Consider the following 136,239-nt stretch of genomic DNA (forward strand, 5'->3'; position numbering starts at 1 on the left):
TAACAGACTTTAAATGCCACATCCGCTCCTATTTATCCCGTTAACCTCGACAGCAGTCACGACACGCTGCGTAAAAAGTGCCAATGGTTCCTTTTGTTCACGTTTGTCATATAAGAGAACTCATATAGGTTGAAAGAAGAAGAAAAGGAACGTAAGGGTTAACGTAATAAAAAGGGGAAGGGAAACAATAATGACCTCTTTTGTAATCATTTGAGTATCTATAAGTTATTGGTAATTTAGTCTGTATTATCATTTCCTCACCAATTACCCTGGAAAGCTACCTTCTAAAATGTACCACATTAAGGATTAAAACCCTTGATTCATTTTGTAAAATATACTTGAGATGAGAAGATCGATGCAGCTCTCAGGTCTGTCTGTCAAATATAAAGCTAACACCGATGGCCAGTTAGCTTAGCTTCGCATAAAGATTGGAAAAACCAAAAGAAGTTTAAAAACAACAATTGTCTTAACATGTCACATAATGAGCTGTAAAGGAACATACAAGTGTTTTGCAAGCTTTACTTCCTTAACTAGTAAGTGCCCGAGTAAGTAAGTAAATAGGGGCAAGAACACCAAACTGCAAATCATGTGTACTTAGAAGTGCAATATGTAAGAATTGGCCATCCCTCAAATTTATACTTTATTTATACTTTCCCATTAAATGCTGCGAACTGTAGCTGCTGTTAGCAAGTTAGCTCAGTTAGCTGTGCAGCTAGCCATTAAGAATGGAAGCTCGGGGACCAGGAGAGTGTTAGGTTAGCATGCTATCCAGCAGGCCGCGGCCCATCCCGCTCCAAAGCATTGTCAACACTAAGTAGATATCTCTGCAATACAATACATAGAACTGCGGTTTCTTCATGTTCTGTTGATAATTTTAGTTAATTTTCTAATTTAAAAAAAAAAAAAAAAATCTTGCACCTTTAATGTTTTTGTGAATCTTTTTGAAGTTTACCCTAACCCTTCCTTTCCGCTGGGTATAAAATCTCAATTAGAAACTTGCTTGAGTTGTGTAACCTCTCTCACTTCACATCAAGGCTTGTCTTGCCAGTCTTACACAATCATTACAGGGTAGTGCAGTGTAAGTGCATTTAAGAACGAGTCTTGAATCATGTTCTGTCTTTCTGCTTGCATCAATTTCATGAACAAAAGTACAATATTCCTAAGTTTAGTGGAGACCTCATGGCAACTGTGGGTTTAGTAAAAGAAGAGATAACACACTGTCATGGCAACTACAGTAATTCAACAGGGTGCAGCACGAGTGAAGAGAGCTATTGATCTGCAATCAACACACACACACGGACATTTCTGAGATAAAGCCCTTTCACAGACTTCAACAGCATTTGAAGGAATCAATGGCTACTCCTCCTTCAGATGCATCTCATTAATATGTTGGCGCACAGAAAGGCTGCTCGGCATAAATCAGCAACTTTATTGTCAGTAGTTAAGAGAGACAAGACGAAAGTTGATGGAGGAGCAGAGAAACTCATAACGCAAGCAGCTTCCGCGAAGACGCTTGTTAAAAAGATACCACTTTGCAGCTTGTGTGTTTGTGTGTATGTGTGTGTATGTGTGTGTGTGTGTGTGTGTGTGTGAGTGTGAGGGACAGACAGAATTAGAGCTTTTCATCCACTCCAGTTACTAATCACAGTCTCATTCTCTCTTCCCCTGCATAATTCTCCCCCTCGCCTTTATAAATCTTTCCTCTCTCCCCACCTCTTCCTCTCTTTCTGAGGGCACAGACAGCAGATGTGTTGGCAGCTTAAATGACCTCTGTGATGTATGACTTAACAAACCCCAGGCATCCATCAACCCCAACCTCAGTGTGTGTGTGTGGGTGTGTGGAACAAAGAGAGAGAGATGCTACTCATAAAGACCAATTTTAATTCACCTTCAGCCCAAACTTGTGCCCGACGAACGCTCAGCTGAGGCCTCCCCTCTCCACACCCATGAATCCATCCCCTCATTTCATGAGTGAGTGTGTCTGCTGCTGTATGTAGATGTGCTGTATACATGAATGTGAATGAGCGCTTCAACAGTGTAATTACATTGGCCAGGATTCCCTCAGTCGGATGCAGGGATGCACTGATGAGAGATGCCCTTTCTGACCCCTGCATGTGTGTGTGAGAGACAATAGACACACACACATACAAAATGACGTGAACTTCCCAAGATTTTGGTGAGATATCCTTGTGTATGTGTGTGTAGAACCATAAAACTGCTCCTTTGTTCTACTTTGTTTCCCTTTTTCTGTTAGCCTACAGTGGTCGAATGTAACTAAGTGTATTTACTCAAGTACTGTGTATAATTCGAGGTACTTGTACTTTATTTGAGTCTTTTCTTTATTATTGTTATTCAAGCTACGTTCTACTTCCACTCTACTACATTTTAGAGGGAAATATTGGATATTTTACTTTTTTCTGACAGTTTTAGTAACTAGTTACTTAACATACAATACTTAACATTAATATAGATCAAATTACTGATCAGTATCTCGAAGTACAGCTGAAATGATTAGTATTTTTTTGTGAAATCTTTTCATGGCTCCAAATTTGAGGCTTTGCTGCTTCTCCTTTAAATTATTTTAACAATCTATACATTTATGTGTAATTATTTTGAGGTCTCAATAAATAATCAGCAGGTTAAAATTACACAAGCTTCACCTCAACCAACTGCAGCAGTAAGGTCCTGATTTTACACAAAAGTAATAATAATAATAATTTAATGTGTAATTGACACAGGGGACATTTTTCTACATTGAACACTTTTAATAGGAACATCTTTAGTACATTTTCCTGATACATACTTTTACTTAAGTAACATTTTTAATGCAGAGCTGTTCTTGTAGAATTAGTGTGCTATCAGTACTTTACTCAAGTAAAGGATCTGAATACTTCCTCCACCACTTTGTAACAATGTAATATCAACATGCTAATGAAGCTTATTGGATGTGAGTAGGAGAACTTGCAATACCGCGTGCAGACGGTAGCGAAATAGATGGAGAGTTTATGTGTTTGCATGACAAAAAGACGGGTTTCAATACTTATTGATCCTTTATTGTAAGTGCAGATAAGATGGGATCTTGTAAATTACTTATCTGAAAGTTTCCATCAGAGCAACCCGAACACGTTTTCCCCGTTCTGCTGCCACAGTCGTCCATCAGCCCTGTGCTGACAGACGGCGGACGTGCCCTCTCCATGCAGTAATTACAGGAAGCCAAGGAGGAGCTGCTCCAGGCACATCCTGGCACACGGCTCACCTGGATGACTGTTTTCCTCTTAATTTGTTTTAGTGGTTGAGCTTAAAGGGCAGCAAAAAGACAAATTCAGGTCAGTCTGTCAGAAATACTCCTCTGTGGACAAAGATGTAGTGGTAAATAAAAAGACAGAATACATGTTTTCCTCTGGTACCTGCTTCCTCCATCCACGAGTATCCTGGGGAGGTCACTGGGGAAACGATTATGGGCGATACTACTGGTGCTCATCGAAACTCGCGTGAGTAATAAAGTATGATAATAACTGATGCACTGGCGGGACTCTCAAGGCTTTAGAAGCGTTAAAGTGGACAATAGTGAATTTACAGTTTATACTCAGAAAATATAATCCATGAAAAAGAGAAGAAGAAAGCCTCACAATATACATTTAACAAAAGAATAAGATAGAAAAGAGAAACAAGAAGACAACAAAGGTAAGGAGGATGACACATTGGATGTTTCAGCTCCCTTTTGAAATCTGAGCACTAATAAGATGAAGCATGAATCTTCAGACCAAGCAGCGACATCATTATCACAAATGCACCACAGGACTGCGCAGAATCTGCAACCTGCTTTTTTTCCCCCTTTCTTTTACACAAATTGATTGGCCTACCCCCTGGTTGTGATGAATATTTTCTGTGTCATGTTTAGCAGCTTGTCTTTTGACTCTCTGATTCTCCTGCTAATTGTCTCAGCAGGGCAGCTGAGCAAGATGGCCGCCCTGCCCTCTAGATCACCGTGACTATACTCTACCAACAAAAGAGGAGTTGAGGAAAAACACCAAGGAGAAATAAAATACTTCACCCATCCCTCTCCCCGAGAAGTGCCAGATCTTTATTTCACTCTTTTCTCTCTGCCTTTTCTGTCTCAGTGCCCACAAAGTGAATGGAAAGCACACGACAATCTTGTTTTGTTGACGTTCGATGGCGCGTGATAATGTGGTCATTATCATCGCTAAAGGAACAGGTTGGGGCTCAGACAGGGTTTCATTGGCCTCTTTTAAGGCACATACAAACACACACACACACACATGCACACACACTCACACACACATTTTCAGTGTGGGAAAAGAATGCATCTAAAAGAGGGACAGCTGTTTGGGTGGCTCGTGAGGATGGCAAGATGGCCTACTGTAAACTCCACCTGTGCATACGGCCATGCCTCAGGCTGTGGGGGAAAGCAGAGTCCATCAGCGTGGGAGCCTGTGATTTTGTCATTTCCACTGGGAGGATAAACTGATTCATAACAGACCACATTTTAATGTCATGAGGAATTCTCAGCTGTGACTATATAAGCAGTAAAGATTCGTGAAAGGGTTGGAAAGTTTTCCAGCTAACTGAAAACTGCATTACACATGCCTTCATTTTACAAAAAAAATATGGATACTGGATAATATTCACAGAGTGTAGCATCTACAAATAAATTAATTTAGAACTTAATAGTTTGAATTATGCAATTTAAAGGGGCCCTGTGGTGGAAGCCAGTTGTTGATATCTCTACACTAACGTTGGCTGCTGTTGCTCTCTGTTAGCGGAGTAGAGAGACAAGGCACTCGAGAACGTGCACAGAGTCACATCCTTTGGACTCTCGTGGAAAATCTGACCCAAATATTTCACAAAGAAATCCACAGTCCAACAACTTTAAAGGTGCGCTATGTAGTTTTGGGGGAAAACATTTTAATCAAAAGAGAAAGATCTTCATTGACTAATTTTTTTTTATGCCTAAACAAACAACATAAACAATCACTCGTTTTCATGACTGAATAAACTAAATTTACAAACTGATGTTAAAGGACAACACAATTTCATACTGTTTTATTTTATTTATATGTGGCGGACCCTGCCACCTTTCTAGCTTCAAACAGTGTTCTGGGACCTTATTTTCCGCTGAGAACAGCTTGTTTATTCAGTTATGAAAAGCTTAATATTTCTCAGTTTGTATTATTACCTCATTAATATTATACATATTAAAATTCTTGGTTTGAATTTCTTCTACAAAACTACATAGTGCCCCTTTAAACAACTTAAACAAGTAGTTCACAGGCTGGTCTAGGCAACCGAGAGAATCAGGGAAGGTCTTAAATACGTGTATATTTCTGCAAATTGTTACATAGAGCCCCTTTAAATGTAGCTTAACCACCCAAATAGTATGCATTCCACTTAAGTCAAAAGCTGAAATAGCATCTGCTAAGCTAATTAGCTGTAGCAGAAGTTTAGATGGGTTTTCTTGTCAATCATGAAAGTGTATTGATAAAATGTATATTTTTTGCTTACAGATAATAGCTTGAGATAAATCAGGAGGAAAAAAAGATCTATTTACTTTTATCTTTAGCTTTATATTTGTTTTAGCTACTAAAATAATGTAGAATGATGTACATGACCTACACTCTTTATACATTTTGACAGATATTTCCTAAAATATGTGAGCTCTCTGATGGAGTGAACTATTTGTCTTTGCATAGCATCACCAAAATTAATCTTGCGCACTATCAATCACACGGTGTAAACACTGGGTTGGTGCGTGGTGTGTGGGGGTGTTGAGTGGATGAAGAATGTGATTAACTTTTTCAGTCCGTGTGTGTCCACGGCTGACTTCATTCAGGCTGGTCGTAGAACAAGAGAGATGAAGAAAGGGCAGGGAAGCAGTTAATACCAAACAAATGAAGGAAATGGATTAAATCCTGCTGTTTTATTAAATTTGAAATTCAAATGAACTGATCCCTTTGTGGTTTTGTTCATATATTAGAAGGCTGAGGATCCTCCTGAATTTTTCCAGGGTGTGCGTCATCATATTGGTTTACATTGTTAGGATTTACCTACATTCCTCACAGGCTGATTCTGACGTGTATTTAAATGACTTATAAAATTGTTTAACGCACAGGAAGAGGTGTGTTTTTCCTTTTTGAAAGCCAACATTTGTTTTGTGTGTTGAATGAGATGAAATTGCGGAGGCAGCGGTGGTGTCCTCCCCTCCCTCCCCCAGGGCTGGCTTGAAACGCCCCAGGGACAGGATGGGACGGACCGGGCCAGCCTCTCATTCATCAGCCTCTCCCTCTGTGTGGCTTCACAACATTAGTAAAAACAACTTCAGGATGCACAGCTGAAACACACCTTATCTCCCTGACACATCAGGTCAGATGGCTTTAAACATTCATAAACTTAAAGGTGCACTATGTAGTTTTGGGGAAGAAATTTTGATTAATTAAATAATTTCTTTTAATTTTCAGGACAGAAAGATCTTCATTGACTCGATTTTATTTATGCCATATCAAACTAAATAAACAAACTCTCTTTGTTTTCATGACTGAATAAACAGACTAAACAAACTGACCTCAAACTAATAACTTAGAAGATTTTCATGTAAATAAATATCTGTTAAGTCACTATCTATTGCTGAATGAGGTAACACAATGATGATTGATCCTATGGCCCAGTGATGAAAGCTCTTGCATTTGCTGTTATACCAAAGATGTACACTGCGGGGGTGCACAGTTAGTGACAAGTTCACCCAGCAGTGGTTGGTAGGCCAGAGAGAGTAGGCGGTTTGCACATATCAGTTTTGTTTGTCCTGGTCTCTGCTAGCGTTGGGAGTAAACGGTTAACGTTACTGTTAACGATCATGGCCGAACAAACAAAGACCAAAAACAGTGGACGATGAAACAAAAAAAAGGTGCAAATCCAAATCCAAAGAACAATCCAAAGAAACTGACTGACGTCACAACGGCGACACTGGATCTCTGGGAAGCAGAGAGGTCCTAAAATACACCTGCAATTGAAATCTTCGAGATTGACACTTTAAAGGACAACTGAAAATCTGACCCGAGTACTTCACAAAGAAATCCACAGTCCAGCAATTTTAAAGGTGCACTATGTAGTTTTGGGGAAAACATTTTAATCAAAAGAGAAAGATCATCGTTGACTGATTTTTTTTTTATGCCTAAACAAACTAAATAAACAAATGATCTTCATTTCATTACTGAATAAACAAACTGACTTTAAAGGACAACACAGTTTCATACTGTTTTACTTTGTTTATAAGCGGCGGACCCTGCCACCTTTCTAGCTTCAAACAGTGTTCTGGGGAACTTATTTTCCACTGAGAACAGCTTGTTTATTCAGTTATGGGCAAAATAAATATTTCTGAGTTTATATTATTAGCACATTCATTTTATAAATATTAAAATTCTGAGTTTGAATTTCTTCTCCAAAACTAGACAGTGCCCCTTTAAAGTTAACTTATCTTTACCTAAAAACCCACTTAAAAACTTTAATGCTCCTCTATCTTTAACGTGCTATTGCATATTTTCACACAAATCTGAATGATTTTACCACAGTGACCTGGACGTTTGCATTTTACCTGGTTCATAATGAGCCCTGTGTGGTGTTCCAGCTCTGTAAATAAGTATATAAATGGTGACAAAACTGCTAGCATGCATGAGTGAATATGATAATTGATACCTGCCAATACAACAGCCACCTTAAGGAAATGATAGCATTCAAAACTTAACTTGAGGATGAGAGAGAAGCCACTGGTGTTACAGGAGCCCAGTTAGCTGACTTTTCTGATTCTCCAGCACTGTTCTGGTCAAATACCTCCATTAAACGTCCTGACTTTTCCTTCATTTTGTTTCCTACTTGTTGCTAGCCGATGCGCGCCACTCGCGAGACCTCGCTCCGGTGATTTACGACGACCTCGAGCGCAGAATGTTTAGAGACTGTGTGGAGCTGCTCTCTGATTGGTCGTCGGGCTCTCAGCGGCACTTCAAAGCGACGAAGAAGCTACAACTATTAAAGCAGCCGGGAGGAAACACACACACTCATTGCATCCAGTCACCGCACACAGACACACACAGTCAAACGACGAGAAACACAGCACAGACCATGGCTGCTACACTGCTCGGGGTAAGTTTACATTTATATATATTTTATGGAACTTTTTTTCTTCGAGCAGTTGCTAAAATGTTGGTTTAAAGTGACTATAATGTCCATACAGGGCTCAGTGTCTGTGGTATACAAGGAACACACTTAACGTCGTACTTTACAGTATTTTATCTCAACAACCAACATGATAATGTAATAGCCTAATAAACCGATAATATATCAAGAGTAAATGCATGTTGTTAAAGTGAAGGAGGCTACACAGTTGTGCATTTGATTTTAGGAACACTGTCATGTCGGTGAAGTGCTTTGACTCATCATATGAAAAAGTTTACCTGCTGCAGTGTCACAAAACACTTAGACGCGCTCCTCCGTCGTCTCAGCTTGATCCAAATCAGTGACGCACCTCTTGTAAAACTCAATTACACATTATTAATCTACAGGACTTGAATTTAATCCATGTGCAGGTTTTGCGCAGACAGAACACCCGACACATTACGTTTACAGGCTGCCCTCCATGTATACGACAGGTCTAAATGTCTGTGTCCCCCCACAGGAGGAGCCCCGGCTGGGCAGCACACCGCTGGCCATGCTGGCCGCCACCTGCAGCAGAATCGGTGACCCCGGCCCTTCCTGCTCCCCTGCGCTCTCCGATGGAGCCCCGGGTTTCATGAAGGGCTTCCATCCGTGGAAGGGAGGCGCCCCGAGCGCCGGCAGCCTGGGTGCCTGCTTCACTTCGCTTGGAGTTCCCCCTGGAAACCCCAGGAGTAGCGGGGCTGGATTGACGGAGACCTCCAGCGCTTTCTCGGTGACCACTGCCAGCTCTCCTTTTGGAAATGATTATTCGATGTACCAGACCGCTGCGCCATCGGACAGCTCTGTTCCCGATCCGGCGCACACACAGCGGTCCGTGTTTCTGACCAAATTCCCCTCCTCGGTGGAGAGCATAGCTGGGATTTATCCGAGGATGCACGCACACCCGTATGACTCCTGGTTCAAGCCCATGGGAGATGTCAGTAACAGCTCCGCTGCTTGGTGGGACATGGGGACCAGCTGGGTGGACACACAGAGCCCGGCCGGGTTACCCTCTCCTCTGAGCGGGTACAGCACTGACTACAGCTCAGCCTTCAGCCCCGGAGCATCTCAGCACCTGCTCCCCGCCGCACAGCACCTGTTTGACGGCTTCAGGCCACCTGTCCCGGCTCCCTACACAGAGTCAAAGACGACGGGGGCACCTGCGCTGACAGGAAACCCGGTCCCGGTGGTTTCTCTCCCCGCATCCTCCCGCTCCTCATCCCGGCGCTACTCGGGCAGAGCCACGTGCGACTGTCCCAACTGCCAGGAGGCTGACAGCCTCGGCCAGGGGGGCACGAGCCCGCGGCGGAGGGGCTTGCACAGCTGCCACATCCCGGGCTGCGGTAAAGTTTACGGCAAGACCTCTCACCTGAAGGCTCACCTGCGCTGGCACACCGGGGAGAGGCCGTTTGTCTGCAACTGGCTCTTCTGCGGGAAACGCTTCACGCGCTCCGACGAGCTCCAGCGGCATTTGCGCACGCACACCGGGGAGAAGCGCTTCGAGTGCGCCATTTGCCACAAACGCTTCATGCGCTCGGACCACCTGAGCAAACACGCGAGGACGCACACCGCGGACGGCTCGGAGGACGGCGGGGAGCCGGGAGTGGGGAAAGGGAGCAGTGACACGGACAATAGCCTCTCCGGGAGCCCGAGCCAGTCTCCCGGGCTACACGTGCGTGACACTGTCCAAACCACCGAGGGATAGAGAGCGGTGGAGTAGTTTACAAAGCTGAGCGCGAGCAGAGCAACACGTGGGCATTTGATCACACTGCACCAGCCTGATGGAGTGTGTTTCTGGGACACTTAAAAACTGAGATGGCACTTTATGAACTTCAGCTGTGGATGAACACATGTGTCCTTACCTCATCTATGTTACATGTAGCCTTCTTTAAAAATAAATTTTTACTCTACAGTTCATCACATTTGTGTTATTTGAGGACATACTGTGCGCCCTAATTTATTCTAGAGACACTAATTCCTGTTTCGGATTAAAGAAGTGGCTGTTATATGATTCTGCGGGTTAGTTCTTGACATCATCTCGCTAATATTCAATAAGATGTTATGCCATGTCGTTACAGGCTATTTAAAAATATGTGGTTACAACACTAAACTGATTTATCTCCACTTGTCAGTCAGATTATGACTCGTCATAAATTCGTGAATAAAACAGGACATTTTAAAGACATTTTTCGTTACTCAGCTGTTTTTTTGTTTTATAATTTATGACTACAAAGTATTTTTCCCACTAATGCAAAAATAAAACTATATAAAACTATATTCTAGTATCTGTCTGGACATTTTTAAACCTGGATACGAATTAAATTCGTTTTTTTTCTATCAGGCGCCTGAATTGTATTCATTCCGCATGATTTTTAAAATTGACTGTAATAATTGATTTTATTGATTTTTGGTGTAAGCACAACATTAAACAAATTACAACTTGAAGTAATATTTCAGTTAAACTTGGTTATAGCTGAAGGCTACCACAGGTTTGTTAAAGTTAAATCTGCCCCATCAAAGTATTGAAATGATGTATTTTCTGTTCTGCACTGTTGAGACAGACTGATGCTGGATGATTATCAAATATTGTGTTTGGCACAGTTTCTGTAATTGCCTGTAGCTTCAAATATTTACAGTGATCAATAAGACAGTTGCCTTTTGGACTAGTCACCTTGTACATTTTGTTGCTTTAAATAAATACTAGGGCATCACAGTTAACTGGAATATTATCAAAAATGCAACAAGACAAACGGCAGTATCTAATTAGTATCTAAGCTGCAGATTTTTGATGAAGGTAAAATGTGCCACTACACCAGTCTAAAGTTTTAAGGGTACAGACCCCTGCAAAAATCACAATGTATTCATGTAAAATTATCTTTTCTGTATTGTTTTTCAGGGAAAAAGGAAAAGAAATACCATTCTCACAGACTCATATCTCGATTGCAATATCTGTCAAAATAATTGAAAGATGATTTCTTCTGCATATTGCTTAGCCCTAAAAAACACCAAAACAATTTGACGGATTGACATAAAACAAACTGAATGAAAACATTTACTAAATATCCGATAAAAACAGGCTAACTTGCAAATGAGCAGTGTTGTAAAAAGAACACAAAAGTCATGTTTGAGTAAAAGTAAAGATATCGTGATCAAATACTTTGGTAGAAGTGAAAGTGACCCGTATGAAATGTACTTAAGTATTAAAAGTAATTTTCTGGCAATAAATGTACTTTTAACTACAAGTAAAAGTAAATTGAAGATATACTAACATGTATGTATAAACTGTATACTTGACGTTGACTTTACATCATCGACCTGGTCAATTATCAGATCTGATATTTTTTCTGATTATCAGAATCAGTGTTTGTTATTTTTTTTATCTGATTCCAGATAAAATAAATGTATTTAATAATGTGCTGCTTTGGCTCTGATTCAGTCTGCAAAGTAACTAGTAACTAAAGTTAACAAATAAATGTAGTGGAGTAAAGTGTACAACATTTGCCTCAAAATGTAGTGGAGTGGAAGTATAAAGTAACAGAAATTTAAAATACTCAAATAAAGTATAAGTACCTCAAAGTTGTACTTAAGTTCAGTACTTGAGTAAATGTATTTAGTTCCAACATTCCATCACTGCAGACGAGACACTTCATTTGGGACTGCCTTCATATATTTAACCACACTGACTTGAACTCAAATACAGCTGTTGGTACAGAAAAGCCAAAGAACTCGAGAAATGATAAAAAAAATCTTGCACATTTTATTGTGATGAAAATATTCATGCTACACAACTAGTCACATTAATAGACAGCGAAACTACACGGAAAAGTGCTGTTGTTACCCCCGAACTCAGAGCCCGGTTAGATGAGATGATTATTGCTAAATTATTATCATGATTAGAGATAAAGAGACTGCTCCTCATGAACAGTACTCACTACCTGCAACTCAAGTAGCCTTTTCATAAAATAGAACAGTTAACATAAATAAAAAGAAGAAAAATCACAATAAATAATAATTAGTGTTCCTGACTTACAGTAAAATAGAACAGGTATTGCTGTAAACAATATTGTGTTAAATATAACTCAGAAAGAGAGACAGGATTGATCAAGCCAAAGTCTCACAAGAGGCCATGCAACTAGCCTTGCATGAAGGCTGATGTCAGTACCGTCACAGCTGATTTGTACCTTTTTTTTCTCAAAGTCTCGATAGTAATGGCTCTGGGATGATCAGCAGATGCATGCAGACACAGTTCTGGTTCTGCCACATGTACAGGCGTTTGATGATATAGTCACCAGTTAATTGTCAGTATGTTGCTTTTTAAAAGAAGTATGCATTTCAGTCTATTGTTATTCCAGTGTTGTGGATTTGTTACATTAGCTTCTAATGCCCAACATAGAGTGAACCGATCCCTTCAAACTCACCAGTACAGCTCTCCTGCCCCCTTCAGTTTTCAGTAGTATAATGCAAAACAATTGCTCTAGTGCAAGTCTAACCAGATTATCAACAACTGACAGTCATATCAAATTATATTCTCACTTATCATGATAGAAAAATGCCATAAAGTAACACTATTTTGCAATACAGTCGAACAGATAACAAAAATAAAATGCCAACAAAGAAACTAGAAGACAAGGTGCAACACAAATGACTGAAAATCTAATCAGATTTAAAAAAACAAAAAGGCAGTCAAAGTCATTGGTGTGCTTCGTGATTTAAAGGGTAACGCCACCAAGTTTCCACAATGAAGTGTGTTTACAGGTCTTGGGGTGTACTATGGCGTATATGAAGAAGTAGTATAAAGCCTTTTGTGGCTCCAGAGGAAGCTGTGTGTAATCTAAAAATTACCTCCACTGATGTCACTCAGTGGCTAAATTGCATTATGGGTAATGTAGGTGCTATGTTTTGAAAAATGGTACACTGGTCTAGGACTCGGTATAGACAGTTAAAAAACAAAAGATAAAAATCGATGCAGCAGAACCAGAGCTATCAACTTTTTTATGCCACAAATTCTTCCTTTTCAAAACCTGGTGCCTACATTACCCACAATGCAAAATTGGTGGAGTTACCCTTGAAATCCCATGTAGGGCTGCACAATTAACTGAAATATTATCAAAATCATAATATGGCCAATCACAGAAGCGGCAATTTTTTGATAAAGGCAAAATCTGTGACACAACAGCATCATACTGAAGTACTGTCGTGCTACTGTAGAGTTGCCCTGGCCTACAAACCTCCAAATTTAAGAAAACATGATCGTTTTTTCAGTGAAAATGGAAATTTTGATGCAACAACCATCATTCCCATTAATCATCAATCAGATCACAATTTTGATATCTGACAAAATAATTCAAATACTTTTGTTTTTTTTACCATATCGTGCAGCCCTTATCTCAAGGAAATACAGGTGAGGTCAGTAATGGAAAAAAAATGTCATACCTCAAGCTGGCCACAGGGGGGCAGACTAAGACAGGGAGATAACAGTTGGAGTGTCACACAATCACATAAACCTAAAACATGTAGTGTTTTTTACTATAAAATCATAAATAGAAAGCCTTGATAGAGCATAAATGCATCTACCTTCACCACACACACTCTCTCCTTCTCTCTCACATACATGCACTCATAAGTTAGAGCAGTGATTGCTGCATGGCTAAAAAAGCGAGGAATGATCACCCTTTACCCTGCGGAGGAAGCAGCCTTCCCTGCTGCTGCAGAAGAAGAACAGGTGGGGGACTTGTGCTCTTTGTGTCATCTCGACTTCCAGGATACTGGCCACATTAGTCACACAGTCTATGAGAGTTCGGTCGGTTCTCGTACAAATGTACCGTGTACAAATGCCGTGGAGGTTTCTTAGTTTAGTTTGCCATTATCACAGTCTCCGCGTGCAGCTGGTTGAAGTTTAATGAAGCTTAAGAGGCAGAAAAGAAGCGACTGTCCTTTTAAATGTCTCTACTGACTTCCCTCTGACCTTTGACCTCTGCTTAGTACTGCCAGGGGTCACCGAGGGGCATCTTGGGAACCTGGATGTGCATCTCCACGGGGTGGTCAGGTGGACGGTCCCTCCTGTAGGTGACTGTCTTCTCGTTGGTTGTGGGGATGTATGACAGGTCCTGAAGGGTGACAGAAAACGCAGTCAGTAAAGTAATACTCGATTTAGTGCTGCATTTCTATAGATGTGGTTCATTCATGAGAGCAGAAGCTGAGAAACCCCCTTTAAAACCCCTTTCATATCAGCATTTTTCATTTCATGTCGAACCTAAGAAGCGTTTGTTACATTAGTTAATCTTTGAGGAAATACATAATGCTTCACAACACTTGCAAAATCCCCAGAAAGGATAAATATGTACTAGATTTCCCCTGAAAGTATAATGTTACATCTGCAACATCACCAGGGGATCGTGCTCCTTCTATGAATTCAAATGTTACCCGATCTATATTCTGCAGTGTCATTAAGATGATCTGCGGCAAACGATGAACAATAAATGAGAGGTTTCCAAACACTTATAAGCAATCCACATCAGTTCAGACACACATAACTCCAGAAACCCACCCCCCTCACTGAAATTTCCAACATTTCCTCCTTCTCAAAGGTGCTGTAAGTCAGTGTAAAGTCACAAATCTGGACACTGTACATGTTGATCTGGGATTTGAGAGGAAATGTAAAATACAGCTGTACCTCTAACAGCAGACTCAGATTTCTCGGTACACATTTACGTACACATTAACAAAAATATCCCAAAGAATTAAAGGGTCCCTCATGCTCCTGTCTGCTCCAGGGAGACATTAGCCTCCCCTCGATTCAAACCCCTGCTGCGCAAACGATCGCCAGCTTTTAAGGGCTAACCTTTCCAGTGCAGTGATAGCCTCGGTCCTCAGCGGGGCCCCCTGGTGACCTGCCTCTCTTCTGCAGCAGCAGCCGGGACACGGCCACCACCACCAGGCCGCACAGCACGGTGAGAGCGCACACACTCAGGAATGTTCCTACCAGGCGGCTGCTGCTGGCACACTCTGCGGACACAAAAATTAAGTTTCACTGTGGAGAACTGGGGCAGGCTGCTTTTCACTGTGACACGCAAAACGGTAAGGGAGACCAGGTTTGGTCGGCAAACTTTTCACTCTCGCGAAATGTATGCTAGAATATATTAACCAGCAGCAAATGAAAAGTTATGGCCTCAGATATAAATAAATATGTTTTAATGGACACAGTGATATTCTACAATTAACGATTTCAACATTTAATTTGAATAAGAACAAGAAAACATGAACATTTAACGGAATATTTGCCCATTTTACAACAAAACAACATTTTTAAGCAATTCATTTCGTTTAATTTTTGCCATTGGGCATCAAAATAATAATAAACAAACAATATAAACATTGTTTTAAATCTCAAAACTATTTTGAATCTCTCAAATCAAATTACGCCAACAAACATACAGTTTCATTAAGTGGCATGTGTGTCAACCAACCCCGTTCACATTTGACCTGACTTTGTGATTACATTATGTTAGCCAGCTACCATCACTCAACACAGACTTTTAAATCTAATATAAAAATGAAGCTGATTCCTGTCTATCGACTAGAAGTTACACATTTACAATATCTTTACAAGATTAACAAAGTTTTATCATACAGTTAGTCCACAGACCACTTCTTCTTCTTCTTTTTTTTTTTTTTTTAACTTTCACTACTTTAAAAGTGAAACGTTACCCACACCAAAGAACTATGTGACTTTCAGGTGTTTTAATAAAGTAGATGAAACATTTTGAGGTTACACTTCTGTTTTTGTGTTTCAAAGTACCAGAGGGCAGCTGTGTGGCAACCAAACTATGAGATCATCCGTAGTTTCAGTTTTGTAAAAAGTACCCAAAAGTCATACTTAAAAAAAAGTAAAAAGTAAAGGTATCATGTTAAAATATAACTTCATCCATATGAATACTACTTCAGTAAAAGTATCTGGAAATAAATGTACTTAAAGGTGCAGTATGTAAGTTTTCTTATCAATCTTATCAACAAAATGTAAAGAATTAACAGTTTTGACTTTATGAGATATTTGTGTTGTATTGCAGAGGTACCTACTGAAGTTAGCATGCTAACCATGAACAACACCTACAGTACTCTAGTGCTCTGTGTTCCCACTCTGGACCACTAGATGCACAGCTAACTGAGCTAAGTGGCTAAAGGCAGCTGCAGTTAGCAGTTACTCTTGTGATACTCTGCCCCCTGTTTGTTTTGAGTACGAAATAGACAGGTGGCCAATTCTTACATATTCCAACTTTATGTATTAAAAATACTCTTCTGACAATAAATGTACATAACCAACAGTACAAGTAAAAGTAAATCATACCTGTAATTACATGTATATATACTGTGAACTAAGAGATGAGTGATTATCTGCCTGACCGATTATCAGATCTGACATTCTGCACTTTTCTGATCATCAGAATCAGTGCTATTTTTCTTTTTTTAATCCAATTGCCAGTAAAATAAATTACTGTCTACAGTCTACATTGGCTCTGATACAGCATGTAATCTGCAAGGTAACTAAGTAAGTAGGCAGCATCATCAAATAAATGCATGGAATAAAATGTACAAGGTTTGCCTCCAAACGGTAGTGGAGTGGAAGTAAATTGTACTTAAGTAAAGTACTCGAGTAAATGTACTCAATTACTTTCCACACAAACACTCTTCAAGTGGCAGCTGTGCCAGTGGTGATGTACGGAACAGTCAGCTGGCTGTGTGTCTGCTGGGGAGCATGTGTGGATGACGGGCTCATCGCTCCACACAAAGAGCCCAAAGAGCGCTCTGACATTTTGTAACAGGGTTACCATGGAGACCTGGCTCCTGCTGCACCCGGGAGGAGTGGGCGTGAGCAGGAAGAGAGTGTCCCGTTGGGTGGAGGGTGGGAGGGGGTCGATGAGGGGAACGGGGGAGATTGGGGTGGTGTGTGTTGAGGGGGGGGGGGACGCACAATGAGGAGCGCTGTTCCAAAAAACGGGAAGGCGGGGATGAACTGTAACACTTGGATGTGCAGTGATGTGTGTGTGCGTAACCCAGTGTATGTGTGAACTAGTGGGTTTTAAATTAGGTGTGTTTTTGTGTGTGTGTGTGTGTGTGTGCGTGAGGAAAGTAAGCTGGGAACTGAGGGGAAATCTAAAATACAGCTGTAACACTGACAGCAGGCTTGCTGACTCAAACACCCCAGGGTGCAGCAGTGGTAGCAACGGAAGTGACCTCAAATGAAGGCGTGTGTGTGTGTGTGTGTGTGCATGTGTGTATGTGTATTGACACTATACCTGGTCTTGTGCTAATGCGAAGCTGGGTCTGACCAGACTGCGAGCTTGTTTGAAACCGATATCGACAGCTGTCATTACTGATGTACAAACACTGAATCCACATCTCCCCTGCTTGACCTGAGAGAGAGAGAGAGAGCGAGAGAGAGAAAGAGCAAGTTGAAGTGAGATGTTTTTCAGTCCAGACATGTTCAGCTGCAAACCCCCAGTGAAAATCCTCCAGAACTTCTAAAAACTAAAAAATCAATGAGAGCAGCATTACAAGCAAGCCGCTGTGTTTTACAGCTCCTCTGTTCTTACCTGAAAGCTGCACCGATCAATACTTCTGTACTACTCTAACAATAGATCAGATTACCATGTGTAATGCGTGTGGAGCAGCAAGCAGACAAATCCACACAATTATCACCCAAAATTGCAGTTTCCCTCAGTTCTACAGAGCCCTTTGGTCTCTTTTAGCTCACCGTTTTGCTTTTCTTATATCAAAACTTTTCCAGCTGCAGCAGCCATTTTCAGTGGAAAAAGTCTGATAGACCCATCATATGCAACCCGCCCACCAACCAAACAGCAGACAAAGGTAGTGACTAACTGGAGTTGATTGAGACCAAAACATAGCGAACGGATGTGTAAAGAGGCAACTGTTAGCAAACTTATTTGGCTGAACGAAGGGTTAACCCACGGTGACGTCACCCAGCTAGTTTGGCATTTTGGCTGCTGTCACCTTCAGCCAGATGTGACCATATTTGGACAAGACGGTGGAGGTGGAGATGATGATACCGACTAGATCTGACTGAGTAGCAACTTTTCAATCACAGGGTAGCCACGCGCTAAAGCACATCCTCCTTTATCATCTATTCTCTTCTACTCTAAATGGGTCCATAATTTACAACACGAGCGTCATGCTGTACTGAACAAGACCTGAAACTAGCGATTGAGTGCATGAACTCATTATGAAACAGTTCACTGAGGTAATAAATTAAGTGAGAAGTGGGCTCACTTTCTCAGTTTCTCTTTCTGACTGCAGGAGTCCAAAAATAATCAAAAGCAACTAAACCAGCGTGTTCTGCTGATCTCCAGTGGTTTAGCTTCTCACCATGCTGCAATGATGTCGACTTTCTTCAGATTGAAGAAACTGCAAACGGTGCAAACACCCGTGTGTAAAATAGTGCAGATCGGAGCAGATAGTGCATTCCTGTGGTGTTGGAATAATCGAAAAAATGAGTTGCCGACTGGGAAAATTCATGTGAACGCCCTCCTCTAGATGGAACAACAAGTTGGAAACGGCAAAAATGTGGTGCCTCACCTCCTGACTTTGACGTCATATAAGCAGAAACATGGCCCTCTGTTCACTATAGTCACTATAATGATACTATATACAACATGAATAAATTCGATGGTGAAGGAAACGAGATATACGTCACGACTTTCTGTACGCTAGTGCCCATGTTTTTTGCTCCTGCCCCTCAAACAGCCACTGTTGTGTGAGGTTTTTTAACAGTTAGTTAGACCTAGATTGGTTAGATGTTATTTATTATCGTTAACCCTGACAACAAGTCAGAAAAAGCAATATTTTTAGGGTTTTAGGGATCGTACTGGTGCAGCAACGAGTCTGGGACAAAATAACTCACAATAACAAACAGCTATCAACATGTTAAAATGCTTGGATAAAATACAACACATCTTCTCTTTAGTGTCCATGTTGTTTCCATATTAGGACCTGAACACACACAAAGTCAAAAGGACGACTTCCCAACATGCGGGTTGAAAGATTCTATTGGCTAAACCGGCCGTACCTGATACATCATCCATGTAGCCCACTAATGGGGCGCAGGTGTTGTTGCAGTGGCCACCTTCTTTTTGCGTGAGACCGTGAGACAGATGGCAATCCACACACTTCCTGAGAGAGAGAGAGAGAGAGAGAGAGAAAGAGCGTGTGCATCAGTGTCAGCAAGAGCTCCCATCATGCTTTGTGGTGGCGCACAGAAACTGACAAGTACCAGTATGATTGGCAGGTGCTTTGGCAAGCAGGGCATCTCTCACAGAAGTCTCCGGAGCGTCGAGAGTCTTCACACACACATTTGCCACACACACATCTGCCCCACCCGCTGCAGAGCAAGCCGTCGGCTGATTGGCAGGTTGCTGTGGAGACGGGACAACCGCAGCTATCGCCCGACCAGCCGTCCTGGCACACACACTCTCCTGACACGCACACACCCCTCCCTGAGAAGCACAGACAGACACAAGAGAAAAGGGTGTTACAGAAGTCGTTTATAAATTTTAATTGCTTGTGATTATTTCTGAAGCGCGCTCCCTCACCTCCACACACCAGTCCTCCTTCGTACGGGCAGGAGAATTCATCTATCTCGCAGTGCTTCCCATACACTGCCCCCAGCCTGCTCTGCTCGCACACACACCTCCCACACTCACACACTCCCCGACCACTGCAGTCCACATCAGCTCCATCCGCTCTGCAGTTCCAGTTTGAATCTCTGTTTGAGTCCTGAATTAGTCCGTGATCAGGCCTCGGCCCCTGATTGGTGCTGTCTTGCATTCTGCTGCACTGTGATTGGCTGTCGTCATTGCAGCGCTTCGTCGGTCCGCAGCTGCAGCGACATTTCGAGCGGATCCGGACCACGGTGGATTCGTTATATCCCACGGGGCGGACCGTCACTGTCACATCTTCATCTTCCCCATCGTCAGGACACGAGTGCATGCCGATGGTGATGTTGAAGTAGACCTGCGTTGGAAGACAAATCAGTTAATAACTCAGTGATGTTTTAAGTGATTTTTAGCCATGTCATGCTAGCAGCAAGGCCCAGACTGAAATATGTCAACAACTATTGAATGGATTGCCATGAAATTTAGTACATAGACTCAAAGGATAAATCTTAACTATTATAACTATTATCACAATTCTTACCTCACTTGGTTCGATTATCTCATGAATTGTACAGTTATTTATCATTTATCTTAAATAAAGTTGTTATGAGGGCAATTTTAAGACCACAATCACTCCCGATTTACAATAAAATTCTAATGAGACAGTAAAGCTTAAAGGTACCCCTTGGAGTTTTTGAACATTAGTTGTGCTGTGGAGCAATGTTTTTATGAGTGGATCCCCATTTCATCCACTCTCATTCACATGCACGAGCATGCAGGCGGTGCAATACACATTCAAAAACAGTTCAAAAAAACAGAACAAAACAGCTTTTTATGATTATGAAATTGTTATGAAATGAGTAACACTGAAAGAAAACAAACATTTTGTTGAAAAGAAAACTCCACAGAGCACTTTTAAAACTCATTTCTGTTGGGTGAGGGTTGGGCAAAACAGGTTAAAAAAACATACCAGCACAAGAGATAAATGATTGACTATTTATCAAACATTTACTTCAAAAGCCCGCTGTTGCTTGAGGTCATACACAGTTCCTGAGAAAATCAGCAGACATGTGTTTTCCCTAATGCAACTCATGCTGTAAATCTGAAAGGAATGAGCCACCTCTCACTGCATACGATCTGATAAGAGTTAAATAGTTGGGAAAATAACCAGGAACTGGATTCTTAAGTGAGACTTAATGTGAATAATTATTCTATTGATGTGGTTGGGAAACTGCAAGCTTCCTATAGGTGGGCCTTTTACTTGATTTTCTTAATGATTCTGGTAAGTGTGGGTACTTTCCATAATTCACTTTAATCCACCCATGGATTAAAAGGCCGAACCTTAGTCTTTTTGTACAATAGAGTCACTATAGAGCAGTGATTAAGCATCTTGGTGTTTAAGAGTCCCAAAAGGTTACGCAGGAGAGGTCTCTCGTCATGAGTTTAGGGAGTGAGCAGAATTTCCTGAAAATGCCATAATTAGTACCAAACGGTTGTCATAGTTGAACATAAGACAGTCGCCTTTTGTTTAATCATTACTACATCAGCAGAAGAGCTCCTGCATAGACTGAGGTGGTGCAGACTATTTTAAGGCTTTTTTTAGGTCAATAAATGGACCAGGTTAGAGAGCAGTGGACATCCAGTGACCTATTTCTAAATATAAATGTCCTATTTGTTTGTATCAAGGCTCTCATATCAGGCAAGGTAAGGATTTTAGGACAAAAAGGTCATGGTATCACATGGAAATGTTTTCCTGCCTGTAATCCGCTCAGATCGGATTATTTACCAAATCTTCAGCTCTCAGTGACGCATGTGTGTGTGAGCGTGTTCGTAAGCATCAAAATACAACCAATAAATGTCCTGTGACATCTCCGGGGGCTTGAAATTAAGCTTCCTGTGTAAGTACATTTAACTAAATCCCTGTATTAATCATGTGATTAGTTACTGGAGGTATGCTCGTGTTTTTTTTTACCTTCTGGTTGGGCTTCACCCCCGAGCAGCTCTGGTCCTTAGCAGTGGATCCGTCAGGACAGAGAGGAGATATAGACACCCAGTACCTGCTGACTGCCTTGTCCTCCACTGACACTGATACTTCCACCTCTGACAGCAACCTCTGGATGCAGCGAGGGCAGAAAGAGATGAGGAAGCAATGTTAAGTTCAGCATCTGCTATCAAGACATGTTTTTAAAGTCGGCGTCTTAAAGGAAACCTATTATGCTTTGTTGTTTTATGTATGTTCTTGCGCATGTAAATGATCTTGAAAGTTAAAAAGGTCAAAGACCGAACCGACTGACAGAAGCTCCTCTCTCCCACAAAAAACACTGCTCCTGAATCGCCTCGTCAGTGGTCCCACCTTTAATTCTGTGACTTTGCGACATCACACTACATCACCATGTCAAACATTTGCATAATACTGCCTAGTGGCTAGTTTGGCACGCAATAATTGATTTAGCAAAGCAAAGCTGTTGTTAGCCATGCCGGGTCAGGCATGTGTGAGCTGACCAATCAGAGGAGACCAGATGTTCAGGAGGGGGCGCTTAAAGAGACAGGAGCTAAAACAGAGTGTTTCAGAGAGGGGGAAATACAACATTTGTGTTTTTTGAGCATTAAATCCTGTAAATGTATTCTAGTAGTAACCCAAAGCACAATTATAAACCTGAAAATGAGCATAAAATGTCTCTTTAATGCTTGGATAAATGGTGAGGAGAAAAGAGAGTGCGAGGAACAGCTTAAAATTTAAATGAATAATCCATGTGAGAGAAAACTAATGAGGCAAGAGTGACAAATGGAGACAGAAAGGGAAAATGTGATTAATTAAAGTTGTCACATGTCCCCAGAAAGCCTTCATTGTCGTCCTTGTCTTTCGTTCTGAAATACAGGGAGGTTTATGGGAACGAGGAGGTGGGGCCAAAAATAGCATCTTTGTATTCATCCATGATTAGGACACATGGTTTCCGCGGGGATCTGATAGCTATTATAATGCCAGCTTCTGTTCGGGCCCTGCTGTTTGTGTATGCATGCATGTGTGTGTGTGTCTGTGTGTGTCTGCACGTATGCGGGGCTGTTCATCCGGATCTGTGGATTCGGCAGATTCTCGAAGCAAACAATGGAGCGCTGTGCCTGAGGCAAGATTATAGCCCAGACTGCTGCCAACTGAACGAACAACTAGTCTCATACACACACACACAGAGGCCCTCACCCCTCCATAACCTCCTGCTCTCATCTGTCTTTTTCTCTTTCATTAGGGCCTTCAGCGACCACAAACATCTCCAATCATCTGTTTTCCCAACTTGGGAATTAAAGTTTGCAAAAAAAAGTGTCAAACCTAACTTTCCTGGATGAATATAAGAAGTACACACTCTTAGAAACATCCAGCAGTTTCACAGATTCTGTTGCCTTCTTTCTCCAATGTGCTATTAGTCATCTTTATGATTTAACACGGCTGACAGATACAGAGTTCATGTTGCCTCAGCAGATCAGTGGACTAGTGCCTCAACACCTCTGAGCTGATAACTGCGTGGGCTCATGAATTCAGCTCCTGCTGCTGCTGTCTTCTCTCTAACCTTTCAACTGTCCCTGTCCATCTCTTTGTTGTACAAACAATGAATAATTCAACAAGGTAGACAGACGGGATCCGAAACTGAGAAAAAAGCAATTCTATTGAAGTTGCAGGGGAAGCAGGCGAGTGCTCTGTACCTTGTATGCGTCCACCACCAGCTCTATGAGGTTTGGAGCCTGGAAGAGGCCTAACTTTCCCAGGTAGGAGCCGGGTAGGAGGCGTACCAACTCCTGGAGAAGCAAAGGGAGACGAGGGTAAAGAAATGCTTCAATTGTTGGAAATCAGAAGAGAAAGATCTTCACTGATCAATTATTTTTATGCCTGAACAAACTAAATAAATAACTCTCTTCATTTTCATGACTGATAAACTGAATCAACAAACTGACCTTAAAGGACAACACAGTTTCATCCTGTTTTACTTTGTTAATATGTGGCGGACCCTGCCACCTTTCTATCTTTAAACAGTGCTCTGGGGACCTTATTTCCCTCTGAGAACAGCTTGTTTATCCAGTTATGAAAAAGTTTGAATTTCTTCTCCAAAATTACATAGTGACACAGGGTATTTGGAGCAGATGTGTGTATGTGTTTCAATCACCACAACGATTATGTCTCTGTGTTGACGTCCTCAAACGGTATTTATTATTTGTATACTGATGGACCTATGTGTCTGAAATAAAGTTAGATTGCACTGAATTGAATATGTGGGTATATGTTGCTGTGTGGGAGAGATTACCTCGTACCACTGGTACTGCTGCTTCTCCACAGCGAAGATGGAGTAGATATGGTTTTCCAGCAGCTTATCAGACAACTGACCCACACTGGGATGGTCCTGAAAAGGAGGCAACCAACACACGAAATACAAAAATAATTGTAATAATAAAAATAATAATAATAAAAATAATATGTGATGTGCAGCATCAAGTTTAAGTCTACTATTCCTAATCTACAGACCACATATCAACTACACCCCTGCAGTAGAGTGTACATAATCCATAATAGAGTGTGACTATGCTGGGCTTAAAGAGACGCCACAATTAATCAGTTAATTAAATGAACTTATGAGTTGTCAAGCATAAAATTAATAGGGGACTATTTTTTTAAATTGGTTAAAGGTGCGCTATGTAACTTTCTTCGGTCACTGTTTTGTTTATATTATCATACTTCCATGATCTTCTTGTTCTCACTCAACTCAACTCAAAATAAAAGCCTGTATTGCTCTGATCTTTAATAAACACAGATGTAAACATATCTAATGTACAATCTAATCGAAGCCTGCAAAAAAGTTGCATAGTGCACCTTTAGTTGGTTTGAGTCATTTTCTAAGAAAAAAAATGTGAATGTGAATACTTTCTGGTTTCTTTACTCCTCTATGACAGTTAACTGAGATTCCTTGGATTGAAGACACAAACAAGACATTTGAGTACGTCATCTTGGGCTTTGAGAAACAATAACATTTTTAACAAATGTTTGACATTTTATTGACTAAACAGCTCATCACATGTCAAGGAAATAATCAACAGATTATTCCACAATGAAAATAATCATTAGTTGCAGTCCAAGTTTAAAGGAACAGTTTCACTTTATGGGTAATAAGTGTATTCATTTTCCTGGCAAGAGTTAGATAAGAAGATCAATACTAATTTGTGCAGTAAATACAAAGCTACTGCCAGCAACTGGCTACCTTAGCTTAGCTTAGCAAAAAGACTGGGAGCAGGGGGAAACAGCTAGCCTGGCTGGCTCCAAAGGTAGCAAAATCTGCCTGAGCACCTCTAAAACTCACAAATTAATTCAGCTCCTTTAAGCCTGACATCCCAGCAAGCTTCCTTTTCCACTCACCATCCGAGTGCTCCCCGTGTAGACGTTGTTTTCCAGGTGACACAGGCCGTCGTGTGGCGTCACGATCCCTGCCAGCCGGCTGTCCAGGGCCAGGTGAGACGGCTGGTCTGTCATCAGGAGCAACAGACGCTTGGCCTCTGGTCGCCAACCCAACGCTTTCTAAAAGACACATAGTAAAGAAACAGGACATTCTGTAATGTTTGGCAAGTTTGGAGACCAAATAACCTATGAACTAGAACTATGCCGTGTTATAATGGTGCTAATGTGTCTTCTGTTTCTGGTGAGTAGTTTTATAGACTGTCACATTTTTGTTCTCTTATATCACTAGTCAGCAACATTTACACAACTGATGTGGGAAATATGTGCACGCTTTCTATTTTGAAGGTTTGCACATGTGGTAAGAGACTGCAAATTCAAACGATTTAGTCATCTGAACTCGATTAGTTCCCATGGTGATCAGCTCTTTCTGTAATTCCCGATTAAAGGAGAACCAGCCAAAATTCTTCCACGAGTCACAGAGTCTGCTTCTTTATGTCTGTGACTCGTCATAGACTGTGAGAAAAAAAATGGGTCAGCGTGAGTCTGCGTGTGTATGTATGTGTATTTTAGGAAACCCGGGGAGCTTATAAGTAGGCCTGACATAATGGAGAGTCTATTTCTGGAGCCACGATGATCACCGTGGTGTTTCCCTCCAGACTGGTTACTCAGGGCCCCCCTGCCCGCTGTGACTCACAGACCTCCTGCAGCCATAGCATAAGGACCTCTGTGTGTATGCGTCTGCCATACCCCAGCAGTGGTGTCATTACTTACTGGGATTCCAGTGGTAATATCCAAAGCTGAGTCAGAGTGCCACCATTCTCCCAGAAGAAAGGCCTCTTTCACCAGCATGCAGACTTACTACCTAATTTGGGATCGTACCTCAATTTTCTGAACGTGTTCAAGCCACATTCTGACCGAACACAGCAATGACTTATGGTCTACAGGTGGTCCACATTTGTTTGCCAGAACTTGGGTAGCCCATGACCTTGCATTATCTCAGCCATCTGTATGACTGTAGCTCACCCTATCTGGCCCAGAACCCAGGCCTCTGTCATGGGCTACAATCTGGACCACCTGTGGACCATAATTCATTACTGTGTGGCCTGGTCAGAGAGATTTTGCTATGTGGAAGGAAACTGAAACATTATTGCATTAAAGCAGATATATTGTACTCATTTTCAGGCTCATAATTTTATTTTTGGTTACTACTAGAATAGGTTTACATGCTTTAATGCTCCTGTCTCTTTAAGGCCCCCCTCTCAACACCCAGTCTCCTCTGATTGGCCAGCTCACACATGCCTGAGCCAGCTGTGCTAAATCAATTATTATGAGCCAACCTAGCAACAAGGCATTAACTTATGCAAATGTGTGACATGGTGTCGTAGTGTGATGTCACAAAGTCACAGAATTAAAGGCAAGACTGCTGACGAGGCATTCAGGAGCAGAGTTTTCTGTGGGAGAGAGGAGCTTCTGTTGTTGCTGACTTTGGCCTTTATAATTTTGAAGATCATTCACATGCACAAGCACATTTATAAAACACTAAACAGAAGGAAAAGAAGATAAAAAGCATAATATGTCTCCTTTAAACTCGATGTGCTTCGGTAGCTCTTACTCTTTGTTGCGCACTGGTGTGGCGTTTGTGAGCCTGACTTCCATCATCAGCATCTGTGTATACACACCTGGCAGACAGCAGCTTGCAGCATAGCATCCAGTCCTCCCTCAGGTGTGTCCATGTTTCCGGAGATGCGTTGGCGTTTAATCGTACGCGTGAACTCGCTCATATTTCCCGTCATGCTTAGGACGTGGTGGAAGCCGTGGGCGGGACGACAGCGGATCTCATAATCACTTGTAGGAGACAGTTTTTTTTAAGTGAAACATTCAGAAGTGTAGATTTCAAAAAGAAGAGAAAAAACCCCACCAGAACAAATGGATGTCAAAAGCCTGTCTGTTGTTTCTGACAGCTCATCATCATTATAATGTTGCTCCCTAACAAGTGACAAATCTCTGCCTGAGTAACACAAAACTGGGAGCAACATCTTTGGATGTATTTTTAAACAACCTCTCACTCTTGTCTCATTAAAAGAAGAAAAAGTTACTCGACTGATATAACAAGGCAAACAATAAATCACAAAGTAAAGAGGATTTCAACTACTTTTCTTAGCAATTGATAGTCCAACCAACAAAATCTGTGTCTTACCTGCAGGGGTTGTTGATCTTGGAGGGATGGACGTTGATGTAAGGGGAGACAGGTTTGTCCACAAACGAGCCGAAACCCAGCCAGAGGTCTGAGGAGTGCTCCGTCATACGAAGAGACAGAGCCACGCCAACTGTTTTCAGCTGCACCACAGTAGGACAGTACACAGGAAGAGAAGACCGAAAGGTGGAGAAGCAAGCTGTTATCTGTGTTTGTAACTCTTTTTTTCAATCATAACCAAAAACAACTGGAGAGTTTGTGTAAAGCAGTTGTGACGATTCTGAATTTAGTTTAAATATGAAATATGTACGAATTTTGTTGAAAACATAAAAAAATATATAATTATCAACGGAACGTGAGGACATGTAAAAAAACAGTTTTTACATAATGACATCTGTATATTGTGTTGCAGAGATATCTAATAAAGTTAGCATGCTAGCTAGCTAGAAAGTTCCTGTCCTAAACATCAACAATCCTCTGGTGCTCTGAGCTCCCATTCTGGACCACTAGATGCAAGGCTAACTGAGCTAACTAGCTAACGATGGCTACAGTTAGCAGCATTTAGCTGATATGCTTAGAAGTACAGTAAGCTCTTGTGGCAAAAAACCCCTCAAATTACACGTGTCCAGAATGACACCAGAGTGAAAACAGTTGATCAGTGTTGCAGAGATATTTACTGAAGTTAGTATGCTAACCAGCTAGCCCCTAGCTAATGTACATTAAAATGTGATAGTCCGATAGTAAACAACACATACTCTTCCCCGATCCGATGAGCTCAGATTTGGGGGATAGTTGACTAATAGCTGCATGCTTAACTAAGCTTACTAGCTAATGGCAGCTACAGTTAGCAGCAGTTAGCAATTACTCTGGTGATATGCTGCCCCCTTTTTGGGTATGAATTTGACAGGTTGCCAATATTTAAATATTGCTCCTTTAACTCTTTTAAGGCAAAAAGCAACTCGAGTGAGCGTAAAAACTTTCTTTGTGAATTTGAGGACAGTTTTTCGAATTTTTCGCCATTTTCATCAAGCGACACTAACGGGAACACAGCTAACGTGAGGAAAACTGACAGCTACACCTACATGATCAAGGTTCTCCTGCATAGATGCCGAAACATCAACCAGGTAGTACAAATCCACTGGATAACGCTCCAGCTGCTCCACAGCCACTATGATGTTGGCCTCTGACCCTGGGCACACACACAAACACACAAACACACACACACACACACACACACACACACACACACACACACACACACACACACACACAATGAAATCAATTTTACCAACCACAAACCCAAATAGAAATCATTAAGAGATCCACCATTTCATACTTGACTCAGAGTGCCCGTCATCTACCTGGTCTTAGGGTGATGCTGATGTCTTGTGGGGACACTTGCGTGCTGCCGACGGTGGCGTTGACCTCCACCTTGGTCTCTGATTGCTCCATGAACTCCGCCTCACAGCCTCTCCTGAGCAGATTCACTGGCAGGTCGCAGCGCAGGCCCGCCCCATCCAGAAAGTCCTAGAGATAAGACAAGATACAGACAAAAATAATTAATGAAAGAAAACTGCTGTTTTACTGCCTCTAATCTTCTGCAAACAGATTTTATTCGCAGTTTTCAATCTGAAATAACAAAATGTCAAAAAACTACACAAAAAAATAAACAAGACACAGACGGAAAAAGCTGCCAGCGGTTGTAAAGATTATACAACTAAGCCGTCTTTTAGGATGGTATCGTTGTAATTACATTTGAGAGACGTAAACAAGTGACATAAACAAGTGGGTCAACTTCAGAGCCACATTATCCTCTGGGTCGCCACAGAGGATAACAGGCAAGACGCAAGAACGCTGCCAAATATGAGACCATCATGTAAAATGTAACAATTGAATTTGTCATCTTTATTTACTCTTCTGTTTCGCTCTACATCCATTCACAAATACAGGAAGCTTGTAATCGCGTGTGTTCTCTCACCCACTTGATCTCCTAAGCTCTGTTCCCTGAATGACAAAGTCACAAGCACTTTTGTTCAATTCACCTGAAGGACATGACAAACTGAAACTGGTCTCACAATGACTCACTTTGGTTTCATTTTTCGTTTCTGTTGCTTTAATGACGTTTGTATTGATTCTCGATGAAGTTACACAGACAAGAGAACCATTATGACTCTGTTATGTCATCCTGAAGTTACTTATCAGTTTAGTGTATCAGGAAGAAGTGGCCTGTTTGTAATTCGATGGTCCTCTAGGCTTTTTCTTACTTAGCATATGATTTAATCATCACTTCAGTGAATAAATCTTGCTGTAAAAACATCTCTGTTTCCTCGACAATGCAGTACAACAGCGTCATGCCTTGCAGCTTTGTAGTGGATTAGTGACCTTTGGCACTTTAGTCTTTTGAGAAAAACACTCACAAATACAGTAATCAGTGATGGAAACATAAAACTAGACCATTAAATGTCTGTATTCAAAGAATTTCATGGGTCTCATCGGCACTGGTGGACTTGTGGGGGCAGAGGGGGCCCTGGTACCCCCATGTTCGAAAAACACACAGCGAAAGTGCCCTCTTGGATGCCCCTATGGTAGATAAAACATGATAAAGTGCCCTCTAACGTGCCCTTCCAGTACCCTTCCTGCGTGCCCTGACGCTCAAACATCCCGAGCCAGCCACTGCTGATTGGCATGAGTCCGTTTGAAGTCACACGACCAACAAGATTGTGCGGATAGGGAATGAAATAGCGCAATTAATCAGGATTACTTTGACTTTTAGAGCAGAAGTATCACAAGATCAAAGCTGCAAACAGCCTGCAATAAAAAGCTGGAGCTGAAAATGTGACCATGTCCTGAACCTGAGTGTGTGCTTGACTGGATTCGGTTTATTTACAGCCATCCCTGTGGCTATAATTTGTCCCGCAACAACTCTGAGAGTTTCACAGCAACTTCCCCGGACTTTCCTCTCACAGTTTGCCTCCCTGTCTGACACTGAAAGTCAACTCTACCTGCCTTTCCAAGCATCTGTAACTTTGTGTGTGTGTGTGTGTGTGTGTGTGTGTGTGTGTAGTAGGTTAGAGACGTGTTGTTTGAACACTTTCACACACCAGCGAGCCCGGCCCTACTTAATGATGTCAGTTAAGGTTAGGGTTCACATGGTGGGAAAGCACCTGAAGTCTGTAAACACACACGTGTTGATGGTCTAGTCTAGCCGGTGCGGTTTGTGTGTGTGTGTGTGTGTGTGTGTGTGTGTGTGTGTGTGTGTGTGTTGTGACTGGTGTGGCTCTGGGAGGCTTTACGGCTTCCCAAGGTCTGATTCGGGGTGGGCTCTTTACAAGACAGGGAAAGGAAAGAAGACAGATACAGATGCAGAAACACACCGGCGGCGGATGCACACTTTGACAGAAAGGCAGGGATATGTGTGAGCTCCTAGACTAAACACACAGATAGGAGGTGGCTCCGTCTCATGAGAAAGCATGCATGGAAACACACACACACACGGGTCATAGGGCAGGCCGCTAAGCTGGAACGTGCACATTATATTCACATCTGTGGGTGGCATCAAAGCTTTGCTGTGTGTCATCTGAGGAATGCTGCTGAACGTCTGCCACGTTCGCTCTCTCCTCTTTTTCCCCCCCTCTCTCACAAACACACTCTTTTATACACATTCCTACCTCCTTGAAGCACCAGGCACACTGTGGTCCACGGCCGAGACACTCTGCGCAAGAAGTGATACTAGGAGACCAACACACACTGTCACCTGCAGGAGGAGAGAAAGGAAGCCAAAGATGGAGAGAGACGGGACGAGGAGAGGAATCTGTGATTAGCATATGAAAGAATGTGTGTGTCAACACTCATTAGCCATGCAGCCGAGCCCCTGTGGATATACGGAGATCTCATGCACATTTTCAATGATGGAAGCACCACTTAGCACCTCGTGTGAGGCCATTCAGTACGTGTCAGCCGGGGAAACCGTCTGGGAGTGTGGGAACAGGTGCTTGAGTCGTTAGAGTGGTGCAATGGATCATTTCCCACACTCACCCACCCACACATCTAATCAAGAGCCAATCAGGGGATGCTAAATGACACTGTGACAAATCACTCGTACTTTTATGCAGCGTTGGCAGAAAAATCCAGCCAAGATGAAGATTTTTTTATCAGGGTGACAAAGGGAGCGAAATGGACCCGGGGCTCACTGGCGTGGGTTTAATGATTCATTCAAATGATTTATCTGCTGAAGATCCAATTTTCCAGAGCCGTTTCAGTGAGCTACAGGGCTGGAATGTAGGACAGAGAAAGGCTGCAGGTCCTACAGCATCACTAACAAGCCGCTCTGACCCAATTAGCACTCCTGGCTTCAGGCAATCTCCTGAATAGGTGAAGCTTTTAACTTCTAATTATAGCTGATCAATAAACAAGAGGCTGGAGTGGTGGAGGCTGCTTCAGTTGATTTAAAGGCTGCCTTTGAAAAATAAATGAACTGTAGCTCAGAGTCTCACAAAAAACACGTGAAAATGACAGAGTGTTCATAAAGAGGAGAAGAATAACAGATCCTTGACATGAAGCGCTTGAGACCCCCTGCAGAGCGCAGAGATGGGCGGGACGGGGGCTGATGTTGCGCAGTGATGCCTTGACAAGATACAAGATGCGGGCTAATTGCTGGGATATGATGTAATTGGCCCTAATGAGCCTCCACTCACCGGCACCGGAGGCTTCTGCGCGGGGAGCCGCCAAGCAGCACAGCAGGAGACACAGAGGGACGCTGCCGTATGTGCGCAGCCAGGAAGTCATATTATCCTGTCCACACCGGGAGGGCGACCTGAGCGAAGCGGCGAGGAGGCGCGGGGACAGCGGCTGGAGCTACTGGAGAGGAGCGCCGTGCGTCCGCCGCCGCACGAACAATAGCCGGGAGTGGTGGCGGACCGAGCCGCGGGGCATTGTCGTTCACCCAATAACCTTGTAATCCCGGAGAGGTATTCACATCCCTCCGGGTTAAATCAGCTTACAAGCGCGCTCCCCCCGTGGACCACGAGAGGAGGTGAAGCAATCGGTGGAGTGCGGCGGCGGCGAAGGCGCAAGTTCCTCCATCGATTCCCATCCAGCCGCAGGTGTGCGCGACGTGTCCCCGCGTGCTTCACAGCTGACGGCGATGGTGACGGTGATGAAGAAGTCTCATCCCGGGACAGAGCGGAACCGAGTTACACTCACTGACACACACACGCATAAGCACGAAGCAAGCCAGCGCTGCGTTCAGCCGGCGCGCACCAACATGCTGACTGAACATCCCGCACAGCCAGTAGAGTGACCGTGTTTTAACCGCTGTACTGACTCAGGCAATCGGTGTCATGGCAACGACGCTGTATCAGAGAGAGAGAGAGTGAGGGGGGGGGGGGGAGTTAAAGGGGGAGGGAAGAGAGACAAATAAGGAGAGAGAGAGAGAGGGAGAGGGGGAGAGCTTACTACAAGGAGTCGTGGTGGGGTGCATTCCAAGTGAACCGTGGCCTTGAATTGAACACTGATGTTTATATTGCTTCTTCAGGGAGCTGTTCAGGCTCCTGTGTGTGTGTGTGTGTGTGTGTGTGTGTGTGTGTGTGTGTGTGTGTGTGTGTGTATGTGTGTTTTGGGGGGGGGGGGGGGTGACCAAAGTGTGTGTGGATGGATGTTGGGGTGAAAGGAGTAGAGAGAGAGGAGAGGAAGGGAGGGGGTCAATAAAAGCAGAGGGGGTCACAAGCTGGTGCTGAGTAGCATGAGGAGGAGGAAGAGGAGGAGGAGGAGGGTTTGGGTCCATTGTGCACAGATTCCAATGACATGGAGTAACCTCGCCTCGCCGGCTGCTCTGCTTGAGCAGGAGCCAGCGACTTTACTAAACAACTCGACATTTTAAGCTGGAGGAAAACAGAGCGGCGCAGGAACAAAGGACACGACAGTCTACCATCTTTGGCATGGCCCTAATGCTTGTCTCCGGTAGAGGTCTACCAGAGAAAGTGGACATGTTTTGCTTGGCACGCAGCCCGAGCAGTGATTGTGAGCGTGCCAGCAGTCCCAAACCAATGCAACAGCAGGCACACACTCACTCACAGCCCCTTATCTAACTCTGTTTGACCCCATCCGTCGCTCAGGAGCCCAGCCAGCGCCGCCTCTCCTCTCCTCTCCTCTCATTCATTCACATAATTTGTCATACGGGGATTTTCAGAAGGGGGGAGTGCCAACACCTCCCCATCCATGCCCCATCAGCAGTCACTCTCAATTATGATAATGATGCAAACACACTTGATAATGGACTCTAGTTTAAACACTCCATGTCAATACTGCTTAACATCAGCGTTTAAATAACAGCTGTCATAAGACAAACACAAAACGCTCGTATTCTTGATCAATCCTCCCCCAGCTTCACAGCCTCCCCGCCTCTCCTCTCCTCTTATTCATTCACATATTTCGTCAAATCCTCAGGAGTGTCAGCGCCTCCCCGTCTGTGCCCTCTCAGCAGTCACTCTCAATTATGATAATGATGCAAACACACAACACACTGTTTTTTCTAAGTGTATGAAAGTGTCTGCCCTCCCTGGGCTCTGGTGGCAGGGAGGGTCGAGGGGTTATCTGGAGAGTAAAATATTGATCCGTCGCCCGCTGATAAACTTGATAATGGACTCAAGTGCAAACATTCTCTGTCAATACTGCTCAAAGTCGGCATTTCAATGACAGCTATCATAAAACCGCCACTTAACACTCCTCTGGATCGTTCACCCCCGTTTTTAACCTCCCTGCCACCTCTCTTTCTCTCCCACTGCTCTGTTTGTGTTAGCAGTCGGCTGGGCTTTTCATCACGCTGGTCTGGTCTCATCACTCTCCAACCACACACACACACACACACACACACACACACACACACACACACACACACACACACACACACCCTTGGTCATGTCCACTGTTGATCACTGCTCCCCCCTCTCACACCTGCCCAACTTTCTTTTCAGAAGTCAACTCCTCCCGATGACTTTCTCTCCTCTCTGCTTCACATTCTTCGGCCAACTTGACGTGAGGACAAAGTCGGGGTCAAAGGTGATTTTGAAGCCAAATGGGGATTCCCATGCACAGACACAAACCAGCTACGAGTGCACAAAGTGAGTGGAAAAAGCCATTTGGGGAGAATTGGTGTAAAATTTTGTATTTGTGTGTCTGAATGTCAGCGTAGGTGGAAGCCGAACAATTGCACCGTTGTAAACTATTCTGCGTTTTCTCCCCGAAGCATGTGCATTTTTTCATGATTCAATTATAAACACATCAATCTGAATTCCCCCTAACCTTCTATATGTCAAGACCTGGCATTTAGTGAACTGAATTTCCCCCTTATCTCGTGTACTATCACCCTCCTACACCTACACAAGAGCAGTGACACACGTACAGTACATTTACATGCGCACACCCACTCATTTGTTTGTTTTCAAATGAAGTCGAGCGTCTAGTTAAATACCTGCTTCTGTCAAAAACTGCACATTCAATCACGAATGAGGTAATAGAAATCCAAATTTGGCCACTGCTGTTATATATCATCTGCACACACAGACAACTCACTCTGTGAAAGTCCAAAAATAGCGCAAAGGGAACTGTCGTGTTCCTCTTTTTTTGTGTGCGTTTGAGTATTTATGTATCTCTATTCATTAAACCAGACGGTCCATTCCATGGAAACTCAACGTAGAAGTGAAATTTTCAAGGTGATAGTTAGACAATTGTTTGTACGTCGGGTCACATTATCTGGTCAGAGTCCTCGTGTTACTATTGCAGCCACTTCAACATTTTGTGGTCGGTCTCAATGGGAACAGTGCAGGTTGTTGTGTGAACTAGTTACCAGCTGCATGACTACTTTATGTCCGGTGAAGTGCCAGTCTGGCGTGTGCGTCACGCTCTATGTTTACAGACGTGGTAACTAGCTGCTGTCATGTGCTGAGCGGCCAACAGTCACTATTAATGTCATTCTTGGTGTCACCATGAGGTTAGGAGCAATAATCTGTGATGTTCAAAGAGCATCAAGACCAAAACCAACAAAAGTTTTTCAGAAATCAATGCCGTCTGATGTCTGTGTGTTTTTTTTTTTTTTACTGAGGATGTTAATCTTTAAAAATGGATGGTAGAATATACTTTTATATAAAGCTGAATAGTTTCCGAAAACTGGACGATATGGTTTTTTTTTTTAGCAAACTCAAAACAGGAGTATAAATAGTGCATTAACTGAGGATTTGTAGCTGCAGATTGTGTGCACGTGTCTATTTATGGTTCCTGAATGCCTTTAGTAGTCACATCTTATACTTCCATTTGAATCCCTCGATAACTGTATCCTTAATAGGTTCCCTTTCAATGTGTAATGAAAGTCTAATGTGAAGTGTCAGGTAGGAATGGAGTGACTCTTCTAATGCTTTTCATTTCAAACTGTCAAATCTGTTCTCGTGGTGGGGTTTGTAGACTCGCACTACAGGCTGTCCTCATCGGTAAACGACCATATACTGTAGGTCGGCTGTGAAAGCAGCATATTACAACCCGTATTTACATCTGTTGTTAAGCGGTGGCCTCTAGTGGCCTTGGTACCACTTGGCCTTACTGCAGCAGTCTGTATTGGGAGGAGGTCGGGGACAGATAGTCCGGTCAAACAAGCACTTGACTTTCACCCATGGAGACCGCTGTCACGATAACTTACTAAAGTAGTTAAGTTACTTCTATGTTAAGAAACATAGGTACGTTTGTAACTGAAGTTACATAAGTAACGTAGTAATTTTAAGCCAAAGCAAGATGTTGTCCTCGACCTAACCAAGTAGTTTTCTTGCCTAAACTTAACCAGACTGCGGGCGTACACCACAGGTCAACATAATATGCCTGCTGATACACGTTTAAGGAACAGGGAGTCACTGGCAATCGACCTATACAGTCGATTAGCTATGAGGATGTGAGGATCACAACAACTTCTGGGAGAGAGTCAGAGATCGAGTCGGTGAACGGGACTAAACATAACATGAACTTTAACTTTAACACTTTACCTTGTCCGTGAACATTTATGCCTGAGTCACTTCAGATAGATTTTCATTAGCATTGTTGGTTTCTGTTGTTGCGTTTCTACATTTAGAAGGTTTAATTTCATTAAAATGCACCAACCTAACACATCTCTTGCATCTAGAGAACATAAAAAGGAAAAAACCTTCCATTAAGTGCATTTTTTTCTATCCTTATGAACGATACAAAGAACAATAATACTCAATTCACCCTTTTGTAAGTCACTCACTATCTCATGTGACAACTGACCCTGAAGTGATTGTCACAAATATCCCCAACTGGGATTTTTTGCTATTAACTAGTACCCAAGCTACTGTGAGGTTATAACATGTTGATGTGGACAACAATAAAGAGAAAGGGAGACACACAAAACGTGTTGGTGGGATTAGTTCACAGTTGGTTTTGGTCTTTTTATGAGATTTGTTGATATTTTATTCATTCAATATCCACAACAGCTCAGGCATAAAGTCCTTACTTTCAGCTGTGGGCTTACTTTTTGACAAATCAACAGTGATAGCAGCAGTGGAGATGTGTAAAGTGAGATTTGTGCTCATTTAAAATACATGCCACGTAGCTGTACCGTTTGTTTGCCTATTGGGAGATAAATGTGCATCTGTGCTCCATGAATTATGTATTTTTTGACCTTCCGAGCAGAACGGTGAGCCTACAGGAAAACATAAACGAGGGGAGTAAGTGCAGGAAATATGACAAGGTACTGCTTTAGTGAAGAAAGCTGGAAGATAAAATGATGTATTTTGTACATGAAGGATAACCGTTACCTAAGAACATCATAAACACAGGTCTGTATTCAGATTAAATCAAGCGTGATACCATAAGTGATGAGCAGACAGTGTCCTCCCTCTCAAATGAATCTACAATCATTTATTTATGCTTACTAAAAATCACCCAGTCATTATAGCAGCAGTAGGGACAGACAGAGCAGTGGAACAACAACAAATATCCCCCGACAATCTCATGCAACCTCTTTTTAAATAGCATCTCTGAGCATCGCCATAAAATACCAGAGACAGTTGCAATCGCAGTAAAATAAAAATCCCCCACCTTCTCATACCAGTGGTATTGTTTTCACATGTATTTTTCCGTATTGAGACCACAATACCCATAAAGCCTGTTGCCTACTGTTGCTAAATCGTCACAGCCAACCAACTTCCTCTTCCATCTCTCACTTTTCTGAAGACTACAAACATCTCAGAGTTTATTTTTTCACATAGAGATTTGATTTGTTGGCCGATGAGGTTGTGTATGTGGAACTGGGAGATCATTATTTTGTGTATGATAATGTAACTTTTAAGATGTTTGAATTGAGATGTAGACTTCAGAGTGGGAACAAACAGGATCAAATATTTCCTTTGCGGTTTCACGGCTGAAGAAAATGTTCAGAAAACATCCTTGACACGACCAAGGAAACCCCGTGGTCCTTAACAGGTCAATGCTGACATTTACATTGACCACGAGTGGCCTTGTGGCTCCGTGCATTCAGGCACAGACGCAGGCAGACACCGATGCTTCACTCAACCACCAAGACCACAGTGACCCATGTTTCTTGTTTATACTGTCTAACGTTACAAAGGAAATTCAAATTCAGTGTGTGATGACAAAACTAAATCTTCTAAATAACTCTGTTCATCTTAGGATCTGATAAAATCACAGAGAAACCCCATGATACCCTGTGTGGTACAGATTGATTTATGAGTTGTGATACCCTCATCGGGAAAAATAAACTCCTCATGAAATGTGGATTCTGAAAGTAAAAGTTAAAAGGTCTGGGGAACAGGCTTATTTATTTTCTATAGCCGAGAGTTAGATGAGAGGTTCGAACAGAAACTGAGGGAAACAGCTAGTCTGGCTCTGTCCAAATGTACGAAATCCACCTAAAAACACTTCTAAAACTCATTAATTAAAACTTTGTCTCGTTTAAACCAAACAAACAAAAGGCTGATTTATGGGCAGTTACGAGCAAGCCAAGGCCACCGGCGGGAAGTTACTGGTCCTTGCATTGGAAATCTCTCATGGAGTCATGATGTGATCAGAATCAGTCCTGTGGGACTTCCCAAAGTGGCTGGGTTGTCAGAACATCTCGCCACAGTCTGTAAGTCACAAGAAGGCAGTCTCACCACAAACCAAAGATCTTTTCCGGTACGCCATAAAGAAAGGACCCCCCCCCCCCCATCCTGGTCACATGTAGCTGTTGTGTGAATAGACCCTGGACAAGAGACATTGAAAAGGACAGCATCAGCTGTATCTGCAAACCAGGACAAAATCAGTCAAAGCATTGACTCAGAGGGAGGGGTCAGAGGTCATTGGCCAGAAATCAGTGGACAACCAGAGAAAGATCACAGAGGACATTCAAATCCAACACTAAGCACCATATTTGAACAGAGGATTTGATATTAAGCACCATATTAGTGTTGATAATGATCTCCCGTCATCATATACCATACCTATGACAAGTGAGCAAACAAAGACGTTGAAAGTTAAATGTTACTCAAGTGATTTAGTGTTGGACTTATAAAGTGAAGGGACATACTCCATAAATGCTGGATGCTACATTTCCCAAAAGGAGACTCAGTAGTGTCCTTGGTCAGACTCTGCAGCTCTTAGTTTGCTTTACATTATAAATTTGTATTCTCAAAGCTTTTCAAGAGCTGCAGAAGACATTATACAACTATTTTTACAGGCAGAGCAGCACTCCCTGTGGAGTGCCTCTATAAAAATCGTTTGTGGAATGAATAATGCATCTTTCCATTGCTATGAACAGTTTTATAGTTCCAAAACTTGACTTTATTGCTGACTTTGGTCAGCTGCAAGCAAGACAAAGATAAGAGCAGAAAAAATGAATACACGTGTTACCGCAATCCCAATCACCAGAGTAAATGTTCGGCATGTTAATTTCTGCAAATCACAGAAATGATGAAACTTTTCTTTATGTTTCTTTTTGGTGCAATTTCACATTTCATTCAGTCCAATTTTTAACTTCATATAGTGACAACGCTGTGCTTACAGTCTGGTTAGGTTTGGGCACAAAAAACACTGTTGGGATCAGAAGGAGATTATAAGCTCCTGGTCTGTTGCCACAAATGCATCTGAAAATTGTCCTGATGTCTTCCTGACATCCAGTGTTACAAATGTCGAAACGCCAACTCGAACAAAAATTTCTGGCCTAGCTTTCACGCCACCACCACTCCCTCCTCCTGGCTCACAGCCAGCTCATCGAACTCAGCTCGGACAGGTATCACAGAAATGTTGATATAAAACATACATTTTTTTTAAAGGAGACATGTAATGCTCATTTTCAGGTTCATACTTTTAGTTTGGTCACCTACTTGAATAGGTTTACATGCTTTAATGCTCAATAAACAGATTTGTTTCTCATACTGTCCAGTGCTGCAGCATTGTATTCCCCCTCCGTCTGAAACACTTTTTATGCTCCTGTCTCTTTAAGGACCCGCATCCTGAATACCCAGTCTGCTCTGATTGGTCATCTTACACACACCTGACCCCAGCACCGCTAACAACAACAGAGCAGCTGTGCTAAATCAATTGTTATGTGCCAAACTAGCCAGTATGCAAATGTGTGACTCCGTGATATAGTGTGATGTCACAAAGTCACAGAATTAAAGGCAGGCCCACTGATGAGGCGTTTCAGGAGCAGTGTTTTGTGTGGGAGAGAGGAGCTAAAGACCATTTACATGCACAAGAACCTTTATAAAACACTGAAGGAAAGTTAAAACCTTTTGTTCCAACAAATGAGTTGGTTACCGATACTCAAGACACTAACTTAAAGAAAGTAGTGAATTCTCCCTTTAAACACTTATGTTATTGTCATCTTTGTGGCACATTTCAGAAACACACAAACTCATTTGTCTTTGAAATGTGAAAGTGAAATGAGAGAGGAGCGTTCCCGGCGAGCCAGATTATCTATTCCTGCCATCATGCCCTTTTCCGCTCACCAGGGAGTCCTGGAGAGTCCCTGATTTTCTCACCCACATCCCGGGTGCCAGCCTCTGTGCACTTTGCAACTGTAATCCTATCAAGGCCAGCGGGGCGGCTCTCCGGCTCAGTGCCGGCCTCACTATGAGAAAGAAAGAGAGAGCGGGGAGGCAGGGAGGTCACTGGTCTCAAGGTCTTAAAGCCACAACGTCTATATTCAGGGGAATAACACATTTTGGACCACAGGGCTGCAGCAGGGAGGAGTAACAATGATATACCATCCTGTGGTTCAGTTTGCGGTCCTCTCCACACGTACACACCCACACACACCACCAGCTCCTCCGAATCTCCACCCAGGTCATATTTCCCTGACACAACTGTGCGACTGTTTGATGTGAAGTGAGCCAGCACTCAAGTGGAAATCGGCTCTGATTTCCAGGTAAATACACCCACTAGCCGTGCAGCAAAAGTTCTGCTGTAGATGACTAATGTCCGCTTTCCGGTCAGGGCTGTGGAGTAACAGTTTGTGTTCCCTGAAGGTAATAAATTACAGGCCACACCTGCAGAAATGTGAGGTTTCAGTGTGTATTGTGGAGATTTGGATACAAACAAAATGTTGCGAAAAATATCCCCACATTTTCCCTCTAGGCAAAGATCAGGGCAAAGGAGTGTAATGAGCATGGAAGGTCACATTCAACCTTCCAGGCAGAAGTTTGACCTACTAACGCAGAGACAAAGAACACTTGGAGCGCAGTGATGACCATGGAGTAGCATTAACATTTTTGTGGCCTTGTTAAAGATAGCACCAGTGTCGCCAAAGCTAAAATAATACAAAAACAGTGTCACTGTCAGGAAAAATGTTCGGGAAAACCCATCAAATTATCATCTGCATAAGTTTCCTGCCTCAGCAGTTTCTCCCCCTTCCTTCCCTGCAAGGAATACCAGTTAATTATTGTGGAAGCTGATACCGGGGACAGTCAGTACTGAAAACAACACGTATCGAGAAAGATAAAGATTCGCTGACAATGTAGATTTTAATTGTGAGTTTAAAATCATGAGTCATCTGCCGAACTGGCTAATTATGGAATGTCAGGTATGATTGCATAGTTCATTAAGTAGGAATGGATCAAGGAACAGGAAGTCATTCCACTCCATAGTTTCCGGACTTGGGTTTATATTTAGCTTTAAGCTTCTTTTGAATCTTTCAGCTGTCTCCTTCTCCATCTCCTTATCTTCCCACTATATAGAAAGCAAAAGTAATACCAAATTATGTAACACTTAAATACTAAGACTCATTGAATACTAATTACTTAATCATTACTTACTCTTTTTGTGTACCCTCAAGTAAAGTGAAACATGATATACAGCAATAATATACTATATAATAATTAACTACTTAGTATTATGTTTCACTTACCTGGAGGTACACAAAAAGATTAAGTAATGATTAAGTAATTAGCAATTAATGACTTAAGAAAGTCAGTATGTCAATTCACAGATATTTACAAATCAATCATTACCTAATGATGTCGTATCTCCCAGTCTGTTCTTAAGTTACTTGCTATATAGTCCGCAAATCACAGTTCCTGATTCTAACTACTCACGTGTGTGTACCTTATTGTTAAGTGTTACCCAAAATGAATTAATTCTAAAGAAGTTTAAATATATTGTATTAATTTTAAGACCTTATCGTAATTAACACAAACAAATCAAATTGATGATTCTAGAGGCTTTTCTTCATCTTCAACTGGGATACTTGTTCTGATTTAGCAGAAACCTGCAGTGCAGAAAACCAAGAGTAGGTCAAGTAAAAGCCTTCGGAGTTTCTTGTGTTGATGTGAGCAAAAAACAAAATGTTTGCGGTACCACAACAAAAAATATCCTGCAGCCCAGAAACTATTTTGCCAATAAACCACCCTTAAAACAGCGATGTCTGTACAACTGTTGACACAGCAGCTTGTCACCACCTGCAGACAAAATAAACCATAAAAAATGAACCATTAAAGTTTAATATTTGTAAAGAAGTTTTCATAGGAACTGAAGAAGGTGTTATTTTGTGTGTGACATCATCTCAATGTAACGTACAGCAAAATCTACAGTACAGTCAGGAAAACTCTACTGACGCCGCTCATCATTCACAATTCTCTTTCCCGCTTCTGTCATAATCAGCTGACTGCTGGTGTTTACCCGGTTTCGGTGATCATATCGTGGCTTCCAGGCTTTAAATCTGTTCTCCTCACTGCTGCTTGTCAGCTGTCAGTTCAGTGTTACCCTCCTCCTCCAGACCACCTTTGCACATCCAGATCTCAGCCATTCTCTTCATCTAGTCACCACCACAAGTGTCTACACTCCATCAGGGGGGTTTCCTACTTTCCATGCACGGCTTCATTACCCCTTTTACACACGATGATGTCAACTTGCAGCGGACTGAAACAACAAATAATGTGGCTCGGGTGCTTGCAACACCCAGTTATCTTTTATATGGAAAGATTAAATGAGTAAGAAATGGACAATGGCTTGCAACAAAGAGAAAGAAAAACATGTAATCTCAGAAGTGCACCCAGATTTGACAGAAATGTGCATTATAAGGCACACTGGTGTTCAAACATTCAAGACAAAGAGGTGGATCCGATGACCCAGAGCACTGGGAGTATAATGGGAGTACTGGGAGTGGTGTAAATATGCTTGTGTTTCTTTTGTTGCCCTGTATCCACTGTATGTACTGTCCGACAGATAGTTATTCACTCTGGAAAACAGCAGCTCCAGGAAGCTATTGCATCACCTCTACAACTGTGTGTGGGTGTGTGTGACAATGCGTACATTTATTTGTCCAAGTAGGGCTGACTGTTGTGTGTCTGTGTGTGTGTGTCCCGCCCCTCCCTATGCGTCATTCATGGATATGTCATCTTGAGACAGAACCGCTCATCTCATATACTGTAGTTTGCATTTCAGCGGTTCTGTGACGTCCGTCATAGTGGGCAGAAATACTAAAGAAGTCTGAATCTGCTGTGAGAAAGGAAGAGAGGACGGATTGTTTGTATTAAAACAAACTGCTGCGAGTATCAGTTTGAAACTCAGCCTTTGATGCTCTGCGGTAACCTTGAGGGAGTCAGCTAATGTGTGTGTATTGACACAGTCCGCCTCTTTCCTCCGTTTCTCTTGAAAACACATGCACACAAACACACAGCTGTTACAGTGGACTTTGGACTGACGTCCTATGGGAAGAGCAGGGAGTTTCCTTCCTGGGTGAACTAGTTTCAGTGTCATTCAGTGGGCTGCTCCTGTGGTCAGGGCTCGGCCAGAGAGAGGTGGAGAATGAAAACATCACAGCAAACTTTTCACCTTCAGAGTAGACGCTCACGCTCACAATTTTTGAGAAAAATCTGCCTTCAATCTGCTCCATACTGTACGAATGTAATCCTAGTTCCAGCCACAAAAAAGGCTGTGGAGCTTGGACGTCACAAATTAAACCATGTTGGGGTGGCAATCGTTGGCATTGGCTCGTTAGTGGAAGAAGTTCTCGGATGTTATGCTAAGTAAAAGCACAAATACAACAACTTGATGCCACTCCTTTAAAAAGAAAGTTTCTGCATTCAGTTTTATCAGCAAAATCTACTTCACAAAAGTAGTCTTTCTGCAGTAAAATGACTTCTGGATACAGTGTCTGGAAACCGGTAATGTAGTTTGGGGAATCATTGCTTATTCAGTCATTAAGAACACATTCCATTTTACACACTCAGTGGCCACATCATCAGGTACACTAGTGCACTAAAAAGTGCCCAGAAGTCATACTTGAGAAGAAGTAAACATATTGTGTTAAAATATTACTTTGGTAAAAGTGAAAGTCACACATATGCATCTTGAAAATGGTGAAAAACTGTATCTCAGTATTCAAGTAAAAGTTACTTTCCACTGCTGACTGTACTTTTTTCCTGCCTTACATACCTTTACTTGCTGCATTGTATGTTGTGTGTGTGAGCGCTCCAGTCTTTATTATTTTATAGTTATATTGTGTTGTTTTGTTGTGCAGGTAAATTAGGCAAATTAGTTTCAGGAAAAAACAAAAAAACAACAATATAACAAACACAAGAGAACAGAAACAATCAATTAGATCAGCAGAAAGTCAGCCCGCAACAATCTAAACAATTAAACATTTTAGATATTTAATCAAACTTAAAGACCACAGTCTCTCCAGCTACAGCCTCTCAAATGCGAGGAATTGTCATGTCGTCTGTGTTTTCTATAATTGTATATTGAACAGCATTTTAAGGCAACTTGAGCTCATATAACATGTGATTGGCATTTTTTCAGTGACATCAATCTTGGATTAAATTATTCAATTAATGCAAAAAACCCTGACGGATTATGGAATGGAAATAATGGCTAACTGCACCTTTAACCTTCCTCCACATTGTAATATGGTACCTCTGTGCTTGCTTGGACATTGACAGGCTCTGACTGTGTGACAGGGCCCTCTTGTGGCGCCATGTTGAAACAAAACACATGACATGATGAAAAGAAAAAAAAAAAACTTCCTGTGTTTTGTTCACTTTCGTGCTGACAAAACAAAGAGCAGCTTCAGGGGGAAAACACAAACAGGAAGGGGTGCATTTTTGCCTTTAATGAAAACGTGATGTCCAGATGCAGGTCAAAGGTCACGGCAGATTCAGATTCTAAACGTGGTTTCTATAACCACTCACATGATCTTACACCACACTCTAGAGAGAGCATGTTTCAAGGTCTCAGCTGTCTGTAGTGGAGCTGAATCAGGTTGGCTCACACTCTGCTTACTAAAGGCATTCATCTGTCCATCCATTAGAGGCCAAGAGGGACGTGGAGCGGCTGGTGTTTAAGTGTACAACTCCCAACCTCCAGAAAGATCCAATTTCACTGTGACTGGAGGAAAAAAGAGGCCACTGACTCTGCACTGGGACTTCTCCAACTTACTTGCTTTTGTGCATCTTTGTGTTAATATGTGTGTGTGTGTGTGTGTGTGTGTGTGTGTGTGTGTGTTATGCGGTCCCTGCTGTGAAGTGTTTAATAGTTAATAGGAGGCTTGTTTACTTGGCAGAGCTGCTGCCCACACAGCAGATGCTGCTCAAATGCTGAGAGCTACAACTTAAGAAATACAGGAAATAGATACAGAACATAGTTTGACTATTTTAACAGTGTCAACACAAATTCTGACATATGGCATCCAACACTGTTTCTTTGGGAGCATGGAACAGTTTAGAAAAATATTCTTGTTGTGTGCTATTTTGCAACAAAGATGTGTGTATCAATTCAGTGTAAACATTTTAACAGAAGAATGAAAATAAGATGTTTCCCAACACAGCCTCTTAAAGGTCCCGCATTGTAGAAAGTGAGATTTTAAGGTCAGATTTTGTTTATAAAGTGGGTTTAGCTGCCTCACAGCCCCAGCACGGACGTGGGTGCAAAAACAACGGCAGAGCTAGTGGACGGTGCCTGCTCAGGCTTGTAAGAGCTGACCAATCAGAGCAGTCTGTGCTTTTTCGGGATGAGGTCCTTGAAGAGACAGCCAGTTTACTTTAAGTGTTGTTTGGCTATTCTAAGATCTAAAGTTTGATTATGTGATCTATTTCTCAATGACTCTATCAGTCCAAAAAAACTGTTTGGTCTCACTGAGGAGCACATTGGAAACCTTCTGGAAGCCTCCTGTGGGAATCGTGTTCTTGAGCTTTCCCCCTTGTGAGTCCATCCTCTTTCCATGGTGGAGAGAAGGTCATGTGACTCAGGTATGTTTGGCGGCACCTGGAAGTTGATCAACGTCCTCTCACATCCATATTCTTTATATTACTGTTCTGTTCATGATTGCTAATTTGCCACGTTGGTCTGTTTTGTGCACAGGATACCTGTTGCATGTCTGTCTGTCTGTCCTGGAAGAGAGATCCCTGTTATGTTGCTCTTCCTGAGGTTTCACACAGTTTTTCCCTCTTTAAGGTGTTTTTGGGGGAAATGTTTCCTCATCTCAGTGTGAAACCCACTGAGGCCAATTTGTGATTCATGATACTGAGCTAAATAAATAAAACTGACTTCACTTACTTTTGTTTTGCTTATATTAGGACATTTTCTATACAAATCAGCAATTATTTGAGTGGGAGGTATTTATTTATTTCATTATGTTGTGAAAATCAACTGGTGACTCAGACATAACCTCACATTTATCATGCTAATGGAAGAAAAACAAATGTCTTAAAAATGGGGGGCACACACCTTTTCATCTATTACCATATTCTGTATTTAGATGTTTATGTCTTTATTTTCACATAATAAAGGTCAATTCAATATAGTTTGAATATTTGAAAAGGTTTCAACACTCATTTTTCCCCAAGTAAGAAAACACCAGTGCCAGCTGTGCTTTCTCACAGACACACTGTCTGACACACACACTACTAGATAACAACTCTTCCATGCACCTACACAAAGTGCAATCATCTCATCACTCATCACGTTCACTTGGTCTGTTATCGTTTGTCATCGTGAGAGATTGCAAGAGCAGAGCCTGCGTGGCAGGTTTCGGTTGACAACGACAAAGTGCAGGATGGCCTTCAGAAAAAATGTGCTTTTGATACAAATTAACCAAGAAAGACAAAGCATACAAGCCTGCCCACGTGCATCCACAGTTGAAGCCATAAATCCATTCTCATAAATTACGACTTTATTCTCGTAATATTATGACTTCATTCTCGTAAATTACGACTTTATTCTCATAAATTACGACTTTATTCTTGAAGTTTGTGATTTTTTTTTTTCCCTCAATGTGGCCCTAATACTCCGTCGTAGCTAGGGGATCAAGGGAGTGACATAGTTAAATAATAAACCGGGTGTAAAGGAAGGGAAAGAAACAATGGGTAACGGTAACTCAAAAACTGCTTTATTTAAGCCAGCAAAAACACTAATTAGCCAAGATGCTATTGTCTAAGAAAAACTGTCGGTCGTAGCTCATGCACTCAGGCTCTCTGCATGTCATGGTCGCCCAGCAACTTATACTGGTTTGCCTATGTAGCAAGTAGCCTCAGGTGTGGGAGGATGAGGGTGTCACCTGAATGGGACAAGAGACAACACAACACAAAACACACCCACAGCACTGGGGCTGTAACAGCCAATAAGAACAAACCACGTTTGTCCACACACACCCTACAGAACAATGTATGCTTTGACCACAGGTTACTGACACACAGTGTAGAAACCTGCCACAGGTCATACTCACCTGGTAACACACAACACTCACGTTACCCAGACCCCGCACCATAATGCCGATCGGCAACATGAAACAAAACCATTACCTCACCCACGAGACAGTGCATCTGCCACTTTGTTGTCAGCCCCTTTTTTGTGACACACACAGATGTTATAACCCTGCACCAACAGTGGAGGGACTGGAGCACACATACACCTCAAAATGCTGAAGAGCAAGGAGCATGGCAGGTGTCTCCTTCTCTATCGTGGAGTAGTTGAGCTGGTGGCATTTAAACTTAAGGGAAAAATAACACACTTACGCCACTTTCGCCATCCTGCAGCAGCACAGCACCTGCCCCTGATGCACTGGCATCAACCTCGAGCTTGAATGGCTGAGAGAAGTTCGGGGATGCCAGAACAGGGGCACTACAGAGCAGGGACTTAGCCGCTTTGAAAGCGTTTTGACACTCCTCACTCCACACAAAAGGGGCAGCAGGGTTGCACAATTTGGTAAGTGGGGCCACCACAACAGAGAAATTACGACAGAAACACAGATAATATCCGGTCATGCCAAGAAGCCGCCTGAGTTCACGTCTGGTGGATGGACCTGACCATGGCCCACTTGCTTCCCCAGATAGGTGATGGTGCCCTTATAACTCACACTTCGCAAGGTTCAACGTCAGTGATACCGTAGCCAATCACCGGAATACCTCAGACAAGGTGGACACATGCTCCGCCCATGAGTCAGAATATACCACCACATCATCCAAATAAACATTACAGGCTGGCACATCTCCCAACACCAGGTGCATCAAGCGCTGGAAGGTTGCAGGGGCATTCCTCAAACCAAAAGCCATTACATTATACTGCAGAAAATGGTCTGCCGTGACAAACGCGGAGATAGCAGACACTCTGGCTGTTAAAGGGACCTGCCAATATCCTTTCAGAAGATCTAATTTTGTAATGACGGTGGCAGGACCAATGCTATCAATACAATCCTCCATACGCGGCAAGGGAAATGAATCAGGCACTGTGACAGAATTAACCTTTCGAAAATCAGTGCAGAAGCATGGTACTCCATCTGCTTTAAGAGCAAGTAAACATGGGGAGCTCCAAGGGCTGCTGCTGGGCTCGGCGATGTATACAGTCAGAATAATAGTGATAGACAGTGACTGTATGAGAGACTCCTTTCATTAAGGTGATTTATGTTTCTTACAAAAGAAACGTGATGACTCTGATGAAAATAGTTACAGACATCTGACTATTATGAATACAAACTTTAAAGTACTTGCCAATATAGTTATTAATAGATACACATAAACTAAAGAGAGGTTGAGTGGCTCAATCTGATGAAGCCCTTGACTATTTTTCCATAGATTACATCGGTGCTGTGATGAGGCTAATGCATTACCTGAACCCTTTATTCAAATAGTTAGCTGTCTGTATGTTAAATCAAGTGTGTGCAAACAGCAAGCCTGGCTCTGATCATTATTTAAACAATTAACATGTCATAGCTTATCTTGTTCGTTTGAAAAGTCTTGTAAAAAGTGTAAGGTTGGTTTGATCTGTTGAGAGAACCAGGCATGACGATTTGAAACCAGGCTTCACATTGTTATGATAGATTAAGCTAACCAGCGGCAGGCCATAGCTTAATTTCTTTGTGTACAGACATAAGACATTATGATCTTTTTATCTCAAAGAAAGCAAATCATTTCAAGGGTGACAAACTAATCCTTCAGTTTAAACAAATGTACACACACAGAGACAGACAAAGACACTTAAGCTGACATGGGATATGTAGGCTTGACTAGACTTTATGCCTGAATAGCAACACTTTAGGTCGTGGTGTGTGTGTGTGTGTGTGTGTGTGTTGTCTCACAGACAATTAAAATCTTGGATAATAACATCTGTCCTCCTTAGACACGCAGTGGATCAGCTAACAATACACAGAGGGTTGGATGTGGTCATTAGAGGATGAATCAATGTCCTTTGTTTCATCAATATACTGTATGACTTATTAAGGTCATAAGTCAGGGATGAAAGGAGCTTGTTAGCAGTAAAAATGTGTGTTTAAAAGTCAAAGGTGGTGCGTAATGATGCTGCGGCACTTTATGGGCGTTGCTCTGTGGTCGATACTCAGTGTAGCACTCAGTGGATCAGTACAACGAGTATAGAAGGTGACTGAAAAAAGTGTCTATAGAGGGTTGGTCTTTAGATGCCGTTCTGTGAGAGGCCATTAGGGACATAATTCAAAATGACCTCTCGAATAAACATATGAAGCCACACTCATTCACATCCACAACTGAAAACCACACACTCGTGTGTGTTATTTTGTTTACATACACAACTGAAAAGCTATTATGAATTGAGAATGAATTATGAAGCAGTCTCAATTTAATACTGATGCCTCTATATGACCTTCATATGCAAACGAGACCATCAGCGACAACATTGGCTATTTCTGCATATTCTTAATGCTCGTCAACAGGTTCTGACGTATACGGGTTCGATAAGTCAAAACATTTAATATATTTTTTCCGGTGGAGCGCTGAGGATGAGTTAAGGGCCTCACAGCCTGAGGAAAGAAGCTGCTCTGTAGTCTGGTGTTTCACCCTCATCATCTTTTGTCCAAAGGAGCCGCCAGAATAAAAAGGAGGGAGTTAGCTAAGATGATGAACACTTACAGCAGCTTTAAGTGATTGCCCCAAGTAGTGTTGGGTACTGAACTTGGTGTATTGTTCCTCTATACGCTGTATTCAAGGACACAACTGTCAGGGTGCAACTAGATAACTTTTTATTCTTTTCTTCTCTCCACATATAATCAACCATATCCATTCAGTGCGCCACCACTGGCCATAACAGGCCGTTACACTTGGTACTTTTGATCCTTAAAGATATGCAACATTTTGCAACTTCTTATCACACTTAAAAGTAATAAATCCTGTTAATTTGAGAAGCACTCAAAAATTAAAGAACTTCATGTTATCAAGTAACATTTTACTTCATCGGTCTAGATAAGTTTAAATTATGTTGCTGCCCCCAAGGAAATGTTTCAGCAAAGAAGTTTAATTATCTGCAACATTATTTATTGATGAAAAGTTCTTTGTTCTTTATCCATCTGCAGAGAGAAACATCATCATTGCTACAGCCCTAGTGCTGTGGGTGTGTTTTGTGTTGTCTTTTGTCCCATTCAGGTGACACCCTCATCCTCCCCCTCCCCCTCCTCCTCCTCGGTGTGTGGAGCGCCACACCTGAGGCTACATGCTACTTAGGCAAACCAGTATAAGTTGCCGTGGATACCAGTGGTTGGGGCGACTGTGACATGCAGAGAGCCTGAGCGCATGAGCAATATCTTCCAATATCCTCTCCCCATTTCTATTTCTGACTTGGTCATGCATCACTTTCTTTCAGTTTCACTCTCCCGACAGGACACGAGGAGAGAAAAATCCCTTGTGGTTACACATGTCTTTAGAGTCTGTACTGACTGGCATTAAGAGGCTTTCTCCAGTGATGCCAGCTTACCTGTGGTGTGTTTTAGTGTGTGTGTTAGCCAGAATTCAAGGGCATTCCTCCACCAGTCTCCTGGCATTGATTAGAAATGTACATTTTCACTGTGCCTGCTCGTCGCTTAGAGCCTCACACACTCATACACACAGTAAGAGAGTGCTTTGTTTGCTTGCGTTATGAGACAAGAAATGACTGCCCTGCTTCATGCTTCTCGACAGATGAGACAGGTGATTAGAGCTCGCATCACAATGCATTCAAGGTGAACACACAAGCGCTAATTGGTCATACAGACAGGGGGCTCCATCTTTCCTTACACGCGAGTAGCTCCTTTTTGTTACCCTTTCTCACCGCAAAGGCATTAATTAAGAGAGCCAGTCATGTGACCTTTGACTGTCCATGACTGACACCGTCTCACCGTGTGCTTAGCAAGTTTGGCGTGCTGTCAAGAGCTGACGGCGGGAGCGCTGGCTGCAGCTCAGAGTCAGGAGGTGAAAGGAGATGCGAGCTGGAGAATCAGAGGAGGAGCAGAAGAGAAAGTGAGAGAGTGCCTCTTTGCTGTGAGCCCCAGAGGGTGAATTGATTTTAGAATTGGTTGTCTTTGTCAGAGCTCACACGGTAAGAATCTATTGATTGATTGCATAATCTGTCTTCATCTCCTTCTCCTCCTCTCCCCTTCACTCCTCTGCTGTACCCACGTCCTCACCTGTCCTTCCATCCCTCTAATGGGGTCTCTACACTGCTTTTCTGCTCTCCTCCTTTTCCTGCCAACCCGACCTTATTCCACACACACACACACAAACACACACACACACACACACATGGATGCACACTAATACACACCATCCTCTCAGGTTCAGGCACTTTCCCTAAGTCATCAGTAGGAGGTGAAATACAACCTCTCCTGTCTTACTCACACTCCTTTACGGAAAAAAGGAAGCATTTGTTTTTTTTAAATAAGCAACAGGAAATAAGCAATGAATAATCCACACTCCCGTTTGACAGCAAAGCAGTTACAGTGTGTGTGTGTGTTTGTGTGCACGGAAACATCTGGAGCTCAGGATTGTGATGGATGACCAGCCTGCTATAATACCCCCCCCAACTATTTTCAGAGAGGCGGAAAGAGGCGTGGCAACACACCATCTGGAGTCTTTGGACAGTCAGAAGTGGGACATATACAATGTGTGTGTGTGTGTGTGTGTGTGTGTGTGTGTGTGTGCGTGTGTGTTTGTTTCTGAGTGTGTTTTCTAGTGCTGCAATGATAACGTACCTCAAATACATGGCTTAATGTATCAAAGGTAAAACTGCACATGATAATGTACTCAAGGGAAGGAGAAACAAAAGTGAGCTTCACTGGGCCGACTGGTTTAGGTGCGTGTAGAGGTTAAACAGTAAGAGAGCAGATGAACAGAAAGCAAGTCAGCAGGACCTCTGTTTTCTGCAGAAACATGCAACAGCATTTATATTACATGAGTACATAGTCTTATGCAGGAAGGACGGCACAGGAAGACCATTTATGACTGAATCATTGTAATGGGATGAATGTAGAATAAGAAAAGACAAATATTTTCTGTCTTAAAAGTGAAAAACAGAAAGACAGTAGATTTGAATGAGATGTAGACGAATGAATGGTGGATTAAATTTGAATTTAAATGACTTTTAACTACAGAATGAACCTTCTCTCCTGTAACACTCCGCCCCAGATGTCAACCTGAGCATCCCTGCAGACTGTATGAGCTCCATTTGCAGATCTGCCATAGAAACACTACTGAGGGAGTAAAGTGGGTGTTCAGTCTCTGTCCCTCTTGTTCACAGCAAGAAAAATTGGTGCAATCTACTAATCGACTGCAACATGTAATGATTCAGTGTCAGAAAACAGGGTGTCAAAACACAGTTAGTCCTAGCCCGTGTGAGTGTAGCTCAACAGTCCCAGAATCCTTTAGGAGACAGTACAACAGCAGAGTTGCTGTCTAACTTGATGCTGGCACACCTAAACTGAAGTATGGGCGATACGAAGGCAATCTCCAAGTGGCATGCGGCACCTTCGATCTCCCTTACTCCTCTCGTCTCCCGGGAGCGATGACAGATTGACGTTTGTCCGGTGCTACACTCATTAAGGGCCGGCAGACATATATCTCCTAATGATTCAGAGCCACAATGAGTGGATGGCACCTCAGAGAATCTTATAATGGGCCTCTGGGGACACCGTAGGTCCAGGCACCTCCTGATAGCGCCTTTCTTTATCCACTTAGCCGATAGAAGTTCATCTGTCTTATATATCTTCGCTCTGCTGCTGCCACGGGCCAAGACAAAAGATATGTGTGCAAGAGCAGGTGTGCCATTCTTTCACAGGAGTTTTGGCTTCCTTTATTGTAATAATACAATAAAAATGCAGGAGCAAGGGGTGCAACAAGAAGAACAAATTATGTCTCTAAAGTAATCTATCTATCTCCTCTATCACATCTGAATAGTTAAGGAAATTCACTTTCTTGCCAAGAATTAGATAAGACGAGTGATTCTTTAAGTACTTCTTTGTTTACTTATGTCAGTAACTACATCTGAAGGAAGGACAGGAGACTGCCTTAAATGCTGAGGCAAAATGGAACAGCAGTAAAAGAACCGTGTTGCAGGGAAAGCTACAAACGCTCTCGGTGACGGCTTATATTATCAAACAAGCAGAAAAGAAAGAGGCAGAGAGAGCTGCCTCGAGTCAACGAAAGGAGTCGTGCAAGTGTGGTGATGTAGAGAGGAGGGATGGGGCTAACTGCAAAACCAACAGGAAGTTAGCTAAAGCGACGGCAGTGATTACAGCAGCTTTATTAACTCATAATATCCTTGCAAGTCATTTAATTTCTGATAAAATAACTTGTTAGAAAATAACGCTTACTTTGCTCAAGCAGCAACCGCTTAGCTAAGCTTAACTTAGCATAAGTACTGAAAATAAGGGGAAACAGCTAGCGTAGCCAGCACCTGTAAAGCTCAATTATACCTCAGCACATCATACCTTGTTTTGTTTAATCGCTACGAGAGTTGGAGTCAAAGTGACAGGTTAGCTGTATCCCTCCCATCTTTGTGCTGAGCTAAGCTTACATCTCCTGGCTTCAGCTGCATATTAAACAGACTGATGAATAGTGAGTGTCACTTATTCTCCATGGCGTTTGTTTGTTCCATGTAATAATTTCAGGAATGTCTCACCGCAGATCTGATGTTTTCATGTTAAGTATCTTTGTCACATTTAGCTTTTATCGATAGAACTTTCAGATAGAACCAAGCATAAGAACCTTTTTGTCAATTCTTGCTGTCTCAGCTCCAACTTTTTTAGCGCACATATTCAATTTGCGCACAAAAACATGTGAATGGGAACACTGATGAACCATTCCTGTAACGTACAGTTAAAAACATATTTTTAACTCACTGCAGTGTACAGGAAACAGAGGCTGCCGCCCTTCCACGCTGCCAGTGATAGAAGAAAAGATGCTTGAGACAGAGAGGGTGAAAGTCTGTTGATTTGAGAGGCAAATAGAGAGAGAGAGAGAAATCCGGTGTGTCATCAAGTCTGCCATTGATTAGAAGCTACTGTACAGTTCAGGCAACAGGCCAAGGCCTGCATCTTATTCCAGACTAATGAAAGTCTGGTTGGCAAAGTGAGCAGCGACTCTCCATTGGAGCTGCTGCTGCTATAAAACACGCTTAAGTATCCAGACGTTCCTGAAATATGACAGTGAGCCGATCTCCTGACGCCACTTCCAGGCCGGCCAGAAGCAAATTAATGCAAACGCTCATTGTTGTTTTCTGGCAAAGTGAAACATACCCCTGATGTTTACTATCCATCCAGATTAATGAGTATCCACTACAGCTCCTGCCATCAGACTCCAACAATTAAACAACAATGAATGTCAAAATTGGACACTCTCTCTTTCTTATTGTCAACATGAAAAGACACCAACAATTAATTAGTCCTACTAACTGGTCTGTGTATCCATGGCCAGGTATTTCTTATGTCTCTGTGTCAAAGAGCTCCATTGTCCAAAAGATATTAAGAAATCCAATCAATTCAATTCAAAAAGATTCAATCCCATACACTCTATCGTGCTGCTAGAAATACTTGCTATTATGTATGAATCTGCCACGGAATGTTTAATTAAAATCTATCGACGTGAATGAGGCAGAAATGTTAACAGATGAGGTGATGTTTGAGTGTTGTTGCGTTAATCAACTCCCCACTCTCTGACTCTCTCCTGGAAGTTATAGCTGCACATGACCAAATGAAACGCATTGTTACCTTGAGTATACTTACGTATTTCTCTGGGTTTGAATTTTGTTCAAGAAGTTCAGGATAATGTAAGCACACAGGTCAACAAAATATATATCAAAGGTTTTGTCGTTTTTAGACATTTCAAGGCAGAAATGTAACATATTATATCTATAAGCACATAGGCATCTCTGCCTGGTCTGCTGTTACTATATATCCATCCGTCTCTGTGATGCCACTTCCTGACAAATGCCCCTCACATCCATCACCCTGTTCTTCTCACTCATCTCTTCTACCTCATTATAGTGTCATGACCCGAACAGGATGCCAATCGGGATTTGAATTATGTATTGGCTGCTGACATCGACAAATATTGACCGTAGAAAATCATTCTGCAGGTATGACTGAGAGTCAATAAGGACGTCCTTTACCTGACCATAGTTATATCCATTACACCTTCCTTTATTCAAATGACACAAAGGCAAAGTAACTCGCTGTGTATGTAAACACAGCCAGTGTAACTCAATGCCTACTTAAAATGTCTATCTACAGCAGCTGTGCAAAGAGTAGTTAACTGACAGTGATAGTCTGTCCAGGAGCCCAGGAGAGCCCAGGAGCAAGTCCACCTAAATGGAATGCAGCCATTATTAATGTTAGAAAGTCTGCCCGTGCCTTTCCTGCTTTCCTAAGTCAAAATGTCGGCTGTGAAAAGGGTCTATTGTGCGTTATTCATAAAAGAAGGCTGTCATACATCCTACAGGCAGCTATAAAGTACAGGTAAGCCCTTAATATAACCCACTACAGAATCAAACTGATTTTCTATTTTTTATTTTTTTTAATGTTTCTACTGTCTGAAGAATACAGTGTCTGCGTGAAAAGAAATAAAATATTCAAGAGTCAAATAACAGGAAATAACAGTGCACATCAACACTTTCCTTAAGACCTACTTTAAGCAAAAAGCCAGAGTCGTGCGAGTCTGAGGACAAAGGGACATGTGCTCATACCCATTTTAGGGTCTAAATGTACGTCATCATCATGACACATAGGTAAAGAGACCGCAGTCCATATGTAAACAGACCTGCTCAGCAAAGAATGCAAGGAGAACTGGTTCCTTTTGTAGGGTTGTCCCCCTTACCCATGCCAAGGTAGTCACATTTCTCCTGACCGCAAAGAGACACATCCAGCCCCCATACTCTATGAGAAGGTAAGAGCAGCATGTTTTAATTCGTCTAAATAATAAGAATATTGACTGTTATGTTGCATTTATAAATAAGCTTTACTTATTTTTGTAAGTCTCTTCTGTTATATTGGATATCCTTACCTAATACAGCCTGTGATTTATAATTTCCCAACACTTGCCATGTATTTCATCTGAACTTGGGGTTCAATTTTGTCGTAAGATAAAATATTTAACAGTTCCTGCTCATACATAAATGAAGGTACAACAGAATGAGAGCGTACTGGGTGTTTAAAGTGGGCTGGTGCTCATTGCTTTCTTTGACTCTTTACTACTGTGACTCTTTATGGCGGCATACCAGCACTTCAATCACGGTGGGTGATTCACAATTGCCCAAAGTAAACTGCATAACCTGCAATAACATTTCCTTTCTCGCCTGCCCGCTTTTGTCTGTTGGTGCTGAAATGCTTTCTTTGTGTGATGCATTCAAAGTAGAGACACGTAGTCGGACCGATCCGAAAGCTGCTATGACAGCTCTGCCGTTCCTCCTGACCACTGAGGAGGCCAGTACTCCCCTTATTACTGTCAGTAAAAGAGGATGATCCACTGAAGGACTAAACTTGAGTTGTCAATACAATATTCAGATTGTTTTTTTCATTCCCTTCTTTCTAAAGCCAGTGATATGTGCATATGTTCGGAGGAATTACATGATAAATGTTGAGAAATGTATGTAGTGTAGCAAACATATTTAGCTCTGTATAATAAGTTATTTATTACCATGACTGTAAAAGTGGTCAGGTAATTTAATCGTCCAAGTTTTGCTGCCACCATCTGCTGGCTAAGTAGGTAAGTAGGGCCTCACTACTTGCTCTATATTGTAGCTGTATGTTCATCTTACAAGGCAAAATACAGTTATGAACTCTAAAGGAAAGCTTTCATTGTGTGTTTTTTTCATATTGAAATGCAATAAGCCTGTTTTGAAATGATTTTGTACCAAAAAACTGATCAATGCTGATACCGTATGCTGATAGATAAAGGAATGATAATAAAAGCACTACAGCTGCTGATTTAACAGATTAGCACACCTTAAAAGAGATCAGAGGAGTATGCTCAGACTGCACGCTCACAAAGACTTCTGTCAAGCACAAATCAACTGAATGGAGATGAAAATGGCAACTACAAAGTTGTTGCATTTTTTTTATAGTAAAAAGTGATGAAAATTTAAAAAAAGGTAATTGTTGTGTGTGTGCCATTTAATATCAGATGAATTTAATATCAAAATTATTTTATTCTAACATAACCCCTTTTTGATGCTTAGCATACATGCTTGGATGAGCAGTAGAGGTTAGATTAATTTTGTTTTAATATATATTAGGGCCCGAGCAGGAAACCTGCGAGGTCCCTATTGTTTTTGCAGTGATTATTATTTTTCTTTGTCCCAAATGATCGCATTTTTCACTGCCTGATGAAAACACGATTTTATTTTTTTCGAACACATTAGGCTTGGTGAAAAATGTTATAATCTATGGTCATCGTGAACGTCCACCACTAGGTGGTGCTATAATCAAGGAAAGTGCGTTTTGGCTTATAACTCCCACATAGTTTGTCGCACATTCAAAAACGTTATATGCACGCGTTCCCTGAATTCTGTTGAATCTCGTGATATAGGCCCATTTCCGCCTAGGTTTTTTTTCCGCGAATTCGCGAAATGTCGCAAACCTACTTTTTCCAACTCCTCCCAGGCAATTTCACTGATTTACACCAAATTTTGCACACCGCATCTGTAAACCGTCCTGACAAAAAGTAAATAAAATAATTTTGATATGCCGAAGAACACTCAACTTATTAAATAACGACTTCCTGTACATTTTGTTCCAAAAAGTAAGTGTTGCATATCTCCACATTGGTGTGTTCCAAAGACATGAAACTCAGGTTACTACTTCCCCATAAGGCCCTCAGGCTTTGGGTTTTTGGCCAATAACTCCCACATAATATGTTGCACAGTTTTCCATTCGCGAAATGTCACAAACCTACTTTTCTGAACTCCTCCCAGGTTATTTCACCAATTCACACGAAACTTTGCTTGTGACATCTGTGGACCCTCCTGACAAAAAGTTATCAAAAGAATTGTGATATTTTAAAGAATTCTCAAGTTACTAAATAACAACTTCCTGTAGATTTGGTTCAAAACAGGAATCAGAATCAGAATCAGAACTCCTTTATTTGTCCCGCAAATGGGGAAATTCCTTAGTCACAGCAGCCAAAGGACAGTGTCACACTAAACAATAATAAAAAGTAAAAAATAAACAATTTTATTTTTATTTAATATACAGTCATAGTCAACGCACCACATGTTGGACACAGTAAATGACACTTAACCCCTTCCTGCACTGTCCGAAACACGGACAGTTAAGAGATGCGTACACAATAATCAATGGGGCTGGGTAAGCGGCTTGCCCCGACAGCAGCACGCCTCGACGCGCGTTGACCGCGAGGGCCCGTTCATCACTGCTTGCAGTTTTGATTATTATCTGTAACTCATTAAGTGGTTATCAAAGTGATCTAACATCAGTTTCTTATTCTGCTTCCACAGATGACTCCACCAGCTTCCAAGAAAACACTGTTCATTGCAACAATATCTGCTCTTGGCCTGATCTGCTGTGTTCTTCCATTCTTCATGTATTTTGAGCCTCCATCTTCTGTCTGCCCATTTGCATCTCCATCAGCTAAAAACAAAGATTATCAAGATGTGGATCCAAATGAAAAGCCCATAGTCCTGGTGTGGTTCTGGCCTCTTGGTGTGAAGTTTGATTTCAAAGATTGCTCTAAATACTTCAACATTGACAGCTGTGTTCTGACCGATGACAGATCCCTCTACAACAAATCAAAGGGAGTCCTTTTCTTCCACCGAAACATTGACGGGTATTTGGGAAACATGCCACAGGAGCCACGTCCAAGTTTTCAAAAGTGGATTTGGTACCATGTGGAATCCCCAACAAACACGTGGAAGATACCTGGTCTGGAAAACCTGTTCAACCTGACACTTGGCTACAGAAGAGATGCTGACATCGTGGCGCGGTTTGAACTCACTATCAGAGAAACAGAAATGAAAGATGACTTTATTCTGCCCAAGAAAGACAAACTGGTCTGTTGGATTGTTAGTAACCACGACCCAAACACTGGAACAGGTACAAGAGAACAATATTATCGTGAACTGTCCAAACACATTAAGATCGAGCTCTTTGGTGCAGCTTATGCAGGGCGTTGGTTGAGCCTTGAAGAGTACTACCCAACCGTGGGTAGCTGTAAGTTTTACCTCTCATTTGAGAACTCGCTCCACAGAGACTACTTCACAGAGAAGGTTAACGGACCACTTGTGGCAGGGACGGTCCCTGTAGTTTTGGGTCCCCCCAGAGAAAACTATGAGCAGTTTTTTCCCTCTGACGCCTTCATTCACATTAATGATTTTCCTGATGCAAAGTCACTGGCTGAGTATCTGCTCTTCTTGGACAAGAACGACGAAGAGTACATGCGTTACTTTGAGTGGAGGAAGTTCTACTCAGTTACTCCTCATCTCCTGGGAATGGCAAATGAATTTACTCAGCCCATCTGTCTCGCCTGCGACTACATGTCAAGAGATGAAGGCTACAGTGTTGTTCATGACCTTTATGGGTGGTACTTTCCATGAACACCTCAATTTAAATATTTGTTGTTTCTTACTCTTCTTTATCTATTTTCTGGCGTTTAAGATATTTTGATGATTTAAATGGTAATAAAGTGAAGATGTTAAAACAACATTATTTCTCTGGTACACTTCTTTCTTTCTTACAGAAATGTTCAGTATTATACGACCCAAATATATTCCACTTGAGTCCAATTTATCAACTCCTATAGACAATGGGAATAAAATTAGAATGCACAACCAAAGAAATGCATTTAGAACAAATAGAAGTTAATTAGCAAAAACACTTGTACTTGATATCAGGTAGCCGACTAGTTCTTACTACCATTACAAAAAGAAGTTTAAAGTGTGCTATTAGTACATTTCCATTACTATGAATAAGAGAGTTTGCTTTGCTTTTTTAAGTCACTCTTAAGTATACTTGTTTTTTTAATGCTGACAAGTATACAGAAAAGTTTAAAGGGGACATATTATGCAAAACTCACTTTTTCCTTGCTTTAGTATGTACATTTTCGTATCCGGAGTGCCTCCCCACCCCTTAAGCGTGATTTCCGACAACTAAGTCAATGTTTTGTAAACTACCGGAGTCAGGAATTGAGTCTCTAAACAAGTCATTTGGATTTCACCCAGATTGTTACGTAACAGTCCAGGTGATTTGAATACTCCAGCCCTCGCGCTGGGTATCTCCTCCCACACTACGGCAGCTACCTGAATGAGGATCCGCCATTTTCTCGTTCTCGCTTCGCTTGTACACGACAGCCTGACCGCTACCATGTACAACCCGAAAGCCAAGCACTGCTGCTCTGTCGTCGGATGCACGGATCCTCATGTATGCTACATCACCTCCCCACCAAAGAGGATATCAGAGCTAAGTGGCTACATTTCATTTATCAGGGAAACGTCCCAGCTTCAGTGAACAAAAGCGTTATGGTCTGTGCCAGTCACTTCACGCCGGAATGTTTCAGCAACCAGGGTCAGATAACGCTGGCAACGCCACAGATGATGGAACTATATTTATTTAACAGTATAGTTTGTGTTACTTTGACGGTTAACACATGAGCTAACGCTAACCATCGATGTAAATATGAGGCTGAACTAACGTTACATGTGAAGTTATCAATGTTGAACACGCAGAGGAGACGGTATGAAATTGTCTCAGTTGTTAGTGGACGGTGAGCTGCTGTTCCGCCGTGAACACGCAGAGGAGACGGTATGAAATGGTCTGTTATTCACAGCCAGTGAGCTACGTTGATTAATTAGCATGTTGTGCTAAAGGACAGTGTGTTAGATGCCCAGGAGTAACTTGGCAGTCGTACGACTTACTGCGTGTTGGTATACACACAGCTAACGCTACAGCTAACTACGTGTGTAGCGTTAGCTGCTGGCATGAGAGACCAGACCTGAGAGTACCAAAACTTTATCTGCAGTAAAGCAATCACTACTTTGTTTTGGAGCTGGAGACAGGGGTTACCTGCTACATGTCTGCTGTGCTACTATCAGTTATATGCAGGCATGGACTCAGAAAAGCTGCGTCGCGCTGTGTATTGCTCGTTGTTGTTTTTTTTGTTGTTGTTTTTTTTTCAACTTTATTGAAGTTGCTGTGTATCGCTTGTTGCCATGGTCACGCGATGCCGTCCTCACCATGGATGTATTATTAGTGGATACCGGATTGGAAAATAGCCGCCGTTGATTTCAACGGAGTTGCTTGGCGGGCGCATACACCGAAAAAGTTTCTGACTTCCGGGTTTACTTCCGCTTTATGGGGCCCATAGAGCATGCGCAGTTGAGTCACCCCCCATGATTCTCTGGGGCCTCCCATCATGCCCTGGGGCAATGAGAATGAGCAAATTGCGTTCTGGACAAGCGCTGCGCGCTCATGAGTGCTTGTGGATGAGTTTGAGCTCATGATGATTTATAGCGCACATCAACCGATGATCTTCTCAAAGTCATGGTTATAGACTATACGTGGTTAATTTGTGTTGTTTTATTTTTGCTAAGTAAGGATAAAACGTTGTTCTCCGCTGTTTTCCTAACCCTCCTCCCGGTCGTATGCATTTGTTTTCAGCGAAGTCAATCGGTGGATCTTTGGATTATCATATACATGTTATGTTGTGTGTATTTGTGTAGTCTGATCTGTCATAAACAACAGATTACATGTTACGGGGCGCGTTTGTGTCGCGGACTCACGGTGCCACAGAGATGGGAGCTTTTTCTTTTTTCACCGAGACGAGAGCGCTGAGCCTGTGGCCAGAGCGACTGTCTGTTTAGTGTCATTTAATTTGTGATTACAGTCTGCAAAACTGAGAAAAATAGTTTGTAAGAGTCAAGTGAGAGTATAACATTTGACTGCATGTTGACTGTTGTTTCTTACTTTCTTTAAATAGAGAATGCTTTGACATTACGTAAGTAAAATGTGCATTTCCTAATTCATTTTATCTTTTTTTTTTTCTATTTTATTCATCTTTATTATTTATTGCGTTGTAGTTTATACTTGGATCATCATCAGCACGCGCTGCTGCAGACTGCATAATTCCAGGCCATCGGACTGAGACGGTTCAAACCGTAATAAAAGGTCATTATGATAGGATAGGAAACTATCACATGCATGGTAAATAACTTTTCGACTTTTACACAGCAGTGGCACTTGGCAGTAAGTGAAAATGCGGTCATTAAGCGGATAATTTAACGCCAAAATACCTTTAGAATTGCATTTAAAAATACATGCCATTAAAATATCAAACTTGTATCACAACTCTGTCTCGAAAAAACTCACCCTGGAGTCATTTAATTCACTTTTCCGACCACATTTAGCCCCGTTCAGAGCCGTCATTAAGCCAACAGGCATCCTCGCTCCCGAGATACAGCACGACTGCACTTGGGAGTGCACGCACACAGCTGTGACGTCACCATGGAAAATGAGACTTCGGGGCTTTTCTGGCCTTTAGAAAACTTTTTGACGGTTTAAAAGTCTGTGACTTAAAAATATGGAATACAAAGATTAGCAATTAACAGTGGTTACAGCTGGAGGTGTCCTGAGAACAGTTTTACAGGCTTCTCTTTTACTATTACGGTTTATGGGAAAAATGCTTTCTGGGCCCCATGGGAGTTTTTGTTGCAACACCACGAGTGGCCACTGGAAAAAATCGGCGTGCCTGCTGAGAGGCTTCGTCATATCCAGGTTATATTATAGATCCATGGTCCTCACGTCTTCCTCCCGGCAGGAAGAGGTGGGCGGCGCACGCAGTAGCTCATTAGCATTAAAGGGAAAGGCACTAAAACCGGCCGCTTAGCACAGGGCTGTGAAACTGGTGTGTAAACAACCCTGCTGTGCTCAATCCTTTGGTTTTTTTGACCAAAGCATGTTACTAACATTTCATTTAGACATCAAGGACCCATGTCAACAAGCAGGGATGAGTATAATATGTCACCTTTAAGTATATTTGGCTTGTACTTGTACATGTCAAGAGATGAAGGCTACAGTGTTGTTCATGACCTTTATGGTTGGTACCTGTCATGAAAACCTCAATAGGAAAATATATTGATGGGGGCCCACACATGCACTTTAATACACAGATAAGTAGCTGGGGACACCCCCTAGAAAATTTGAGACAAAGCGGTGAGGGCTACTTTGTTTCAAATTTTGTAGAGGTGCTATCAGGCCATTTTGCCACACCCAATTCTGAAGATAATGTCAAATGTCTTCAGGCTGGGACTTTGACCAAGCATGTGAAGTTAAGGGAAGATTTGACCACGTACACTCAATTTAAAACAACTTTTTGTTACATACGGAAATGGGATAATTAGATGTCTCGCCATAGCCACACACAAGCTTTTTATAACCTTTCATCGATAAGGTCTATTGTATAGGTTGACCAAGTTTGAGGTGGATCAGATTGACTTCCTAGGAGGAGTCTGTTAAAGTACGACCTCTCTAAGTGGCCACAAATACACTCAGTTTTCAAAATAAATTGATAATGCTCGACTTCCTGTCAGGTTTACAGCATTGCTCCTTTTTTTTAGTCTGGAGATTTTCTATCTGGATGCCAAATTTCAATTCAATTTCAATTTCATTGATGTGTGTGCCATGTTCTAGGAGTTTTTGAGAATCCCTAGGCCCTCCACAACCAACCTCTTGTTTCATGGCAATGTTTCATTAAGGTCTTAAAGCTAAAGTTGGTAATGTTGCGAGTTGGTAATGAGCTAGCAAGATTTGAAAGTGGCACCTCCTCTAAGCTCCACCCCCTCCTCCCCCTCCCGTCAGTGCTCCGTCCAAAGCCAGGCGCATCTGACAGTAGGAGTCAGCAGGGCAGGCTGGCTTACACCGACAGAGATGTGCCACAGTTGTTCTGCTGGATCCCAGAGAGTGATCGTGCCCTTATGCTCTATGGGTAGGTGTGAACAACATGTTTTAATTTCTCTAGAGAATAAGAATATTTACTGCAATGTTAGTGCTTATTGTAACTATCTTCTGTTGATTTAGGTAACATCAAATAATGTGGTGTGTTATTGGACTTTTTGATGCGTACCTCCCTTTTCTTGCCTGCCTGCTTTTCTCTGTCAGTGGGACACATTGAACTTAGAGACAGTGTCCAAGGACACACCCGCGGCAATATAGTCGGACCAGACTGACAGCCCCAATGACGGCTCTGAATATAATTAATACTGGTCCTTAGGCTATTTTTTCATATATATAAAAAAAGGGGGGGACAGAGAGGGGTGCAGGCAGGATGAGACATGAAGACATCTGATTGGTTCTTTCCATTTGGACCGAGAGGGAGGGATTGGTCAGAGTTTTTACAGGCCTGCAGCTGCCACAGAGGTCTGATTTATTTCGTTCCTTTTTCTGAACACATTAGGTATGGACTACTCTCAGGATGGACCATTTCACTCAGTATAACAAAAAGTGTTTCTGAACAGGATTACCTTTAAGAAGACGGACGGTGATGTAAATATATTTGGGTAAATGTTATTTGTTTAGCTCAGCTAATACAAAAGAAGAGTGTCTGTGACTGTGCTATTACCATACTTGTGTAAAAATGCCAATATCTTTAATAAATCTTAAAAGGGCAAGGTGACTCAATATTTTATATTTGTTTACTTTGTATATGTAATAGTTTTGCTTTGATAATAACTTCATAACATCATAATAAAGTTATTTAATATATGTGAATGTCACAGATTTGGGTATTTTGGGTATTTTTTTTTAATTGTGCAGTTACTTTATATTTTCTAATGGCCGTCTTTGGTTGAAGTAGTACATTGAGTGTTTGGGCAGAGCAGCAGGAGGACATTAGGAGAAAAACAGGAAACATTGTCTCCATAAAATATGATCCAGTTTCACCCAAATCAGTGAATTAAGTTTTACATTTGCGTTTTTGTACTGTGATAATGAGGTTAGCCCCCCAAAAGACTAGTTGCACTGAATTTTGAATGATTTAACATTGATATTAAAATTCAGAAGAACCAAATACACAATCTTTATCAAAATAAATAGTTTTAGAGTGAGCTCTCAGAGTTTCACATGCTTAAGCCTAGTTTATGCTTCTGCGTCGCGGCAACGGCGTAGTTACGTCGTCGACCCGACGCCGTCATTGAGCATTCGAAGTTCTGCGTCGAGGGAACGCGTTGGTCTGAAATTCGCCGCCAAGCCGCAAGGGGGGGTGGGGGGGGGTTCTTTTCCCTTTGCTTTAGACAATTCTGATTTGAAAATTATCATTGACACAACACAACTTTTTACTTCTAGGCTTTTCATGCTACATGTGGTTATACAGTCTAAGATTTACAGTAAAAGCAACAATTTTCCAATTAATCTAATGCAGTCCTCTTCTTGCCTGACAGATTAACCATGGCTTCCATTTCTCATATTTTTTTATAAGCCACCATGACAGTGATTCTGGTCCTGGCTGGATTCATAGTTCTGTTTTTCATGTTCTACAAGTCATTTCCATCTCCGAGATGTTACCCTCGCCCGGCTCAGCTGCCACCTCACAGATGACAGAGATTTTTACTCCAGAGCTCGATAAGTTTTGATATTTCATAGAGCTATTGAGGAAGACCTGTCCAACCTTCCAAGCTCACCCAGAGCCAAATTTCAGAGGTGGATCTGGTTTATTTTGAGGAGTCATGTCATCAATGGCCTGTAAAAACCATGTATCTCCAGTACTTTGCATGACCAAAACAAGAAAAATACATGATGGTTTATTTTGTTGAACTACATTTTTTCAACTGGACAGCAACAATTGTTGCGTAGGAAAGTTATATATTGGGTTAATAAACAACAGAAATAAACATTAAATCTGTATCATGATGTTGGATGAACAGTTTGTAACTTCGGACCATTGTCGACACATTTTCATTCATGAGTCATGTTGTCGTCATTCATATGCTTTTTACTGTTTAAAGTGATGCAAAAGATGATTTTATGCTTTAAACACCCGGACTAGAGCCTTATAGTACACTGATCTGTATTCGGATTCTTGAACAGGTATCCTGTTCGTGTTTTGCTCAGAATATCCAGCAGGATCGGGTGAGATGGAGGCAGTTTCTTTCCAATATTTGCTTTCATTCATCTGTCATGTCATATGTTCATTCATGCAACTGACACTGCTGTACCTCGTGAGCCACAGTCGCCCCAAAAGAGAAGGTTCTCATACATCCTACAGGAAGGTTGAGGGGCAGACACTAGTAAACGGTATCTGTTAACAATCAAGAAGGTGTTGGTGTGAGTTACTAGGGTGCAACCATCAAATAATGGCTGGAAGATTACATATCGCATATCACTTTTCTTAAGACTTGCTTTAGGTGAAAGCAGGAGGGACACGATCGGTACTAAAGTTTCACAGAGACATGGTTATGCAAAACAACCAGACCCAGCTGAGTTACACCTCACAACCCTGTCTGGTTTGTTTGACTACAAAGCACACTGACGGTGATCAAATGTTTGTTGAAGTCTCAAATGCCTGCCGCAGTTGTTCTGCTGGATCCCAGAGAGAGTGATCGTGCCCTTATACTCTATGGAAAGGTAAGAACAACATGTTTTAATTTCAGAATTTAAGAATATTTACTGCAATGTTAGTGCTTATTGTAACTCTCTTCTGTTGATTTAGGTAACATTAAATAATGTGGTGTGTTATTGGACTTTTTGATGCATACCTCCCTTTTCTTGCCTGCCTGCTTTTCTCTGTCAGTGGGACACAATGAATTTAGAGACAGTGTCCAAGGACACACATGCGGCAATATAGTTGGACCAGACTGACAGCCCCAATGACGGCTCTGAATAAAATTAATACTGGTACTTAGGCTATTTTTTCATATATAAAAAAAGAAATTGTACATTTAAGTATTTTGTAGGTACGGGGTGCATTACTGGTAAACTGAGCCCAACAGCTGACATCGACTGTTATGTTCTGCCAAAAGTAATGTGGCCAGCCATGGAAAAACCAGGAACAAGTCTCCCGAGGGGCATTTTGAGTTATTATTAGATGTGGCCATTTGAATGTAGGCATTCCTGAAACTAGTTTAGTGAGAAATCAAGCCTGAAAGATTCTGAATTCTCACCTACCTGGGCAGCCAGATCACACAATGCTGCTCATTTACATCTCATTTAGATTAAGTCCAACCCCCTGTTATTGAACCCACAGGTGTGTTACTCACACTTTATTCAAGCACATCATCAGGTTGGTGTGTTATTCAAATTAATAGCAGATGCTCACATTACAGCTTGTAATAGGATCATCTGATATAACAAGTTTCGATGTCATATCATTTGCAGAGTTAGCTATTAACATGTATGGTATAACCATATGAAATTAAGTAGGCTAGATAACTTGGACTCACAGTGGATTATCAAAAGATGGCGTAGCATGAAAAAATAAAACGGTTCGTAATCCCTGTATGTGACTTTGAATGAATATTACATAACGTAGATAGCTTGGACTAGGGGTGTGCAGAGCAGCCGATATTTGTATCTGTATTTGTATTTGTTGAGGGGGGAAAAGTATTTGTATTTGTATTTGTATTCGAGTAAAATTCAAAATAGGCGTAAAAATATATATTTTTTTTTTTCTTCTAATTTTTGTTATAGTGTAAGTATTCTTTAATTATCCATTATAATAATTATGGATATGCAATATTGGTTGATGTTTTTCCATAAATCCAGCAATGAACATGTAACAAGGAATGTCAATAATGTGAGAAAATAACATAACAGCCATTACCTCATCCATGGTTAAACCAACAACTAATAAAATATCATTGTGAACATTATGAACCCCACCACCACCCGTCCTTGTTGGAGGACGTTGAACAGACAGAATAAAAACAAATAATACTTAAAAGAACTGTTCTTTCTAATGCACAGAGCTCCAAGAACTAAACTTGATCTGTAAATAATATGACATAGTAGCCTATAGCTAACGGTCATTATGCTTCTGGCCTCTACCTGGTCTTTTTACTAACCTTAACCAACTCCTTTCTTCATTGCCTAAAACCCAACCAAAGCGCCGAGCAAAGAATTTTTTTTCTCCCCCGGTCTGCTGTCAGCAGGGTCGCCGGCTGCAGCAGCCTCGCGCCCGTGAAGTGGGCTCAAGCCGCGTTCAGCCGCGCTCGAGCGGAGCGGGGGAGAGAAACAACGTGTATTTCTTTTACTCTGTGGAAGTGCTTTCTTTTCGTCGGGGGCTTCTTGGTGGATGTAGTCATCTCCGAAGTAACTACTGTACGTCTGTTCGCCTCAAGGTGTCGAATTATTCTCATGTCCTGCCACTCTCTTTCGGCAGCTAAAGAATCCATCCGTATGTTGTACATAAGCTCTAGAGAAGGTTTGTGGCTACACGACTGTGTCCCAAGGAGAGAATTCTCCTTTCTTCTTCCGTAGCATTTGCAGTCAAAGTTACGGATCTTCTCCATTTCTCTGTCTTTGTCGCCTTCAAATGTTACAGTAGATATCGCTTCTGATCTCTTACGCTCCAGCTCCTCCGCTGCGAGGCCCAGGGATTCTTCGTCTTCTTCATTTTTGGCTAAAGCCAACTGTAGATTAGGGATGTTCTCCAAAGTAATGCAGTCGCTCTCGTCGATTTCTTCAGTTTCATCTTCTAGTTCAGGTTCAGAATCAGAAGTGAAATCGGCATCGGCATAACCAGAAGAATCTGTCTTGTTGAATAAGTACTGACAAAGATTTGCACTTTAACAGCCGCGATTTAACTCTTCTGCAATGCGTTTTTCTTGGTCCATCTTCATTCAATGATGAGAACACATGAAGCTGAGCGGCTGCATAAGTAGCCATGTGAGACCCTTTTAACGTGCAGCTGATTGGCTATTCATGTGCTTCACGTACAAAAAATGTGTTTGTCACACCACAGTAACATGTATCATTGACCACTGAGCCAAATTTGAAAGATCAAAAAAATTGCTAAGTATATAAAATTAGGTCTCAAAATCATGGAAAAACAAGCACTTCTCTCTGCTGTGAAACGCTGGGGGCGTGTCAGTTAGAGGCGCTGGAACTGCGTTTTTACGCAGTGGGGAGCTTCCTGGAGGTGGTGGGGGATGGCACCGGCCTCAGCAAGGCATCAGTGTCACGGAGTGTGGCAGCTGTCACACCGATTCTCCTGCGCCATGCCCGGACCCACATAAAGTTGCCCACCACACGGGACGAGGTCCGCCAGGTCCACCAAGGGTTCCACGCAGTGGCTGGGATCCCCCGGGTGATCGGTGTGGTGGATGGCACCCTCATTCCAATCCACAATCCCTCCCTGGTCGATCCGTGCTGGATCGGTAGGAAGCACTACGCGGCCATCAACACACACACACCCGCACCCACACCCCCCCACACACACGATACATGCGTAGCCTAATTGCACCTGTGTGGGGGGACCACGGGGCGCTGTGTGTGACTTATGCGATAAAGAGGTGGGTGATCGATTTGCCTGGCATCGATTGATTCAGTTTCAGCAGCCCCGCGGTGGACAGCTCCCACTAAGAGCTTCTTAAGAAGCTTCTTTGGCTTGATCTTAAGGTTCTCCTAAGAAGGCAGTTAAGAACGTTTCTGGGAAACACCCGTATCTTAGCGCTCTTTCTTCGCCAAACCCTTCTTAAGAGCCTTCTTTAGTCCTTAAGAACGATCGAATCTGGGAAACGCGGCCAATGCCGGTGGCCGTGATGGTGGCAGCCGCTGTCGGCGGGACGAGAGGGTCAGTATTTATACCGCTTCCGCAGCAGGGCGGGGTTTATGTTAACGCCGATTAAATCCTGAGCACAGAAATTTTGAAACACTGTTTGGAAGCCTAGCTCCACAATTAAATTATAAATGGTTGAATGGCTTTTTACATGTTTTAAGGAAATACATTTATGACCTATTTAATGTGTTTAGAAGAAAATGGTTGAATTTGCTTTACACGGACTTTAATGACTAAATAAATAAAACCATAAAACCAAAACACTTTGCCCTTTTCTCATGTAACACAATCCAGGCATTTATTAGCCATATGCCTTTTACTAGATTTGAAATAACATGTTAATAAATGGGTCTATACATTGGCTCTATGATATATTCTGTAGACATGTTTTCCCAGCACTGCAACTACTGTATCTGTAACTTTAAAATATGAGAATCCACCACTTACAATTGCACAATTTTTTAACAATTTCCAGTGTTAATTTGGTAGTTATCAAAACACAGTGACGTCTGTAAAACATGTTTTTTAGTGTGAAAACACAGACCAGAACACTGACCGTAGATTTGTACCTGAAACTCCTACTCTGCCATGTTGACACACTGATCAAAACACACGACTCAGAGTTCAAACACTTTATTCGTAGAAGAAACCACAAATTTGCCATGTTTTCATTAAAGTTACTTGATTGTTCAGTTATATAAGACCAGTTCAGTCGTAATTGATCAATGGTTTGTTCTAGAAATTAGAATTAGGGAAGGATGCAATTTAATTTTAGGGGTGAACAATTCCACTATTTGAGATGAGGAGCTTAATATAGTAAATATCTGAGCTGGAATGAAAGAAAGTGCTGAATTTCAGTCCCACTACATCACTAGTTCTTGGAGTGTAGGCTATGCAGTTTACAATGTTTAACAGTGGCACATTTACAACTCAAACAGAGACAAAAGCACAGTTCCTATTTCTGGAGTTAACATGGCAGATCAGGTCCAGCTATCTATCTAAAATAGCAAATGTTTGCTATATGAATGGGTTAAAAATGCTATCTCTGGCTGACTTGAATGTTTTTGCCATTTTTTATTTTTTTTTAGCATATCCGATTTCTTGCTGCTTGCCATGCATACTTGGACAAGCAATAGAGGTTATACTGTATAAACTGTATACTGTATAAACTGCATACTTTATTATCTGTACCTCATTAAGTAGTAATCAAAGTGATCTAACATCAGTTTCTCATTCTGCTTCCACAGATGACTCCACCAGCTTCCAAGAAAACACTGTTCATTGCAACAATATCTGCTCTTGGCCTGATCTGCTGTGTTCTTGCATTCTCCATGTATTTTGAGCCTCCATCTTCTGTCTGCCCATTTACATCTCCATCAGCTGAAGACAAGGATTATGAAGGCAAGAATCCAAATGAAAAGCCCATAGTCTTGTTGTGGTTCTGGCCTGAAAATGTGAGGTTTGATTTCAAAGATTGCTCTAAATACTTCAACATTGACAGCTGTGTTCTGACCGATGACAGATCCCTCTACCACAAATCAAAAGGAGTCATTTTCTTCCACAAAAGCATTGACAGGTATTTGGGAAACATGCCACAGGAGCCACGTCCAAGTTTTCAAAAGTGGATTTGGTACCATGTGGAATCCCCAACAAACACGTGGAAGATACCTGGTCTGGAAAACCTGTTCAACCTGACACTTGGCTACAGAAGAGATGCTGACATCGTGGTGAGGTTTGAACTCACTATCAGAGAAACAGAAATGAAAGATGACTTTATTCTGCCCAAGAAAGACAAACTGGTCTGTTGGATTGTTAGTAACCGCAACCCAGCCACTGGAACAGGTACAAGAGAACAATATTATCGTGAACTGTCCAAACACATTAAGATCAACCTCTTTGGTGGAGGTTTTACTGGTTGGTTGAGCCTTGAAGAGTACTACCCAACCGTGGGTAGCTGTAAGTTTTACCTCTCATTTGAGAACTCGCTCCACAGAGACTACTTCACAGAGAAGGTTAACGGACCACTTGTGGCAGGGACGGTCCCTGTAGTTTTGGGTCCCCCCAGAGAAAACTATGAGCAGTTTTATCCCTCTGACGCCTTCATTCACATTAATGATTTTCCTGATGCAAAGTCACTGGCTGAGTATCTGCTCTTCTTGGACAAGAACGACGAAGAGTACATGCGTTACTTTGAGTGGAGGAAGTTCTACTCAGTTACTCCTCATCTCCTGGGAACGGCAAATGAATTCACTCATCCCATCTGTCTCGCCTGTGACTACATGTCAAGAGATGAAGGCTACAGTGTTGTTCATGACCTTTATGGGTGGTACTTTTGGTAGTATTACATTAACAGAAAAATGAAACCATACTCATACTTTAACTAGAATGTGAAGACATATTAGCCAAGCCACTGTTGAGTTTCATGAACAGACCATCATATTCCCAAAAACTACTATTCGGTGAATCAGTTGTATTGTTTAAAAAAGACCTTTGTTTTGGTGTAATTAATTGGTGAAAGAAATAGGATCCTTTCTTTTTGTTTTCAGTAAATTCATCTGTAAAATGCTTATTTCTTAATCTTCATTACTATTATCCACCACCGAATTGACTCAAAGTTATATAACGTCTTAAAGTTGTACAACAGAAATCAACATGTTAAAAAGTGTGCATGTGAGAGGACAACTTTTGCATCATAAAACAAATTTTGAATATTTACTGCTTCTCAGCAGTGTTATCATCTCCAACTGTGATGTTTAGAAGTGTTGCCGAAGACAGCAATAGTTCATCTCACACATGTTTACCTCTCTTCTTGTCACTTGTATCCTGTTTGTGCATTGCTCAGAATATCCAGTAGGGCTTAAAGAAGAATTGTTTTGCTGGATTAAAACAAAGGGACTGAATCTCTGTGACTGTGCTATTACCATGCTCATTTAATGTCCACATGAGGATTTATGTTTGATTATAATGACAATATCTTTAATGAATTTTATAAGGGACCTCTCCCTAAAAGTTCATGTATTTTCTCAGTTTCACATGCTGGCACAGCAGTAGTTCAGCTAATCAGTCAAACATCACATCTGAGGGGAGTGACCTATGAGAGTCGAAAGAAATGCCAGCAACTTCTCAGACCTGACTTTATAGTGGAGGGACATTTTGAAATGCAGAAATAATTCTCATCTTGTCACTTCAAGGCTTTCCTTGCAATACATGGTTTAATGTTGGCTCGTGAGTCAAAAGATTCGGGAGGAAAAGAGGAATACCAACCTGCAGTTTCATGTTGTGCTACACTAGTTGGTGATTTATTGTCGCTGTTTTATGTTCAATGAAAATTAAGGGGTAAAACAATGTCTTAAGAGAGTTGTTTAAAGCAAAATAATTGCATTCATATCTGTTGTTTACAGATTAGCCATACAGACCTAATGCAGAAGACAGAGTGTAGATATTCAGGCCTATCATGTACATTACAACAAACTACAGCACAGATTACAACATTACATGTAGCATAAATTCAGCTGACAGTTTATGAGCTAATGCAGTCAATTGCACTCATAATTCAATACAGCCTGCTTTTAAGAAGGTTTTATATGAATAAACTTTTGAAGTGTTTGAACTTTGTGGCCATATTGAACGTTGTTTGCAGTAGCGCCGAGATCGAAAAGTGGCCAAAGGTATGTTGATTGCTGCTCAGCGGCTCATACCGATCCCCAGACTCTTATACCGTTCCTCGGAGTGGTATGCAGCTGTTGTGCCGCTGATATTCCACCGACACATGACGGTGTGTGCCGCTAGAGACTGTTATGCTTCTGAGAGACTGTTGGATGGGTACCGCCCCCTGATGGATATGCAAATATAATGCCACTGGGCTGGTTTTACGACAAGTGCTGCCGTAAATGTATAAATTTTTGTAGTCTTTTTTGACAATGCTAACTTAACACATTGCCGTAAAGGAACGTAGGCTATGTGTTTCTTTTGGATGTTTTGTTGGTGGGATGTAGGCATATAGACAGTAATTACACGTGGGATTCTTGCGATATGATAGCAAAGTAATATGTCTAAATTTGTGCCTATAAAGTACTTCAAGCTAATGAAAGAGATAGCCTTAGCTAACATGGCTACTGTTAGTCCCATGGCTACTGTTAGCCCAGCCACCGTAGCCAGTCTGACTAATCAATAGCAGAAACTTTGAGCCAACCAAATAAACAATACTTACTGACAGGTTTCTTTTATTAGGAGAACACAATAATACATTACTTGATATAAAATGTAGCCTACTTCACCGAACATTAACCATTGTGGCATATTATGTATCATGTTTACTGTACATTGAGATATTTTCTAACTATTGTCAATCAATGTCTGTGTGTGTGTGTGTGTGTGTGTAAATATCACATCATATATATATATATATATAGTATATACTATATAGTATATACTATATAGTATATATATAGTATATACTATATATATACTATACTATATGTACATATATTAATATATATTTGACCATGTACACTCAATTTACAACAGCTTTTTGTTACATAGGGAAATGGGATAATTAGATGTCTCGCCATAGCCACACACAAAGATACAGCGAGGGCTACATGCATTTTCCATGCACAATCCTGAGACCCATATTGAATATAGAGTTTCACTACTTTTGATGTGTGTGCCATGTTTTAGGAGTTTTTGAGAATCCCTAGGCCCTCCACAACCAACTTCTTGTTTCATGGCAAATAATATGTCGCCATGGGAACGCATTTTGATGAAAACACACAATCTTGACATCAAAGCATCATTAAGGTCTTAAGGCTTTACTGACCAATTTTGAAGTAGATCTGATCAACCTGGTCGGAGTAATTTGTACGAGTATAGAGCCTGTAACATCCTCTTGCCAGTGTGTGGCGCAATAACTACGACTCAAACTAGGCATGAAGATGTCATCAGGCCATGACTCAATTCAAACACATAAAGTTTGAGGAAGATTGGATAAAGTATTCAAGAATCACTAGAACCTCGGGTTTCACAGTGAAACCTCAAACTTTGCTGTGTCACTCAAGTAAAACCCACAGTTGTCTTTCTGAAGCAATATCAAGATCTGTCAAGACTTTTTTGACCAATGTCCTCATTCTAGTAGTTGATTATGATTAAAACTATGATTAAAACCAGATATTAGCATATAGATATCTACGGGTCTGGACTCTCATCAAACGTGGGACAGATTCTAACATACAGTATACAACAACTTCCTGTTTCATGGCAAAACATCGAAATGCCACGCTGCCATGGCCACGCTGTTCAATGAAAACCTAAGATTTAAAAAACGTTTCATTGTTAAGGTCTTCAGATTGCCCCGACAAAATTTGAAGTAGATCAGTTTAAATCTGTAGGCGGAATTTAAGGACAATGCCTGTATGACAAAAAATGTGCACTACATTCAAAATGGTCGCCTTTCTGTTGGGTTATGGCACTTAGTGACTTTTATGTAGATCTATGTGTAATAAACATGTGTACTAAATTTTATACGTCAAGCTGAAACCTGTCTTCGGGGCGCTAGTGAGCCATTTTAGCCCACCCATGCGCACCTGCAGCCCCGTTACTTTGGAAAATAAAGAAAGAAAAAATCCTTGAATTTCAACAGGGCCTCCACACCGGTCAGTGCTCAGGCCCTAATTAACTAAAAAAATAATAATTTAATGTGAGGTAAGATTTCTAATGGAAATCAATCAGTTAACGAAACTCGGGATAGTAGTGCTATTTAACATCGTAATGATTGGTGTTTGCTTTTGGCCCATAGCCCACCAATACGTTTCAGTTTTGGCCCTCCAAGTGAAGAGAGAGACGCGTGTGATCCCCCCCCGGCTGACGTGGGCTGTGTGGCTGCTCTGTACTGTTTTCATGGCCACCAAAATGAAAAGCAAGACACTCTGCCACCCACCCACACACGCCGTTCAGGCAGGATATGTGGACCGGGCTTCAGCTAAGCGAGCCAGCTACTGGCTATAACTTCATATTTAACAGCCAGGAGAGTGTCATTCAATCTTCTACTCTCAGTTTACTAAGAAAGCAATTTCCCCAACTGAATCAAACTGACATTTGGCCCATCTACCACTGAGGTTATGAACAATAAAATGCGGCTCTTGAGATTAAGAAGAGGGACGGTGATGTAAATATATTTGGGTATATGTTATTTGTTTAGCTCAGCTAATACAAAGGAAGAGTGTCTGATCCAGTTTCACCCAAATCAGTGAATTAAGTTTTACATTTGCATTTTTGTACTGTGATAATGAGGTCAGCCCCCCAAAAGACTAGTTTCACTGAATTTTGAATGATTTAACATTGATATTACAATTCATAAGAACCAAATACACAATCTTTGTCAAAATAGATAGTTTTAAAGTGGGCTCTCAGAGTTTCACATGCTTACACAGAGGTGGTAGGGGTAATGGGTGGGTGGGGCATTAGTCAAATGTCACATCTGAGGGGAGTGAGAGGGGAGAGAATGCCTGGCAAGTTTAACTTGTCAGGCGTGTTCAGTCTCAGTCTGGCTACTATAGAATATCTACACACTCACCTCACCACCAGCAGTGTTATTTTCAGCTCAAAGGCTCGAGTATGTATTTTGATATTTGGACCAAACGTTCCCTTTGCTTTACGCATTTCTGATTTGAAAATTATCATTGACACAACACAACTTTTTAGTGCAGGAACATTTTCTAATGTAGAAATTATGCTCATCTGGATCCAAACAAACTCATGCTACATGTGGTTATACAGTCTAAGATTTACAGTAAAAGCCACAATTTTCCAATTAATCTAATGCAGTCCTCTTCTTGCCTGACAGATTTACCATGGCTTCCACTTCTCATATTTTTTTATAAGCCACCATGACAGTGATTCTGGTCCTGGCTGGATTCATAGTTCTGTTTTTCATGTTCTACAAGTCATTTCCATCTCCGAGATGTTACCCTCGCCCGGCTCAGCTGCCACCTCACAGATGACAGAGATTTTTACCCCAGAGCTCGATAAGTTTTGATATTTCATAGAGCTATTGAGGACGACCTGTCCAACCTTCCAAGCTCACCCAGAGCCAAATTTCAGAGGTGGATCTGGTTTATTTTGAGGAGTCATGTCATCAATGGCCTGTAAAAACCATGTATCTCCAGTACTTTGCATGACCAAAACAAGAAAAATACATGATGGTTTATTTTGTTGAACTACATTTTTTCAACTGGACAGCAACAATTGTTGCGTAAGAAAGTTATATATTGGGTTAATAAACAACAGAAATAAATATTAAATCTGTATCATGATGTTGGGTGAACACTTTGTAACTTCGGACCATTGTCGACACATTTTCATTCATGAGTCATGTTGTCATCATTCATATGCTTTTTACTGTTTAAAGTGATGCAAAAGATGATTTTATGCTTTAAACACCGATGCAACACTGATCTGTATTCGGATTCTTGAACAGGTATCCTGTTCGTGTTTTGCTTAGAATATCCAGCAGGATCGGGTGAGATGGAGGCAGTTTCTTTCCAATATTTGCTTTCATTCAACTGTCATGTCATATGTTCATTCATGCAACTGACACTGCTGTACCTCGTGAGCCACAGTCGCCCCAAAAGAGAAGGTTCTCATACATCCTACAGGAAGGTTGAGGGGCAGACACTAGTAAACGGTATCTGTGTGAAACAAACAAGCATAACAATCAAGAAGGTGTTGGTGTGAGTTACTAGGGTGCAACCATCAAATAATGGCTGGAAGATTACATATCGCATATCACTTTTCTAAAGACTTGCTTTAGGTGAAAGCAGGAGGGACACGATCGGTACTAAAGTTTCACAGAGACATGGTTATGCAAAACAACCAGACCCAGCTGAGTTACGCCTCACAACCCTGTCTGATTAGTTCAGACACTTAAAATCTTGTTTGACTACAAAGCACACTGACGGTGACCGAATGTTTGTTGAAGTTTCAAATGCCTGCCACAGTTGGTCTGCTGGATCCCAGAGAGAGTGACCGTGCCCTTATACTCTATGGAAAGGTAAGAACAACATGTTTTAATTTCTCTAGAGAATAAGAATATTTACTGCAATGTTAGTGCTTATTGTAACTCTCTTCTGTTGATTTAGGTAACATTAAATAATGTGGTGTGTTATTGGACTTTTTGATGCATACCTCCCTTTTCTTGCCTGCCTGCTTTTCTCTGTCAGTGGGACACAATGAACTTAGAGACAGTGTCCAAGGACACACCCGCGGCAATATAGTCGGACCAGACTGACAGCCCCAATGACGGCTCTGAATAAAATTAATACCGGTGCTTAGGCTATTTTTTCATATATAAAAAAAGAAATTGTACTTTAAGTATTTTGTAGGTACGGGGTGCATTACTGGTAAACTGAGCCCAACAGCTGACATCGATTGTTATGTTCTGCCAAAAGTAATATATTAATGACTGAATACTAAAACATTTTGCCCTTTTCTCATGTAACACAATCCAGGCATTTATTAGCCATATGCCTTTTGCTAGATTTGGAATAACATGTTAAGAAATGGGTCTATACATTGGCTCTATGATATATTCTGTAGACATGTTTTCCCAGCACTGCAGCAGCTCATAACGGGATGGCAGAACTGTGACTTCTGTATCTGTAACTTTAAAATATGAGAATCCACCACTTACAATTGCACATTTTTTTTAACAGTTTCCAGTGTTAATTTGGTAGTTATCAAAACACAGTGACCACTGTAAAACATGTTTTTTAGTGTGAAAACACAGACCAGAACACTGACCGTAGATTTGTACCTGAAACTCCTACTCTGCCATGTTGACACACTGATCAAAACACACGACTCAGAGTTCAAACACTTTATTCGTAGAAGAAACCACAAATTTGCCATGTTTTCATTAAAGTTACTTGATTGTTCAGTTACATAAGACCAGTTCAGTCATAATTGATCAATGGTTTGTTCTAGAAATTAGAATTAGGGAAGGATGCAATTTAATTTTAGGGGTGAAAAATTCCACTATTTGAGATGAGGAGCTTAATATAGTAAATATCTGAGCTGGAATGAAAGAAAGTGCTGAGTTTCAGTCCCACTACATCACTGGTTCTTGGAGTGTAGGCTATGCAGTTTACAATGTTTAACAGTGGCACATTTACAACTCAAACAGAGACAAAAGCATAGTTCCTATTTCTGGAGTTAACATGGCAGATCAGGTCCAGCTATCTATCTAAAATAGCAAATGTTTCTCTGGCTGACTTGAATATTTTCGCCTTTTTTATTTTTTTGTGGCATAGGCGATTTCTCACTGCTTGCCATACATACTAGGACAAGCAATAGAGGTTATACTGTATAAACTGTATACTTTATTATCTGTAACTCATTATGTGGTTATCAAAGTGATCTAACATCAGTTTCTTATTCTGCTTCCACAGATGACTCCACCAGCTTCCAAGAAAACACTGTTCATTGCAACAATATCTGCTCTTGGCCTGATCTGCTGTGTTCTTGCATTCTCCATGTATTTTGAGCCTCCATCTTCTGTCTGCCCATTTACATCTCCATCAGCTGAAGACAAGGATTATGAAGGCAAGAATCCAAATGAAAAGCCCATAGTCTTGTTGTGGTTCTGGCCTGAAAATGTGAGGTTTGATTTCAAAGATTGCTCTAAATACTTCAACATTGACAGCTGTGTTCTGACCGATGACAGATCCCTCTACCACAAATCAAAAGGAGTCATTTTCTTCCACAAAAGCATTGACAGGTATTTGGGAAACATGCCACAGGAGCCACGTCCAAGTTTTCAAAAGTGGATTTGGTACCATGTGGAATCCCCAACAAACACGTGGAAGATACCTGGTCTGGAAAACCTGTTCAACCTGACACTTGCCTACAGAAGAGATGCTGACATCGTGGCGAGGTTTGAACTCACTATCAGAGAAACAGAAATGAAAGATGACTTTATTCTGCCCAAGAAAGACAAACTGGTGTGTTGGATTGTTAGTAACCGCAACCCAGCCACTGGAACAGGTACACGAGAACAATATTATCGTGAACTGTCCAAACACATTAAGATCAACCTCTTTGGTGGAGGTTTTACTGGTTGGTTGGGCCTTGAAGAGTACTACCCAACCGTGGGTAGCTGTAAGTTTTACCTCTCATTTGAGAACTCGCTCCACAGAGACTACTTCACAGAGAAGGTTAACGGACCACTTGTGGCAGGGACGGTCCCTGTAGTTTTGGGTCCCCCCAGAGAAAACTATGAGCAGTTTTATCCCTCTGACGCCTTCATTCACATTAATGATTTTCCTAATGCAAAGTCACTGGCTGAGTATCTGCTCTTCTTGGACAAGAACGACGAAGAGTACATGCGTTACTTTGAGTGGAGGAAGTTCTACTCAGTTACTCCTCATCTCCTGGGAACGACAAATGAATTCACTCATCCCATCTGTCTCGCCTGTGACTACATGTCAAGAGATGAAGGCTACAGTGTTGTTCATGACCTTTATGGGTGGTACTTTTGGTAGTATTACATTAACAGAAAAATGAAACCATACTCATACTTTAACTAGAATGTGAAGACATATTAGCCAAGCCACTGTTGAGTTTCATGAACAGACCATCCCCAGTGAGCAAAGAGTGGTCTAGATCACGTCTTTTAGACATCATTTAAGGACATCCAAGACGTCTAAAAGACGTCCTCTGGGGAGCCAGAATGAAAGTTTTTTATACGTCTTTTCTGGACGTTGTATAGACGTTTATACATGGTTTATCGACTAATTCTGGCTGTCAGTGGATGTCTAGATTATGGCCTGACTATTGACATGGCCAGGCCATGATCTGGACGTCCATTGACAGCCAGAATTAGTCGATTTATAAACGATATATAAACGTCTATACAACGTCCGGAAAAGACGTATAAAAAACTTTCATTCTGGCTCCCCAGAGGACGTCTTTTAGACATCTTGGATGTCCATAAATGATGTCTAAAAGACGTGATCTAGACCACTCTTTGCTCACTGGGTCATTTTCCCAAAAACTACTACTCTGTGAATCAGTTGTATTGTTTAAAAAAAACCTTTGTTTTGGTGTAATTAATTGGTGAAAGAAAAAGGATCCTTTCTTTTTGTTTTCAGTAAATTCATCTGTAAAATGCTTATTTCTTAATCTTCATTACTATTATCCACCACCGAATTGACTCAAAGTTATATAACGTCTTAAAGTTGTACAACAGAAATCAACATGTTAAAAAGTGTGCACGTGAGAGGACAACTTTTGCATCATAAAACAACTTTTGAATATTTACTGCTTCTCAGCAGTGTTATCATCTCCAACTGTGATGTTTAGAAGTGTTGCCGAAGACAGCAATAGTTCATCTCACACATGTTTACCTCTCTTCTTGTCACTTGTATCCTGTTTGTGCATTGCTCAGAATATCCAGTAGGGCTTAAAGAAGAATTGTTTTGCTGGATTAAAACAAAGGGACTGAATCTCTGTGACTGTGCTATTACCATGCTCATTTAATGTCCACATGAGGATTTATGTTTGTTTCTAATGACAATATCTTTTATGAATTTTATAAGGGACCTCTCCCTAAAAGTTCATGTATTTTCTCAGTTTCACATGCTGGCACAGCAGTAGTTCAGCTAATCAGTCAAACATCACATCTGAGGGGAGTGACCTATGAGAGTCGAAAGAAATGCCAGCAAGTTTAACTTCTCAGACCTGACTTTATAGTGGAGGGACATTTTGTAATGCAGAAATAATTCTCATCTTGTCACTTCAAGGCTTTCCTTGCAATACATGGTTCAAAGTTGGCTCGTGAGTCAAAAGATTGGGGAGGAAAAGAGGAATACCAACCCACAGTTTCATGTTGTGCTACACTCGTTGGTGATTTATTGTGGCTGTTCAATGAAAATTAAGGAGTAAAACAATGTCTTAAAAGAGTTGTTAAAAGCAAAATAATTGCATTCATATCTGTTGTTTACAGATTAGCCATACAGACCTAATGCAGAAGACAGAGTATATATCAAAGGTGTAGATATTCAGGCCTATCATGTACATTACAACAAACTACAGCACAGATTACAACATTACATGTAGCATAAATTCAGCTGACAGTTTATGAGCTAATGCAGTCCAATGTACTCGTAATTCAATACAGCCTGCTTTTAAGAAGGTTTTATATGAATAAACTTTTGAAGTGTTTGAACTTTGTGGCCATTTTAAACGTTGTTTGTGTTGCTGTTTGTATAGAATTGTGTAGTCCGTTGGCAAATCAGCTAGCATTTTTGCACATCCGGTTCCCTCGTCTCAAAGCTTATGGGTTTTTTTAACTGGTTTTCGGTGAAATATTTGAAATAAGATCTTACCAAAGGCTTAAGATATTAACATGTTTTGTTCTACAACATAACTGTGGACATAATTCACACTAAAATGTGCACCACGGGACAGAATGACGAACTGGTCCTGCTGCATTCGGATGGTTGTAGACATGTAATTAACCATAAGAGAAGGCTGCCATACATCCTACAGGCAGTTAATGAGGACAAATAAGAACTTAATCTAACCCAGTACAGACTCCGGTTTGATTATTATTATTTTTTTTAATTTACAAAAGGATACTTGGTGATTTCTACTGTTAGGAAGAATACAGTGTCTTCCTGTGCTTCACTAAGAACAAAAATAACTCATCACTGATGGCTAAATGAAGAACAGTGCCAGTGGTGTGGATCCTAACGTTTGAAGAGCTTTCTTAAACAACATATTATGATAATACCTATGAATGTTATACAATGGAAACCTTCAGCAGGAGGTCAGAAGTAGCTCATAATCCACGTAAAATTACAGGAAGATGTTTGACAATTAATAAAACAAGAAACATGCACACTGTCTGTCTTAAATGATAAAACATGAACTTGAATGTGTGTATCTGTGTGTGTTATCCATCTAATCAGAGTGATCAGAGTCACAGTGGTGACAGATGTATGTAGGTTTTTGAGGGGGTGTTTGATGTTGTACTCCACCGCAAGTTGATATGCAAACTTCCTGACCTAAAAGAAAGTAAAACTAGTTAGTCAGTTAGTTGTACCCCATGGTACCTATACACATATACAGTACAAGTACAAGTCTGCTGCCTCAATCAAGTAACCAGTCAACACCTCCTCTTGCTGTGCATTGAAGACTTTTTGACTGCTGTGATAGCCCACACTGGACAGCTTTCTTGAACCTTGTTCTCTGAGGTTTTGCAATTTCTTGCAGTACCTGCTCGGTGTCACATGGCAGATGGAGTAGTCTTTGGCGACTGACCTCACTGTTTGTCCCTGCCACACGTTGCGTGCAGCTGTGACTATAAGGACCCGCAGATGGACCTGTGAATCATCATCGCGTTAATATCTCAATCACCATCATGTAACGTCAGAAGGATGATAAATGATCTATCCATAGAGCTCATATTGAAACAGACGTCACAAAATGCTTCGCAACCCAGGTTTAGATGTTAAGATCAGTAAAAGGGAAGTAATGTGTGTCCACATGTCGTGTGGTGCTGCTCACTCACTTGCTCTGCTGAAACTACATAAAGTAGTTACAAATATGTATTTTATATGTCCTGCTTCATTTGACAAAATTACACCATAAGTTCAGATGAATTGTTATTATCGTGAACTGTCCAAACACATTAAGATCGACCTCTTTGGTGCAGGTTTTACAGGGCACCGCTTGAGCCTTGAAGAGTACTACCCAACCATCAGTAGCTGTAAGTTTTACCTCTCATTTGAGAACTCGCTCCACAGAGACTACATGACAGAGAAGGTTAACGGACCACTTGTGGCAGGGACAGTCCCTGTAGTTTTGGGTCCCCCCAAAGAAAACTATGAGCAGTATCTTCCTTCTGACGCCTTCATTCACATTAATGATTTTCCTGATGCAAAGTCACTGGCTGAGTATCTGCTCTTCTTCTTTAAGTACAATGCCTGTAAACATAAACATGTGTGCCAAATTTCATACGTCTAGCTGAAACCTGTCTTCGGGGCGCTAGTGAGCCATTTTAGCCCACCCATGCGCACCTGCAGCCCCGTTACTTTGGAAAATAAAGAAGGAAATAATCCTTGAATTTCAACAGGGCCTCCACACCGGTTGGTGCTCAGGCCCTAATTAACTAAAATAATAATAATTTAATGTGATGTAAGATTTCTAATTGAAATCAATCAGTTAACGAAACTCGGGATAGTAGTGCTATTTTACATTGTAATGACACGCGTGTGATCCCCCCCGGCTGACATGGGCTGTGTGGCTGCTCTGTACTGTTTTCATGGCCACCAAAATGAAAAGCAAGACACTCTGCCACCCACCCACACATGCCGTTCAGGCAGGATATGTGGCGAGCCAGCTACTGGCTAAAACTCCATATTTAACAGCCAGGAGAGTGTCATTCAATCTTCTCATCTCATTTTTACTAAGAAAGCAATTTCCCCAACTGAATCAAACTGACATTTGGCCCATCTACCACTGAGGTTATGAACAATAAAATGTGGTGACATCAGTCGATTGCGAAGGCAAAAACAAAGTCTTCTCTTGTATCTTGTATTCTGTTTGTGCATTGCTCAGGATATCCAATAGGACCAGTTAGGTGACGAAGATGCTCTGACAGTTTGTGTCACCGCTCTAATTAATCTGTTGTGTCTCTGTGTGTATATTCATTCATGCTGTATTTACTCTGTGTTGTCAATCCACAAACCATAAAACCACAAAGCATAAGGAAAATGTTGGCTCTTGAGATTAAGAAGACGGACGGTGATGTAAATATATTTGGGTAAATGTCATTTGTTTCGCTCAGCTAATACAAAGGAAGAGTGTCTGTGACTGTGCTATTACTATACTTATGTAAAAATGCCAATATCTTTAATAAATCTTAAAAGGGCAAGGTGACTCAATATTTTATATTTGTTTACTTTGTATATGTAATAGTTTTGCTTTGTTAATAACGTCATAACATCATAATAAAGTTATTTAATATATGTGAATGTCACAGATTTGGGTATTTTTTTATTTTAAGTACAATTGTGCAGTTACTTTATATTTTCTAATGGCCGTCTTTGGTTGAAGTAGTACATTGAGTGTTTGGGCAGAGCAGCAGGAGGACAAAATAAAATATGATCCAGTTTCACTCAAATCAGTGAATTAAGTTTTACATTTGCGTTTTTGTACTGTGATAATGAGGTCAGCCCCCCAAAAGACTAGTTGCACTGAATTTTGAATGATTTAACATTGATATTACAATTCAGAAGAACCAAATACACAATCTTTATCAAAATAGATAGTTTTAAAGTGAGCTCTCAGAGTTTCACATGCTTACACAGAGGTGGTAGGGGTAATGGGTGGGTGGGGCATTAGTCAAATGTCACATCTGAGGGGAGTGAGAGGGGAGAGAATGCCCAGCAAGTTAAACTTGTCAGACATGTTCAGTCTCAGTCTGGCTACTATAGAATATCTACACACTCACCTCACCACCAGCAGTGTTATTTTCAGCTCAAAGGCTCGAGTATGTATTTTGATATTTGGACCAAACGTTCCCTTTGCTTTACACATTTCTGATTTGAAAATTATCATTGACACAACACAACTTTTTAGTGCAGGAACATTTTCTAATGTAGAAATTATGCTCATCTGGATCCAAACAAACTTCTAGGCTTTTCATGCTACATGTGGTTCTACTGTCTAAGATTTACAGTAAAAGCAACAATTTTCCAATTAATCTAATGCAGTCCTCTTCTTGCCTGACAGATTTACCATGGCTTCCACTTCTCATATTTTTTTATAAGCCACCACGACAGTGATTCTGGTCCTGGCTGGATTCATAGTTCTGTTTGTCATGTTCTACAAGTCATTTCCATCTCCGAGATGTTATCCTCACCCGGCTCAGCTGCCACCTCACAGATGACAGAGATTTTTACTCCAGAGCTCGAGAAGTTTTGATATTTCATAGAGCTATTGAGGAAGGACTGGACTTGAAGGATATTTTTTTGTAATTGAAGAAATATGTTTCTTTGTATGTGTAAAACATGCTGTATTTGTTTCTGAAGAACGATGTATTTGTTTGATAGGTACGTTTCTTATTTGCAAAACAAAATTGTGAGTGGTGTTTTGTATTTGCAAACCACACTGAGTTTGTTTGTGAATCGTTGGGCGTGACATGTCATGCCATGATTTTGACTCCATACTCCTAACCCTGGGATGATGGAGGCAGTTTTGAAACATGATGGGACTTTGGCTTGATCCAGTAAGGTGTTAAAAATGTCCGTTAGGACACAAGCCAGCTGATCTGCACATTCCCTGAGCACCTGCCCAGGTATGTTGTCAGGGTCCGGAGCCTTCTGTGAGTTGACGCTCATCAGAGAAATTCGCACCTCAGCTATGTCAAGGCAGAGTGCCTTTTCATCCAGGTGGGGACAAGTTTTCACAGCAGGAGTGTTGTTCAGTGCCTCAAACCTCCCGAAGAAGTTATTTAGTTCATTTAGGAAGTCCATGTCATCATCACACGCAGGAGGGGCAATCCTGTAGTTGGTGATAGTCCGTATGCCTTGCCACATATCCTGGTGAAAAAGTCTTGGGTTATTCGACTGTGAGCACGCTTTGCTAGTCTGATGGCACGGTTCAAGTTGGCTCTTGCTGTTCTCAGTGCCATCTCGTCGCCAGACTTGAAGGCTGAGTTCCGTGCCTTTAGCATTTTGCATAGTTTACAATGTTTACCAGTGGCACATTTACAACCAGAGGCGCAGCTTGTGAACAGGCAATGCAGGCAACTGCTTGGGGCCCTGTGTCACCTAACGTTAGTTGCTGTCCTGTCCTCCTTGACAGGAAGTAGCAGCACTCTATTAAAATAATAGAGCTAGCAAATTAATAGTGTTATTATGCTAGCTATTAGGGTAGAAGAAGGTAAATAAGCAAACTTATTATGTTATGGAATTTTTGCTTGGGGCCCCAACAGACTTTAGAATCGCCTCTGTTTACAACTTAAACAGAGACAAAAGCACAGTTCCTATTTCTGGGGTTAACATGGCAGATCAGGTCCAGCTGGCTAACTAAAGCAAATGTTTGCTATATGAATAGGTTAAAAATGCTGTCTGTGGCTGACTTGAATGTTTTCGTCCAAAAACTTTATTTTTTATTGTTTGTGGCATATCCGATTTCTTGCTGCTTGCCATGCATACTTGGACAAGCAATAGAGGTTATGCTGCAACTGTATACTGTATAAACTGTATATAAGCTTCCCTTCCCTGTGACTACACAGTCACTCCTCATCTCCTGGGAACGGCAAATGAATTCACTCATCCCATCTGTCTGTGACTACATGTCAGGAGATGAAGGCTACAGTGCCGTTCATTATCTTTATGGGTGGTACTTTTGGTAGTATTACATTAACAGAAAAATGAAACCATACTTATCCTTTAACTAGAATGTGAAGACATATTAGCCAAGCCACTGCTGAGTTTCACGAACAGACCATCAATTTCCCAAAAACTACTACTCGGTGAATCAGTTGTATTGTAAAATGGACCTTTGAGAAAGAAATAGGATCCTTTTTTTTGTTTTCAGTAAATTAATCTGTAAAATGCCTATTTCTTACTCCTCATTACTATTATCCACCACCAAATAGACTCAAAAATTTCTTAAAGTTATATAACAGGTATTTTATGAGTTATGCAACAAATGTTGTTAATTTCAAAGTCAGTTTTACTTAAGTGAAAATGTGCAGTTACTTCATAATTGTTATTGTCTGCTTTGTCATAGCACCTGGTTAAAGTTGTAAATCTAAAGTCACTCTTTTTGAAAATAATTCTGAATGTTTCAATATGGATATTCAAAATGCATAACGACCAAACACACAATTTTTATGAAAATGAATTGTTTCAAAGTGAGATCTCAGAGCTTCACATGCTGACACAGTAGTGGTTGGACTAATAAGAGGGCGGGGCATCAGTCAAAGGTCACATCTGAGGGGAATGACCTACGAGAGGGGTTAGAGAAACACAGCAAGTTTAACCTGTCACACCTGTTCAGTCTCAGTCCGGCTGGTATAGAATATCTATACACCTTCCAAACAGTCACATCATTTTCAGCTTAAAGGCATGAAGGAGTGTTCTGACTACATTATGTAGTTACAAATACAGATTTTATATGTCCTGCTTCATATGACATATGTATGGTAAATATGTAACTTTCAAATCATAGGCTGTATTATGTAGTGTTACCAAATCAACAGAAGCAACTTACAGAAACGTGTATGGAAATCCAACATTACAGTTAATATTTTTTTTCTAAAGAGGAATTAAAACACACTGTTCTCACCTTTGCATCGATTATAAGGGCTGGATGTCTCTTTCCGGCATTCAGTGGAACAACTGTGACAGTCGTGTGGCACATATTACAATAAGGTACTGTGGTGATGATAAGTATCGGCTGCCTGAGCCCAACAAGAGCGCACTTTTTGATAATGCTGAAGACATGTTTTTAAGATCACACATGTTCCTGTAGATTGCCGTCTCTGCACCTCTGTCATGATGATGGTAAAGGTGGTCCTGATCAGTGGCGGTCCTAGCTTGCATGACACCCTGGGCAAAGTCTGGGTTGATTTGCATATGCTCTATGCACAACTGACTCCCACAGAGATCTGTTAATCAGTTGTCTCTTAATCAATGTAAAATGCTTTGAACTCACCAATTCATACGAAGACAATATAACAGCAACAACAAATAACAACAGTAATAACAACAAAATCATTTTCTTCCAAAATACCGTAGAATAATGTAATCAAGATAATTAATAATCAATCGATAATAACGGCTGTGTGTGTGGTAAGTAATAATCATGTGTGAAGAAATCATGACAGATGGTTAAAAAATGTATGTTATGCCACATCAGCTGAGTGGATAAGCACCCTATAGTTGTAACGCTGACACAGAACACCTGCAAGGGTGAGATGTTCAGGAAGGGAACATGCAGTCAGGAAGGGAACATGCAGTCAGCTTTGAGGGCTCCTTGTTCGATTTTTTATTGGTGACTCCTGAAACTCTGAAAAACCTTTTTGAACGAACAAAGAAAAAGAAGTAGAGACGCGATAATACCAATGGCTCTGTAAAATGTTAGCATAACTCTGGTATTAAATAGGTGATCAATATTGCTTTCTCCAAAAGCAGGACTAAGGGAAAGTGATGTGCTCTGTGTTATGTACCTGCCCCGACACACAACTCTCCAATATCACATAAACGCCCCCTAGTGTTCCACTGAAAACCATAAAGAGACATGCCGCCCTTATACTCTCACTCTCACTCATAGTTCCTGCTGTAAAGGTCTTGGGATGTCACCTGTTCACAGTTTACCAGTTCACCTGTTCCCCCCTCCTTTTCCCTCACCTGCTCCTCCCAGTGTGTGTGTGTGTGTGTGTGTGGGCGTGGTTCTCCGCTGCAGCCTAGAGGTGCACGTTTTGCATCCTGTCTCATCAACTGCCTCTACCATAGGCAACTCTCTTTGTGACTTACTCTCGTGTTTTGCTTTTTTGTTGTCTTTTTTTTTATCTCTGATGTTTTTGATTTTTCGTGTACTCATTTTTGGATGCCTTTGTTTGACACTGTTTTGTTGTTTACCTGCTAACCTGCCTGTCTCAACTTGACGGTTTTAATGTGTCATCGCTTCTGTTTTCCTGCAGTAGCTAAAAGGTTTCGGCTGCTTTAAGGATCCTTGAAATTGTGCTGAAAAACATGAATGTAAACACACCTCTGGAACAGGAAAGCTTATAACAACACACAGATCAATGATTTTTTTTCATCCTGCAATAGCCACCTTTACTCTGCAGCCAGTCGATTGATCGTTTAAAACTCCTACATGCGCAGAGACACACACACACACACACACACACACACACACACACACACACACACGTGTAGAAAGCCTCAGTCAAAGGATTGTACTATGCATTTATTGGGATGTTTTGTGTGTGTGTGTGTGTGTGTGTGTGTGTGTGTGTGTGTGTGTGTGTGTGTGTGTGTGTGTGTGTGTGTTAAAGAAACCTGTGGGAATATTGACTTTTTTAGGAGGGCTGAGAAAAGGCATGCAGTCAGTCAAAAGGCTTATTTACTGTAAATTAAATTATTAATCGAATAAATTTAATTATTATGTCTCATTACAAATGTGTAATAAGACATAATAATTGAATTAATTCAATTATTAATTTAATTAAATGTATTCAATGAATTTAATCTTCCACTGCATGGGAAAGGTCTGGTTTGTCTCTCATCGCTCATCTCTCTCATCATGCAAGCTAGGATCACCACTGTGGCTAGTGAGTGGGTAAGAGATCAGTCAAACGTGGCATCTGGGCGGAGTGACCTATGACGATGCAAAAAAAATGTCAGGAAGTTTAACTCGTCAGACCTGTTCAGTCTCCGCCTGCTGTTGAGCTACACGCTCGCCTTACAAGCAGCAGTGTCATTCGAATCAGAGGCACAGGTGAGTATTTTGACATTTTGACCAAACTTTCTATTTGCTTTACACATTTGCGTTTTGAAAATGATCATCAACACCACTTTTTAGTGGAACATTTTCATCACCAACATTTTGTGGTGATGAAACTTATGCTCATCTGATTCAAACTAACTTCAAGGCTTTTCATGCTTCCTGTGGTTACACTGTTTTAGATACTTTCGGCAACCTTGAGATTATGAAGGCTTGAATAACTTGCTGCTACTTTTGATTAAACTGCTAAACTCTGTGTGACTTCAAAACATTTTAAATTGACGTACTGGCAAACTTTTGAGGGGATGTGTTTCCAATGATTATAATGCAGTCGTCTTCTTGCCTCACAGGTTTACCATGGCTTCCCGTTCTTATATTTTACAGTCCACCATGGCAGTGATTCTGGTCCTGGTTGGCATCGTAGTTCTGTTTTTAATGTACTACAAGTCAGTTTCATCTCCGAGATGTTACCCTCAGCCGGCCCCTCCAGGGCAGCTGGCAAAACCTGTAGTGCTGCTGTGGTTCTGGCCTGAAAACAAGAGGTTTGGTTTTCAAGACTGTGAAACGCTCTTCAATATCAACAGCTGCTACCTCACAGATGACAGAGATTTATACTCCAGAGCTCGAGAAGTTTTGATATTTCATAGAGCTATTAAGGACGACCTCTCCAACCTTCCCAGCTCACCCAGAACCAAATTTCAGAGGTGGATCTGGTTTAACATGGACTCACCCAACAACACACGCAAGATAAAAGGCATTGAAGGCCTTTTTAATTTAACCTTGAGTTACAGGGAGGATGCCGATATCCGCGTACGTTGGAAACTGGGTACCAGGAAAAAGACCGATAGAGACTTTGTGCTGCCCAAGAAGGAGCGATCGGTTTGTTGGATTGTGGAAGGCAGTGAGCTGCAAAATAAATCAGACGATAAGTACAACTACTACAGAGAGCTTATAAAACACATCAAGGTGGACATCTTTGACAGCTCCTCTGTCGACTTATTGAAGGGTGAAAACTATTTCCAGACTATCAGCAGCTGCAAATTCTACCTCTCCTTTGAAGATTCGATTCACAAAGATTACATTACAGAAAAGTTCAGCGGGCCTCTTGCAGTCGGCACCGTGCCGATAGTTTTGGGCCCGCCGAGAATGAACTATGAGGATTTTGCCCCAGGAAATTCCTTCATTCATGTCAATGACTTTCCAGACGCTGCAACACTGGCTGAGTTCCTCCAGAAGCTGGATGGAGATAATGTGGCTTATATGAGATACTTTGATTGGCGGCAGTCCTTTACGCCCAGACGTCACCTTACTGAGCAGCACGAGTTTGCGCACGCTATCTGCCAGGCCTGTCGTCATGTGGCCATATATAGGGAGTACAGAGCTATTACTGATCTGTACAAGTGGTTCTTTGTGTGATGCTTTTAATGGTCTTATGTTTCTCTGTAACGGTTAAAAAGACCAATTAGAATCGTGCTATGATGAGAAATCCTCTTTTACATTTTCAGATGACATAATACTGTTTAATGAATGCTTTAATTTGCTTGAGAAAAGATAGTTTCCTCAAACTATGAAGCAACACTTAATCCCTTAGTTTACCTAAAGAAATGTCAAAATCACCAAATTTGGGGATGTAAGTGTTTCCATTTGTCGGCGACAATTGGTGTTTACGTAAGTTAAATGCATCATCAATGTTTCTTTAGTAAATAAACACAAGAAAAGATATTAGATCTGTATCATGATGTTGTGCTGTAATGATGTGACTCTGGACCATTGCATATATGTTTTCACTTGTACATAAAAAGAAATGATGACTCAGTCATGCTTTTCAAAGTTGTTGTCATTCAAGTGTGCGTGACTGTTTGAAAAGTTGTCAAAAATGATGTTTTGATTGAAACGCCCACGTGTTAGAGCCTTATTGTACATTGAACTGTGTTCTGTTTGTGCTTTGCTCAGATTCTCAATTTACACTGATTGAGGTGGAGTTTATTAAACACCTGTTAATTCATGCTTTCTTTATGTTTTTCACCCACACACCTAAAGGATGGTTTGTGTAGCTGGTTAAAACAAAGGGAATGAATCTCTGTGATTTGCTTTACAACTCATGTCCACATTTAATATATGTGTTTTGTTCTAGCTGATAATGCCAATTTATTTTTTGAATCTTTTGGTGACTTGGATTATTTCACTTTTTTAAGTTGATGTCAAAGTTTTGCTGCATTAATAGCTTGTATTTAAAATCCTTATAAAGTTATTTAATGCTCATATGTGTATGTCACAGAGTGTGGTCATTTCAAAGTCAATTTTACTAGATACCATTAGAAGTAAGTTCATCTTGTATTTGAGTGAATAAATCCTTTAATAGCACCTCATTTGTACTCGTAAGAGGGTGGAACAAGGTGTTGGCGGGTGCAACATTGGAACAGAATCGTGTACTTTGCTCTAATTATTTGCATTTTAAACCAATTCAGTTATAATATTGATGTATGGAGAATCATTCAGTTTCTTTGCACCATAGTATGGTGGAACCAGTGATGGAGAGTGTGACTAAGGCAAATACTGTACTTTTCACTGCACTATGTTTATTTGATCATTTTAGTCACTAGTTACTTTGCAGACTGCATGCTGCATCAGAGCCAAGCAGCACATTTTTAAATTAATTTATTTTATCTGCAATTGGATAAAAATAAAGCACTGATTTTGATAATCAGGAAAATGCTGGATCAGAGCTGATAATTAGCCAGGCCAACGACACCAATGCCAAGTCAACGCCAAGTACACAGTTTATACATGTAAATATATGTTTCATTTACTTTAACTTGTACTTTTGGTACTTAAGCACATTTCATATCAGATACTTTGAGACTTTTAAGTACTATTCGTATGGATGACCTTCACTCTTGCCAAAGTAATATTTTAACAGGATATCTTTTCTTTTACTCAAGTTACTCTAATTGTTCATTCTTCTGTTTTATGTGTTTTTATTCTATCTAATTTTGTTTTTATATTCTATTTTATAATTATTTAAAAAATCCTGTGTATGAATAACAACATGTGTTAGTTTCCTATCCCATCCCTGTGCCTTTTTCATGTCTTATGTACACAGACTCGTCTTGGTGTCGACAGTTGCTATAAACCTGCCTCACTTGTTCTTTGTTTGGTCTCACACAGTATATTCAGCAGACGCAGGACCTGTCAGTCTATTCATAATAATTACTGCTCCTTCTTGTGTTCAGTGTCTGAATGTTTCCACATGAGGGCGGGGGCTGCGACTCGTGGCTCTGGGTTGCGCGCGTGTGTGAGCGCGCGATTTCGTGCGTGTGTGTGTGTGTGTGTGTGTGTGTGTGTGTGTGTGTGTGTGTGTGTGTGTGTGTGTGTGTGTGTGTGCGCGCGCGCAGTGGTCCTTAAGTACCTTGGTCAGCGCCAGGCGGCACACACGCGCTTCAGCAGCCGGAGGAACTTGGAGCGGAGCGCGCTCTCCTTCCACATCATCCAGCCGCAGAGCCAGCTGCTCCCCTCCGCCAGTTTTGTCTACTTTACGAACCTCTCAAGTTCCCGCTAACCTTTCTACTCCACCTGGACCTCTATTTGTTCGGATAACCCCTCTTTTCCAGCAGGAATGAAGCAGTAGAGCCGCGCCGCCCTCGGAGCACCGAGAAGCGGACTCCTCTCCATCCGCCCCTCCATCCGCCTCCTGCCGCCTCCTCCTGCTGGAGCTGGAGAGATGCCCGGGGCAGGATGTGCTCCAGCCGCAAGATCCTGTGGAGCCTGCTCCTGCTGTCCGTGGTGGAGGTGGGCCTGGGTGTGGCGAGCATCGTCCTGGGAGCCGTGGGCATCAGCTGGGTCCGGGGCCAGCACAAGCCGCAGCAGGGCGACGCGTCCCCGGTGTGGAGCGGACTCTGTGTACGTCCTCAGAACAACTTTTACTTACTTTTCTTTATTATAAGTATCTCCGGGGATGGTGGGTAAAGGAAGAGATAAAACTCAGGGGAACTATCAGCCTGTTTTACTTATCCTCCTTTGTGAGTATGTTTTGAGACACATTCTCAGAGTATGACTGTGTGTAAGTATTAAAGGTGCACTATGTAGTTTTGGGGAAGACATTTTAATTAAGCCTAAACAAACTGAATTAACTAACTCTCTTCCTTTTCGCGACTGAATAAAGTGATTAAACAAACTGACCTTAAAGGACAACGCAATTTCATCCTGTTTTACTTTGTTTATATGTGGCGGACCCACCAGCAGCGTTCTGGGGACCTTATTTTCCTCTGAGAACAGCTTGTTTATTCAGTCATGGAAAAAATAAATATTTCTGAGTTTGTATTATTACCTCATTGATATTGTTAATATTAAAATTCTGAGTTTGAATTTTTTTCTCCAAAAACTACATAGTGCCCCTTTAAAATAAGGGTATGGAATGAGGTTAAGTGTGATTTTATTATGATTTTGGCTGAAAGATATTAGTTTTGAGCACAAGGTAAAACGCCTCTGTTTAAGAAACATTCAAGTATTCGACTGATTTTTGTTCATACTTGTGATTGTTTATCTAATATTAATCACTAACTGGAAGTTTTGGTTCATCCCTCCTGGTATGGAAACCCCGGAGGAGGTGAAGACTAAATAATGCGGTCATGTTTGTCCATTAGATGTTCGAGAGGCCTCTGTGCTGCAAGTAAACATCTAAAGATCAGTTTCATTAATTCATGCTTCAGTTGATGCTCTGTGCTTTGGGAGGGTCAAAGCTTTTACGCACAATCATCCTCTCACTCTCCTGCATATGTCTCCTCCTGTTACACTGCTAATGCAAGCCTCATTATCTTGATGCCGCTGCTGAGCAATGAAAAGTTGAGTTTTGTGTATTTTTAGTGGCTATTTATAACCTTGAATCAGATTCTTTACAGTAAGTGCTGCTCCAGCTGGGGTAACAGTTTTGCGCCTGGAGCTGAGGCAATATGAGTCATAGAGAAACATATGAATATCAGATATGTGCAAAGTCTGGAGAAGCCTAAATACTCACAAGGTGTGTTACTATGCGGACATGCATCAGAAAGAAAGAAAGAAAGAAAGAAAGAAAGCAGTTAGTGATATTACATTATATAGGTTGTATATTTGAGGTGTTATGCGATGAGAGGTCCGTGTGTTCAAACCTCACAGCTGTTGAATGCTGAGTCAGCCACCCGTGTCTCCTGATTACCCAAAGGTTTGGATCTTCTCTCAGGACCTGGGAGTCATTAAGAGTTACTGACCGCTGTCCTGTAGAAGTAGATTGAATGTGCAAGGTTGTGCAAATAGATCCTGCTGAAACGGGGAAAGTGCTCCTCGTTCATATGTGATATTCGTCTGAACATTTATGAAACAGTTTCTTTTCACATGGAATAACTTCCGTTATTTGTTTTTATTATCGATCCAAGTTAACGGGCAATGATTTGATAACTGGGAGGTCGTCTTATACATTCCTGATCTCATCCATAATGATTTCTGAGTGAGTCAATTCTCAATTATTGTTTAAACCACTCAGTCCTAGAAAGTTTGCCTATAAAGTCAGATAGAAGATTAAAATCTCCCTCTACAGATGTGATTAGGACATCTTTTATTTTGTATCTAGGATTACTGGAATAATGAGAAACTCAAATTCTCATTTGAACTATTATCTTATGTCCCACAACAAAACTAAGAAGATCAACTGAAAAAGTAGTTTAAAGCTGATAAATTGCCTCCAACGCTGTCACTCAGTGGCTTAGTTGCATTGTGGGTAATGTAGGCTGCAGGTTTTGAAAAGCAGTCCACACTGCTGGACCCATTACAGATGGTTTAAAAACAAATAGTTAAAATTAGATACAACAGAACCAGAAATATCGCCACATTCCTCTTCCCTTTTCAAAACCTAGTGCCGACATTAACCACAATGCAACATCCACTGGGGGACATCACTGGTGGCAGTTTATCAGATTACATGCAGCTTCCTGTGGAGCCACAAAAGGCTTTATATACTATTTCACATATGCAGTAGCACTCTTCAAGACCTGTCAACACACGTTTATGTAGAAAATTGGTGGAGTTACCCTTTAAGCCCTCTGCTGATGAACGCCACAAGATATGGCTGATAGTCCAAGAAGGGTGATTTTACTGATTAAAATTACTACTTACTGATTAAAAATGAGAGTGACATCACACCCTCCCTTTACACACACACACACACACACACATATATACGCACACAAGCCCTGACTACTGCTTCCAACAACTTCCAGCGAAACAATGCAGCCCTCAGCTCATTGCACTGTCCCACTTGTAAGTGTACTCTGCCAGCGTAATACACCGCCATGCTGCTCCAGTTCAGTCTGAATCATTGACATCCAGGACAATATGGCTGCGAGCCCACATTGACACACTCTATTTATAGGGGGAGAAAATTGCATCTGAATAACCGAGTGAAAAGAATACATTCACCCTTCCTGTTGTCAAGACAGAGAGAGAGGAGGGAGAGATAGAAGATAGTTTGATATAGTTTCTTACCCAGTGATTTGAACTAACTACAACTTTGGAAATGTTCATTTAGTCATTTGTTGTTCTCTGTCTCCTTCCAGTTTCTGGTCTGTGGGATGTGCGGAGTGCTGTGCGCTCGAAAGAGGACAGGTCTTATTGTAAGTACATTTATGTAAGCTTTCTTTTTTGCTTGTTTACTTCCGTGACACCCAGTAGCCTCTTTTGTTGTCCTCTCTCTGTGTATTTGATTTTGGTCTTTTTGTTTGAATAGCGTTTCCTTCCGCAGCAAACACAAAAGGCTCTTTCCAGTGATGTGACAAATGGAGTCAGACTGATTCAAAGGAATAATTTGACATTTTGCCAGCAACTGGTTAGCTTAAAGGTAGGTAGGGAAGGTTGTACTGGAGAAAGATAGTTGATTGGTTTGTCTCGTTCCCAGGTTGTCAAGTACTTTACCTTATGGGTCAGAATTCTGCACAAAATTCTAACCCAACGCGTTGGTATTTGACGATCTGGGAATGAGACTAAGCAATCATCTGTCTCAAGAATGGCCTTCCCTACCTTTAACTTAGCATAAAGACTGGAAAAGCTTTGCAACAAAATCCTCCTATTGCTGCTAATATTTGTTTGTATTTGTTTATTGGTTTGTTTGTTTGTTCTGCTTGTCTGTTTGTGTATCTGTAGCTTCATACTTATAGACAGATGATAGTGGTATGGATCCTCTCATCTAACTCTTGGCAAGAAAGTGAATAAGCAAATTTCCCCAATTGTCAAACTTTTCAAATCACTATCAAATATATTATAATATAATATATACAGACATTATTTTGTTTGTCTTTTATTTTTACTGTCATCTTCCACAGTTTTTGCTTTTGATTGTGTTAAACTTAAACAACATCCTCACCAAAAGATGAGTTTTGCCGTGTGCACCGTCAGTATTCAATAGAAATGCTCAATAATGTTACATTCTGTCAACTAATAATCCACACACATGCGCTCTGAAGTACAGTATATGTATATATATATATATATATATATATATATACATCATTGCGATACACCCTGCAGGATGTCAATATCTGTGTGTTTGTGTGTGTGAATATACATGTTTATGCCTATTTGGGTCCCCAATACACACTGACCATGTCAGGACCAATAGTCCTCATTGGGACCAAAGGCCGGCCATAATGCAGCAAAACGTGATTTTGAGGTCCTGGTTAAGTTTAGGGGTAAGGTATGAATTGAAGCTAATGTGAGGAACTGTGTGTGCATGTGTGTGTGTGTGTGTGTGTGTGTGTGTGTGTGTGTGTGTGTGTGTGTGTGTGTGTGTGTGTGTGTTGTCCTCCTCCAGAGCAGGGCCATACAGTACAGTATGCTCTGTTAAAGACATCTGAGGAAACCAGAGGAGACAAGCAGTCACCTCTCCTCTTCTCTTTCTGTCGTTCTTTCCATCTTTTCTTTTTTTCTTTCTCTGCCCGCCGATCGCCTCGCGGTCTCTCTGTGTGACAAAGTCTTCTTGTTTCTCTCCGACTGTCTCTGTCTCCTATGGGGAGAGCACTAATGATGGATCGATGACAGCACAATCGGCTGTAACAGAGACATCCCTCAACCTTTCTCCCCCTCCATCTCATCCTATCCATCCCCACCTATTGTCTCTGTCGCCATCTTTAACCTCATGCCTTTCCCTTTCCCATCACTCCCATCCATCTGCCTTCAATCTCATTCTCCGAGTCGTTCCGATGCTCTCACCCTCTCCATCTTCCTCTCCTCATCTCCTTCCATTCCCTCCCTGCTTGTCAGCCTGTGGGGTGATGATTGCATTAGGTTGGTTTGGCTCCGGACTCCTGCCAGCCGCTTTCCACACTTCACCGGGTAATGACTGAAATTGGAGATGCCCGTTTTTCATGCGGTTAAAGGCACTAAAGGCATCTGTACCGGCAGCAGTGAACGAGAACCTGAACTCCCAGACACACACACACACATGCATACACAACAAATGAGGAGTAGAATTGAATCGATTGGATTTTATTATACTGATTGCAAAGTAACGACACTGCAATCATTTCCCCTGGAAAAGCAGGTAGATTCCCATACTGGGCTTGAGTTGCTGATTACAGTTCTAAGGAAGTGATCTGTAAAATGTGATTGATTAAATACTGAAAGTAAAATCAGCCACACACACACGCAAGCAGAAATACAGCAAGTGAGTGATGCAAGCATATTAACAAGCATGCAATATTTCTGGAAGAGACTGTGTGCTTTGAGAGCGATCCAATTTTCTAATAGGAAATGAGATTTATTTTGACTGATACGCATTACTCATCAGAGCAGCCGGCGTCCAAAAAACAGCAGAATGATGGAGATGGAAGCTCAGTAGCACTGTGTATATCGCGCCATCCCATCACTTTTTGTCAGCTTGTTTACTGTTTTGTTGATAGGATATCAATTCTGCCGTTCGCATCAACATAAACCTTTCTCTCTGTCTCCGTCCCTCAGATGATCCTGTTTTCAGCATGCTGTATCTGTGGGCTGATCGGCGGCATCCTCAACTTCCAGTTTGTTCGGGCGCTGAACAAACGACCAGACTCTATGCACTCGATCCATCTGGCTGCCATGACTCTGGCCTGTCTGGGTAAACAAAACAACACACGACGCTATCATTAATACATAGCCCACTGTATGTGGCATGTTGTCATAATATAGTAATGTTGTGTCTCGGTAAATCTTACCTTTTACCTATCAATACTGTAAATTATCCCAAATCTGTATTATTACTCTGAATCACACTCACTGTAACTCTATCACAGGAGACAGCACAGTCAAATGTTCCTCCAGAAATCAGATCAAACACTATTTTTTTAAGGATCCCCCCCCCACAAACTTGTCTCATGGTCCTCTTCTGTCTTGAAGGGGCAATGTGTAACAGATATGGCCAGAACAGTCTCAGTTTCCGAACTAAGAATCTACAGCTATGCTAGCAGCTCTGTGAGGCTGTAAATGCCAACATCAACATGACAAAATGCTCACAGTGGCAATGCAAACATGCTGATGTTTGGCAGGTATCATGTTTCACATGTTGTCCATCTTACTTTAGCATGCATGCTATATGTATGCTTCGTCCTCTCAGGACCATTAACTTCAGTTTGGACCAACAGACTGTCACTGCCATCATAGAGGCACATCACTAGATGCGTCATCCCACTCTTTTTTTCTTTTAAATAAAAAGCCAAATGTTGTTTCCTTTTCCTCTCCTGTCCAGGGATCTCCTCCTGTACCTTATCCACGTGGCTGACCTGCCGCCTGGCCAGCTCCGAGCAGCAGAGGATGTTCCTGGAGAGGGAACACTCGCTGCACCACTCGCACGAGATGACCGAGAAGGTAGGACATGACAGCAGAAGGGAGCCTCTTATCGGTCAGCATCGTCAACAGTTAGACCTTTAGCTCAAGGAACATGATGTTTCATGACCTGAGATGATTTCAGCATAAGTTTTTTGGGCAGTGTTAAGTTAAGAAGTATGTTTGTGTGTTGCCTAACAGGAGATCCTGGACAACTCCAGCAACGGCATTCCCCAGATCTCCTACAACGGACACACCGCATCATCACCGTGATGACGTATTACCAAAGGCGAATCACACACGGACAGCTCATGAATCGCTTGCTGTCAGACGACGAATACAGCATGTACTTCTTTCTACATATCCTACTGCATACACAGTAACTATATTGTGACTGCAGGGAGTGAAACCAGGTCTCTCGCCTCGGAGCCCTTTTCTTCCATATAAGAAGGACAAGGGGGAGGCATTAGTGCTTCTGAATAATTATGCAAACATGGATTCAAAACAGGACGGAGAGCCGCCGTTTGGGTGACAGTTCAGGTGACACCATCTGCGTGACATCATCTGGCCTTTAAACTAATGAGCAGGAGGGATGGATTGTATCTAATCAGATGCCTCAAAGTGATGAGCACAAACCGAGCATGCAGCTGATTCACTTGTTTTTGAGGAACTATTTCAGTCTCAATTATTCTTCTCTCTGTCTTGTTATGGGATTATGAAATGCAGATCTTGAGATAGCCTACAGTAAAAGTGTATGTACCATCTGATAATGGAATGCTTTGACATGAAATTATGTGCAATGTACTGTACTGTATATCCATGCTTGTATTTCAGGAATCTAGCCCTACTTATAAATCAAACATATTTTTATAAATGCTTCTTATAAAAGTGAATTAAATTAAAGTATGACATATATGACATGGTTTTTGTAGCATGGATTATTTTTGTAGAAATGCTTGTTGCTACTTTTTACTCAGCTGATCTGTCACCTGGTATAATTATAAGGCTAACTGAGCTAACAAGGAAACAGTAGCTACAATCATGGATGTATAAACAGAATACAGTTAGCAGCAGTTTGCGGTTACTCTGGTGATATGCTGCCCGTATTTGTTTTGAGAATGAAAAACAGGTTGCCATTTCTTACATATTGCACCTTTAAGGTTCGGTCCCGATGCCAAATACCCGATTCGGTGTTTGATTTTGATTGGTATTTGAAGACCTGAGCATGAGAGTGGTGTACGGCCACCCGCCCCATGTTAGCTTGGACTGACGCCAGCCCGGATTAAGTGGTAACAGATGATGGATGGATGAAAAGAGACTCGACACTCAACTATCCTTTGCCAGAAAGTTACATAGTGTTGCTTTAAAGTTGATTTTTCGATGAATGCATGTCGTTAATCTTAAAAACCAAGTGCACAGTATCACGCACTGACAACCTGCGCGCCTCGCCGTCAACATTAATCAATGTGCAGCAAGATATAGGAAGCCGTTGCATTCCTGTGGGACCCCAGTTTAACTCAGTGATGCCTGTGGCTCTGCTCGCTGTTCACACACTCATCGTAAAGTAAAGCGTCTTAGTAAATCTGTTTTATAGTGCCTCTCAAACCTGTAAATATAAAGTGCTTCACAAAGCGAAAGCAGAGACGTAAACAGTAAAAAGACGATATCGCACACAGTCACATGCGTGCACACACACAGACACACAGCTGTGACTTCTAATGAAGATATACAATTGCTCTGACAACACAGTGCTGCTCAATACCTCATTATGGTGTTTGCTCCCTCAAGGAAGTGTGTGTGTGTGTGTGTGTGTGCGTGTGTGTGTGTGTGTGTGTGTGTGTGTGTGTGTGTGTGTGTGTGTGTGTGTGTTAACCAGCAGGGCCCACAGCAGCAGAAGCCGCTGGGAGCTCTTGCTGACTAAGAAACCAACGTCACTATTTATCACCGTGACAACAGACAGGAGAGGCCCATGGCACCCCAGAGAGCACAAGATCTGCACTGCACCGTGTGTGTGTATGTGTGTGTGTGGGTGGGTGTGAGTTTGTGAAATGCTGAATCATGTGACCTCCTGTGGTGCTGCTCTGTCAGAAAACAGTAACACTAGATTAGGCTGTGTGTGTTTGTACAAGTGTATTTCTCTACGCGTGTGTCTATGTGTGTGCGTGTGCATGTGCAACAGTGGCACTAATTGACACCTCAGGTCACCCTAATGATCCTAATGTGTCATTGCAGGTAAGAACAGGATACAGAATCAATGTGATCTCTTATGGGATGAGCAGCTCTACAGCATCCTTGCAAGTGTTATCAGTACACACCTTTGAATTTACATAACAAAGGTCATGTTGGTGAAGAAATGCAATAATTATAATTGGTTTCTATGGTTTCAGTAGAAAAGGACTCACTGTACTGGGAGTATCCCCGGATTAACCTGCTGAGGCTGCCCTGCTGGATTCCTTAAGACCTCCTTCCTGCCATTCTCTGCACAGTATGGATAGTATCAATATGCAGGAATGTTGCACGTAGCAATTAATCACATTACCACAAACCAGTTGTGCACCTGGGGGTCCTTTGCCCTGTTGGCTGGATGGGAAAAATGTTTGTGGCTTTATTCACTAACTTATAATAAGTAAATACAAGTATGAAAATAAAAAATTTAACAAAATACATCGAATTTTAATTACATGTCACATTGGAGATTAAGATTTTGATATTAGATATTTTTACAAACTGACTATAACAACATGCAAAATTTAAAAGCAGCAACATGTTTATAGAATAATAATTTAACTATTACAGATCCTTTGATACTAAGGGTTTGCTTACTTTATTTTTATACAAAATGTAAAACTAAATATTTAATGATAATTGAATATTTTTGTGAAAATATGTAAATTAACTAATTTATTAAATATATTTTCTGCTACTTTCAAGGGTTTGCTTACTTTATTTTCATACACAACAGCAAAAATATACGGAAGCCCTGAAGGGCCATGCATTCATACATTTTATTTCCTCCATTTTCACGTGACAACGAGTTAATTTCATTTGTTTTCTCGAGATCTCGAGTTATTATCTCGAAATAACAAGTGCCGTTTTCCCGAGATAACGGGATAATTTTCTCGAGATCTCGAGATAACGAAACTTTGTTTTCCCAAGATAACGATATAATTAATTCGAGATTTCGAGATAATGACTGTGATATGATAGGCCTGAGATTTCCATCACACACAAGTAGTGACATGTCATGCTGACCGATGTCAGGCCTTGACTGAGAAGATATGTGACGCGGTGACTGATATGTTCCTGCTCCTCTGACATTGCTACATTGAACGATTTAATATACTACACTATCGTTTTGTTTTCCCAAGATCTCGAATTAATTATATCGTTATCTTGGGAAAACAAAGTTTCGTTATCTCGAGATCTCGAGGAAATTATCCCGTTAGGGAAAACGGCAGTTGTTATTTTGAGATAATAACTCGAGATCTCGAGAAAAAACAAATGAAATTAACTCATTATCACGGGAAACAGAGGAAATAAGATGTATGAATGCATGGCCCTTTAGGGCTTCCGTAAAAATATAATGTTTATAAATATTTTTTGTATATTTTATGTGAATATAACAAATTTGCTATACATATTTTCTGTTACTATTAAGGGATTGCACTTTTTATAAATAACAGTAAAATAAAATATAATGATTATTAGGTCATTTTTTTGTTTATATGTAATAATTTTTTTTGTTTGTTTGTATATGTAAATGTAACTTATTTGTAAGTAAAATACAGATGTGTTGTTTAACTTATCTTCGACTGTCGTTTCTCCTCCTGGCCACCAGGCGGCGACATGAAGAAAGGTTTTTAATGCTTTAGCAGCTGTCCAGCCATCTTCAAAGCGGAAGTCGCCTGTCTTCACTCTTCCGGTTTTCCCAAACAGTATGGCGAACCTCGAGCATGCTGAAGAGGACCCAAAACATGTGAAAATGTCCGGGGAGATCTCCGCCGCCAGTGCGCCAAACCAGCCGTCCGAGGTGTCCTCTGTACCGGGCAGAGACGCGGTCGTGATCCCGTGCTTTGTCCCGTCGTTCGCGGCCGCCTCCGAGCTGCTGTCAGCGCCGTACTCGTGTCTGGTGATGAACACGCACCGCAGACACATCAGCCTGCCGCCCGTGTACCTGAACAAGAAGAGGACAGGTATACGGGAGGAGCTGGAGGCCGAGCTGCTCAGGTTCTCCCAAAGGTAACGGCACTGTTTTTCATTTCTGACGTTATTTTAGTTTGTTAGCCTTGTCGACATGTCTGCTGTTCCAGTACACGACACCAGTAATGTCCACAAACTGGCACACAAGCCCACGTCAACCAGTCGTTAAGGAGGTCAAGCCTACAGTGTAAACAGCTAATACCTCCATGTCTCAGCTAATGAACTGGGAAAAAGGCTTGAGGCTGGCAGTGGTGAGCTAGGTGATTGAAACACAGTTAGGAAAAAGTGGCAGTTCCTCAAGGTTAAAACACCCCACCACTGTTAAAGTCCTCTATTTATTTATTTATTCATTTATTCAATTTAATTTAAGTATTTGATCCATATAAGCAGAAAAGTGCACTTAAATAGCCAAAAGTATACATTTTGCAGCAGGCCTCCCTTGTCAGAGTTGGTTTATTATTATTATTATTATTTTTATTGATGCTTAGCTGTTAGGGCTGCAGCTAACTATTATTGTGATTGTCAAATAAATCCACCAATTATTTTGTCTACTAATAGATTAGTTGTTTGATTTACGCCATATCAGAAAATTGTGAAGAGGTGTCAAAAAGATGTCCTTAAATGTCATGTTTTGTCCACAACCCAAAGATATTGAGATTACTGTCATAGAGTCAAGAAACCAGAAAATATTTTAAAAAAAATATTTTTAATGGCTTAACTGATTAATCCATCATCAAAATAGTAAATCTGTTGCAGAATGTCGCACCTGGTCAAAGTAAAGCTAATTTAACCACCTCAAACTATTTTATTAAATTAACATCGATACATCATTTAAAAAAAAAAAAAAGCTGATTGTACATTTTGTTTTTCGACTTAAATCTTGTAACTAGCTGGTTACTAAAGCTGTCCAGTAAATGCAGTAGAAAGTAAGTAAGTATTCGTTTAAGTGCATTGTGGCATCTTGAAGACAGATGTGCACTCGGGGAGTTCAGCTGTTTGTGTTGGTGCTTTTTGTGCTGTGTTTCAGCTATTCGTTTCATCTAAGCACTAATGTCCAACATTTATTATTCTGTCTCAACCTGTTGCAGACTGAAGGGAGTGCCCTTGGCCTATGACAACGTCAGGATAGTGGGCCAGAACGGACACATCTACGATGACAGTGGCTACATCCACATGGACATAGAGGCCAGCTTTGTTGTCTTTCAGCCCAGAAAAGGACAGAAACTGCTGGTGAGATTTACAATTACAGCACTTGCCTGAAGATGAGCTTTGACTTTTGGCCTCTCTGTGAAGCTTTCTATGAACAAGGCTCGGAGAAAAACGATTTAAATTCTTTTGTAAACAAAAGTGATATGTAGGATAGTCCATTAATGTGATTAAATATTCACGGGACTATATAAAAAAATGTTATATACCGTACAGGATATGTTTTCCAGCACATTTATGCATATTAATTTATTCCTGCTGTGTTTCTGTTGATAGGGTAAGGTGAATAAACTAGGAGTGAGCCACGTGGGCTGCCTGGTGCATGGCTGCTTTAATGCTAGCATCCCCAGACCCAACCTCGTTTCAATGGAGACCTGGCGGGATGCGGGGCCAAGGATCGGAGCAGAGCTGGAGTTTGAGGTGACTGCGCTCGACGCCGACACCGTGGGGGTGCTGCTGATCAGAGGACGACTGGACAGGACCAGGCAAGTGACACACACCTGCCCTTGATGCAGGATAATGCCTGACCAACCCTTCTTCTTATTTCACAGTTTGTTTGTTCTTTGCTCGGCTCCTTTTGTCAGACTATTTTTGCAGTAGAAACAAGTTGTATAATGTTTTAGAAAAGATGTTTTCAAGGTTTGTTTAACCTTTGATTGATAACCGTGTTTTGTCTGTGCGTGTGCCACAGGGTGCAGGAGCTGTTAGCTTTGGGTGAGAGCTCAGAGTCCAGCATCACAGCAGACGACCCAGAGCCACCAGAAACCGAACCGAACCCAGAACCAACAGAGGAGTCTCCTGTCGACGCCCCCAAGAAAAAGAAGAAAAAGAAGAAAGACAAAGTCAAAGAGGTGGAGATGGACACGGAGGTCACACATGAATCCTCCTGCCAACTGGATGGCAACACGACTCAAGAGCTAAACGGAACAATGGATGAAGCAAATGGAAATGAAGCTGGTGAGAAAAAGAAGAAGAAGAAAAAGAAGAAGGATAAAGATCCCAAAGAAGAGGAGGAGGAGGTTGAGGTCTCCCCCATGGACGTCCATGGCAGCGACTCCAGCGGTTACCTTAGTGACAAGCCAAACAAAAAGAGGAAACATGAACCTGGTGTCACGCCTGGTGTTAGCGAAGATACTGAAACACCAAAGTCCAAGAAGAAGAGGAAAAGCGGCATTGAGCAGTTTGCCTGAAAAATTTATCATATCTTGTTTGAAAATCAGGTTAATTGTGTTTAATAATTAAGGAATATTCTGACATGCCTTAAGGATTAGACACAACTTTTGATAAAGCAAGATTCTGCAAGGTCCGACTTGACATATCAACCCTCATTGGATTGTAGTTCCCTTATACTGCCTGATGAGGGAGCAAAACTTCCACACTGGGACACAGAAACACAGTTTTCACTCCTGTCATGTCAACTTCACCTGTTAAACATGAAGCTCAGAATAAAAAGGCCCGATTTGAGTTCAATTTATGGAGCCAAATGAGGAAAAATTATGAATTGATATGAACCCTCTGTGCCTGCTTTCTTACATGTCCTCCTTCATGGATACTGAAGGACGTTTAGACAAGAGCTCAATTTAAGAAATGTTTCTTCTCTCTTGCCTCACGTGCCTCTGCAGTCTTAGCTGCAACCGACAAAGAAAGTATTTACCACCAAGTGTTTGCAGTATTCACCTACAAATGAGTCATGCGCAGTGACAAACAGTGCCGTCATGAATTATTTGTGCTGTTTCACTGTTCAGTGTGGCGTTGACAGTTTTCACATGAAGTGTTGTCTGTCTTCAGCTGAAAACCAGCAGAAATGGATATTAAGAATTAAAGAGCTCTGTATTTTGAAAAGTTGCTGCTTCCATCTTTCATTCAGAATCATCTGATATATCCTGATCACATACAGAGGAACACCTTTTTTTTAAGTTTTAGAAATCTAACATTTCTTTGATTGTTAACGGCAAGATTTCGTGTTTTTCATGGCAAGAAATACCCTCCCACAACAAACTTTCCTGCCGACGAGTGGGTGTCAAGTGATAAAGCGCTGATAGACGTCCTAAAGATCCTTGTGTTTTCTTTACACCCCTCCACCCCCTGACTTCCAGCCGTGAGTCTCATCATAAGCTGTGAGGTGCTAAGAGTTGAGAGCTTATCGGGAGCTGCCTAACAAGGAGAGATAAGGAGCTGAACTCGGCTCATCTTCATCTGTCAGGCCTGAAAGTATACATCTGTGCTTTTTTAATTAAAAGCCTTTAATAATAGCTTATTAACATTTATGAATAATGACTTGAAGGATTATTAGAAAGGGAGAAACCCATAAGTATTCATTAGAGGACAATAGAAAGTGATAATTTCCTAATCATTATCGACGTATACTTAACTGAATAGCGTGCAAAGACAATATATTTTATGTTTTACCTCCTCTCTTGCAGAGTTAGATCTCATGTCTGTACAATCAATATAAAGCTATTGTCAGTTAGCTTAGCTTAGCATAAAGACTGTAAACAGCTAGCCTGGCTCTATCCAAAGTTTAAAAAAACATGCCTACCAGCACCTCTAAAGCTCACTTAATAACGTGTAAGTGTAGATACAACACAGGGTGTTATGTGCCGGATCATTTCTTGCCGCCAGGAGCGGCTACTTCCTGGATTCTCAGCCCAAGAAATTGTTTATATTCTTACGGAAAAAGGACGTGAGAGCTGTATCAAACTTCTCATAGAACAAGAAAGCATATAGTTCATTTAATGTTGAACTATTCCTTTAATTGAAATACCAACATTTATATCTGCATTATCACAACAGATTTTTTTACAACTTGACAACCCAGAAGTTGGTCTTAAAGGGGCACTATGTAGCTATGTACCGTGTTTTGTACTGTGTTATGTACCGTGTTAAACAATTGAATAAAATAAAGATATTAATGAGGTAATAATACAAACTCTTATCCTCAACTGAATTAACAAGCTGTTCTCAGAGGAAAATAAGAACAGAACACTGTTTGAAGCTAGAAAGGTGGCAGGGTCCGCCACATATAAACAAAGTTAAATAGTATGAAATTGTGTTGTCCTTTAAGGTCAGTTTGTTTATGAAGTTTATCAGTCATGAAAATGAAGAGAGTTTGTTTAAAGAATACAATGAAGATCTTTCTCTTCTTCGTATTCCCCAAAACTTTATAGTGTATCTTTAATAATGGTTTATAACTCTTTAAGTTATTTGTAATTACTTTATAATAATACATTATGAGGACATAGTTAACACTAACAAACCTTTCTAGAAAGTGTTACTAAAATGAGAATAGTGCTCTTAATGCAAAGTCATTGAAATGTGCAAAACCTGCTTCAAGTAGAGCACACACACGCGCACACACATTAAATAAACAGTTAAAAGCTCATGTTACCAGATTTTAGCCTTGAGCAGAAGAACATTAACATGAAATAAAACTTAATGTACTGTAATGTAATCACAAAGTACATAGTCATTACAAATGGGTCCTGGTTTTCCCAGAATGCTCTCAATGACCTCAAATTGAGCAGCCTCGACTGTTTCAACTGTACAAACACACAAAACACTTCAAACCTGCAATCGTAACATACACAGATTTTTTTTTTTTTTTAAACTGTTCTGAAAAGTTCAAGTAGACTTTTGGTTCACTGTCATTTGTCCTCCCACGACCTCCTCTGCCTTTATCACTCGTGCACCTCTCCTGCACCTGTGCCCCCTCCCTCCATCACCGCTCATTTATCTTGTCATTCCTGCTATCACTCCCTCACATGGACTCCCCCTCCTCCCCCATCCTGCCCTCCCTCCTCCTCCTCCTCCTCCCACTTGTCTCCCTGATTTATAGGAGGCGGTGTGCAGTTCACACACATTCCACTTCTGACACCCCCCGCCCGTCTTGCCACTGGACTCTCATATCTAGGCACGGTCGTTTATCTTCATGATCCTCCGCTGGAGAGAAGAAGAGAGCGAGCGAGGGGGATGAGACAATAGGAGGAGTGTTGTTTTTGTTGAGCAGGCCAGACTATCTTTTCATACACCTCCGTCTCCTTCTCCTCTCAGGGAGTGGTCTCTGATGTGTGTGTGTGTGTGTGTGTTAATGTGTGTGTAGACTGGCGGTGTCTCTATCTCCTGTGTCAAAGTTTCCAGGCCTGGCAGCTCCTACATGAAAGAGCCCCTGAAGTCTTTACGGAGAACAAACGGCTCCCTGACGCAATCCTCCAGGTTCAGGACACACACACACACAACAACCCATGCCACACACTCACTGGCTCACTCATGCAGACACACCACATCCACAAACCCACAATCCACAAATCCCCATCCTTGCACACCCCCGTTGGCCAGGCCTAATTAGTTATGTGGTCGGCACTCTGCTCCATCCCAGAGCCCCAAATGGCAGCAGGTCATAAAACCTTAAGTGTTCCACCAGTCAGAGCCGTGCAACTGCGGCCATATATCCTCCAACACGGCCCAGCCAGGGCTGAGTCGTATCAAAGCCCATCTCTCACAGGCCTACTGACATCCATGAAATCCCTTTATGGTGTTTTCAAAGGCATTTCTGAGAGATTTTTGGCACTTCTGCTTTGCATCTCTGTTTTTTATGCTCCCTCAGGTAGGCAAATAGCCCAACTTGCACAGACGGGCTCAAGCGTTAAACTTTTCCCAAGGGATCAATGTCCAAGCACACGTATGCAAGAGCACATGCACACACACTATTAACCCCAAAAGTAAACATCACTGCTGGTTGGCGAGTTGGATTCCCATAGTTCAGTTTGTTTCCTCGGCACCCGACACCCACCGTCCTGCCCTCAGTAACCCTGGAGACGACAGACGGGTGTTTCTTGTGACACCGTTTTCCTCAAGGGAATTGTGTTTGGGTCTATGTGTGTGTTTGTCCAATTTGAAACACATATTAGCTTTTAGATACCCCAGGGAGCCATCAGGGAACGTGTTGATGAAACAACTGATTAAATCAGATGAGATAATAGAGGATTGTGTTACCTCCAAGTTAGTCCAGTGATAGCTAATAACACTAATAACACTGGTTATCTGACATCTTCTTCTCTGTGCCTGTCATATTGTGGAGGTGTACAGAGGTAGAAACTAACAAAATACATTCTCTAAAGGACTTCCTACATAAATCAAAGTTTTGGATACTTACAACTAAGTATTCCATTTTGTGCAACTGCATCATTTTTTAAGTAAAAGCAATAGTAAAAGAAGAAAAACTAAAAGTAAGAGAGTGCAAAGAAAATATTTTCACACAGTCTCTCCTGGAAGACATTCAAATTGTTGAACTTGATCTGTCAAATGAAAAGTAAAACTAGTTGTATTGAGAATGAACAAGGAGAGCTAGAGAGAGAAGTTTAAGGACTTACTCACCTCAACACAGCTGGATACTCACTGCATGAAGAGGATGTGAATTCTCCGATTGGCGGTTTGGGAAGTTTCGATTAATGTTGGATGCAGCCTCAAATCTGATGTAATAAGGTGTTGGTGGAAGGTTCCCAAAGCTTTCCGGCCTCTTGACAAGCAGGACTGATTAAACATGATGGCACCTTAAAGCAACACTATGTAGAAAGTGGTATTTTGTGCGATCTGACTCTCAGATGATTATTTGCTTAGATTAAACTGTTTGTTAATATTATAATCTACAATTTATCTGCAGCTATCAGTTCCTTTCCTACTCCCTCATTTACTGTATAAATGATGTATAATCTGTGAATTCAATAAATATGAAATAGTTAGAAACAGTTATTCTACCTTTTATATGAAAAATACAAAAATAAAAAATCTGGGGCCCAACAAAGAGCCTTGAGGGACCCCACAAATAAGCTTCATTGATATTTAATGACAATTAAATGTAATTGAACGTATGGATATATTTCCTATCCATCCAAAAATGGTGACCTATGTTATCCAGCTTCTTCAGTTGTATAGTAAATTGTGCTCACATGTAATATTTTGTAACATTGTGTAGAGGATATTCAGTCTTTACTGCACTAAATATTATCGACTCCCACTTGATACCCACATTGTGACACTTTTATGATTAAAGCCATTTGGTCTTCACTCTGTAGCTTATATGCTTAATGGAATCCACCATTTTGCTAGATGTCATCTCTATTCTTACACATACAGACAGAAATATACATGCATAGATTTAAGATTTTCTCTGTAACTAAATGTAATGTGTGACACATCATCTTTCACATGGCTCATATCTTGCTTCTTTCGTTGTTTTGAACATTGTAACAACATTTGATTCATAATTTGAATTTGTGTGTGTGTGTGTGTGTGTGTGTGTGTGTGTGTGTGTGTGTGTGTGTGTGTGTGTGTGTGTGTGTGTTTGCACTCTGCCCTGGCCAGCCAGTCCAGTGAGATTAATAGGGCTCAGTGTAATCAGGAGGTAATGGGAGGCTCATAGGCGTCTAGACAGTGTTCAGACCAAACTGTAACTCCTACACCCAAAGCACTGGGGAAATATGGCAGGGAAAGGACAAAAGATAAATACAAAAAAAAGTTTTAATCTTAACTAAGCAGCTACAGTATTAATGATAGTAAGAGACAAAGCTAATATTGAAAGAATGAGGCTAAACCTTATGAGCGTACACAAAAATGTGAAAGTGAACGTGGTGATTTATTGTGGAACAACAAGCTAATTTAAAAAAATGTATTTTTATCTCTCCCTATACCTTTTGCGTATAAATCGAGGCAGCGATGTGTAGAGGACTAATGAGGGGAGGGGTAAGAAGAGGAACACACACAGCATATCATCAGACATTCAGCCACAACCTCCCAAAACCACAGAAAAATAAATAAGCCAAAAGGAGAGAAAAAAACTTTCTGGGTCTGGAAAAAATGATCTCATGTTTAGTCATGTGGCTTTGCAGGACAATACCCAGGACACAACTAAATATTTTATTATTATATTTTTATGACAACCCCGTGATACAGCGGAGCAGAGCTGAAGGTAGAGGAAAGATGGCAAGAAGGAAAGGGAGTGATGAAGGGAAAGTGAAACCTGGGTGGCCAAATTGCTGCTGATGATGTGTACATTAGAGCTGATTGCTGGAAAAGCACTTATAAAGCCACTGACACTAAGATGAAAGAAACTCTCCTGATCAGTGAACCATCCGCTGACTCTGGCAGGCAGGCTAATTTAAATTAGCGAGGTCTTTAAATGACAAATACGTTTAGCATCAAAAGAAAGACCCAAAGATCTTCCTGTTGAGTTTAAGGATCTTTGCAAAGGACAGCAGCTCTCACTGAAGAAGCAGAAGCAGATTTATCTTAACAGTCAAATAAAAGTCAAGAGTATAGTTAGGTTGTAACCACTGGCCTTTATGGGAGAGAGTAAAGCATCAGTTTGTCTTACAAGTAACTATAAAGCATCCATAATCCATAATAACAACTGTAAACATCTGCATGTGCTCTGGTAATGCATGCCACGTGAACAGTTAAATCTTGCATTTTTCCAAAATTCCTGTGTGGATGTGTTTATCTCTTTATTCACTTTCATTTTGAAGCTGAATGCATTTTTTTTAAAGATAACATTTCCTGAGAATTTCCCCAACATTTGCGAAACACTGGAATTAATGGGGCTGTAATCCAGGCCAGCTAATGTGCTCTGATGTGCCTGGATGCTTGGACATTAAGAAAAGCATTTCCATTCACTGGACTCGACACACTAGAGGTGTTAAGTAAATGTATTTCTACCTCTACTACACACTGTGGTTAAAGGCAATCAGTAACCTTATAGTGTAGTTAATTTAACTATATTAAGTTATAGACAAACTTTAATGGAGGTTCATGGAGTTTACAATGTGGCAGTCAACAAAATGCAACAAAACAAAAGAAAATCATCTTCAGAGAAGAGCAATGAAACCTCATTTTGTTTTCAAGTCCTTTTGCATTAAAGGATTTCGCACTAATTCTGTAAGGTTTAGTGGGATTCAGCCTGAAGTTCAGCCTAAGCATAAGTCTATGAGTGGGATAATTGTCGTCCACAGCTCGGGTAAAAATACTTTGCTGGGATATGAAATGGCTAACACAAAATATGCAGCAGAATCCCAAAATACTGTGTTGTGTCTTGTTAAAGAAGATGGGATGCCATTAGATGCACTGATTACTTTAGGAGCCATTTTATGTTTCTGCAAACCACGGATACATTCACATTTGTACAAGTCATACTGTACATGCTATATTGACATTTCTACAATACATGTCCTATCATGAGCTGACTCTCATGTTAGGAGGTGGAGGGGTTGATTGTAGTATTACACTGATACAGCTGCCAAGCCGGATACCATTGACCGATATGGTGTTTCAACATTTGTGAGCGTGACACAAGTGGATTTTGTCATGGTTTGGGTTTGTGGTTAGTTATTTCCTGTTTTATTTTGTAGTTGTCTCTTGTTGTCACTTTCTAATCCTTGCTTCCCTTGTGTTCCCTGTATTCCTGATTTGTTCCCCGTGGTTTTCTTATTTGTCCTCAGTTTTTGTATTGCTTTGGTATTTTCCTTTGCCTGCCTTTTTGTATTTGTTCTGATGTGAGACATCAGCTCATTAAAGCTCACTTCTTGCTAACCATGGAGTAGCAATATAGAGGAATTTAAAGCTTCAACATATACATGGTTTGCAGAAATGTACAGTGGGAACATTTATTCTGGCTATTGGGTTGCCTTCCAGCCCAGCCTTTGATCAGTAATCCAGCTGGGAAGACAAACATTCAGTCCTTCAAAATTTTTGTTTTATTTTTCATTGCTAGTGTGAGAATTGATAATGTTTCCCTTCAATGCTGTCAAACTGGCCTCTGTTCCGAAGCCGTTCTGGCAGCGTAGCGAGTAAAACAAAGTCTAACCTATCATATATCACATAAGCGATCACAGTGTAAAAAGGAAAAACTACTGATTTAACAGATTATAACTTGCACCCATACAACAGACAAACTTTCAGGACATGAGGACAAACCGGCAGTGCCAAAGTGCTCTGGGCACACGGCATCATTCATCATCGCCATCATCATCATCATCAATGGCATTAGTCTCCCCATTACCCATCGAGCATCTCGCCATACACCGGAGTTGAGAATATGACTGTTTAAACAAATGAAACATGGCACCCTTAAAATACACAGTAAAGAAGGGTGACCTTCTTTCAGAAAATAAACACAGACATTACTCAGACAGCAGAAGGGGGGAGGAGGAGGGGGCAAGGTGCTGACATGGGTGGGTGTGTGTTTTCAGTGTGGCAGTGGCGAGGGAGAGCTAAGAGGTTTGAGTGGTTGGATTAAGAGAGGGAGGGGGTAATTGGGAAAGGAGGAGCTGAGGGCATGCAGCGGTTTGGCGAGGGGAAGAAGAGTGGAGGAGTGGGGAAGGGGGGGCAAGCTGATATATGATGTGGTATTGGGATTCTTCCAACTTCCACACACACACACACACACGCATGCATGAACCCTACATTTCACTGGCCACCCAGCCGTGTAAACACCCCATGACTGGCTGCTGGCTACAGCACCCAGCCAATCAGACGGCGAGGTGTGGGGAAGGTGGGACGAGTGAGCCAATGAGTCAGCTTCTGGGTGTGGAGAGAGACAAGAGGAAAGAAAGACAGAGCGACAGAGGTCAGGAGTTAAACTCATCTCCCTCACTCCCCCCGTCTCCTTCTGACTCCCTCCCTCTCAAACTTTCAGGCTCCAAAGACCCAGAACAAAGTTGCTGCATATTCATATACATAAGTATACAGCGTAATATTGCTCCACTCTCATAAGTGGCAAAACAAAGAGTGAGCGGAGGTCGTGCTGTATGTGTGTCCGATCAGCGAGTGGAGAGAAATAGCTCAGTAACAGGGAAAACTGAGGAGGAGACAGAGTGAAGGAGAGAAGCTGAGAAAGAAACAGAACGAGAGAGAAGTGTCTAGTTTCAGATTTACAGTGGTGGTGGGAGAGATTTGGCTGTGTTCTTACAGCACACTGAGGACCGAGCCAGAGGAGGAGTAGAAAGACAGATTTACATGGTGAGAACAGCTCTGGCTGCTCTGGAGCAGCACACACTGGACACGTACTGGTCTCCGGTGATCTCTATATTTAAAAAAATCTACTATATGACAACTGCTTCAGCGTGAAAACACCACGCTCACATACTGAAAATCCATGCTTTTCTTCCATACATCATCATCATGTGAGATTAGTGAAATCATGTTTCCCAGCACACTGCACCGTTCTGCAAGTCCGTTCTTCCCAAGCTTCCTACTCAGATTTTACTGTGGAATTAAAAAGATATATTAACCTAAAATCCAATAGGGGTTAAGTATCAAGATGGTCTTTCTGCTACAGTTTCTGTTTTAGGATCATGCATATACAGTTGAACTGAGGAGCGAGGTAGCATTTGGATATTTTGGGTGGAGTCACTCAATACAAATGATAAATTGGGTGTATGACTTGCCATGAAAGTTTGTACAGATTCATGGTCCCCAGAGGATGAAGCCTACAGCAAGTCAGGTCATCAGGTCAAAGTTTTAAGTTGTCCGATACTTAATGTTTGACCAGATACCTGCAAAACCACCAAAATTCCCATTAGCCACAGCCATACTAGGTGCTTAGGCTACAAATGTTAGCTTGCTAAGATACTAAACAGTATATTAGATGGTACGCATGGTAAACATTACACAAGCTAATCATCAACATGTTAGCATTTCGCCCACAGCACTGCACAGTCTCACAAAGCTGCTAGCAAAATTGGACTCTTAAGCCTGTTTTTACACATTATTATGGATCCCACTGATTTTGTTGCTAAAACCGCAATACGCTGCCTCTGATTGGTTGCTGTCATTGGTTGGGTTGGCTAGGTTTAGGCATGAGGAGTGAGATTGGTTAGGGGTAGGGTAAGAATATCAAGGTAAGCCAATCACAGGCAGAGTATGATGAAGGCAACGAGTACAAGCCGGTCAGAGGCAGAGCAGGGCAGATCCTTGCAAAAAGCAGTGGGAGGCATAGTAATGCCACGTTCACACACAGTTAATGGTAAATTACTGGGCTAACCTTTCAGGCAATGCTAGTGGTGTTCACTATTCACACATGCAACGTTCAGTGATTTCAGTGAATGGGGCGGAAGTCGCGCACTTAACTGAAGAAGATCCACTTGAGTGTTTTGCTCATCCAGACTTTTTGACAAAGTCTCGGTTTCACTCTGAGGTTGTATCTGTCAAACCTCCGCTGTTCACTTCCACAAACATTTAGTCACACGACAATCTATCATTAATTTCACTCTGTGTAACCAATAATAACAGAGCAGAGCAGGAAATGGACCATTATTAATGTCTGTGTGAAGGTCGGCCCTATGTGTTTCCACTCTTGAATAAAACTGGGAATGAACTCTAAAGGTGTGTGTGTGTGTGTGTGTGTGTGTGCGCGCGCGCGCATGTGTGTGTTTGTCCCTCCGTGTGTGTTTGTGTGTCTCTTTTGGGGTTTTACTCCTTATTTAAGACCAATATTTACCCAGCAGCCCCAGGGTGAGATTACCTCATATTCTCCCGCCCAGCTGTGCTTTCTCAGCGTTTCCACGACAACCGGCGGAATGTCCCATCATGTTTATCCGCCTGCCCAGAAAACAGGGAGCGAGAGGAAGAAGCAGCGGACGGAGATGGAGAAGATACACTTAGGTTGGAGTGCGTGTGCAGGACGGACACTTCTGCACTCACACTCTGTGTGTGGAATAAACACAGGAATGCCACGAGGCTCTTCAAATCACAAAAACACTCAGAGTTACTGTTGGTATGTTACTGATGTAACTGTGCACAGCACAACACAACATGCTGCATTTTCATTCAGTGGACAACAAGGACAAAATCTCCTTCCATTATCTTTTTCTTCATGATGACTAATTGCATTTGAACCAGAATATAAACAATTAACTGTTTATTACACAATAAAATGTTGTTGTAAGCAAATATAAAGGCATTTATGAAGATACTTGTCTGCAATGATTGCAATTAAGCGTCCATAACTACAGTATTATGTATCTGGAAACACTAATTATCATTGCTTCATTCAGGAGTTGTTGACATTAAGAAACACTTAAAAACTAGTATGTCAGGCAGTAGAGTGCATACCTCCACCAAGGTCCCAACAGTCTCCTTTAATTCAATCACACCTAATCCAATATCAAATAAAACGTATATGATTCAGCTGGATCCAGATTTTTATTTGAATCCACATCAAATTGTACTCAATCATGGATTCCAGCCACAAAAATATGATTATTACAAAGTAACACACTCGGGGATTAGTCCATTTTCACAGCATGATCATTAGTGAGTCTACTTTTGTAAAGCTGACAGTTTATATTTTCATGCCTCTGGAACAATTTGTCATCATGAGTGGGCTTAAAAACCACAAGCTGAGTTCAGCAACTTTTTGAACAGCACTTTCTTTCCTCCTTAAACCACCATAGTTGAGATGAGTCAGTTGTTTAACTCAGAGAAACCAAAACTCTCATGATTGTTTCTGTTCTGGACAGTTCCTGTGTTTGAATATGTGCAGGATATGTAACTTTTCTTGGTGCCGAATTGAGTCATCAGGCAAATTTGTGCATGCCTTAACAATAATAACATTAATATGAAAAGCTTTAGCGAGTAAAACAGGAACAGGTTTATTGTATTTGGCAAGTCAAATGTGTCCCTCAACATGACCTCGAGCACAACGTGAAACATTTGAAATAAGCTCCGAAAGCAAACAGCATTGAGGTCGGACCTAAAGGTGCAATACGTAAGAATTGTACAGGAATTGAAACAAACGAGTCGCATATCACCAAAGTAGACGCTAACTGCTGCTAACTCTAACTTCCGTTAGCTAGTTAACTCAGTTGGCCGTGCATGTAGCGGTTCTGACTTGGAGTTTGGAGTACCAGGGGAGTGGGCCGGGACAGGCTGGGGCTAGCTGGTTAGCATGCTAACATCAGTAAATATCCCTGCAACACAAAACATATATGTATTTAAAATGACATCATAACTGTTATTTCTTCTAACTCAGCTGATAATTTTAATTAATTATAGATTTTTTTAACTGATGTTCTTACATACTGCACCTTTACATGAGCAGACTCAACTCCCCTGATATTTTTATCACAGCTGTCATCAATATAAACAACAATAGTAACACACTTGGTCACACTAATGCAGATCTCTCTCCTTGAGCTCACAGCTCCACCAGTGTCTCTCTCAGCAGGCCCTGCAGTGTGGACTCTGCCATGGGAACGCACAGTTATTTGCTTTAATTTGCAACAGAAAAGCGTCTGGTGTATAGCGACTGTTAGGGAATGTTCTGTTTGGTCTTCCCCTGGCCTGTTTAAGTGATAAAAGTGTCATTATTTAGCCTCTGAAGCAGACAGGAGAGAGCAAACAGGACTGTATGACCCTCTGTCAAGAGCCTCCGTTCTTCAGAAGCTCATTAAAGGCCTCCAGGAGGATTGCGCATCAATTGGCAGGGCCCTGCAGCTTCCTCTCGCCCTTTTTAAACCCCTCCGCTCGGATTCAACCCACTCACCGGCAGACCATCGTTAGAAAAGGAGTCAATTTAGAGCCAGAGTGGAAATGAAAGATGTGGCGCTGTGAGGAGGCACAGGCGACTTATTAAAACAGCAGGAAAAGCGCTTGGACTCGAGCCAAATAGGATCTCACCCTGTCGTGCTCTGACCGGATTTGGAGAAGTTTGGATTTACTTGTTGAGATGCTCTCTGTGTCTGGTAAATGATTCCAGTCAGTCCTCGAAGCTTTGATTGGCGTCGGTTTGTGCGCTCGACTGAACAGCAGACATATAAAAGTGGCATATTCTCTGTGAGACTGGATGCGGAGATGCAGGGCCGCTTTGGGGACTCCGCGTTGATCAATTTCGTCAATGACATGAACCTGATGGAGTTTCCTCAAAGGTGCGCTCTGGAGCCAAAACAGCAGGTGGATAATGACCCATCCAGTCCGACTAACCAGCTGCGGCCCTGGAGTCGGGACCTGGAAGACGAGGCGCGCACTGAGCGTCTGGTGATGGGCGCGCCGAGGTGCTACAGCCGCGGAGCGCACGGGCATCCCAGCAAGAGCAAACGGAGGAGGATCATCAACGTGGTCCAGCGGCAGGCGGCCAACGTGCGGGAGAGGAAGCGGATGTTCAGCCTGAATGAGGCGTTTGACGAACTGAGGAGGAAAGTTCCCACATTCGCCTACGAGAAGAGACTGTCCCGTATCGACACACTGCGGCTGGCCATCGTCTACATCTCGTTCATGACGGACCTGCTGGAGCAAAGCAGTCAAAACAGTCCAGTATGAGCCATGGAGACTGGACTGGTTTGATGACAAAGACACTGAAATGGTTGAGCTGAAGAATTTTTTTAAGTTATATTTATCTTTATCCAAACTCTGATATGAGCCAATTTATGAAACCGTCTTACAAAGAAACAACAGATTTCTGAAAACCTCCTCTGTCTCATATAATATTATTTTGCGAATGACATAAATTATTAGACTTGACCTAAGTAAGCTGGTAGCACCTCCCCTCCAAATATTTACCTTAAATGAAACTTATGTTGCTTTAAAATAAATGAAATCGCCATGATAGTTCACGTGTTCTTTGCTCTGCATCACAATTACAAAGAAACCCCCACAATGCACAATTTAAAATTTAAATTGTTTTCTCATTTAGGCCAGTGTAGGAGTACAGTGTCGATTAATGCCCATTTTTATGCCTCAACAAACTAAATAAATAAACTGTTTCTGTTTTCATGACTGAAGAAACAAAACGACCGTAAAGAAAAACTCAAGTTCACACAGTTTTACTTTGTTTATATGTGGCGGACCCTGCCACCGTTCTAGCTTCAAACAGTGTTATTTTCCTCTTAGAACAGCTTGTTTATTCAGTTATGGAAAATATAATTTTATATATCTGAGTTTGAGTTTCTTCTCCAGAACTACATAGTGCCCCTTTAAAAGGGCAAATGTTGTGTTTCAATGGAAGATGATGTCATATTGGACTTCAGGTGTGTTAGTTCAGCACCATGGAGAGCGAACCGATGCAGACACTGAACAGGTGAGGCTGGGATCAAGAGCAGCTTTATGTTCCCCTTTGAAAGAAAATGAAAAAATAAATACGTATTGGCTCTTAAAAGCCTTATCAACAGTGTCACGTGCTAATGAGTTCAGATTCGGCGGATTTGAATGGCAAAGTCAAGTCCCGCTGCATGAGGCTGGGTACTATCTCTGGCACTGAGGTGTAAATTGAGTCAGAGGTGTGATGAAAGAGATGAGACGAGGTGAAGACATGCTCTCCGTCTCGGACTGATGGGCAGAGATATTCAGCGCAGGACACCAAGGACCCAAAGGCGCGTGTGGCGGTTCCTCCTAATAAAACGGGACCGGGCCTGCTGTGCGTCATCCTCCCTCATCAGAGGTGAGGCCTCCCTGTGGATAACTCACACCACAGACCACCTCCAAAAGTTGCCAGATCTAGTTCCAGCCACACGTGGAGGTATCTGCTGGATTTTGATATTATATCGCGGGTAGGCCTCAGAGCTGGGTGGCCGTGCGAGAGTGTTTGGACTCTCTCTCGCTCTCTCTCTCTCTCTCTCTCGTCCATCTTTATCACCTCCAGTGTTTGCATTGCTCTCCAGCAGTACACCGCCTTTCAGCGACCCCGCTGTGAGCGCGGATCCGCCCTGAGAGCTCCCTGGGACGGGCCGCCTTTAAACCTGAGCCGCGGTGTCCAGATCCCTGCGGGAGTCAGACCCGTTTAAGCGCATACCTCAACGCGGGGCCGCTGACGGGAAAATAAACAGCACGGTCTGCTTACGAGCGCAGACCTCCTGCTGTGACAACCTCCTGTGTTTCAGTAGGTCTGATATTTTTTCACCGCCACCACTGCTCCCATCTCGGGCAGCGTCTAGACCTGGAACAGGGAGACTCGAGGCCTTCAACAAAACAGCAGACTAGAGGAGGAATTTGTGATATGTTCTCAGTCTCTTTGATTTATTTTTATGCAACTGAGACGAAGAAAAAAAAGCAAAACTATGTATACTGACGTTAAAAGGAACTTGGAAAAAGGAACAGAAAAGGAAAATATGAGTCTGGACATGAAAGGAGGCGACTAATTTCTGGCCAAATTGAATTTATCAGACTTTAAAGGAGCACTATGTAGTTCTGGAGAAAGAATTCAAACATTTTTTACAATATTAATGAGGTCATAATACAAACTCCCGTTTCCCCATAACTGATTAAACAAGCTGTTCTCAGAAGAAAAAAAAAGCCCCCAGAACACTGTTTGAAGCTAGAACGGTGGCAGGGTCCGCCACATATAAACAAAGTAAAACAGTATGAATTGCGTTGTCCTTTAAAGTCAGTGTGTTTATTCAGTTTATCAGTCATGAAAACAAAGAGAGTTTGTTTATTTAGTTTGTTAAGATCTGTCTCCTCTGATTTAAACTACACAGTGCACCTTTAAACAGAGATCCCAGTTTGACATCAAATCAAAGAGTGAGAGGGGGGAAAACAGCATTTTGCAGTCGGGGTATAAATAACTTTAGTTAGAACAGTTCCTTCTCACAAATCTTCACCTATGATTCAATAGCTGACTACACCCCCGGCCACAGTCTTGTCTAAAGGAGCCTGCATGTCTTAAACACCATTCCTGATATTATAGCTTGAACGCTCCCTCTGCTGCAGTATTATATTACACCCCTCCTCACCCAATCACAGCGCTCCCCCAAATCCTCCTGCCCGCTCCCCGCTATAAGAGCTCGTCGTCCCACTCTGGCAGACACCTCTCCTTCTCTGTGGCGCACGAGATTTATCGTCATACCAGCCCACACCTCTACTGCAGGCCACGCTCTTATTACCTGCCCTGTTTGTTGATGCTGTAGGGGGCTCAGTGGATTGAGGTCAGGGGTTATAACGGAAAAGTGTTGGAAGAGACGATGCGGGAAGAGGACTCCTCCCCAATAATGGACAGCGCGGGGAACAGCGAGGAGGAGACCGACCGTCAGCTGCCGCGGAGAGGCGCGAGGAAGCGGCGGGCGACAAGGAGGAGCGCGGACGAGGACGACGAGGAGGGAGACGTGGAGAGTCCGAGCCCCGAGAAGAAGAAGTGCAGGAAGAACTGCGACTTAGGAGGAGGCGGAAGCGCGGGGAGCGAAGGCAGCAGCAGCCCCGAGCTCTCCTTCGACGACCTCCAGACGCAGCGCGTGATGGCCAACATCCGCGAGCGGCAACGGACGCAGTCCCTCAACGAGGCTTTCACGTCGTTACGTAAGATCATTCCCACCCTCCCGTCGGACAAGCTGAGCAAGATCCAGACGCTGAAGCTGGCGGCCCGGTACATCGACTTCCTGTGCCAAGTTCTGCAGAGCGACGAGCTGGACGCGCGAGGGGCCAGCTGCAGCTACGTGGCGCACGAGCGGCTGAGCTACGCGTTCTCGGTCTGGAGGATGGGGGGCGCGTGGTCCTTGTCCACCACGTCCCACTAGATGGAGGATGGACTGGATGGAGCAACAGGTAGGCTGAGCGACTTTCACTTCACATCCTGCAGGGAGACGAGCGGTGCCAAATGTTCCCATGCGCATTTACGCACAGACTCCGGAAGGAAAATAAAGGCAATACAGTTCAAACAGGGAGACTTTTGCTGCAGTATTTGTTTGGAATACTCCCCAAAACATCTCTCAAATAAATTTAGTCTGTTTCATTTCTTCTTGAAAGGGGAGTGCAAGATTTCACCAGCTGTAACAAAACATAGATTCATGCTTATATTGCTGCCACATATAGATCACAACCTGCTTACATGATGGCCTATCTTACAATCTGAGTCCTACAAATGATATATTTCTTGATACATTTCTATATATTGGATGTTTTTCTTAATCAAAATAATGTTTCTTTCACAGATTATCTGACTGAAGAACGAGTGGGTCAGGCGGGCCCTTCTTCAGATTGAAGACTGAAACAGGCTCAGCCACTGGGCTTCAGGCTTCAGAAGAGAGCGGGCTTTTCATATTTCCCATTGCACGGACTGTAATGTTTGCATGGGGAGCACTTAGGACAGACAGGACGGATATGAAGAAAGAAAGACCACTGCGACTACGAATGTTGTGAAAGCAAAATGAGCTCGGAGGGACTGCTCAGTGCTCAGTTTTGAAACACGAGAGAAAAATGACAATTCATTCCACATTCCCTGTGACAAGGTTTCACAGCAAATGAAGTATCCTGTATTTATTTTTCTACACATGTGCGAAATTCCTTTTCCCCCCTCGCTCAAATAAAAGTTATTTATTTTTGGGATATCTCAGAATGCTGAATGGATCTGGTGTCTGCTCATTTTGAGTTTTGTAAATATTTGGCAATATCTTGAATTAAAAAGATGGAAAGTATCATTCTTACCTCTCAGTTGTCTGGATATTCATTATAGAGTTCAATTTAAGCTCTATAACAAGTAAACTGGTCAATTTCAAGACCATCAACTGAAGGAACGTGGGTGCTCAGACAGAAATTGTTTTAAATACCTGACATTTTTTGAAACAAACTCATTTCCCATACTCTCAGCACTTTGAGCCTATAGGCAGTTTGTTTTCTTTGGTTGTTGCTGAATCCCCAGTTAACTAAACCAAAGAGGAAGGGGGGGCAAAAGAAAACATCTCATACTCGTGGCTTTTTCTGTAGTGATTCCTTGAGCTCAGGGATCTGGGAAAGCCATAATTAGCTGGTGGTCTGTTTGAACAGGGTGAATGTGGAGCTGTGGGAGGCCTGCATGATATTCCCAGATGTCCTCCGAGCCACAGGTCAGCATGGGAGTCTCCTGCAGGTGCTGCAGCAGCCGTACCCCCAGAGCACAGACGGAGAAAAGGGTCGGACGGAGTCATAATGCAAACTGAATAATAGCCTGTGAGATTACATGAAGGCGTACCTGGAATTCTGATGTAAAGGAAGATGTTTTTCAAACGATCAAAACAAGATTTATAACAGTAATTCCATACAAAACATACAATGATGTATAATTCACAGAGAGAAAGAGGCAGCAGAAGTGCAACTGGTGTTCCTCAAATCAGCAGTGCTCATGGAAGAGAGAGAGAGAGAGAGAAAGACTTATGACCAAAAGAAAAAATGGCATAAATGATCCAGATCCATGCACTCAAGGTGGTTTAAAACATGCAAAAGGCCTTTATTTCAATGGCTAAAAATACACCAATACATGTCGGCTTGCACAGTTGCAGAAACCTCTTTTTTATTGTGATCAAATTCTTCCTAAATATTTTTTATTTTTTTGGTAAAATACATATCTTTTTGTTTTTGACATAAACTGAAAGAAGTATCCAAAGTTGTTCCACAAAACTCACCTTTCTACTGAAAATATAGAAATAGAGCAAAATAAAATGGCTTTAGTTCAGTCAGCTAGCGGGAGTTATTTGTTACTCTGGTGATGTCCTGCCCCAGTAGGCCAATTCTTACATATTGCACCTTTAAAGAAAGTGATTAAAATTCCCTGGATCTGTCTCTTTATCCGGATCCACACCAAAAGTTAACGGGGTCTATTCTGGGCCACGACCCATCCTCCATCCAAGTTAAGTGGAAATCTATTAAGCGGTTTTTGTGTAATCCTGCTGACAAACCAACTAACCAACAAACAGACAGACACAGGCGAAAACATAACCTTCTTGGCGGAGGTAATGAAATGATTTCATCATTGGGAACATTCAGATCCATGTATACATTAATCCTCTCTTAATTAAAGGCCCATAGACCGCACATGACAACCTGCAAAAAAAAAAAAAAATTTTCTGGACAAAATTAGATTCTTGGATGTGTTTAGGCAGTAGGACTATATAGATTAGACCAGGACAAGATGGGATTGCCATTGCCTCTACTTGTTTCCTTCCCTCAAACGTCCCATAATAGGGCATAATAAGACTATGAATGTTATGTTCACATACTGTACGTCGAGTTCCTAAAGGAATAAGCTAGTACAGGAGTACTGCAGTAATATGAAAGACTACTGATCAGAATGATGCGGTCCGTGTGTCTCTATAGGGTTGTTGAGGGATGATTATGGGAGCATTACTGTGTTTTTGCATCACGGCTTGCGTGCGGAAGGTAAAGCCATCAGCTCTGACCCGAGGCCCTCGCCAGCCACCGGGGGGAATCGATTCCCACCCTCTGATCACCGTGGCCATGTTATCTTAAACTTGAGGCTGTTGCTCTGACACGGAGGAATGTCACCTCTGAGACACGCACACACACATATATAGGTTATACACACACACAGGGAGATTTCTCACGCCTACCAAACAGGGAAATACATTCCACAGAGGACGGGGGGGTACAGGGCTCCTGCTCCTCAGCTCCTGCCCCCCCCTGCTTTGATGTTTGAAGGTAATGGGATGACCGCTTGTTATCAGTGTGAAGGCATCTGGTTCTCTGGATTTAAGTGTGCTATGATAGACTCTTTGATGACTGACACACACTCTCTCTCGCTCATTAATCACAGTTTATATCTCCTCGCTCTGCAGCCCTTAAACTGATCTAAAAGTCAAAGGTGCAGGCCTGTGAGCCTGTAAATCTTTGTAAAAATGGATTTCTCCCTCCTCTGCATCAGCCCACTGTGCTGTTTGTTTGGTATTTTAAACACTCGAGCAGAGGCCTACCTGTCTTACCTCTACTTTTTCACTTCCTTCAGCTCTCTGTCTCCCTCAGTTCAACCTTTCTCTGAAGTCCCCCATTACGGGGAAACGAGCCGGTTTACATTTACCCTCAACACCACGAGAAGAGAAGGGAGAGAGGAAGTTGGACTGACACTCACACACACATACACACAAACACACACACACACACACACACACACAGACTAGAATTGCAAGTCTGGTTTCAATTAGAGCTAATTATCTGTTTCATCTCAGCCTCAGGCAGTTAGTGTGTGTACGTTTAGGTGTATGTTTATGGATGTGTGTGTGTGTGTGCGTGTGTGTGTGTGTGTGTGTGTGTGTGTGTGTGTGTGTGTGTGTGTGTGCTAGAGTCTCTTTACTTGTACTGATTTTGACTCATAGATCTCAAATAAAGACGATCATACCTGAGGGCATCCTCTGAACTGAAATGAAATGTTGCTTTGCATATTAGTGTTATATTAGTGCAAACCTGTCCTTGAGTTTTTTGCCTTCAAGTCTATAATGGTTAAGGTATTGAATATGAACGCCTTATAGGAGCCATCTAATCAGTCTGGTGTAATGCTGTGGAGACACAACCAAATCCGTCCATACAACCTCCAGCCTGTAGCAGTTGTCACCAGGACATTGGGTGAGACAGTGGCTAACGCGAGCAAAAATGCTAAACTAGCATTAAGCAAGACAGTGAAAAATGCCCTGTTGTCTCCAACAGCAATTAATCCAATGTGCTAATTCATTACCTTAGGATGTCGATGAAGTTTTCGTTGTCCATGGAGGGTTCAGCTTCTTGGAACTGCTGGCTACAGGCTTGCTATTGTAGCTGAGGCTGCTGCTAGGGACTTGGCTTTTAGGCTATCAAGCACGGTACACTCTTAAGATTTGTGTTTGACCAGGTGTTACCTCAGGTTAGACACGTTGGCGTGTCCAACTTTGCATTTCGTGTTACAAATATTGTGTTGCCTGCATCCAGTATTGAATAGTCTAACCACACTGCGGCACATCATTGCCCTGACTCACTGTGATTTGAACAAGCTGCAGGGGTGACATACTCTCACTTCTATCTCATTTGAAGATGCACTCTCAGGTACAAAATTTGGCAAATTAGATAGTGATAACGTAATTTCGCTTGTACCCTTTACGTGTCATTTTAAAGTGGCCAATTTTTACACATAAAGTTAAGCTTACTCATTACGATGGAACCACTCAGCCTGTGAAGTCAGTTTTATAATGTCATTTGAAGCTCTGGAGGGAGAAAATAACCCGGATGATATCAGGCTTGGACTTGAAGCACGTTTCTTCATGGTAAGTGTACATTAAAAACATTTTGGAGGCAGGAAGGTCAAATGAAAGATGCCACTGAGCTGCATCATGGACATATAGGAAGCAGTTTATACTGGAAACTTAAAGCCTGGATATCACAGCCCCAGCTGCGTTAACTGTGATCGTTTTCAAATTCTCTACCATGTGAGGCACACAACTTTAAGGAAGCACAACAACTAAATCATTGAAGTGTCCTTTTAATGATGCAGCTGAGTGTGTGTGAGGCTTCTCTGGGCTCAAACATAGTATTTCTTAGAACAAGTAAAAAGGGGAGAATTGCAAGTCATTTGCAAGCAGGAAGAAATAGAGTGACAGGAGAGTGACAGAAAGGAAGTCGGGGCAAAAACCGGCTCAGTAACATAATGGGCACTCACATACACATTCCCTGAGGACGGTGCCAAATGCAGCCATCATCCTGGACCTTTGACCTCTCAAACTGACCCTGTCCCCGGACTACAGCGACCCCCAGCTGGACCACGAGCCACCGCATTCACTGCCACAAAGTACCCACTCATTTCACTAATCCCTCTCTGATGAATGGGCAGAGGTGATGGAGAATGGATTGTGGAAGAAAACATGTCTGATCGCAGTTTGAAAATGAACGTGGCAGCAAACAAGTGAGAAAAAGAGGAAGAAAAAGGCGGCAGGAGGAAGGCAAGAGAACTTATATGAATCCTCTCAGCGCTCTTGCCCCGGGGCTGTTTGTCTTGCAGATTGAGTTAAGCACAAGCCTCTTATAACTCTCCACATACCAGACAATATCACAGTGACCCCCGCTTTACGAATATAAACATACGCGCTTTATCAAAGACCAGCACGGCTCATTCAAACACATAGAGCTCTTTCTCCTAACTTAATTTACCTCGAACCTATACAAAGTTCCTTTATTGGATTTGAGCTGTTTTGAATGTCTAATTCTGGCTAAAATGGGGAACTTTAGGGGGGGTCTATTGATGGAGATTGTGGTTTTCTCCATGTTTACTTTTATGAAACCACACTGGTCTCTGTTATCATGTATAGATGAACTCTTAGCACGGAAAAGCCCCCAGGTCACGCACAACGCATCGAGTGTTATTTGTACAGAGAGAGAGCATTGTTTGACCCAACACAGGTCCATTCACAACGATGAGAGTGTGGCTTTCAATGTGGAAAAGTGTGTTTCCTTGTTGTGTTATTAGTAGAGGAGAACACTCAGAGTGTTGCATCATCCTGTCGAGTTTCCAAACTTTTCTCTGTTGTAAGCAGAGCATAGCCGCAGTTTACTGTCGTTCTGAGGGCCCCTGTCATGAGCAAGTATGCATTCACGCACACTCACATGGGTACAGTGAGGGATGACTTGGCAGTTAGCGCAACCCCAGCCTCAGTGTTGGTGTAAGGGGAGCAGTGCTGGGAGAGAAATAGAAATCTTCAACCTTCCCTCTGGTGTTCGCTGTAGGGTGGTCTCTGTCTTTCGTTCTCCACCTTCTTTATTTCTCCCTCCTCAGTACTTCCCTCATTAGGTGGTCGCTTTCTGTCTTTCCACCTCTCTCCTTCTCCCTCTTCCCCCCTCCTCCTCATCTCTCCTTTTATCTATCGTACAATCTCCTTCTCTCTGTTTAATACTTCCACTCTTTCATTTCCTCCTCTTCGTTCAAAATCCCTCTCTTTCTCCCCCCACCCCGACTTTTTGTTTACCTCCACACATAAATGAAATAACACTCATCATGCCTCACTGTGACCTCGCTGACGTTCGCCGAAAAGTGTGTGAGAGTGTGAGTGCGCTTTAAGAAAGAAGGAAAACCCCGTTGAGACAAAGAGAAAGATGCCGGGACCATAAGAAAACAAAGTCTTGCTGATGCAGTGATTATCGCCAGCCAGCGTGTTTCTAGCCAGTTGTGCTCTGATAATGTGTGTGTGTGTGTGTGTGTGTGTGTGTGTGTGTGTGTGTGTGTGTGTGTGTGTTGCAAAAAGCTTAATATTAGATCATTATATTTGCTTTTCTGACTGTTGTTTCTCTGCGTCTCACTTTCCTTCTCTCTCTCAGAAGGTGCCGGTTGTGTGATTTTATAAGCCTGGCGTTTGGTGTCACATGAACCATTTGCATGTTTTTTTCAGGTCCTGTAAAACAGGCCTGAAAGCCCCATAACTCCCTTCCCCTGGCTGCTCAGTGAGAGTTAGTGCCAACTTCCACACACACTGGAGTCATGGCACACAACAAACAGGAAAAGTGTAAAGTAACACCGCCTATTTTAAAAAAGAGGCAAAAGGTCTTATTGAGACCAAAAGCACATATAAATGCACGGGGGGAGTGTGTGTGTGTGTGTGTGTGTGTGTGAGAGAGAGAGAGAGAGAGAGAGAGAGAGAGAGTTATAAATAGTTGGATCATCTGGAGTACATTAGAGGTACAGTCTTTAAGTGAACAGGTCCGCTACCTGCAGCCACAGAAACCTCAGAACAGACACTGCCAAGCCCCCAGCTGGACACACACACCCACACACACACACCCACCCACACACACACACCCCCACCATAGCTTTAAGAGAGAGAAGAGAAAGAAATAAATCAATAAAGGCAGTAAGTCATTTTGCAAAACTAAGCTGAACAAACAGATGGGCTGAGAAAAAGTGCCTCACACCATAACACAACCTGACTGTGGCTTTAAGATAAACAGAGGCTATTAGCAAAAACACCGCAGGGGTATCAACTCTGCTATTAAATGGTGGGCCCGACGTGAATTTAGAGGGAGGGGAAACATAATGTCTGAACAAGGTTGTTTAGCTTACAACCGACCTTACACCACTTCCCGAGGCCACACATGAGCAGCACCTGCACACACTGATGGACAAATCCACACAAATATGTCGGGGAGGTTAGGCACTGAAATAATACAGGTTGCATTACCGAGCCAAAATGTTGCCATTAAAACCATTCATGTTTAATTACCTGTATTTATGCACACGCTACCCCTATATGCAAATCTCAACAGCCATTACTTGGATTATCTTTATATTTTCTTGCTTTCGCCGCCTCTTCTTCCAGGCTAAAAGGCCCCCAAAATCAGAAGTCGGTACAGGAAGTGGACCCTCCCCCCATAGCACATTTACACTGAAACCTGAGCCACAGGAAGTGGTCCTGTGCAGCATCTTGTCAGGGCAGACAAATTATTCACCATTTGAAAAAATGCACCTTTCTCTCTTCTCATACATTTTTCCTCCTCCCCCTGTGTCCCCCTCCTTGTCTTCTTCTCCACATTTATTGTTTTCATTTCAGGTCCTCCAGAGAGGAACAGTCAAGGAGACAAAAAGCTCTGCTACCTGCGTTATCTCAAAATGAGCTGCGTTCAGACTCAAAAACGAGCTGCTGCCGCTGCGGTCGCTCAGGCCCCAAAATTCCGGGAAATATTCTCCTGCGGTGTTCCCTGAAGACTTGTGGTATTCCTGCCCACAGTATCCCCACAACGCTTTTGTGGAATTTCCTAAATGGATGAAAAGCAGTTTTATTTGAACTCTTTTGAAAAGTGAAACATAGATCTATCTTATCTCTACATGGCTGGATTGTTTTACTGTGTAAACCCAACTGTGAAAAGGCTGAGGGAGAGAATAAAAAGGACAATTTTGTGCTGGTTTTACAAGAATAGAATGAACAAACAATAAAACCACCCAGTTTAACACATAATGTGGGCGATTAACACGGTCAAACCTCCTTCCAGTGATCTCACCAGAGAGTCCACGAGTCAAAGCAGGGTGGAAAACAGATTCATGTATTTTCAGAATTGTATATAATGATATTTGATGGATTAATTGGTAGGGTGTTCTTGCATAAAGTTAACGGCAACTGGGCAGAATTGGAAGGCCTCTATCGACACATCGCTGATGGTTTCAACGTGTGACTGCCGCTCCTTCTTTATACACAACTGTTCCTGTTGATGTGTTGCATAATTTTTCATTTTTTATACACCTGTAATTTAGGGGTTGCTGTGGCTGAGGTGGTAGAGTGGGTCACCCATAAATCTGAGGTTTGATCTTGATCTGAAGACGTCCTTGAGCACAAGACTAAACATCAAACCTTGTCATCATTGTGTATGTATGCACATGGATGAATGAGAGACTTTGACGTGTTTTGTCCAAGTCTAATTGGAAACACAGTGTAAATACAGTCAAAATGTGCTTAAAACTCATATATAAAAGTGTTGAATGCCAGACTTCTTTCATAGACAACACATTTTTGGCTGTAGATTATGTAATTGTAATCAAGCGATATCAGAATTAAAGTCCTTCTACTTAATCTTTCCCTCATTGCCTGTTGGTCAGTGTGCAACATTCTTGGGACTTCGGTCTGTACTGAGCAGTCATGTGGCTTGTTATTCTGTCTTTGTGCAATGTCATACCAAATGTTACTCACTGCGAAGTATGTTCCCCACAAGGACAGTAAACTATCCAGCTCATGTTGTGCATGTGTGACTGTGGTGAGCCGTGGACCACAGGGATGTACACACAGCACTAGAATGACACAGTTGTTGTGCACCAGGAAGTGTCCGCTCTCCTCCTCCTGCCAGGACTGTGACTGTGTGGATTATGTGGAGGTCAGGAAGGGGAGAAGGTTGTGTTAAGTGGAGTTTGGAGGAGCAGCGGCCAAACACACTTTGCCCTCAGGCGAGTGGTCCAGGGACAATTGAGGGCACACATACCCACAAACGGTTGATTCTGGAGAAAACATCTTGCCCCATTAATACCCACACTGCCTCAGGCTGCTTGGCCCACTGGCCTACCCTGGCGACCCTTGTTACCGTGGTGATTAGATATTGGGGGCCTTCATCTGCAAACATTTAGCCAGTGTCACCCCTAATCTACCTTCTGTCACCCGGCCACCACAGGCTCAGCAGTAACACACACATACATGCAACTGAGGACACACATTGTGCCACATAATTAACAACTGACAAATTCATACATCTTCCCTCTGCTACTGCTGTCGGGTGAAAACCTTCCAATGCTGATCTATCTTTAGGAGCTAAAGTGACACTATGCCTCAGATATATTTTGAGTATCAAACTCTCACCCAGTGTGGCTGTAAGATGTTTATAGTTTCCTCTTTGACAGAAAACAGTGGCTGTGGTCAGCCTGAATTCCTCTCAAACTACTCCACCAGCATAATCCACTCCTCCATTGCCCATCCATACATTCAAAAGCACTCATATTTTTGCCAAAATATAACTACAGACAGGACATTTATTGGAACTGAATTACTTGACAGAACAATGTGTCATTATAAAAGCAGTTTGTAAAAGTTGTGGATGGTAAGATTGTAGAAACCAGGGGCTGTGTGCTCTGTGCTATTCAGTTAGCTAGATACTGAACAACAGCGCTGACCATATCCAACCACCTCATGTCTCACTCACATGTAAGAAGACATCTGACATTATCATAAGGAACATAAACAACTAACATGGCTATTGTTAGTATTCACCGCTGTCAAGCTAGTATGTTAATATTGAGAAATTGTGACAGCACTTTCTCCTCGATCACACAAGAATGGAGGAGAAAGTGTAAATATATGGCTTGCGCTAACGATAGCTTTAGCAGTATATCCGCCTAGCCTTGTGGAAGACTCCAGTCATGTGCACTGAGTGCATAGGTCAGAGTGTGTGCAGGCAGACAGGTACGCAAGCAGAGCGACAGGTAGTCTGTCGGGTCTTTTAAAACGGGCTGTATGAGACGATTGGAGGAATGAAACAGTCACAGAAGCTGGATATTTTTCTTGTGTTTGTCATAGCAGTGGATTTATTGATTTCTGTCGAGATGTTAGGAGATGTTTCTAACAAAAATGCTTTAATTAAACCTTGTAAGATGATCATTTATCTATATATCTAGTTATCAAAAGATACATTTATCTAGTATCGCAAGTGAAGAATTGTATGCTTTATGGGTTTACAAAATGCAATCTGCCACCCTGAAATTAAGGCTGATTTTGGTGTGTTTGAAAAGGTGACATTTTGGATATTTGAGGTTTCCACCCTACCACAAAGATATGTACCTATCACACGGATTTCCTTCATCATTAAAATACCATTGGCCGTCACATTCCACCTCCTGACCTCTGAACTATGACACACGGGTCCTCCTCCTCCAGGCCAAACCACCATGGACACTGTGCCTCAGGTCAGTCATTGGCTTACTAAGCAGAGCGAAAGAGTGTGTTAAGTCTGGAAATAAATAAATCACTCCTTTAAATGGCAAATATATTTTGAGTTGTTAAGGGACTCACTAGTCATCAAGCAATTGTGGGTGCACCAAAAGCAGCCAAAAGGTCGCCCAAAAAACGTCTTAGTATTCACCACAACAGTTTAAGTCTCCTCTTCAATTTGCCTAATGTGCTGTTGGATCAGGGATCTGCACACAACCTCTTTGGCAAAAGTATTTCTCATTAAGGGTGATGGCACAGGTAAGACACACAGGAACTGCTCCAGTAAGGCCAGAGCTCACACTGTTGGAGACCACAGCAAGACAAAGAGAGACAAAATGTGGTATAATAGCACATTTCTCACCACTAATCAAAATTCAGTACAAACCAGAACGGGCCTGAGACAAATGCGCTCTAGGCAGCGGCTTACCCCCAACAACAGGAAGGGACCTTATTATCATAATGGCCAATTTGTGGCCAAAGCAAAAACTGCTTCACTGTGCATGTGAAACACCTGATTGATGTTTCAAGAGAGACTTGAAAAAATCTAAAGGCTGTTATATGGTTTCCTTTTTCACAATGATGATTCACAGTGGCTGCGATCAGCCTTAATTCAGTCAGTTACAATGCATTTCCATAGTTTAAACTTTCTTTTGCGACATGTAATCTACATCGGTGTCAGATGGTATGTTGTGACAAATACTCATAATTTCACCCAAATATGGCTAAATATGCCCTGCTTCGAGAGGAGTTTTGGAGCTTCAAGTAGACCGACAGGGCTTTGAGGAAGCTGTACGTCACCTATATGTGACAATCATACTATTTCCAGGTTGTCTCATCTTGTTGATGGTTGCATTAGCTTTTTACTTCCACTACCTCCGTCCATTTGTTGTTGGTTTGGCAACAAGATTACACAAAAATTACTCAACAGATTTATTTCCAAGAAACTTGGATGGAGGATGGGTCTCGGCCCAGAATAGACCCCATTAACTTTTGGTGTGGATCTGGTTAAAGAGACAGATCCAGGAATTTGTTCTCACTTTCTTTCATTGCAAGATGAAGCAACTGCAAAGTTGGGCCTTAGCGGATGTTTACACTGTACTGAGTGCCATTCTGATCAACAGTAATGGACTCTACATACTGTTTGTTGTCTGCTTCAGTTGTTCTCACTTTGCAATTTGCTGCCAGACTTTCGGCCACAGGAATGTAATTCTCTCAACCTTTCTACTCAGTATTTTATGTATGTGGATAATTGTTGTTGTATTCTTCTTATAGATTGATGGATGTATAAACTATGACTGCCATGCAATACTCTTGTAATACTTCTTATTCAACCAACCAGCCTGTAACAGCAGTTTGTGATGGTTTGATAGAGACCTCTAGTGGTAAAGATACAACACTGCAGGTTAGGAGGTTAGGTTTGGTTAGGACTGAGGGATGGTTGTGCAAAAACTACCTAAAACATGTGTTTGGAGTCCTTTGAAGAAAGTGCAGTTGAGAAGTTTGAAGACGTAGCATGTAATGGTAAATCTGTTTTGTATTTGCTGTGGTTACTTTTAAAAGCCAGACATTGTGTAATGGTGAGCACACATGCAAAACAGGTTGATCAACATGCTACTGCTACTTATTACCCACATATGGGAGATCACTTTAACTTAACTTTGGTGTAGCCAGAGAACTTAATGTAAAAACACCAATAAGCTTGTCACATGTGTTGCTCACAGCAGGCTTGTTAATCATAAAACGTGGGTATAAAGTCTACAGTCATAACCTGCCTGTGTGTTTCTGTGAGTGTGTGACAGACTGACAGTGAAACAAGTGGTAAGACAGAAGAAACATGAGAAGGCAGGGGAGGTCTCTTTTGTATGCACAT

The 136,239-nt window shown here is 41.8% G+C and overlaps 10 protein-coding genes across 10 annotated transcripts; 9 read left to right on the forward strand and 1 right to left on the reverse strand.

Moving 5' to 3' along the window:
- The first annotated feature begins 8,067 nt into the window (after positions 1 to 8,067).
- On the forward strand, positions 8,068 to 10,117 carry sp8a (sp8 transcription factor a). Its single transcript, XM_084378664.1, has 2 exons — positions 8,068 to 8,151; positions 8,684 to 10,117. The coding sequence occupies exons 1-2, from the start codon at positions 8,131 to 8,133 to the stop codon at positions 9,905 to 9,907; spliced, it is 1,245 nt and encodes a 414-aa protein (XP_084234790.1). The 5' UTR covers positions 8,068 to 8,130; the 3' UTR covers positions 9,908 to 10,117.
- Positions 10,118 to 11,936: 1,819 nt separating this feature from the next.
- itgb8 (integrin, beta 8) lies at positions 11,937 to 32,810 on the reverse strand. The gene is made up of 16 exons (XM_084379051.1): positions 32,191 to 32,810; positions 31,165 to 31,250; positions 28,858 to 29,023; positions 28,579 to 28,685; positions 27,500 to 27,639; positions 26,982 to 27,147; positions 25,264 to 25,422; positions 24,161 to 24,256; positions 23,565 to 23,657; positions 21,841 to 21,981; positions 19,806 to 20,226; positions 19,487 to 19,709; positions 19,283 to 19,386; positions 17,496 to 17,612; positions 15,044 to 15,207; positions 11,937 to 14,309 (listed from the first exon to the last, which is right to left on the reverse strand). The coding sequence occupies exons 1-16, from the start codon at positions 32,279 to 32,281 to the stop codon at positions 14,181 to 14,183; spliced, it is 2,403 nt and encodes an 800-aa protein (XP_084235177.1). The 5' UTR covers positions 32,282 to 32,810; the 3' UTR covers positions 11,937 to 14,180.
- A 26,374-nt stretch (positions 32,811 to 59,184) lies between these two features.
- LOC311272578 (4-galactosyl-N-acetylglucosaminide 3-alpha-L-fucosyltransferase 9-like) lies at positions 59,185 to 60,319 on the forward strand. The gene has a single exon (XM_084379104.1). The coding sequence runs from the start codon at positions 59,210 to 59,212 to the stop codon at positions 60,302 to 60,304; it is 1,095 nt and encodes a 364-aa protein (XP_084235230.1). The 5' UTR covers positions 59,185 to 59,209; the 3' UTR covers positions 60,305 to 60,319.
- Positions 60,320 to 67,302: 6,983 nt separating this feature from the next.
- LOC311272501 (4-galactosyl-N-acetylglucosaminide 3-alpha-L-fucosyltransferase 9-like) lies at positions 67,303 to 73,370 on the forward strand. Its single transcript, XM_084378954.1, has 2 exons — positions 67,303 to 67,319; positions 71,718 to 73,370. The coding sequence occupies exon 2, from the start codon at positions 71,718 to 71,720 to the stop codon at positions 72,807 to 72,809; it is 1,092 nt and encodes a 363-aa protein (XP_084235080.1). The 5' UTR covers positions 67,303 to 67,319; the 3' UTR covers positions 72,810 to 73,370.
- A 5,112-nt stretch (positions 73,371 to 78,482) lies between these two features.
- LOC311272970 (4-galactosyl-N-acetylglucosaminide 3-alpha-L-fucosyltransferase 9-like) lies at positions 78,483 to 81,078 on the forward strand. The gene is made up of 2 exons (XM_084379768.1): positions 78,483 to 78,517; positions 79,914 to 81,078. Exon 2 carries the CDS (start codon positions 79,914 to 79,916, stop codon positions 81,003 to 81,005), a length of 1,092 nt encoding a protein of 363 aa, XP_084235894.1. The 5' UTR covers positions 78,483 to 78,517; the 3' UTR covers positions 81,006 to 81,078.
- A 10,296-nt stretch (positions 81,079 to 91,374) lies between these two features.
- LOC311272971 (4-galactosyl-N-acetylglucosaminide 3-alpha-L-fucosyltransferase 9-like) lies at positions 91,375 to 93,252 on the forward strand. Its single transcript, XM_084379769.1, has one exon. The coding sequence runs from the start codon at positions 91,381 to 91,383 to the stop codon at positions 92,404 to 92,406; it is 1,026 nt and encodes a 341-aa protein (XP_084235895.1). The 5' UTR covers positions 91,375 to 91,380; the 3' UTR covers positions 92,407 to 93,252.
- Positions 93,253 to 94,725: 1,473 nt separating this feature from the next.
- tmem196 (transmembrane protein 196) lies at positions 94,726 to 101,165 on the forward strand (the record flags this gene model as incomplete). The annotated part of the gene is made up of 5 exons (XM_084380184.1): positions 94,726 to 94,890; positions 97,575 to 97,631; positions 99,970 to 100,105; positions 100,733 to 100,851; positions 101,011 to 101,165. 5 exons carry the CDS (start codon positions 94,726 to 94,728, stop codon positions 101,080 to 101,082), a joined length of 549 nt encoding a protein of 182 aa, XP_084236310.1. The 3' UTR covers positions 101,083 to 101,165.
- A 3,554-nt stretch (positions 101,166 to 104,719) lies between these two features.
- On the forward strand, positions 104,720 to 107,685 carry polr1f (RNA polymerase I subunit F). The gene is made up of 4 exons (XM_084378778.1): positions 104,720 to 105,048; positions 106,098 to 106,239; positions 106,492 to 106,700; positions 106,907 to 107,685. Exons 1-4 carry the CDS (start codon positions 104,747 to 104,749, stop codon positions 107,403 to 107,405), a joined length of 1,152 nt encoding a protein of 383 aa, XP_084234904.1. The 5' UTR covers positions 104,720 to 104,746; the 3' UTR covers positions 107,406 to 107,685.
- A 12,207-nt stretch (positions 107,686 to 119,892) lies between these two features.
- Positions 119,893 to 121,982, forward strand: LOC311272297 (uncharacterized protein; the record flags this gene model as incomplete). Its single annotated transcript, XM_084378642.1, has 2 exons — positions 119,893 to 120,516; positions 121,860 to 121,982. The coding sequence occupies exons 1-2, from the start codon at positions 119,953 to 119,955 to the stop codon at positions 121,980 to 121,982; spliced, it is 687 nt and encodes a 228-aa protein (XP_084234768.1). The 5' UTR covers positions 119,893 to 119,952.
- Positions 121,983 to 123,027: 1,045 nt separating this feature from the next.
- On the forward strand, positions 123,028 to 124,607 carry LOC311272343 (twist-related protein-like). The gene is made up of 2 exons (XM_084378692.1): positions 123,028 to 123,735; positions 124,122 to 124,607. Exon 1 carries the CDS (start codon positions 123,159 to 123,161, stop codon positions 123,705 to 123,707), a length of 549 nt encoding a protein of 182 aa, XP_084234818.1. The 5' UTR covers positions 123,028 to 123,158; the 3' UTR covers positions 123,708 to 123,735; positions 124,122 to 124,607.
- Positions 124,608 to 136,239: the final 11,632 nt, after the last annotated feature.

Source organism: Pagrus pagrus, assembly GCF_965226575.1.
Source record: "Pagrus pagrus genome assembly, chromosome: 17".
Taxonomy (NCBI): Eukaryota; Metazoa; Chordata; class Actinopteri; order Spariformes; family Sparidae; genus Pagrus; species Pagrus pagrus.

Excerpts from the sequence above, each read along its gene's own strand:
- sp8a (XM_084378664.1), top strand. The coding sequence starts at position 8,131 with ATGGCTGCTACACTGCTCGGG. Across the intron at positions 8,152-8,683 it reads TGGCTGCTACACTGCTCGGG|GAGGAGCCCCGGCTGGGCAG; the intron begins GTAAGTTTACAT and ends GTCCCCCCACAG.
- itgb8 (XM_084379051.1), bottom strand. The coding sequence starts at position 32,281 with ATGACTTCCTGGCTGCGCACATACGGCAGCGTCCCTCTGTGTCTCCTG. Across the intron at positions 31,251-32,190 it reads CGCAGAAGCCTCCGGTGCCG|GTGACAGTGTGTGTTGGTCT; the intron begins GTGAGTGGAGGC and ends CTCCTCCTGCAG. Across the intron at positions 29,024-31,164 it reads GTGCCTGGTGCTTCAAGGAG|GACTTTCTGGATGGGGCGGG; the intron begins GTAGGAATGTGT and ends TCTTATCTCTAG.
- LOC311272578 (XM_084379104.1), top strand. The coding sequence starts at position 59,210 with ATGACTCCACCAGCTTCCAAGAAAACACTGTTCATTGCAACAATATCT.
- LOC311272501 (XM_084378954.1), top strand. The coding sequence starts at position 71,718 with ATGACTCCACCAGCTTCCAAGAAAACACTGTTCATTGCAACAATATCT.
- LOC311272970 (XM_084379768.1), top strand. The coding sequence starts at position 79,914 with ATGACTCCACCAGCTTCCAAGAAAACACTGTTCATTGCAACAATATCT.
- LOC311272971 (XM_084379769.1), top strand. The coding sequence starts at position 91,381 with ATGGCAGTGATTCTGGTCCTGGTTGGCATCGTAGTTCTGTTTTTAATG.
- polr1f (XM_084378778.1), top strand. The coding sequence starts at position 104,747 with ATGGCGAACCTCGAGCATGCTGAAGAGGACCCAAAACATGTGAAAATG. Across the intron at positions 105,049-106,097 it reads CTGCTCAGGTTCTCCCAAAG|ACTGAAGGGAGTGCCCTTGG; the intron begins GTAACGGCACTG and ends AACCTGTTGCAG. Across the intron at positions 106,240-106,491 it reads GAAAAGGACAGAAACTGCTG|GGTAAGGTGAATAAACTAGG; the intron begins GTGAGATTTACA and ends TTCTGTTGATAG.
- LOC311272343 (XM_084378692.1), top strand. The coding sequence starts at position 123,159 with ATGCGGGAAGAGGACTCCTCCCCAATAATGGACAGCGCGGGGAACAGC.